Genomic DNA, 112,373 nt, shown 5'->3' with positions numbered 1-112,373 from the left:
TCCCCATGACAGGCACCTGGAACAGAATCTGTGCCAGACTGTGTCGAATCAGAGGTAGCGGAACAGTCAACCGGAGTAGGAAGAGCAAAGTGCTGGGCCTGACCAGCAGGGCTTGCTGGAATGTCCGTTGTGCAAGTCTGAGAATCAGGTGGGGCATTGTCCACATCCGCACCATCACATGAACCATGCTGACGATCCGTGGACTGTGAGGCATGCTCTCCTGCCGCGGAATCCACATCCACTCCATGGCTCAAATCCGAAAGGACCCACAAAGAAGTCCTTGCTGCGGTAGACTCTGTCCCTAGACTGCCAGGGTCCTCCAGATCCCCATCAGCACTGAGATCCCCCTCACTGGAGAAAACGTCTAAGGACTGACTTCCCAACGAATCCTGGACAGGAAGGAAACTCACGTCCAACAGAAGGTTCCTGTGTACAACCTTACTCTGGCCTGAAGAGTCACTGATCCTGTAAATGTGGGTCCTGGGGTGCCTCTCCACAACAGTGTAAACCTGAGGCTCCCACTTGTCTGCAAGTTTCTTCCTGCCCCGCTCGCCTTTATTGGCAAGCAGGACGCGATCCCCAACGTTCAGAGACACACCTTTGATTTTCTTATTGTATTGACGAGCCTGATGCTCCTGCTCATTGCTGGTGTGCTCCTGGGCGATCCTGGCAGCCTCAGACAAGTACGACAGAAGAAGCTTGGAGTAGCCGTTAAAGTCCACCACAATGGGATCATGCAAAACAGACTTGAACATAACGTCGACCGGTAGTCGTGGGACACGGCCGAACATCAAATAGAATGGGGCATATCCAGTAGTCTCGTGAACAGTTGCATTATAAGCAAAGGTCAATGTCTGAATCTGCTGCGGCCATTCCTGTTTGGCTCTGAGAGGGAGAGCTCGCAGCATGTTGCCAAGTGTGCGGTTGAACCGCTCCGTGCCCCCATTCCCCATAGGGTGATAAGCTGTAGTGTGAGACTTGGCAACGCCCGAAATCTGCAGAAGCTCAGAAAATAGTTCACTCTCAAAGCTGGGACCTTGGTCTGAGTGAATACGCTCAGGGAAACCATATACACAAAAAACACAGTCCCACAACTTTCTGGCAACCTGCTTGGCAGTCTGATTCCTGCACGGGAAAGCAAAGGCCATTTTCGTGAAGTGGTCAGTTGCCACAAGCACATCAACAGAGCGCTTCTTTTTGTCCTCTGCTGACCAAAAGTCAATGCAGATGAGCTCCATGGGAACAGAGGTCTTAATGCTCTCTAATGGGGCTCGTGCTGCAGGCTCTGGAGTCTTGGCAAGTATGCACCTTCCACAGCACCGAACATGCTCCTTCACATCCCTCTCCATATTGGGCCAGAAAAAACGTTGCCTTGCTAGGTGGAGGGTGCGAACTTGACCCTGGTGCCCTGCCAAATCATGGACACCTTTCAAGGCCTGCACCCGTAAATTCACTGGCAACACCAACTGGAGTCTCTTTGTTTTGCTCACCGGGTCTCTCGTCTCCCTGTAGAGAATGCCATCTCGAACCTTGAGCCTCTCCCAGTGCTTCAATAGGGCCAGTGCCCTGGAATCCATATCATGTCTCTCACGCCTGGAAGGGCGCCTCCTGCGGGCTACAAGCGGCAGGACAGCGGAGATGATGGGATCCTGAAGTTGGTGGTCCTCCAGCTCATATAAGGTAAGTGATGGCAGTACATCATTGCCAACTGGCTGCAACTGCTGAACAAGGTGGAGAATGGAGGCAGCTCTATTCTCCGCAGCGGTTTCCCAGTAATCATGGTGAGCCAAGGTAGCCGTGACTTCCGACGAACTGTAGAAATCTTCTGAGGCCAGAGCTGGAACAGGTTGTTGGACAACCCGAATATTTTGGACACCAAACCTGAAAGCGTCCTGCACCTCATGAGCCGCCGCACCTTCTGCATTCCGCACCAAGTGCTCGTAGGGCTCTTGAAGCAAGCGCCCACCGATAGGTTGATAGGTGAAGAGGTCACGACTAAGTGCATCTGCTACAACATTCTTTCGACCTGGGATGTACCTCAAATCAAAGTCGTAGGATGACAGCTTGGCCACCCACCTTTGTTCATAAGCGTCCAGCTTGGGTTTGGTCAATACATGAACGAGCGGGTTGTTGTCAGTCCACACTGTGAACTTGTGCCCCATCAACCAGTGGCTGAACTTTTCAGAGATGCTCCACTTTAGGGCCATGAACTCAAGGCGATGGGCTGGGTATCTCTGCTGTGACCTGCTTAGCGCCTTGCTCGCGAAAGCAATAGGGCGTGCCTTATCCCCGTCGATAGGCAATTGTGACAGAACCGCTCCCAGTCCATCCAGAGAAGCATCCACAGACAAAATGAACGGTCGTGAAAAGTCAGGATGAGCCAACACGGCACAGTTAAGGAGGTCGTCCTTCAGTTTATGAAAGGCCTTGTCACATGCAGGGCTCCAATCTGCAGCAGTCAACTTTCTGAACATGCCAGCACCCCTCCCAGCGTGACTAGTCCGTCCCTTCCTCTTCTGACCAGCCGTCAGAGCAAACAGAGGCTTGGCAATGGCTGAGCAACCAGGGATGAAGCACTGATAGAAAAAGACCATTCCTAGAAAGGACTTAATCCTCTTCACAGAAGGAGTGCAACCATCCTTCTCCATTAGAGCCTCCCTTGGCATCTTGGAAACCACTTCCACCTTAGCTGGGTCCACAGCCACTCCGGTCTGGTCGATGACATGGCCCAGAAACCTGACTGACTTCCGCAGCAGATGACACTTCTTTGGACCCAACTTGAGATTGTTGTCTCTCAACCTTTGAAAAACAGTTCGGAGCCGGCACAGGGCTTCCTCTTCAGTGGGAGCAAAGACCAGGAGGTCATCCAAGTAGCAGAGCAGACTGGTGAAGTTGAGGTCACCAAAGATGTTCAGCATCATGCGCATGAATGAAGCTGGGCTATTGCAAAGCCCTTGTGGCATCCGGTTGTATTCGTAGAGGCCAACAGGCGTCGTGAAAGCGGTGTACTTCTTATCCTCCTCACACATTGGGATGTTGTAAAACCCAGAGGTTAAGTCCATCGTGCTGAAGAAGGCATTGCCCCCAAGCGCGGCAAGGCAATCCGCTTGGTGAGGGAGTGGATGCGCATCCTTAAGAGTCCGCGCATTCAACCACCTGAAGTCCGTACAAATCCGCAATCCGCCATCCTTTTTCCAGACCATGACGAGGGGGGATGCATACTCGCTGATGGATTTGCGAATAATCCCTTTCTCCTCCATGTCAGTGAGTACCTGCCTTAGTTGTTGGTAATGAGCAGGGGGTACTCTTCTGTAAGGCATACGGAATGGGCGTTCATCAGTCAGGTGGATCCGATGTACAAAGCGTCTAGCTTCGCCACAGTCAAGCGGGTGTCTAGAGAAGATGTCCTCATACTGCTCAATTAGCTCAACGAGCTCTCTCTTTGATTGTAAGCTGGCATGGCATGAGTCAATGTCAAGATCACCCAAACCTAGGGAGCACAACCTGTCATTCAAGTCAGCCTCAGTAGCAGCTGGCCCACTGGCTGGTACCTGGGCCATACTCGCCATCTTGCAGGAGTCCTGCTGGAAATCAAGGTCCTCCACCGCAAGGCAAGATGAAACAACAGCAACCCTCGAGTTGCGTTTCAAGGTCAGTGGTTTTGAGGAGAGATTGGTCATCTTCAATGGCACCCACCGATCACCCCACATGGATGTGATCACCCGGCCAACAAGAACGTCTCTCGGCCCAGACCCAGAGGTGCACGGTTCCACGATGATCGTGCTGCCCGGAGAGACTGGCACATTGCTGGGTAGCCTGCCCCATACCAGATGTTCACACCGTGGGAGTAGTGTCACAGCACGAGGCAGTTTCACAGTGCCAATTTTGTCGGGAACCTCCTCACCCCTCCATCTGGTGGTGCACGACATCATGTCCAAGAAGTGCTCATAGTCAAGAAGCGAGTGCTTGCTTCCCACAGACACAAGCTTCCAATAGTCATCAGAATGTTTCATAACTCGCATCAGGTACTTGAGAACGTTGGAGCCAATGATGAGCTCATCACGCTGGCCCGACACTACCAAAACTGGTACAATGCATTTCACACCGTGCACAGTAAGTGTCAAGTCATAAACGCACTTTGGGTGGGTCTGCTTCCCACCACAGCCAACCAGCACAATCCGTTCGGCCGACTGCGGTCCACTCACAAGAGCCCCAGCCTCTCTAAGTGACTTCTCGGCCTCTTCACTCATAGTGCAAGCCATAGACCCGGAATCCATCATGCCCCTCAAGTTAACCTTGTCATTCACTGCAACTTGGGTGTAGAACAATTCACTAAATGTGGGCACTACTGCTGGTCCCTGAACCACGACACGGTACCCCTCTGGCATTGTTGAACAGGTGTTGACATAAAGAATTTCGAGATCCGATTCATCATGATTGAGGGTATTAGGTTCTTCCCCCACACTGCCCCTCTCCAAATGTGGGTGATTCAGTTTTCCGAAGGCCAACCCTGCCTCGCGACAGCCCCGGCCTCCCGTCCCTCACGACGACTGTGACAGTCCTTTTTCCAATGACCAGGAGCAAAACATGCAAGACAGAGATTCTCTCTCCTGCAGTGCATGTGAGTGGAATGACCAGTGTTGCCACAGACCTGACAATTCTTCTTAAGAAAGGGCCCGCGGGTAAGACGCTGCGAAGGTGTAGATGCAGGGGCTGCAGTCTGCACATTCTGACATGCAATCACGCGATCCAAGAGGCTGATCAGAGCGCGCATGCCAGTCACATCAAAAGCTTGGGTGTCAGTCGCACCAAGCTCGCAACCAACTGACTGCTGACCAGGTTGAGTGGTCACAGTGTATGTTGGTGACTGTTGGAACTGAGGAGTAGGCGTAGGCACCGGACAAGAAGACACTGATGTCCCAGAAGGATAGGTCGTCGAAACATCAGCTAGAACAGGAGTGAAGCAAGTTGCTGTGGGCGAAAGCTGACAAGCGAGGTTTGAGGCTGCTGCTGTAGGCTGAGACTGCAAGGCGACACTGGCCTGACCAGGCTGTGGCGCCATCGCTTCTTGAGGCACAACAGAGCAGTTGTGGCTAACCTCTCTCCTCTGTGAGGTGTGGGAACTGCCCTGACTGCGTGCCCTGAGTTCACGCTGGAAGCTATCAATGCGTTCTTGAACCTCAGTGGTTGTCCACTCCTCAGCTGCTTTGATGCTGAGCCTGTTCGAGAGGATGGGGTCGGGGCAATACTTGATGAACATCATCGAGACCTCACGCCCTGGGTCCTCAACATTACGCCCCTGCCTACGCAAGCACTCGTCAGCAGCGTCAATAGCATTGTTTAGCCTTATCCAATATTCCATCACTCCCTCATGTTGTAATGGTTTGGTGTTATAGAAGTCAGCCATAGGCATAGAGGAGTAAGTCAATACGCTAAAGTGCTGTTTCAGAATGTCAAATATCAATTCAGGAACCTGGACATGGTCAAGTGAGGGGTTGTGACGCAGGGTGACCCTCACTACATCCTTAGCCTTCCCCATCAACCTAGCCAATATGTCACGTGATCGCTGGTCTGTCGGTGTGTTGCGTTTTACAAAGTACATTTCCATCATCTCGACCCATTCATGAATGGAAAATTTATCACTGCCATCACCCCTGAAAACTGGTGGCTCCTTGACGTCTGATTGCAAGACCAGTTTCACCCCAGACAAATTTAGCTCAGGGGGTCCCTGCTCAGCCTTAGAGCTTTCAGTAGGCATACTGCTCCCCTTATCACCTTGCAGCTGGGCTACGATGGACTGACCAATCTGATTGGCCAAGTCTGAGATGAGTGTACTCAACTCAGCGCTGCCAGCTGTCTGCGGGGTCTGAATGTCACAGGGGGGAACCTGGAGACGAGTGGAACAAAACTTGGGAGCAAATGACACACCAACTTTAGGTGTCTGAGCCCCATCCCCAAGAAACCACCCTCGCCCCAAACCAACATTAGAGGAAACCTCCTCATCAGGAACACCGGTTGCCTCCGAACCAGATGCTGGCTCCATAATGATGAATAAAGCACAATCACAAGAAACAAAATTCCAAATAGTGCAACTGAACAAAAGCAAACACAGTATTCTTAACTAGCACTTAATGTTATTCAGGATGAGAATTGAGCAGATTAAATGTCCAAGCTCATTCAAAAAGTCCCGCACAAGTTAGGAAAAGCAACCAACTTGGAACGAGGGCAATCGCGAAGAGCTCCCCACGGTGATCGAGACGACGCCGATGCTTGATGAATCCAAAGGGTCACGGCACCAATGTAACCCGTGTATTTGTTACGCCTGCTGTTCTGCGTTGTGTTTTGGTGTTGAAGCAAGAGGCAGGAGACAGTGTCGAATCTTTGGCTCTTTACTGCACATCTGCAACACAGAGACACATGTTCGATCCGTGCATGTCACGCGACTGCCCGTAACCCTCTCCTCCGGCCATGCTGAAAGGAGCTGTGCTCTTAATGTACATTAATGTAACGAACCAAATACAACAAATTATTTCAAACCATTGACTTAAACTCTCAAAAAACAAAAAGCACAAAATAAACAATGTGTCACTAAAAAACATCAAAACAACTTATAAGAACAATAAATGAAAGACTGCATCTCCAAAACATAAAAACATCTCCATACCTGCAACACAGAGACACATGTTCGATCCGTGCGTGTCACGCGACTGCTCGTAACCCTCTCCTGACGAAGAAAGAAAAAGGTGCATGCTGTTACACAAAAGGAGAGACTGACGCGAGTAAACTCTCAAGCCGCTAGCGATACGGACTAGCTTAGCATGCTAGCATATTAGCCGAGTTCTCGGCTATAACTCATTATAATTGTGTATTAATGAACTCGTCCTCCACAAAACTTATCCCAAATGAGTCTCTTAACGATAAACAAAAACGCGGCGGTACGGTCGTATTCACACTGAAGCTTGGGATCCGAACAAACTTTGATTAACAGAGAGCAACGTGGCAGTGACTTACCTCCGGCCATGCTGAAAGGAGCTGTGACCGGAGCACACATGCACGCGCCTACGTCACCACGCAGCGCACACACGCACATGAACGCACACAGACCGAACACACAGATAGGAGAGTGAAATGCAAAAAAATGACATATTTATTCCAAAAAAGAAAGTATTTTGGGTGAAATTCACAAGTGTTTAACACATATGTTACACACAGACAGATTTACATTTACACAAGAAAGATATGTACAACTTAGTCATACACCTGCATACATATAGATACACCCATACATACATACACATACATACACATATGTATATATTAGGGGTGCAACGATATTCGTGTCGATATTGAACCGTTCGATACAGTGCTTTCGGTTCGGTACGCATATGTATCGAACAATACAACATTTGTAATTTATTTTATCAACTTTCCTTCTGACGATGCTGTCTGTGTTGAGCGCTCAGTGAATCTGCGTTCGACTACTCCGCCTAGGCTGCACTGTCGAGCGCAGATCCACTGAGCGCTCAACACAGACAGCATAGTCAGAAGGAAGAGCGCAGGGCACCTCCCCCACCCTCATTCAGATCTGGCGTTTGGAATTATTTTGGTTTTCATGCAATGCTCAATTACATGGGTGGGAACTAGTGTGTTAGCACAGTTAGCTCGTTAACGTGTTGGCCGTCTAGCCCCATGCACGGGGCGATCGGCGGTAGCTCGTTAACGGAGATTTGCCGTGTTGTGGCGTTAAGGTCATTTCAACGAGATTAACCTGAAAGCACTAGTGGGAACACAACGAATATGACTGCACATTTACGCCGACATCATCCTAGTGCAAAGACAAGTGGAAGCAGAAAAAAAACAAGCAAGCATGCTACTAACTTTAGCTGAGTCATTTAGACAGCTGTTAGCACATGATTCTCCTTATGCTGCTGAGAATATAGCCCAGAAGAAGCGGATAGTATAGCTTTTATTTTGGAAAGAGACATTTCTCTGTAATAAACTCTCTTTTCCAAAGATGAGTGATTCCTCAATCAGATACAGGGCTCGCAATATCGCTAGCCCGACGTCCTGGAGCTAGCGATTTTTTCAGTCGGGCTACCAAAATCTATCTCTGCCCTGCCTGTCGGGCTATTGTAGGAAGGAAAAATATATGTCAATGCTTTTGCATTCTTTCGGAAATGTAGCTGGGTAATTATGTCATTGGCATCGGTGAGCCACTGTCAATATGTGACATATTGAAATCGCGTTTGAATTTGCGCTTGTTTTTTTGCTTTCACTTTGCAATCATGCGAACTGTGTATAGAGAGCGACAGCACTGATCTGTGAGTGATGATAATTTGTGCACCAATTCCTCTGACATCGTCTTATTAATTGTTAGCTTACTATGCAAACATGACAAGTGAAATCTCCCGCAGCTTAAACATGTGAGAGGTTGATCGCGCAGAGAATCGCTGAGCTTATGTGAGTACGTGTGTAAAAGCAGCAGGATTTATATTTGACTACGATGACCTTCACAGACAGATATATATTTTAGTTCTGCTGAGCCAAATAAGACAGGTCAGGGTGAAGAAGTGACAGCCAAAGAAAAGCTTACCACAAAACGGAGAAGTTATGACAAATCAGACTATAAGGCAAAAAGAAAGTGCAGCTTTATGGTTTCATGGACAAAAGAATTTCTGTGGCTGCAATATGACGAGCTAAATAACCAGGGCTGCACATAAGTGGTCCGCAGGTGCGCATTCGCTGTCAAAATAAAAAACATGCACAAGGGTTAGGGTTAAATTTAAAAACTGTACTTTTGAGTTAAAATATATATTTATAATTTTAATAAATGACAAATTAAAAAGGCATGAACATTTTTTTGTATCGAAAAAATATCGAACCGAACCGTGAATTTTGTGTATCGTTGCACCCCTAGTATATATACATGCATACGCATGCGTACGTACATACACACACATATTTCCACATACACACTTACACATATTTATACAGACCCATGCATGCCATCTGAGGAGCAGGTGCATTGTGAGGTGCAGCGTGTGATCAGTGATATCCCACATTGAGTGGGGGGTGGGGGGTGCTGTTGCTACTATAATAAATATGGTTATTACAAATACAGTTTACAGAGGTAGGAAGGTTGGTTGCATTATAGTATAAATAGAGATATGATGAATAAATAAAATGTAATGTCCATGAGTACTATACGCTCGGCTTGACACAGGGCAGGAGGAAAGAAACAGACATAGGGATGAGACAGACAGAAGAGATAGAGAGGGCAAGAAGCATGATGGACTGGGGAGAATGCACATGACAGACAGCGGAGACATGGAATGAAACACAAGGAGGGGAACATGTGAACAGAAAAGGGAGACAAAACATAAGGACATGATTAGGACCTGGAGAACGAGGGAGTGAGAGACACTGAGGGGGAGAGAGCAATCATGTTCTCATGATCATCGGATCACGTTTTTTCATCACGGATCAAATCAATTTTTGGATCAGCAGAAAAAAAAAGAAGACAAAAATTTAACTTGCCATTTACTTATTTAAGTATTTTTTGCCTATTAAAATCATTCAACTCAAGACTCATTCCACGCAATTATATAAAAACAAATTAAGTAATATAGAGCAGTGCAGGGCTTTCTATCTACCACTCCGCTGTGATATAATGAGCGGTCACGGTCACGTAGCTTTCCGTTGTCCTGGAGGTCCACCCATTTGTAGTTAGGGCAACAGAAGATGCCTCAGCCATAACTTTAAACTTTTCCTGTTCATACATGCTTGGAGCAATCTTGTCACTAAGGTGGACGCGCAACGGGATGTCATAGCGTGGCTCAAGCACCTTCATCATAGTTTAAACTAGTGCTGTCAGCGTAAATCTCGTTAAAATGACGTTAATGCCATAACCAGAATCAGAATCAGAATCGTGTTTATTGGCCAAGTATATGTGCAGAGTCACATACAGGGAATTTGGTTCCGGTAGATGGTGGCTCTCAAGCACAGTAATGTAAATCACACACACACACACACACACACACACGTGTCTATATATACACATTACACATACATACACAAAGCTGTGTAAACCAACTATAAATAACGAATCTAAACTTATATACATAAAATACAGAAATGAATGAGGTGGAATGAATACTACAAAATGTACATAAGGTGCAGCTGCAGTCTGGCAGTGGGAGCAGTGTGACAGGTCAACTGTTAAGAAGGGAGATGGCGAGGGGAAAGAAACTGTTCCTGTGTCGGGTGGTCCTGGTCTGCAGGCTTCTGTACCGTCTGCCAGAGGGCAGCAGATCAAAAAGTCTGTGTCCAGGGTGTGAGGGGTCTGTGATGATTTTCCCTGCCCGTTTCCTGGTTCTTGAGAGGTACAGATCCTGGATGGAGGGCAGGGGGGCGCCGATGATCCTTTCTGCTGCCCGTACAGTCCGCTGCAGTCTGCTCCTGTCCTGTTTTGTGGCTGCTCCATACCAGACTGTGATGGAGGAGCACAGGACAGACTCAATGACCGCAGTGTAGAACTGGATCAGCAGCTCCTGTGGAAGACTGTACTTCCCCAGTTGTCTCAGGAAGTACATCCTCTGCTGGGTCTTTTTGAGGATGGAGTTGATGTTGGTCTCCCACTTCAGGTCCTGGGAGATGGTTGTACCCAGGAACTTGAAGGTCTTCACAGTTGACACAGGGCTGTCTGATATGGTGAGGGGGAGCAGAGTTGAGGGATGTCTCCTGAAGTCCACTGTCATCTCTACAGTCTTAAGAGTGTTCAGCTCCAGATTGTGCTGACTGCACCAGAGTACCAGCCGCTCAACTTCCTGCCGGTATGCAGACTCATCACCATCTTGAATGAGGCCAATGACAGTGGTGTCATCTGCAAACTTTAGGAGTTTGACAGCCGAGTTCTTGGAGGTGCAGTCGTTAGTGTAGAGGGAGAACAGTAGTGGTGAGAGGACACATCCTTGAGGGGCACCAATACTGAGGGACCGGGTTTCAGAGGTGATCTCCCCCAGCCTCACTTGTTGCTTTCTGTCTGTCAGGAAGCTGGTGATCCACTGACAGGTAGCTGGTGACACGCTGAGCTGGGAGAGTTTGGAGGAAAGAAGTTCAGGCACAATGGTGTTAAAAGCCGAACTAAAGTCCACATACAGGACCCTGGCATAAGTTCCCGGGCGGTCAAGGTGTTGCAGGATGTAATGCAGCCCCATGTTCACTGCATCATCCACCGACCTGTTTGCCCGGTAGACAAACTGCAGAGGGTCCAGCTGGTGGCCTGTAATGTCTTTCAGATGGGCTAACACCAGTCGTTCGAAGGATTTCATGACCACAGACGTCAAGGCGACAGGTCTGTAGTCATTCAGTCCTGTGATGGTGGGTTTCTTGGGAACAGGGATGATGGTGGAGCGTTTGAAGCAGGAGGGAACTTCACATCTCCAGGGATCTGTTGAAGATGCGAGTAAAGATGGGAGCCAGCTGTTCAGAACAGGTTTTGAGACGCCGTCTGGTCCGGGGGCTTTCCTGGGCTTCTGTTTCTGGAATAGTCGGCTCACATCCTGAGTGTGTATTCTGAGTTTCAGGGAGGAGGAAAGGGGGGTGAGAGGTGTGGTGGAGGTCGTTGAGTCTGGATTGGAGAGGGTGGTGGTGGTCGTTGAGTCTGGATTGGGAAGGGTGGGGGTGGTCGTTGAGTCTTGATTGGGGAGGGCGGTGGTGGTCGTTAGGTCTGGATTGGGGAGGGTGAGGGTGGTCGTTGAGGCTGGATTGGGGAGGGTGAAGGGGGGAGAGGTGGAAGGTGTGTTGGGGGTCAATGTCTGAAGCAATGTCCCTGGGGAGGGGAGGGTGGGGCGTGGGAGTCTGTCCGTCTCAAACCTGCAATAGAAAGTGTTTAACTCGTTGGCCAGGTCTTTGTTTGCTTCAATAGTGGGTGGGGGCGTCTGTAGCTGGTGATTTCCTGCAGGCCCCTCCACACTGATGCAGGATCGTTGGCTGAGAGCCGTTCTTCCAGCTTCTGGGAGTAGATCCTTTTAGCTGCTTTGATCTCCTTGGTCAGTGTGTTCCTGGCTTGCTTGTAGAGGGCCCTGTCACCACTTCTGTAGGCGTCCTCCTTGGCCTTACGAAGATGTTGGAGTTTAGGAGTGAACCATGGTTTATTGTTGTTGTATGTGCAAAAGGTCTTTGTTGGCACACACACACGTCTTCACAGAAACTGATGTATGATGTCACAGTGTCCGTGAGCTCGTCTAGGTTCTCAGATGCAGCTTCAAAAACAGTCCAATCAGTGGAGTCAAAACAGTCCTGCAGTTCCTGCTTTGCTGCGTTAGTCCACTTCTTCACAGTTTTGACTACAGGCTTGGCACGTTTGAGTTTTTGCCTATAAACTGGAATAAGATGGACCATGCAGTGATCAGAATGTCCCAAAGCTGCCCAGGGCACAGAGCGATAGGCATCTTTTAGAGTGGTGTAGCAGTGATCCAGTATGATGTTGTCCCTGGTGGGGCAGTCTATATGCTGTCTGTATTTAGGGAGTTCGTAGTTTAGGTTTGCTCTGTTAAAATCCCCAAGAATAATTGTAAAGGAATCCGGGAATTTCCTCTCCAGGGTAGTAATCTGGTCAGCCAGCTCGCACAGTGCGTTGTTCGCGTTGGCCTGTGGAGGGATGTAAACTCCGACCAGCATGAAGGAAGAAAACTCCCGCGGTGAATAAAAAGGTTTACAGTTGATGAAAAAACTTTCCAAGTGTGGGCTGCAGTGTTTCTGTAACACTGTGACATCAGTACACCAACCTTCATTAATGTAGAAGCAGACTCCACCTGCATTAACGCAGCTGCACGGCATCAATGAGTCAACTAACGCGTTGTCTAGTTTAAACCCCTTGTTTTGCACAACAGAATACGGCCTCCCGTCTGCAGCTAAACACCCCAATAGCTTTTGCAATAGCTTTAGCCCAGTCGGATAGGGCAGCAAAAGGCTGCTTAAACACCGCAAACTCCTCTGCTCCTCCAGTGCTGGCCATAACTATCGCTGGACAAACTGACCACGCGCACCATACACATACTTTTTTCTTCTTTTTCGAATCTTCGGATCACTTGCGTGCCGAACCGTGGAGTGGGATCGGTTCGGATTACGGATCCGTTGCACCACTATTGTTTGCACAGAAGTCCAATAACAAAACAGCACTCGGGTTCAGATCCGAGAGGCCGTTCCTCCCAATCTCGCCCTTCCAGGTCTCACTGTCTTTGCCCACGTGAGCATTGAAGTCTCCCAGCAGAACAACACAGTTCCCTTGGGGGAGCACCCTCCAGTGTCCTACCCAGGGACTCCAAGAAGACTGGGTACTCTGAACTGCCGCTCGGCACATAAGCACAGACGACTGTCAGGACCCATTCCCTGACCCGAAGGCGAAGGGAACCAACCCTCTCGTCCACTGGGAGAAACCCCAACATACCAGCAGCAATTTTGGCACAAAAGTGGCACACAGTGAAAGTGGTGAAAAAAGGGCGAGAGGGAAAACACTTGACCTCTGAATTAAATCAACCTAATAAACTAACGCAAGCTTCATATATGGGCTCTAAGTACCTGTAACTAAATACTCACTGAGACTGGCAAAAACTACAAGACAAAACTCCTGCGAGGGATGCTGAGAAAGTAAACAAAGCTATGAAGCACTCGACTGGGCTAGAACAATCTCCACAATAATAGTCAAGCATGAACACAAGAATCACACCGCGTGTGCGGCAGCAGAGTCCAAAGGGAAAAAGTCTCTTTAGCTGGCTGGGGAAAATAGCCTGAGCACGACACTAGGTATTGTGCGGAGCAGGCACACAAGGTAGAGGGTTACAGGGTTACACTCTCAAAGTCATTGTCTGGGTAGAAGGCGAGGCTTTGGGGAAAATAGAGGTCCGGGTGAGGCTAAACCAGTGCGCATACAGTTCGCCTCCTTGCCCACCACACTGTGAAGTGCTGGGCAGGGAGGCAGGCAGTCGAGTAGCGCTGAGTACAGAAAACAAACCAGTGACAGGAAGTAGAGTGGTTAATGACAGCGAGACTCAAAACCCGCTGAAAAGGTGGGTTAGCTGACGTTCCGGCGATGAATGTTTGAGAACGCTGATCTTAAGAGCCTGCCAGCTGATTACACACAGGTGCCACAAACGAGGGGGGTGTTGTGACTGCCCAGTGATGGATTACTAGCACACAGGAAAACCCAGCACTCACCTGGACCATGACAAGTACATAAGATATAAATAAAAGAAAAAGTAAAATAATTAATTAAATAATTTCATTACAAGCGAATACTAAGTCTCACTGAGATTAAAAGCCAAAGAATAAAAGTGGGTTTTAAAACGCAATTTGAAAGTGGACAGTGAAGGGGCCTCTCTAACGTTCAAGGGCAAATTATTCCACAATTTAGGAGCCACGATAGAGATGGCCCTGTCCCCTCTGAGCTTCCTGCTGGATCTCAGTACCTCCATAGCTTGCCCACTCCAGCTCCTATGACCAAATACAAACATTGGGGAAGAGAGTTAGCTCAACCCACCACAACTTCCAAGCTAGCAAGAATTATCTATTCATGCTAGCGTTCACGTTTCCTAGAACACATATGTGGCACACACGTACTACACATTTAAAGCATCTAACAAAAAACAGGCATAATGATGACAATAATTGAACTAAAATTGCAATCAGAAACATCAGGGTGGCTAAATATGAATTATGTGTGTTTTACAGTGTTGGAAAGAAATGACACCAACCTCTCCCACAGGGGAATTGTAGAAAAGGGGAGAGGCAAAAGGGGTACACTGTATTTATAGGGTTGCACCAACGAAGAAGAACAATGAGGAGGGGCGCTAACTGATAAGGAACATAACTACAGGTTTGGAGGTCCTAAAAGCAGGTATAAAAGGAACAGTTTGGGGGTTTAGAACACATTTTGTGTAATTATAACAAGATGTGATTTATGACCCTGTTACACTGTGAGGATTCCATCAGGGCAGATGCAGGATGGCGGACCATCTCATAGATTTTCGTACTGCCCCAGTTGAGGCACAGTTGATCGGCTGCTCCGATCACGCACTTCAGGGGGTCTATTTACAATCCCTAAATGACGTTTTGAAGATCAACTCGCTTCATGCGACAAGCCATCATCGTTTGAGGAGTTTGCCTCGCTCAAAAAACAAAAACAAAAGAAGTGATTCAGTCCCAGAGCTGATGCAGTTATCCCTGGAAGACAGAGAGCGCTTCTATTGTGGACAGCTTGAACATTTAATTTCTTCGCATCCAAAAAAACTAAAAGGATCTGCCTGCCGGCAGATTCGGGGGTACACACAGTAACCATAAACCCCATCTTCAGCTTCCGGTCTCTCAGTTGGTAGGACAAGATACCCACTCGTTCCAAGCCCTAGTCGATTCTTGGGCTGAGCAAAATCTAATAGATTCTGGCCTTGCACAACAGTTGAATCTTCCGCTATGCTAGCTCAATCCACCACCATTCCCGCCAAGGCATTAAATGATCGCATCCTTGCTCATATCACGCACCAAACTGAACCCCTCAAACTAGTTACATTGGGAAATAACAAAGAAACACTAGCGATTTTTACACACCAGTCCCCTAGTACCCGTCTCATTTTAGGATTTCTTTGGTTAAAAGTATAAAATGCCCATCTAGATTGGGCGGGGCAAAGGGTGTCGAGCTGGAGCCTTTTTTGTCATGCAAATTGCCTTGTATTGGCGTGTCCCCCAGAGTCAGTCAAATCTACTAGCACCAGTGAATCCGTCACAGATCTCTCTCTTATACGCACAGAGGTATTCATTAAAGACACCTTACCACCCCACCCCATGAACATGGCGAGCGCTTCTCAGGTCAGCCAGCTGCCAGCGCCAGTATGCTAACCAGCACCGCTCAGCCAAACCCACGTATGCTCCTGAACAAAAGGTATGGCTGGCTTCCAGGGATATTCCCATATTGCCCCGTCGCCTCAGTACATTGAGCAATTCGAGGTGGACAAAATTATCAATTGAACTTAATTGAATTCAGTTTCATTTAATTTCATTTATACAGTGCCAAATCACAACAACAGTTGCCTCAAGGCGCTTTATATTGTAAGGTAGACCCTACAGTAATACATACAGAGAAAAACTCAATCAGATGATTCCCTATGAGCAAGCAAGCAAGCATGAAGGAAAAACTCTCTTTTAACAGGAAGAAACCTCCGGCAGAACCAGGCTCAAGGAGGGGTGGGGCCATCTGCTGCGGCCGGTTGGGGTGAGAGAAGGAAGACAGGACATGCTGTGGAAGAGAGACAGAGATTAAAAGCAGGCACGATTCAATGCAGAGAGGTCTATTAACACATAGTTAGTGAGAACGGTAACTGAAAAAGAAATATTCAGTGCATCATGGGAATCCCCCAACAGCCTACATGTATTGCAGCATAACTAAGGGAGGATTCACCTAATCCAGCCCTAACTATATCCTTTAGCAAAAAGGAAAGTTTGAAGCCTAATCTTAAAAGTAGAGATAGTGTCTGTCTCCTGAATCCAAAGTGGAAGCTGGTTCCACAGAAGAGGGGCCTGAAAACTAAAGTATTCACCTGACCTTCTGCGTGTCACAGTTTAAACCGGTGATCACGAGTCCTTTGCCCTTTGTCTGTTGTCGAGTCCACAGATCATTCCCTCCAACTACCTACAGTTATTCACCATTCGATCACTGGTCTCGTCTGCTGCCTTCTCAGCCACATCTCTGGTATGGATTCTACACTCACACTCACCTACCTGCCTCCTTGCTTCACCACATTCTTTCTGGACTGGATCATTCTCATACTTGCCCAGACCTCCACGATCTTGCCTCGCCCTCTCGCATACCTCCACCTAAAATAATATAAGATAACTTTATTGTCACTGCACAGTCATACATAGTACAATAGTACAATGAAATTGGAAAACTGTCCCACGTTGGCACTACGTACAACACAACACGACAAGACACAATAACTTAACTTAAGTAATAACAAGAAGAATAAGTGTATGTTTATTGCACACTGTTATTATTAAACATTATTATCATTATTGCACCTTTTTATAAATATAAATATGATTAATGTTATTGTTGTTACCCCCCCCCCCCCCCCCCCCAAAAAAGTCACACGGTTTTTTAGGGTTTTTGCAAAGATGCATTGTGGACACACCTGATGAAAAACTGACAGGAAACCACTGTGCTAAACAAAGACACCATGAAAAGCTGATGTAACCATCACAGGTTTCAAGATTATCGCCTTCATCATCCTGGCTGCAAAAAGAACAAAAAAAAAACAGACCTGATGAGGAGATCTCGAGCTGACAGTCAAACTGTTTGCTCGATTTGTCGAGCAAGTCATTGGCCAATGAGCTTAACACTGATAATCCTCCTTTCTTACACATTGTATGACAAAGTTTTATGAAATAAACTTCATGATTTATTTAATGTGACCACAAAAATGAGCCCATATCTTTTTCTTTTTCTTTAAATTTCAAGAATAACTGTCACCATAATGATTTCTAAAAAAAAAAAAAGAAAGAAAAAAAAACCCCCAACCCATTTCTTTTGAAATTTCAGCATTATCACCGTCACCATCAAAACTGTCACCGTGGTTGCAAAAAACAAAACAAAAATAGTCGTGATCAGGAGGTTTGGGTTTGACAGGGAAACTGCTTGCTAAATTTGCCAATTACAAGTCATTAAAGATTCAAGATTCAACACATTTATTGTCATGTGTACAAAGAAAAGTCAAAGGAGCTTGCAAAGAAAAGCGTCTGGACTTCTTTAAGTTACTTGAAGACGTTTCACCTCTCATCCGAGAAGCTTCTTCAGTTCTAAGGTCAAATGGTGGAGAGTCCCAGATATAAACCTAGTGGGAGATACCCCCCACAGAGGGACAAAAGGACCCCCTGATGATCCTCTAATCGCCTGAGCCAAGGTGTGAAACTGGGTGTGGGTCCCAATCAGCCAGAGTTTCGGGTGAGTTCATTGTGAAACCTGGCCCCACCTTATCATGCGAATTCCTGAGGTCAGATGGCCCAGGATGTGAGTGGGCATTCAGGCGTCTGGGGAGGGAACTCAAAACTGGATTATAGATGGCAGAGAGTTGGTGTCGTAAACCACCGCCTCTGTTCAAAGATGGTCGCTCACAGTGGACATAGATGGCTTCTTTCACTCCTCTTTCAAACCATCTGTCCTCTCTGTCCAAAATGTGAACATTGGCATCCTCGTAAGAGTGACCTTTGACCTTAAGATGCAGATGGACTGCTGAGTCTTGTCCTGTGGAGGTGGCTCTTCTGTGTTGTGCCATGCGCTTGTGAAGTGGCTGTTTGGTCTCTCCAATGTAGAGGTCTGGGCATTCCTCGCTGCACTGTACAGCATACACCACATTGTTAAGTCTGTGTTTTGGCGTTTTGTCTTTCGGGTGAACCAGTTTTTGTCTGAGCGTGTTGCTGGGTCTGAAATGCACCGGGATGTCATGCTTGGAGACATCAGCCATAATAAAGGCTTGCTTTTCGTTTAAACTCAGTTTTGTCTCCTCCGTGTCCTCACTCACTCACTCACACACACGGTCTGCCCCAGCAAGCTGTGACAATTTCGTTTAAAAGCTATGTTTCGCTTACAGGCTGCGACAGATGTTTTTATACTCTCTGTGAGCTCAGAGGGCCAAATAAGAAATGGTTGTGAAATTAGTTATTGTTATAACCTCAGGATAAAAATACTCGGAAACTCAAGTGCCAGTTTTAGGACGTTTACTGACCACTTTTAGAAACAACCACAGCTAGTCGCATACATACAGGAAACTGTCCCACACATAACATTCCGGCAGGGAGAATCCTGAAAAACCACTGAAGGTTCCGGGGTGCAACGCCCCCAAACATACATTAACAACAACACTGTCTATAACAGTTACAGTCTGTGCATTTGCTAAAACAGAGCTCGCATTAGCAAGTAACCAAGTAACCTTAAGGAACCTCTGTAGTGTAGCTTTTTCTTACTAACCACTTTGGCTAACATGTGTGACATACGGGAGTTAGAGTGGCATATGAAAAAGAAGCTCATTTAGAGCAAGGCTTTTCATAAGAGGAAAGGGGAGACATGGAATGAAACACAAGGAGAGGAACATGGGAACAGAAAAGGGAGACAAAACAGCACCTATAGATTGAGGTAGACACTGGGGAGGGGGAGGGGGTTTCAAAGGTCTTCCTCTGTCCTTGTGAGGGGGTGGGGGATCAAACACAAACGTGACTGGGGAAATATACACGGAGGACAGCAGTAGAGCATGACATGTTGTAGGATTTAAAAAAGTATGTTTGAACAGTTTAATCTGCTTGTCTCTGGTGTTTCTACAGCACCACCTAAAGGTGGAAACCCATTACAGTTCTGCAGGTTTGTGTGTCATACCAAACAGCTTCATTTGAGCTCTGACTCATTTTATAAAAGGTTCAAAGTAGTCCTTGGAAAGGATTTTAAGATATAATCCAAAACTAATGGGGAATGGGGATCTAGGGTTCTTAAAGGGAACAGGCATCCATAACATCCACCTCTCTTCGGGTCAGTACACTCTTAACTCATGCAGGCTCGCCGCACTACAGGGAGTCTGTACACAGGGAAAAACACACAGTAAGTTTCCTCAAAGCATAAAGGCCAGCAAATGACTTCAGGTGCCAGCCACTACCTTAAGCTGATAAGATCATGTGAGACAGGTGGGTGATTTCCTCAGGTGTGTAGAGCAAAGGCCAAGACCCTGAAATAAGGCCCAACAGGGAGCACGAACAACAACAAAAATCACAGATAGAAGAGAGGAGAGACAGAAACTGAAGCAGAGAGAAAGAGACGAGACAAAACCTGAAGATGTCAGCAGGGAGAACTAAAAGACCACAATATAACATTTTGTATGAGTGCTCTATATTTTGCTTTTCCCAGAAACATGGAAGAAATCAAGTGACATGACTGACTTTGTTGTAAACACTTTGTTACCATTGTTACTAAACAGTTTCCCCTTGAAAATATGACAAGACGGAAACATCCGTTTGCTACAGCGTTTGCTAAAAAAAGGTCTTGCCCAACTAACGGTACCCCATCTTGATAACTGGCCATATATTTGTCATTTTTATCTATAACTGAAACTGCAAACACACATTTAAAGTTTACATCGTTAGAACAAATACAAAAGGTTCTGTTCCAAGGTTAATGACGTTAATGATGTCGATACGTTGAATATTAACTATCCAGTTATTTATTTCATTCAGCCAACCACTCTGATCGAGTCGCATCACTGGTGGGATGCTTTAAGTTTCCAAAGATTTATGCAGTTGACAAAAATCTGCCCTGATTCATATACAATGTTTCTCCAGATATTATCAATGAGCCAGCTTGAGGAGTACCAACGGCCACTTTACTGTTTGAAGAAAAATAAAGAAAACAAAAGTATATAAAAAAAAACAACCATAAAAAACAGTCCACTGAAAACAGCACCAATTGTTTCAGAGAACAGCTCTAAAATTCTTCATACTTTCAAACAGAAAGTTTGTGTAAATATTGTGGATATTTTGAGGTGACAGAAAGAAGCTGTTTCTAACAACTAATGAGGAACCGGCCATTTCAAGGCAATTACTTACCTGTACTGTAAAATAAAAACCCTGAAATGTTAGAGATCCTCTATGAGCAGCAGCTGGGATGGAAGAACAACAGCAAGATGTTGTGCATGTCTTGTACTACAACACACACACACACACACACACACACACACACACACACACACACACACACACACACACACACTCATACACAAATACACACACACACACACACACACTCATACACAAATACACACACACAACATTATCACTCAGCTTAACTACCTCAAACTATCAGACGCTTCCATTTCACTGACCATCAAAGGCCCTTCAGGTGTCTCAGTGAAATCCTCAGTTCATTTCATACATCCTGAACTTTTACACAAAGAGTATATTCTCTTTGGCAGATGTTGAAAGCATCAAATATTCTTAGGAAAATGTCGACTGTTGACATGAGATTTATCTCTGGTGTGTCATAAACATTCACAGAACACATTTAACATCTGATTAATAGTTCTCATTATTTTAACATGATTCAATCATTTACAGACTTTTTAAAGATACCTTTACACTTTATGTTATAATTGTTCACATAAGTACATGTATACAATTATGTAATGTACATAAAGCATACATGTATATTACATACATAAAGGGCTCCCAGGGTTATGTGTGCACTTTGCCTATGTGTATTATTCACATAAAATTACACATCCAGTCAAAGAAATGTGTAGTTCTTTGTTTCCATTTAAAGATTTTTACTTCTCTTTTAGCTCAGTTTTGGACTCCACCGCTCCAAAGGGAAATATCCAGTTTTTCAAATGCTAAATGATCCGTGCCAGCTTTTCTCTCACTGTGTCTGTGAGCCAGTTTTATTGGCTGTGTGGTTTAGCACGGCCGTTTCCTTTCCTGCTTAGACTCTCAGTCAGTCGTCCTTTCTCCACTGACAGTGAAGGACCTCTTTCAGCTCTCTCTGTCTTCAGACATTTGTGGTTATTGATCTTAACCTAATTGGTGAGTTCTTTTCTTTATTTTCTGTTTCTTTCTTTAAAAAATTGCTTCAGTATTCAAAGTGGTGATTGAGCTTCTTTTCATTTTACTGGACTTTTGATTGTGTGATGCCAGGTCAGAATTGGCGGGAAACCAGCCAGACATTTTCTCTCAGCCTCTTATATTTAGTTGTTTTCATTTTTCTTTCTTTGAATTTGAATTTTACTTTTGAAGTTTGACTTCTAGTTAACATTGTAAAATGGTTTATTTTAAGTTAAACAATTATCAATTTGGCAGCCAGGTGCCCAAACCAAACTAAAAAGTGAAAGGACAGGTCTAATACATCCACCACCATCACCTTCTTAGTAGCTTACCTGAGTAAGGGTTAAAGTCAGGGCTGAAGCCTTTCACAGGTCGCTCTGGGCAAGTGTGAGCTTAGACACAAAGCACTGTGTCTAAGTATGGTTAGCATTCTCATTGATGTTAAAGCCTCTGAAATTATGTAAATGCTGTGATATTCTCAAAAGTTTGGTTTTACAGTCAGAATGAAGATCGCAGCCTTCAATGTCAAGAATCTTGGAGGGAGAAAACTCAACAAAGATATTGTACGAAATAATCTAATCAAGGTAAGTCATGAGACATTTACAACTTAATTTGATTAAATTATGATGCTGTTTTATTGTTGAAGTGTGTTTGTGTCATCAACATATTCAAACACTTAATTATAGAATGTATTGCCACAATAAGAGTTGCTGACTTTTAAGTGTGTGACGTCAGGCCATTTTTGCAGTATACAGAGTTATTTAAGTTTGTTCACACTGGCTTGTAAAAGTTGATGTGTTGGATTCCCAGTGGTTGCTGAACTGTTGCACCAGACTTTTATTTCTTAAATGTATTTTTACTAAGTGGGTTTGTGTGTTTCTCTTAGATTGTGTCTCGGTACAGTGTGGTGGTGTTACTGGAGGTCCGGGATCCCAATGACAGGGCAATGAGCAAATTTCTCACAGAGCTCAACAGACACAGGAAAGTCATCACAAACCACATTAACAGGCATTTACACCTGCTGACCACTGGAACTAACTGACAACAACAGTATTCCTGCTGTAATGCCAAACACACAATATGTACAAAACCTCCCAAAAATAAAACTGAACTACAGTTATGTCTGTTTTTGAACAGGGGGAACAGATCTCGTCCATACAGGATGGAGATCGGTGCCCCAGTAGGACGACATTCCTACAGGGAGCAGTTTGTCTTCTTCTACAGGTACAATCATCTGACATTCATATGTTTCATAGATGTCTCACATGTCCGGAATTAAAAGCTCAAATCTGTCAAGACAGATCATTGCATTTAGGAGAAGATTTTAAGGAAAATAAAACATTTTTTTAAAAAGTTTAAGATAATCCACAGAAATGATTTCAGATATTCTTCAAACCAAAATATTAACTTTTATTCACCGTCCATTTTATTCCACTTATCCGGGTCCAGAATGCAGGAGCAACAGTCTAAGGCAGAGGTGGGCAACTGCAGGTCTCGAGGGCCGGTGTCCCTGCAGGTTTTAGATGTGTCCTTGAACCAACACAGCTGATTTAAATGGCTAAATTAGCTCCTCAACGTGTCCTGAAGTTCTCCAGAGGCCTGGTAACGAACTAATCATGTGATTCAGGTGTGTTGACCCAGCGTGAGATCTAAAACCTGCAGGACACCGGCCCTCGCGGCCTGGAATTGCCCACCTCTGGTCTAAGGGGAGACTCTTCAACATTTATTGCATTAGATATTTTTTCCTTTAAAAGAAATAAAAGCACTCTATGAATGTTTAAGAGAATAGGTGAACATGGCTTTTAGAAAAATCACCTCCTCTTCTTCACCTACTCCAGCTGTTCTGGGAGGACACGGAGGCGTTCCCCAGCCAGCAGAGAGACATGATACACCAACACCCCGACACACTAAGAGTCAAAAACCTGGAGTCGGGACTCCACCCTATTCCTGGCCTCAGACTTCCTCAGACAGCACAAGATTCACAACAATAAGCAACTTCTCACAATATAAGTCATCTCAGTTTGGGCTGAGACCTTGGCTATATGTTAGCATGAGGGAAACAGATGTGTGTGTATTTTCTGTCTCAGACAGGATGAAATGAGTGTGATTGACCGTTACCAATATGAAGAAGAAAACAAAGATGTGCTTGCCAGAGAGCCCTTTATTGTGCAGTTTCGCCGCCGTTCAGCCAGACGTATGTATGAGTGTGAGCTTTTGTCCTCTACTTCTACATTCACAGGGACCAGTTTGAAACTGGTGACGCTGCTCCTTCTTCCAGGATACAGGATAAATTGTCCATGAATGTCCATACAAGTATACAAATAAACAAGTACTACTGTGCATGTTCACCTGTAACTAACTGGTTATGTTTGTGCTTCCAGTTGTGAAGAAGCTTGTTCTGATTCCCGTCCACACCAAACCAAAGGATGCTGAACATGAGCTGCGTGCTCTTCATAATGTGGTCCAAGATGCAAGAAGGAGATGGGGCACTAATGTAGGCTGGAAATGAAAGAGTGACGAATTTACAGAATGGATTTGTTTACGATGCTAAATAACAATAATAACAATAATATGTTGATTAGAGCAGAAAAGGTCATGAAATGATTGATAGTTACAATCATTGGTCTGATTGTCATTCTAGACTTCAAGCACTTCACAACAGCAGGCTGTGGACAAATTAGTTTTATAAAAGCACAATTTTATAACAGTAAACTATTTTTATTTGTTAAGATAAAGTTATTGTTGACAAGAAGTCAAAATAATTTGCTTCTCAAGTTATTTAAATTAATTTGTTCTTTGAAAACCAAACCTGTGCCGTTATTATGTTTGACATATGAGCGTAACTAAAATGAAAAATCTGAAATGTGCTCAAACCTAAAGACTGGAGAACAAAATTATATTAAATGATATTGTTATAAAATATTTACCTTTGTATTTTCATATATATTGTCTTTCAGAGCATCATGATTTTGGGGGACTTCAATGCGGATGGACGTTACCTGTCAAGTACTAAAAGGACAAACATCAGAATGAGCTCTCGTCCCTACTTTTGGTTGATAGATGAAGACGCTGACACCACTACTAGTGACCTTAATGACCATACATATGACAGGTATCTTTTCTTTATGTTGTTGTTGTCTTGCTCAGAGTCACACGATTTTATTTTTAGCTTAGAAAATATTTGAATATCTAAATAGTTATAAATATAAATACTTTCCTATTTTAAGATTAGGAAATCCGGGTGGGCAAGATCTGTTTCTATGCTGAAAAAACAATCACCGCCCCTCCTGCCTCACAATGGTTTCACTGCCTACACCTCCCTAGTTCTGTTTCATTACAGACTTAAAACAAAGAAAGTGAAATGCTTCTTGATGGCAAATTGTCATCTGCATGTTAAACAACAGGCAAAGTCAAATGAATGCATGATTGTGACTCTATTTCCTGCCAACAGGATTGTTGTGTTTGGAAAGAGGATGAATGACGCAGTTGTTCCTGGCTCTGCAAAGCCTTTCGACTTCAAAAGAGCGTACCGCCTAAATTATGACACAGTAAGACATTTAATATTAAAAACATTTAATTCAACATGGCAATGTTTACGTGCAAACATCTCACTTCACCGCTGTTTGCCATGTTTTTCTACTTGCAGACTCGATCCGTCAGTGACCACTACCCCGTGGAGGTGGAGCTTCGGGACAATTAACGTATGAAGAATTATAGAAAAAAGCTTTATTTTTACATTGAGAACCTGCCTTGAAGTGAGATAGCAAACAAATTTCACCCCCAGTTTTAATCAGGAACCATGTATGTGTCTTATATGTGTAGTTATATAACGGTTCATGTTAAAATAGTTTTTGCTGTCTTTTTTTCATATTATGTGCAATTTTATGTCAAAGAAGAGTAAATGAGGCACTCTGCCTTTTAGTAAAATTAACAACTGTGTTTTTGGATGAACTTCATAGAAAAAAACAGGATTGAATTGATCCCCTGGGTTTCAATCAACCAACACAATGGCAAATAAACCTTTACATCCACGCACAACTTGCTTTGTTTTTCTTTCATGTTCAATTTTATGCAATGACTGGACAAGTGGAGCATGAATTGTCAGGGTTCCTGGGTCAGTAACCCAGTGTTTTCAGCTTGTTCAGGTTCAGTTTATTTTGTCACTCGTTCTCATTTTCTGTTGTTCTGTTCCTGTTACTTTTATGTGTCATTAGTTAGATTATGTTCAGCCATTCACTCACCGGTCTCTAATCACTAATCATTCAGTCTGTGTATTGAAGTCCCTCAGATTCATCGGTTCATTGTCGTGTCATTGTTGTTGATGTTAGGTTGTCACTGTATGCTTTGCTCATTCAGTCATTCAGTCCGTCCGTCCGTCTGTCCGTCCGTCAGCCATTTCCTGCTCCTGTTCTGTTCATTCACTCCATCTGCACTAAACACCAGCTTTCACCACAAGTCGTGCCTGTTTTGAGTCATCTCTTCCTCTCCTCCACACACGAAGCCCTGACATGAATGAGATGAAATATGGTTATCTAAGTGATTTTACAGGTTTTATTTAATAATATAGTTTTACATTTTAAATAATCATTTTGTTTATTTATTGTATTTTTGATTTGGATTGAATTTTGCAAATGTATCCAGTTACCTCATTAATGTTTCCACCCGGGGAGGGAGCCTGGCCCAGCTGCCACAGGGCAAGAAGCAGGTTACACCCTGGACAGGTCTCGACAGGGTGCCAGACAGTGGCAGGGCTACAAATGCAACTATAAATGTTATCTTTGAAGCAGTCCTTGCAGACAAAAGTGACACCAGACAGAAATTTAACGCCCCGGTCGCAAGTTTAACTTAACTGTATAGATGTAATATTCTTCTGTGAGAAAAGTACACCCCTCTCACGTATCCCATGGACACATTGGCTGTTTTAATTGCTGCCTTTCTGTATTGTTTTGTTTATTTGAGACAGAAGCGACAATGTCATGTAGTGTTAAGATAACAACTGCTCTACATACTCTGTAAGTAACAAACTAATAAAGTATTCTAATTTTACCAAAACTAGAAGAGAAACTTGTTGAACAGCAGTCATCCTGACTTTCTGAGGTAAAACAGTCCAAGTTGCTGAGTTGAAAAAAACAAATGTCTGTTTATATTTATACTGAAGTTGTAAATTCTCTGTATGAATTTGTACAGAAATGTCTTTAGAAGAAAGCTGTAAACATTTTGTTCTACTGTAGAACATTTTAACATCACTTTTTAATCTTTTCATTTTATTAATGATATTGATGCAAAGGAGCTGTGAGCATTATACCTTTTGTTTGGTTATATTTAGTATTTTGTCCAACAAAGAATTAAGAACCCAACTAGCATGACTCATTTGTTCTGTTAATACTTTGTTGCCATTGTTATTATGCAGTTTCAGACAGGCAACATAACAGGAAGGAAACAGCTGCTACCACAGCGTTTGTGAAACAGCCGCACCATCCAGACAAGATGTCTCAGTGGTGTGGGTGTGGAAGGACATTTTTTGTTTTTTTGCACATCAACAGGAAGCATCCTGTATTTTAAAATGACCGGGAAGCAAGAAAGAAGCGGGAATATTTGTGTGTAGGAAGAGATGAAAGGCACAGCTTGAGTCACAGTGGAGGAAAGAAGATTTTTTTATTACCAAGTGAAGCTTTATATATCTCTGAGGATAGAGGAAACTATATTATCTATTTGGTATATGACTGGATTGTCATGAACACAGCCATGGATAAAAACATGTCACACAGCCATACCTCACTGACCCTTTAGACATCTATGTGTTATCCTGAGGCCCTTTTTAACATCATTTCCACAAAAGAACGTCCTCTCGTCTTGTGCTGACAGGAGGCACCAGATAAATATAAAGTTGTGAAAATGTTGCTTGTAATCAATGATTTTATGATTTGATTACTCGCCATGTTAGCTCTGCATTTGGTCTGTGCCATCTCTCAGGGAAGTGTCTGCTGCATGTATGAGCATGCTCATACTGCGTGGGCTGTCTCTCTGCCTGCAGAAACAGTCAGTCAGTCCCATTGATAGCAAGGACAATTCAAAAGGACATCATAGCCAGATTGGTGAATTCCTGTTCTTAGTTTTCTGCATTTTCTACAGAAAAAGGTAAGTTTGAGAAATAATTGCAGGCAATTGAGCAGCTGTTTATTTGACTGGACTTGCAAAATTTGCATTGTGTAATTCAAAGTTAGAATTGGCGGGAAACCAGCTCGACTGCTGTGAAGCTGCCAAAATGATTTTCAGATTATATGCATTTTGTCAGGGGAAGTTTTTTGCAGGTGGGAGATATTTATCTGCTAAAGTCAGCCAAGCAGAAAAAGAAAGTAATAAGTAATAATAATAGTAATAATAATAATAAAAATACTATAATACTATAAAAAGTGTGTTAATAAATACATATTTCAGGAACTGTTAGAAGAACGCGACTGGTTTTGACAGTTCAGATTTGTTTCAGTTTTAAATGAAAGAGTTTCCTGTCTGAAAACCGCACAGTGTGCCAGTTTTAGTGAAGCAGAGTTATCTTCACTGCTATGATCACTTTATTATTCATCTATTGAGTGAACTGTTGAGGATCTGCACCTGCAAATTTAAATAGACTGAATGAATAATAGTTAATTTCTATTCATGAACAGTGTTTATGAATAGCATGTGCATCCTCCTGTGTCAGTATTTCTTGGTAATGTGTCAACAACACTGCTGTCTGCTTTATGTCTCTTGTGGCTATTAATGAATAAAATCACACTAAGAAAAACGCTTTGCACTTTTTTCTTCTACTGTCTTGTACTTTTTCACTCTATTTTATTTAAAGATAAGGCTAAATGATATAATCTTTCCATGCTAATAAAACACATATGATAATAAATTAAATAATCCTATTTTCTGTACACTTCTGTATGGTTGTGATCATGGTTACATGCGGTAAAGCCAAGTTGTTCTCTAGATTCACCGTCCCAAACAATAAATGTGTAAATTTAATCAAGATAGTTGCTCCTGGTTAATTTTCCAATGACTAAATTTGGCTATCCCCTGGCTCTGCACCTCCCTGCTTTGCATCTTTTTATCATCGCCTGAGTTCTTGTGCTCTGATTTAAATATGTATTTTTTTATCTTAAAATGTTTAAACTAATACTTTGGGTGTAGAACTACCAATATTTGTAATTTATTAGACAAACATGGAGAACATCAGCACACTCCATTATCCCTGAGTTGTTAATAAGTTGCTAAACGGTGTTGTTGTTGCTGAAGTCTCTGTTGTTAATTTTGTTTTTACAGTGACCATGAAGATTGCAGCGTTTAATGTGAAGAACCTCGGAATGAAAAAAGTCAATAATGACAATATACTGAAAAACCTTATCAAGGTAAATCATAGTCGTGGAGCACACTGTGACCTTTTTGACTTACTTAGAGTTTTGATTGTGTTTATTAGTTTTGTGCTATTGAATGCAACATGAGGTTAAATTTGTTTGTTTGTTTTAAACACAGTAATCCACCACTACAGTCTGTGCCCTGTTCCTTTTTTTCATATCTCACAAAAATAAGTATATTATCTAAATGCTAACAACACATAGCTGATTATAGGACCATTTATTCCTTTCATTTTCCTGATGTTGTTCACGCTGGCTCATGAAAGCTGATGCATTGTTTAAATTTGTGGTGCTTGCTAAATTGTCTTTGAAGCTTCTTCAAATTACTTCTAATATTTTCTTTTATGCTACAGTCTTTAAACGTGTTTTTTACCGTGTTCATGTGTTTCTCGTAGATTGTGTCTCGGTACAGTTTGGTGGTGATGCAGGAAGTTCAGGATCCCACTGGCAATGCGATGAAAAAGTTTCTCACGGAGCTCAATAAATATGGGTGATTTATCTCAAATTATATAACCTGTAACAATCACAGAACATCTGAGAGGTTTACGATGGAGCAACTGTGGCTTAGCGAGTTGTTGTTTTAGAACAATGTGACTACCGCTGTTAGCCAGTTATTAAACTGGGTGGGAGGAGTTTTGGTTTAAAACTGGCTGGAACCTTCATGTTTTTGCTGATTTTTTCATATACAGCATGTTTTATGTACGTTCAATATAGATTCTATGCTCAAGGAATAGGTTTGATACTTGAAAGCTGTTAAATCGTTTGTTACTGAAACCACAGAATGAAGACCAGCTGTAAAGTTTCAGCAGCTGTGCGTCACATTTTCACTGGGATTTAAATCGCTGACACGTTTAGTCACACAATAAAGAATAAAAGTTAAATCGAGCTGAGCTGTGTTTTTCAACAGAAAAAACAAATATCATCCATTTGAGATGCTGAGCAGTGACCCAATAGGACGAAACTCTCACAAGGAGCGGTTTGTCTTCTTCTACAGGTATCCATCACGAGGTTCACAGTTGTGTTTCTGTAGCACCACCTACTGATTAAAAACATTACAATTTGTTTGTGTGTGTATCACAGATAAAGGGAATAAATGTTATTTTGTACCGAAAACTATTTTTTCTTTTAACTTTTTAAAAGGTTAAACTGAAATCTTTGAACCAGTTTTTGAAAAAACTAACAAATTAACTTCAATTTTAATCTTAAAACTAAAAATAAATATGAATATGAAATAATAACACAAAAGTACAGGAATTGTTGTTCATAGCAATAAGTAAGTCCTTTTTATATTTGAGTGTTTCTGTTTAGCATCCAGGAAATTAATCATTGTCAATCTATCATCCCCAGAAAAGATTAAAATACAGCTGTTTATCTTTGTGTCTCAGACGTGATGAAATAAACGTGACAGATTACTACCAGTATGAAGAAGAAAACGAAGATGTGCTTGCCCGAGAGCCCTTCATTGTGATGTTTGAATGTCCAAATACAGGTATGTATGTGTATATGATCTTTGCTTCAGATCAGTCTGACTTGGTTCTCCCGTTTCAGGATAAACACTTAAATCCATTTACTATGATTTAAATATATTATTTATTATTGTTAAATTAATGGCACAGATATGACCAAGAACAGAAGAAGTACAACAATTTTACTATAAAAATCTACTCTAAGTGCCCAAAGTAAATAAAGTCATTATGTAGGATCATATATTAACCATCCATCCATCTTCTTAACTACTTATCTAATTTGGCGACACAGGTGTTCCGTGTGTACCATCTCATTAGCCCTTTGGCAAAAGGCATGGCACATTCAGGACAGGTCACCAGCCCACCTGAGGGCTACAGACAACCGCTGATGCTCACACTCTAAATTCACAAGTTAACATAGCATACATGTCTTTGGACTGTGTGAGGAAGCCAGCGTACATGAAGAGAGGTCATGCAGTCACAGCGAGGACACGTAAACACAGGAAACTCCCAGCCAGCCAGTAGATTCATACCAGAGATGACTGCAAAATTAGTGTGTACATTACTTTAATATTATAGCTGGGGATTTTTTGAATTTCTCAAACATATATGAATTACTCATATACTTTGTAGCTTTAACCATCATAAAGTGGCCAATAGATGCCTTGATGCTGAATCATCCAGGTAGAAAATCTCTAAAAGTTTCTGTAACGTTTTCAGTGGAAAATGCTACATCCAGGTGAACAGAATCATCTTTTTGGGCATATCTTAATATATCCTTTATTAGTAGATTTATATTTCAAAATATTAAAAGTAACAATTGTTTTGGTGTGCAGTATTTTGGAATCCAAAATAAAGAAGAAAGTAAAAAGCATAGAAATAAGGTGCAAGAATATTAAAGCTGTACTTCAGGAAAATGCTTGAATGCAACAGATTTTTCACTGTAAGACTTACAGTATTATAGACAAGGGGCACCGGGGCAAACCATATTTCAGGCTCAGTCTGTGCCACCCAATACAGTCAACTTACTAAAGTCACTGGTGCCACCTCATCAAAAGTAAATCAGTAAATCGTATGTTTATAACGTCTCTTTGTGCTTCTAGTTGTGAAGAATCTGGTTCTGATCCCAGTCCACATTGATCCAGATGATGCTGAAAATGAGCTGGAAGCTCTGGATGATGTGGTTGAAGATGCAAGGGAAACATTGGAAACTGATGTAAGCTTTAAATCAATAACATATAATCGATATGTTAAATATGGTACAAAAATAATAAATATTTTATTTGATTATCACGCAATCACATTTTATTTCATAGCACATTTCATACAAGTTAGTGCAGTTTAAAATTCTTCATTACCTCTGCTGATGTTAGACAAGCTGATAATAAGACACAGAACTGAAAAGGTGTAAGCAGGATGAAGGTACATCAAAATAAAACTAACTTAATAAAAATATCGTTAAGAAAAAACCTGAAATGCCCACACTGAAGGTTCAAACTCAAGCGCCCGAGCTATTGTCCTGAATATCATTACTTATCCTACTGATATAAACTGACCTGGTTTGTACACAGGGTTATACGGCTGATATAAGGTAGGATAGAGAAGAAATACATGTGTTCTTAATTATATAATTTATATAATTAGATATTTAATAATTATATCATTATATAATGTTTTTTAAATCCCAGTTTTTTAATGCCAATATATGTGCTCTGTGTGGCGGTCTGTTCACAACCATAGATAGGAGGCTCCCTTTGTGCAGGAGGTAAGAAATATGAGACATAAATCCTATGTAGAGCATTCGACTTACAATGTAACCAAACAGATCCATTATTAAAGTAAAAACGAATTCCTTGTATAAAGTTAAATGCAATATTATGAAACATGTTAAAGCAAAAACACCATTTCAAATAAATGCACATAGTGAAAACAGCAAATATCAGATCAGATGACATCTCAGCTTCGTGCCATTACTTAATTTACTGTTGGCTCAAAGCCAGCCTGTCTGACATTACATGTATTATGGACCATGTTTGTTTTTTTAATAATTTTGAACTGACAGTATAAAAGATACCGTTATTTCTAATAATAATAATTGATCATTATAATAGGTAAAAAAGCCCTCTGCCCTAATCCCAGTAAACACTTTCTTGATGACTTTTATCTCAGTCACTCATTTAAGTCATATTCAATAAAACGATAATTTCATTTTGTGCCTTGTAGTCATTTGAAGTGTCTGAAAAAAACAATAATCCATGATATGCTCACATGCTAACATCTTATCACATCTCAGTCATTAGGCAGGGAGAGCGCAGCTTCAAGTCTGAACCTCTCTGTCATGGCTACTGAACGGACTCACGCACAGACAGTTCTTTCAAGGAAACAAAAAGGGGATTTATTTACAATAGGGATCACCTTAGTGCAAAATATATGTACTGTGAGTTGGGAGGGGGTCCAGGGCTCCAGGGAGAGAAGGGGGGGGGGGGGGGGGGATCCACACACACGCTTCCTCTTCCACTCAGTCACCGCCACCGCTCCTCCGCACACACGCACTCCTCTTCAGCCGCACTCGCTCCAACACTCCACACACTGCCCCACTTGGACAGGTCCGATGATTCGGTCCAGAATCTACAGACAGAAGGTCAAAGGTTAGTTCCACAACAAAAAACACATGTAAGCGATTCTTCTTTGAATATGCCGCGAGCACGAACTCAGGTGGTTCAACGTTCCAGCGGTGAGCTGCTCTGTGCCACTGCCTTAAATAGCAGCTGGGGAAATCAGCCAGATCAGCCGCAGGTGGACACCATCACACGGGTGCGTGGGCCAAGAGTGAGAGCCCGTAATGAGCTCCACCCAGGCAGAGAGGAGGAGGAGAGACAAAAAACCAAAACTAACAACAACAAAACCTGTAGCCAGCGTGGGCCAACCAGAGAGACACGGGGACCGTGACACTCTCCTTCATTCATAACACCAATGGCCACATTAACTAACTACTTACATCGGCTCAAACTGTGTTTGGGCATAAAAAATGGATTAATGTGGGTATTTACAGGCTTCATAATAGGATTGTAAAAAGCCTCGGCTGGTGTTACATTGTTTATATTGTTCCAGCCATAATTTAGTGGATCTTGCAAAAGTTATTATATAATGTTAATTGACACTTTCCAAATACTAATGTGAATTTAAAAGACATTTTTAATGAAAAAAGAATAATAAAAAGCGTAAAATGAAAATCGATAATAGCACTGATGTAATCAATATGTGTTATAATTAACAATGCTAATTTTAATTTTGCTTTTTTCTGCAGAACATCATGATTTTGGGCGACTTCAATGCAGATGGACGTTACCTGAATGATGAAACTAGGGAAGCTCTAAGCATCAGTTCTGCTCCTTATTATTGGCTGATAGATGAAGATGCTGACACCACTACTGGGGCTAATGACCATACCTATGACAGGTTTATTCAGATTTGCCATGTCTAATTCTACTGTCACTGTCTGCAGGGACTCTGTATTTTTTTCACATATTCTTCATCTCTGGATATAGTGTGTGTTGTATTTTGTATATATATTTATGGTCGTTTAGCAGCAATATGGGACAGTACGCTGTACGATTGTACATAGTATGACAATAAAGAATTAAACTTAAGGTCAAGTTTATAAGATTTAATCCAAAATTTCATCTTTGTGTCATAATTCAAGTTATCAAGTGTTAAAAGTAGACAGGGGGGCAGGGCCTTCTCTACAGTGGAACCAGATCCCAGTTTGATTTGGGAGGTTGACTAAAACTTTCCTTTTGATGAAGAATAAAGTTAGGGTTGTATCAGGTGACCCTGAACCTTCCTTTGGTTATGCTGCTATGGTCTTAGAGCGCCGCGTGACTTCCTGTGACACACTGATGGACAGCATTTCTTTTCTACTAAGTCTCTCTTTACTTCTCAGGTATTTATATATCACTGCTCGCTAATTAATGTGTCTTCCACATACTGTGTGGTCCTTATGCTGCAGTATAAACCAACATGTTGTGATTTGGCACAATAAAAATGAACTTGAATATTTCAGTCTAGTTTTCTTAATCACTGAGCGTTAACGGACTCATTGCTGCCCCCAGATGTAGACGAGCAGTAAGCACCCACTGGAAGCGAGGAACAAGTGCAATCATAACCTATTTATTGACCCAGTACATTACAGAAAATTTTGGTTGAACAGTACAAAATATTTCAGCAGCCCTGCAGACCAGCTTGCTGGTTTGTAAAACACATCTGTTTAACCGCCTGCTGTTGAAGAACAGTGGACAGCTGTTGCCTTGAGCTTTAGTGTATCACTGAAAACATTTGTATAAACAGGATTCCCTGCATTGCTACTTGTCACTAGAAAAGTGTGAATGATCTGATCACATATAAATCTTTCTCAATTCAAATAAACGCACAATGGTGTCGATGAAAATGCACAGAATGGTGACTGTATTTTCTGCCAACAGGATCGTGGTGTATGGAGATGAGATGTATGATGCTGTTGTTGCTAACTCAGCGAAGCCTTTCAACTTCCAGAAAGCCTACAAATTAGGGAAGAAAATGGTAAGACTTTTCACATGGAAGTGTTCACATGCAAACACTCGTATTATAATGTTGTGCATTCTCCACCATGCTGTCTTCAAAAGGATTTCTGACTTGCTTACATTCAGGCTCAATCCATCAGTGATCACTACCCTGTGGAGGTGGAGCTTGAAGAGGATTAACATTTGAAAATGAGCTCATTGAACCTCCAGCAAGGAAGAAAGGTAATTTTTACCCTATGAGGAATATATAGGTGAATGGGTCACCTCAGAAATATTTAAACTTTACAATAGCGATAGCAATCCCCTCAGGAGACCTTTGTAGAAAACATAATAAATAAGAAAAGCCCACTCTGCTCACTGAAAAGAAAACTACAAATACACTTCCATTTATATCTAACGCAGACCCGAGCACACATGGATCACACCTGGCTAATCGATTATCCTCTTCCTGTGTGAGGTCAAGGAGAAATTAGGATCCAAAACAAAATAAGTGCATATCATGCATTTTTTTTCATGCAATTTGAATCAGATTATGAGACTAATGATGCAAATAAAAACAAGAACTCAAGTGATGCAGAGCGAGAATGGACATTAGTTAAATTAGTGGAAATTTGTTAGCAAAAACGGCAAAAGCACCAATGACTTTTTTATGGATCCAACTTTCACACAAAATCGAAAAACATGACATTCTCTGAAAAAAAAGTGTTTGGTAGATCCTGCTTTGCTAGAATGAGAGAATGTGAAAACTATAACAAGATGGATCGGGGACAGTGAAGGAAATCTGAAGCTTCAGTTTAAAAAAATGTTAAAAGTAAAAAAATTTGACTTTTTCTCCTTGGTTCTGGATGAGCGCTCTGATGTCTGACACAGTTAATCATCTGTTTATGTGGGACAACAAAAGAGTTTGACATTATGGAGGAGATGCTATCAAAGCACTCAATGAAAACTTCTGTGATCCCCAAATAGGCGTACACTGAATTCAGACAAACTGGGAGGTGATCCATCTGATGCCTGTCCAGATCTGGCACAGCAAAATGTCAGACTTTTGAAGCAGAAGATAGAGTGACTCAAATGAACTCAGACCTGAAATTAGTATTTTTCATACACAAAGGGGAGGGTATCAGTCTGTGTAAACATGAACCTTGTGTAGATGTTAACGTCATCAGGGTGAGAGCACTTCAAGTCACTATCACAGCTGGATTTTTATTCTTGCTCACGACATCAGATGTGAACAAATCATTTCATATTTTTTTAATTTCTCTTATTTTTTATTGAAATATTCTTACTTTGCTTTTAGTGTAGTTTAACGTGTGTTCTATTTGTGTGACGTTTGGGTGTTTTAATTCATTTTTTGTGGTTAATCAGTTCATATAAATTTTTTCTGTTTTATCACATTTTGTCACATCGTATTATTCGCTTTTAACTGAAGTATTTTGAACCTGCATGGAAGTTGCTGTATACATAAGCTTTCATTGATAAAACCTTTGAATGCTTATATGAGATTAATTCTATTTCTGCTTCTGTTGTTTTCATTGTACCTTTTTGTGACTCTACATCAAACAGGTTCAGAGAAGAAGGCTGCACAGAGTTTTTATTGTTTTATCTGCAATAAACTAATCTGAAAGAATGAAATCTGGTTTGAAAGATTATTAATTTTTGCATTTTGTTTTTCCACAATAAAAAAAACTCTAAAAGACATCAACGCTCAGGTATGCACCGGCTCACTCCTGGTGGCTGCTTGTCAGGGCCTGGCACCTGTGGCTCGGTCGGGCTCCTTCGGGGCTGGGGTGCCCTTGGCCTCTGGGGCTCGGTCCACTCTGGTTGCCCCTCTGTTGGTCTTCCTTGGTCTTTTGTGCTCTGAGGGTCTCTGGATGTCTGGAGCCTGGATCTCCTCCATACCTGCTTCATACCCTGGAGGACGGGGCTATGACTCCCCACACCCTCTAGCAGATCGTTACATGAAGGAACCTTTTGAATACAAGCATGAATACAAACATTACCCATAAGGGGTAGTGGGTAATGTTGGGAAGCACTAATGTGGCAAGGTGTTCTCAGGTTGCCTCTGTGGTGGCCATCTTGTTTTCCTTGTAAGGAGAAGGCCCGCCTCAGTTGCAGCTCTTTTATAGGCCAGTCTGGATTGAGAAGACGTGGTCTCTAGAGTATTCAAAGCTGGAAAGAAATGGATAGGGGGCCATTTTGAGAAGTTGCTGTCTGTATGTGCAAAAGATTGCACATACAGAAATACTTCAGTTAAGGCAGAATGATGTCTGATGTTTTCCTCACCACACCTCTCTGCGTAACATCCAGTAAATCATATTAGTGGGGGTGAGGCCAACAAACATTGACTGGCTGCAGGAGCTACTGTCAGGGTAGCTGTCAGTCAAAGCAGCCACGTGCATAACGTTAAACCTTAGTAAAATCCACTGTGGTTCTTCCCTTGTACAGCTGTTATGACGTTATGACTTGGTTAAATAGCCTTAAAGACTAAACCTTTTTGGTTTAATTCAGGATGTTTGCTTTTTTTTTTTTCTTACAGCCTGGAAAAAAAATTGTTTCTTTTAAACACTCAAGTCTGGTGTTTGACCTCCTCTTGAATCCAACTTCAAAAAGAACTACAGTTCTTGGCACTGCACAATACAAGATTCCCTTTTTCCTCCTTGGGCTGGAGGCCTGTATCTCTGATGACTACAGGGCACCCTCTATTGGTGTCTACCAGCCAGTGAACATGAAACGGGTATTTTAGGTTAACTGAAGGTAAACGTTTTCCCATGACTGCAGCAGAGTGCTGCGGGTTGATGATAAACCCCTCAGCTGTATGCAAACACAGGAAACACCGCTGCTGATAACAGACACAGATAGGCGTGGTGTGGTTTTGCATATGCTGTATATGTAGTGTGTGTGTGTGTGTGGTTGAGAACTTCCTAGTCCAGTTTGTTTCTGCAAAAGTCAGCTTCAGTCTGTTTGCTGGCAGATTAGCCGCTTCTTTCATTTTTCATTCTGCTGTTTTACCCACACTCGTGAGTATTATTTTTACATTTTTAGTTTTCTTACTTTTATAAAACTAAATGCTCATCTGCATTAGTTAGAATTCCTCACTTTAAAAAAATGAGTAAAATATGTTTTGCATTCATTATAAGGGGAGTCAAAATGAAACCCAAATACTTCTGTTTGTGCTCATTTGTAATGTTTGAAAACCTACAATGTCAGCGAATGAACAAAGAGCTGTTATATCTATAGAGTTATATCTCTACTTAGTGGCCATTCAAAGAATCCCTTATTTAAAAAGTTTTAATTCAAGTGAAATAAAACAAGGAACTAAATATAAGGGTTTTTTTTTTTACTTCCTTGTATTTCTATATTTTTAAGAAAAATATACATCAATTATTCTGCACGTATAAAAATGTTTTAAACAGCAAACATGCCATTATCTTAGTTTGGAATACTACATATAATAATATGCCTCATTACTAATAAACTATTTCTGAGCTTCAATCTATTACTTTTGCTACATTGAGCTAATTTTGCTGCTAAAACCTGCTGATGAATTAGACAGGTGGAGTTTAGTATTGGTCAAATCAAGGAAAATGGTGGTTTTTGGGGATCTTGATGCCATCTTGACACTGTCACTTGAGCTGTCTTTGTTCTCGCCATATTTGTCTAGGTTCCCATGGAGACAGGATTATTTGGGAATCTCAAAAGATTTTTATAGTAAAGTAGCATAGGAGTGGTCATATATGGCACACATCATACAGAGGTCATACCGAGGTCAGAGCGTGCCTAGAGAGAAGCTGCCATGACCCAGACACTAGAACAGGATGGTGGAGTGGTTACGATTGTCACCACACAGCAAGAGGTTTCCTGGTTCATGTCACGCTGAGCTGTGTGGCTGGTTGGACCCACGCGCAGGACTCAGAGATGGAATATTTAACTCAAGGCGGTAATATTTATTCACTGGCAGAAAACAAACTTTACATGAGCACTAAAACAAAATTCAAACTAGGAAGTATGATCTAAACTGGGAGTTCATGATTTGGCATGACATAACCTGACAAAACATGACGACTGAGGAAAACACAACTAACGCAGAGGACGCGACAACGACAGGGAAAAACACAGGGCTTAAACACATACTAGCGTAATCAGGGAATGGGAGACAGGAGGGAAATGCACTCATGACGAGACACAGGGGAGCAGAACTGAAACCATAAACATGGGACAAGGACTACCAAAGTAAAACAGGGAACAAAGACAAAGCACCAAGACACAGACTAGACACTAAGACATGGGAACATAGGAACCTGAAGCACAAAGATGATACAAAACAGAAACCGCAATCCAAGGACTAAAGATGTAACAGAAAACCATAAATCATAATAATTATATTTAGAATTATCAGTTCACCAATAAATACAAAGCACTGGGTCCGTGATCCAGTACCGTGGCAATTCAAATTCAAGCTGTGGCTTTTCTGTGTGAGGTTTGAATGTTCTCCATTCACCTGTGTGTGTGTGTGACTTGTAGTTAAAAGCACTTTGACTGATCAGTTTTATTTTTTATTCACCTTTATTCATACAGGTAGTCCCATTGAGACTCAATGTCTCATTTACAAGAGAGACCTGTTGCAGACAAACATATTAAAATTAGATTAGATTAGATGAAACTTTATTAATCCCTCGGGTGGGTTCCTCCAGGAAATTCAGTTTCCAGTAGCAAAGCACCGAAAGAAGTTGCATGTTACAGATACAGATACAGTTACAACAATAAAAAAGACATAAGTAAATAATAAAACAAACAATAAAATGGCTAAATATGTCTAAAGTACAAAACAAGAACAAGTCCCCAGAGACGATATCACCAAAACATTTGTACGTCTTTTGCAAGTCAAATCAATTGAGAGAGCTTCAAATCCTTCTGCAATGAATTCCAAGAAGTCGGGGCAGAAAAGGAGAATGCTTTCTGTAATGATGTCCTGAGACCGCAGTCTATGACTAAACCTTTTGCATAACATGTACTCTGATACCAATAAAATGATAAAATGATACTGATGAACCATCCTGCATAAGACCAATGAGGACCAGTCTACCAGACAATAAAGTACAGTGTTGCGTTAAAGGTTTACAGACAGTTGTAAAAAATAGTGACCCATGATAGACAGAATCCAACAGATGAAGAGAGTGAGCAGAGACAGTCATATAAATTATATCACTGTAATCCAGGATGGGTAAAAAAGTGGCAGCAAGCCTTTTTGTGGCTGTGAAAAAGAAACATGATCTGTTTTTGAAAACGAACCCCAACTGCAGCCTCAGTTTCTTTAAAAGATCGTCAATGTGTGGCTTAAAGGAGAGACTCAGGCACAATTCAATCAATCAATCAATCAATCAATCAATCAATCACAATACCTAGGTATTTGTATGAGGCCACAGTTTCAGTAGAAATGCCTTGAGCAGATACAAGAGAAGGAAGTACAGTGGGGCAAAAAAGTATTTAGTCAGCTACCGATTGTGCAAGTTCCCCCACCTAAAATGATGACAGAGGTCAGTAACTTGCACCAGAGGTACACTTCAACTGTGAGAGACAGAATGTGAAAAAACAATCCATGAATCCACATGGTAGGATTTGTAAAGAATTTATTCGTAAATCAGGGTGGAAAATAAGTATTTGGTCAATAACAAAAATACAACTCAATACTTTGTAACATAACCTTTGTTGGCAATAACAGAGGTCAAACGTTTGCTATCGGTCTTTACCAGGTTTGCACACACAGTAGCTGGTATTTTGGCCCATTCCTCCATGCAGATCTTCTCGAGAGCAGTGATGTTTTGGGGCTGTCGCCGAGCAACACGGACTTTCAACTCCCGCCACAGATTTTCTATGGGGTTGAGGTCTGGAGACTGGCTAGGCCACTCCAGGACTTTCAAATGCTTCTTACGGAGCCACTCCTTTGTTGCCCGGGCGGTGTGTTTTGGATCATTGTCATGTTGGAAGACCCAGCCTCGTTTCATCTTCAAAGTTCTCACTGATGGAAGGAGGTTTTGGCTCAAAATCTCACGATACGTGGCCCCATTCATTCTGTCCTTAACACGGATCAGTCGTCCTGTCCCCTTGGCAGAAAAACAGCCCCATAGCATGATGTTTCCACCCCCATGCTTCACAGTAGGTATGGTGTTCTTGGGATGCAACTCAGTATTCTTCTTCCTCCAAACACGACGAGTTGAGTTTATACCAAAAAGTTCTACTTTGGTTTCATCTGACCACATGACATTCTCCCAATCCTCTGCTGTATCATCCATGTGCTCTCTGGCAAACTTCAGACGGGCCTGGACATGCACTGGCTTCAGCAGCGGTACACGTCTGGCACTGCGGGATTTGATTCCCTGCCGTTGTAGTGTGTTACTGATGGTGACCTTTGTTACTTTGGTCCCAGCTCTCTGCAGGTCATTCACCAGGTCCCCCCGTGTGGTTCTGGGATCTTTGCTCACCGTTCTCATGATCATTTTGACCCCACGGGATGAGATCTTGCGTGGAGCCCCAGATCGAGGGAGATTATCAGTGGTCTTGTATGTCTTCCATTTTCTGATGATTGCTCCCACAGTTGATTTGTTCACACCAAGCTGCTTGCCTATTGTAGATTCACTCTTCCCTGTCTGGTGCAGGTCTACAATACTTTTCCTGGTGTCCTTCGAAAGCTCTTTGGTCTTGGCCATGGCGGAGTTTGGAGTCTGACTGTTTGAGGCTGTGGACAGGTGTCTTTTATACAGATGATGAGTTCAAACAGGTGCCATTCATACAGGTAACGAGTGGGGGACAGAGAAGCTTCTTACAGAAGACGTTACAGGTCTGTGAGAGCCAGAGATTTTCCATGTTTGAGGTGACCAAATACTTATTTTCCACCCTGATTTACAAATAAATTCTTTACAAATCCTACCATGTGAATTCATGGATTTTTTTTCACATTCTGTCTCTCACAGTTGAAGTGTACCTCTGGTGCAAATTACTGACCTCTGTCATCATTTTAAGTGGGGGAACTTGCACAATCAGTGGCTGACTAAATACTTTTTTGCCCCACTGTACTGCCGGCACCCTCTTTCTGTTTGAGAACAGCTTGACTTTTTTCCCCCTTTATTTAAAAGAGCACAACAATAAGTAATTGTATCATGTGCATAAAAATGAACAGGCATCTAGATTTTGTCTCACACTGTTTACATAGTAAATAGTAGTATTTCCTATGTAAATAATGTAGGCCCCAGGACAGAACCCTACGGGACTCCATTAGTGACATTTAAAAAAAAAAACTGGAAGAGAGACCACTGAGCTGCAACTGCTTTGTTTGAAAGTCCAATTTCCAGTTATCTCTGACGTAAAATTCTATAGTCAACTGTTTAAAAGCTTTGAATAGATCAATAAAAAGAGCTGCACAGTACTTATTTGCGTCCGAGGCTTCATGGGGGTCATTGAGAAATTTTAGGGAAGCTGTGACAGAACTGTGCAGTTTCCTAACTCTAGATTGGAAAGGAGATAAAATACTATTTTACTCCCGATAACAAAGGTTGATTATTAACCAACCTTAGCTAAGACAGAGTTTGGAAATTGGACTGTAATTATTATTAACCATTGAAGAATCACCACCTTTCAGTGGTGGGAGTACAAAGGCACACTTCCACATCTCTGGTAAAGGACAAGTGTAACATTTAAAACATAAATTATCCCTGCTCTCTGAAACCTTTATTTAGGATTAAACATACATTTAATATAAACTTATTATTGGGAATTCTTACCCAAGGTCAAAAAAACCTTTCATGTGCCAAATGTTACTGCAATGATAAACCGCATTAGAGGAACTGGACTCCCTGGAACTTCTCCATTTTCAATAAAAGCTGCAATTTCTCAGGCCTTCACCTGGGAAATTGTAGCTTTAAAGTGATCAGAGACATGTTTTAGAATATACATGTCGCAATACAACCAACCACAGTTTTTTCAGTGTTTAAGTTTTAGTTTCTCTTTCTTCCCTTTGCTTTGGTTTCTTCTTTTTTCTGCCACGCTTCTCCATTTTCTTCCTCTGTTTTGATTCAGCAGACGTTTGAACAATACGTCACACACTGTGTGTTGGTCGTCTAAAACAGAGTTGATCTCTTGCAGAATCAAGTCAGAATGAAGATAGCAGCCTTTAATGGCAAGAACCTGGGACATAAGAAAGTCCATGACAAGTCTGTCGTCAAACACCTCACCAAGGTGATAATAATTTTACCTTTACAACAGAAAGCTTTAAATCCAACATCAATGACAAAATGTGTAACACTTAAATGATGTGTTTCCTCCAGATCATATCTCGGTACAGTGTGATTGTCCTGCTGGAGGTGGTGGATAAGAGCGGCAAAGCCATGGAAACGTTACTTCAAGAACTCAACAAAACTGAGTGAGTTCCCTGCAGTGATAGTGTGTGTATTTAATTATTTTTATTTACAACATTTTTATGTAGAAAACTGCATGTTTAAGTTGCTTCTGTTTTCCTCGGCACTAACAGAAAACACCCCTACGTAAAGACTGCCAGCAAACAACTGGGACGAGACACCTACAAGGAGCAGTATGTCTGTTTCTACAGGTGTGTGAGTCTAAGTTCACTCGAATACAACATCTCAGTGGTTATTAATCAGACTTTAATTTGTGAGATTCATGGCCAGACACACTGATGTCTGACTATTTGTGTTTATCTCTCAGACCAGATGAAGTGACGCTGAAGGACTCACACCAGTATGAAGATAATCAGGCTGGAGATGAAGATGCCTTTGCCAGAGAGCCCTTCATCCTGCGGTTTGATTGTCCAACTACAGGTTTGTGCTTTTTACTGTGTTTCAGTAACGCTTTAGGTTACAAAACAAAACAAGTGGAAGTGCCAAACACTGCAGTTCTACATTTTAAAACTTTTGTTTAACCCTGCTGCTTATTTGTACTCCAGTTTTGATGACAAATCCTTTTATTTTATCAGTTTCATAATTCATACTAATCAGTGTTGAGCCTTTAAATAGAGAGTTTGTGAGGCAAGATGAAGAAGCAGCATGCTGCTCTTGTCTTCAGTCATCTGTACTGAGTTTCAGTTACAAACAGTACCACCTCATCCACATTTTCTTTGCATGAATATAGTCAGTAGCACACTAACACATATTTCACATACATTTCTACAGAAATCATATTTTAGGTAGTGCATAACATGAACTGTAAGCTGGAACATATGCATCTTTTTGATTTGAGCTGACACTTTAGCTGACTTCTCACAGTATTGAAATTATAGTTTTAGGAATTACAGAAAATCTCTCAATAACTAGCTTACATGGAAATAATGTCATAAATTAAATGAAATGTCTTTGTCAGAAAAATGAAATGCAAAACAAATCGCTGTGGAGGGTTTGTGTATCCCAGGGATCCTGAGGACTCTGTTGTTGTGGGTTTTCTATGATGGCAAATTCGTCTTGGGTGATTTAAAAGCCCCTATGAGTATAAAATATAGGAAACAGTTCATTTTGCCCAGGATAGAGTTACCGGGTCCCTCCCTGGAACCAGGCCTAAGGGTGAGCGCCTGGCTGCTGGGCCTTAGTTCATGGGGCACAGCCGGGGACAGCCCGAACAGGGGACATGAGCCCACCCTCCTGTTGGTCCACCACCAGCAGTTGTAGGGGTTGGATGCAGTGTGTGCTGTGTTGAGTCCAGGGGCACAAGCACCCTGGCAGATCAATCCCCAGCTACCGAGTGTCATGTTTCGGCTGTGTACAGGCAGGAGAAGGACCCAAACGCAAAACTCACGACAACGAAATTAAACTCAAAAAGCTGCTTTATTGCAGAATGGCATGGAAAACTAAACTGGGACATGGATAACTAACACACAGGGAAACACAGCCATGAGGGAGACTACGACACTGACAAGGAGAAACACAGGGCTCAAATACACGAGGGAACAAGACACAGAAGGAGAGCACAGCTGGGAGTAATCAGGCTGGACGAGACAAGGGAAGCAAAACTAGAAACACTGACATGAGACATGGACCTTCAAAGTAAAACAGGAAACACACTGACTGAACTCTAGACATGTAAACTTAACAGCAACTGGGGAGACAGAACATAGGGACCTGAAACATGGTACAAAAACGTCACAGTAGACACAACATGGAACACAGGGAAGCCATATTACAAAGCCAAAGAACTAAACCTATGATAACCATAACTGAGACCTAGGGAAACAAGAAACAGTACAACAAAGGACTCAAAACATAAACCATAATATAAAAACACAAGATCTCTTCAAAACAAAATAGGAAACATAATGAGACGCAGACATGACAACCAGAACTTGACAACGTAAGACACAGACATGAAACACATGAAGAGCAGGGGAGACTTAACATGGGTTGGAAACACAAGGGGGAACTAATAAGCAAATGAACATAGGAGACCTAAAGAGCTTAAACATACTATCAACATCAAAATGAACTAAAGCTCAAAACACTGGGTCATAAGACCCAGGATCGTGACACCGAGACTAACGACTGGGACATGGAATGTCGCCTCTCTGGTGGGGAAGTGCTTCTAACGTCAACTGAGGATACTGTCGGGTTGTGGCAGAAACACTCTGAGGATCTCCATATTCCCACTGACACGTCTTCTGTAACCAAGCAGAGTGTGGGGATGAGGGGGACGACTTGTCCATCACTGGGGGGTGAGGTGACTGTGGCAGTTAAACAACTCCTTGGTGGCAGGGCCCCTGGGGTAGATGAGGTTGGCCCGGAATTGCTGAAGGATGTTCGAGGGCTTGCTGCCACTTGTCCTCACCTGGGCTAAGTTGAGCCACTGAACAAGACCCCTGAACCGTGTTTATGGAAAGACTAAACTGACACTGTGAATTTGTAATATTTACTCTATTCAGGTGTACTTTGTATTGAGGCCTCTTTGCTTGTGAACTCTTTCAGTTGTACAAGATCTGGTCCTGATCCCTGTGCACACAAAGCCAGAAGACACTCTGAAGGAGCTGGACGAGCTGCACGATGTGGTTGAAGACATCAGGAAGAAATGGAAAAATGATGTAAGTTTGAGACAAGAGCACTAAGAGTTTAGTTCCTGTGTTTCTCTCCTCTCTGAGACACCTTCTTTAGATTTTGGTTGCTTCGTGGTTTGATCATAGTAATTTGTTGAGTTGTAGATGAGATTATTTTTTCCTTCAGCGGTAGCAAAATATTGAAATGCATACATTAATAAATTATTTTATTATAAAAATTGTGTGGATGTGTGTGAACACACACACTCCACATCTTCTCGAGCTCCTCTCTGAGCCCTTGGTATTTCTCCAGCTTCTCGTGTTCCTTCTTTCTGATGTTGCTGTCATTGGGAACCGCTACATCGATCACTACGGCCGTCTTCTTCTGTTTGTCTACCACCACTATGTCCGGTTGGTTAGCCACCACCATTTTGTCCGTCTGTATCTGGAAGTCCCACAGGATCTTAGCTTGGTTACATATATATATATAAAAACTTAAACTTCATGCATGCATTTACTGTATTACACTTTATAGATGTTTTGCATGTTAATTACATGTAAATTCTGTCTGGGTTTGATAAAGCATCACAGACCAAAAACCATCTTGAAGATAAGCTATGCAGGAAACATTGGAGTTTGAAAGTGAGCAAGACAAATTTTTAAAATATATCTTTTTATTATTATATTATATGTTAATATTATCTTTTTTTAATCAAAGTCAAAGTCAAAGTCAACTTTATTTGTCGATTCTTCCACATGTACAGGACATACGGAGAATAGAAATTGCGTTACTCTTCAATCCCTAGATAAATAGCAAATGAACATTTAAATATATTTAAATATAAAAGTGATTTAAAAAATGCAAGTAAAATAATTAAAAAGTAAAAATTTAAATAAATACAATTTTACATATAACAAGAAAGCTATACAATATACAATATAATGGGTAAGTGACATTGAGTGTAAACCAGGCAGAGTAGTGCAAATAGGCAAATAGTGCAAATGGAGATTTAGTAGTGTACGGTAAGAGAAAGTGTAACAACAAAGTCTTATGAGGTAATGGCAGTCCAATGCTCCACAAAGTGACTGGTAACTGGTGCAGGCCAGTGAGTGAGTCAGAGAGTGTGTGTGTTTGTGTGTGTGTGACAGAGTTCAGTGAGACCGTGGAGGAGAGAGGGGAGAGGGGGCAGAATCGGGAGGGAGTTAAGCTTCCTGACAGCCTGATGGATGAAGCTGTCCTTCAGCCTGCTGGTCCTGGCCTGGAGACTCCGCAGTCTCCTCCCCGACGGCAGCAGCTTGAAGAAGCTTTGCATTGGGTGCGTGGGATCAGCCGCTATGCAAAGGGCTTTTTTAGTGAGACGGGTGCTGTAAATGTCCTGGAGGGAGGGGAGAGAGACACCAATGATCCTCTCTGCAGCTCTCACTATGCGTTGGAGGGTTCTATGACAGGACGCATTGCAGGCTCCAAACCACACAGTGATGCAGCTCGACAGGATGCTCTCGATGGTGCCTCTGTAGAAAGTGTACATGATGGGGGCTGGTGCTCCTGCTCTTCTTAGTTTGCGGAGAAAGAAGAGACGCTGCTGTGATTTCTTGGCCAGTGCTGTGGTGTTGTACGTCCAGGAGAGATCCTCTGTGATGTGCACACCCAAGAACTTGGTGCTGCTCACTCTCTCCACAGACGCTCCGTCAATGGTCAGAGGAGCATGTTGGGTGTGCATTCTCCTGAAGTCCACAACAATCTCCTTCGTCTTCTCCACATTCAGAGAGAGATTGTTGTCAGCACACCACGTGGCCAGGCGTCTCACCTCACTTCTGTAGTCGGTCTCATCCCTGTTGCTAATGAGACCCACCACCGTTGTGTCGTCCGCAAACTTGATGAAGAGGTTGGAGCTGTATGATGGAGTGCAGTCATGGGTCAGCAGAGTGAAGAGGAGGGGGCTCAACACACATCCCTGCGGGGCCCCCGTGTTTAAAATGATGGTGCTGGATGTATTACTGCCAACCCGTACTGCTTGAGGTCTTCCGGTGAGGAAATCACATAGTGAATCAGAATCAGATTATATTTTAACTATTTGATTTTGTCTTTCATGTAAACAAACTGATAACAGCGGAGTTGAAAAAAAAACAGCTTTAAATACACAAATGCATAAAGTTCCTGATTCATCGTATCCTGTTTCTGTGCCTTTCAATTGGCCTCTTACAGTGAAGTAATTTGCAGTAAACCACAGAGAGTGGTATTCAGTTATTGTTCTGCCAGCTCCTCACAGAATTATGCAATAATAATAAATATATGACACCACATAAACCTTGGTGCTGTTATTTAATGAATCTGTCATTGTATTAAGTGAGTTCTGCTCTCTGTCGACATTTTCATTTCTTTTGTAGAACATTATGATTTTGGGGGACTTTAATGCAGACGGACGATATCTCTCCAAGAAGAAGAAGGAAAAGATCCGCATCTGCTCTCCGTCCTACGATTGGCTCATTGATGACGATGTCGACACCACAGCTAGCAACAACAATGATAACACCTACGACAGGTGACACACATGATAATGACATAGGAGGAAACTAAAGACTCATTTTTATTTGGCCAAGTTTGTGCAAACAAACAAGGAATTTGACTCCGGTTCACTTTTCTCTCTTCATGCTGTGAAAGAAATGTGTGTGTTTATATATGTACACACACAAACACACACATACATAAAAAGCAGTGGGTTATTTCAGCGTTCATCAGAGTGACAGCGTGGGGGGAAGAAACTGTCTCTGTGGTGGCAGCATGTTTAGTAAACAGCGTCTGTAACATCTGCCTGAAAGCAGCAGTTTGAACATGTGAAAGCTCAAAAAGAGGAAGATACTTCTACAAGAAATAATATTAATGAAAATTAGTGAGTATATTACTCTTCATACTATCTGCACTATCACACCACATTTCTCCATATAAGGACACAAGTCGAGGTAAAGTGGACGGAGTGACGACTTTCTTTCAAGAGAGAAATCTGCACCACTGAAGCAAAAACCAGGAGAAAGAAACAGACGAACTAATTCACATAGGAAAATATTCATGAATCACTGATTGATGTCTGTACAGTTTACTTTGTGGGGAAGCACTATTTGTGTATTTTTGTGAGCTGAGCGACAACAAAGCCTCTGCAACATGGCCGACAGGCCTTTTTTTATTTTTAAACAGAGTGCCTCTCACAGCTAACGTCTAATGTTAGGGACATTAGGGAATTTCAAACTGAGAGAAAAATAAAGGGATAATTATTGGAACTTCACACTGAAAAGTGTACAGAAAGAAGTTCTTAATTTTTTTATGTGTCTCCTCTTCCTCAAACAGAATTGTTGTGTATGGAGAGACCATGTCGAACGCCATCGTCCCCAACTCGGCCAAGTCTTTCAACTTCCAGCAAGAGTTTAAGCTGACTGATGAGGAGGTGAGACTCACTTATGTGTTTGTCTAAACCGAAAGATAGAAATGATTTGACAGTTGACATCATTTTAAAGGACAGCATCAGTGTTGTTGTTTAACTATATCTACTCTCTAAGGCACTCAGCATCAGTGACCATTACCCCGTGGAGGTGGAGCTGAAGACCAGAGCAGGAAGACAGAAAAGGATGGCTGTGCCTGACGGGACAGAGATGACATCTGGGGAAGAACAGTCTCAGAAGAAAGGTGTCTGAGATGGTTTAATAAAAATGAATTTTATAAAGGAGCAAATACCTGATGAATCTCAGGGCTGATCTCAGTTCAGTTACATTCTAATTAATTATGCAGAGTTGCTGCTTGTTTCGGAATCAAAGTGATGTGACATATCTCATTTTAACTGAAATACACTAATAGTAACAAATTTATAGCAAACATGTTCTGCAGTGTTGTATCCTGGATGCTTCTGAGAGCAGATTTTACATTTCCTTCTTCTAATATTAAACAACAGTGAAACAGACCAAACCAGCAGGGTCACCAAAGATGGCGCCCAAGCGAGCGGGAGCACCGAAGAAGAAAAAAGATGAACCAGACAGACAACAGAAGAAGAAGAATGTGAGAACAAAAAGGAAGCGAGGGCGGGCATCCAACACGCCAACCAAGAGAAGACGTCAGGATGTTCAATGTTCATGATCTTACTATTAATTTTAAAAAGTAGAGTTACTGTAGTTAGAGCAGATAGTATTAAAATGTCAAAGCTTCTGTTTGTTTGATTTATTAGACCACATCAGGTGGTTCTCTGTGATACCAAAACACCTTCTGTTAGTCTCTAGTATTTATAGTACTCGACAAATCAGGATGAATGTACTGTAGCAATGAAAAATTTGTTTACAAATATTAGTATTGCATGAATTCATTTTCCATGGCAAACTGATATCAATGTTTTATAGACATGTTTTTGAAGTCATAATAAAATATTTTTCATGCACAGAGACAATACTGTTCAAACATTTTCTTTATTCTGCATTGAGAGCAAAAGCTGACAGAGGCACAGCTTCCTGTAAACACTTACAGTGTGCTGACACAAAGCTTTTTGTAATTTTTTCCCTTGAGAATCTTCGTGATCCAGTTAAGGTATTTTGAGATGTCCGTATAGACATTGGGGACATCCGGATAGTTACAATTTCCCAGCTCGGTTCTTGGAATGCTTTTGTTGAAAGAAACAATACCGACAGCCATTCCCTTGCAGACCAGAGGGCCACCAGAATCACCCTGTGAGGAGGAAGTATTTACTTTGTTCATGTGATACTTAATGCAGAGTGCTCATATATTTCTCAACAACAGAGCAGTTAGCAATGACTTTTCAAGGAAAGGACAGAAAAGGTACCTGACAGAATCCTTTTGTTGTGTTGTATCCACCTGCACAGATAATATTGGGAGGAAGATTGTATCCAGGAACCTTTTGAGCCCAAGCATTCTGGCAGACTTGTGGGCTGATGACCGACACATTCACCACTCTCAGGTCGTCAACAACACTACCGTAAGTGTTTATCTTACCCCATCCAGCCACTTGGCACTTCTCATTTTCCTTTAATGTCATTTCATGTAAGGGAAGTCGAATGAATTGAATTCTTTTGCTTGGTCGGACAGGTCTAGACAGCTAGAGGCACAGAATTAAAGAGTAAAGATTATAAATGAGTGAAAACCATGTAACAGCAATAGAGAACATTTATCTTTTATCTTTTTTTTAAGTACTTCATACTTTAACTAGAAATGCCTTGTTTTAAATGAGCAGCTTGCAAAATAGAACACTAAAAAATTTAAAAATTCTTATGTGATTTAAGAAAATAAAAAAGACAAAAAAAGACAAAAAGCCTTACTTCTAGGAGCATGATGTCATATCCATGGCCAACTTTCTTATAATCTGGGTGTTTGCATTTCTTGGCAATCTTCATTTTCTTATCAGCCTTCTTGAGGTTGTGGTTACCGAGAACTACACGTTTAAGATCCCTGAATAAGATATAATTCTGAGATCATCAGAATTAGATTTTCTGCAGTTGCATGCACAACAAGATGAACAAAAACTAAATGATAAATTTCTTTTTTATTAAATTCAATTTTATTTATTCACTACAACAGTTACTTCAAGGTTCTTAGCACGATTGTTGCAATAATTCAGATGGTATCAGAATTATTATATTATTATGATCATTAGATACATATACTCACAAACACACACATACAGTATATATATATACATATATATATACAGACAGATAGATAGATAGATAGATAGATAGATAGATAGATAGATAGATAGATAGATAGATAGATAGATAGATAGATAGATAGATAGATAGATAGAGAAGCATAGGACATTTTAAGGCAATCATTTGTTTTCCTAATCAGGAATTTCCTCAAAGAGGTGATTACTTACAGGTCACAGTGTGCAGCAGTCATTACAAAGTCTTCAGAAACAAGAAATCCTCCACAAACATGGTTTCCTCCGTGATCCTGCACTGATGCCATATACAGCATTTCATTGTCTGGGGCTATTTTCCCATCTATAATTTTACTTCCAAGGACTAATGGAAGTAGGAGGAAAAGAATTTAATTAAAAATATTAATATTCCACATGCAGGCTGGAGAAGAGTATTCATGGTGCAACTTACCATTTTGCCCGAGGAATGTCAGCATATGAACGACCACAAATTGTTGCAGAGCAAACATCTCGGTGGTGAAAGGCTTGACCTGTCAGCTTGAGACCGAGGGGTCAGTCCTTTTGAGTCATGTGTTTATACATTTATAACACATGACTTTTAACCACTTCCTAGGGAAGTGTGGTTTTGAAACTTTCTACAGTAAGTACTTCGTTATTACTATCTGTTATATGTGCACCCCTTTCCCACTAACAGTAATGAATTTCAAACAAAAGACAGCTAAAGTCCAAAGGCATAAACCAGATTAGTGGCCTGTTAAGTCAGCGGTCCCCAACCTTTTTGCGCCACAGACCGGTTTATGCCCAACAATATTTTCACGGACCGGCCTTTAAGGTGTCGCGGATAAATACAACAAAATAAAACTAGTACCGGTACCGAAAAAAAAAAAAAGATTTATTCATAACACACGTGAAAAGACCCAGGAAAACCGAGTTAACAATAAAAATAACAAAATAACGCTAAAAACCAATAAAAACCCTGAAAACCACACATTTCACACCCGAGCCTCAACTCTCGCGGCCCGGTACCAAACGACTCACAGACTGGTACCGGTGATTAGATTAGATTTTAATTGGGGAAATTTTGCCTCAGACAGTCAGAAATATTATAATTCTGATCAGTTATCAATACTGAGACTCGTGATACTTCGTCAGCGGTGTGAGCATCACAGCAGATGCCATTTAGTCAAAGTAACTGAGGATAAAACACAGAAAAACATGAAGGAGATTTTCCTGGCCATAAACATTAAAAATATTCTGCAGTAGAACAAAAATGGAAGAAGACCATGAATCATGAATCTGATGCTGCTGAAGTGAAGTGAGGTTTTATTAGAGACACAAATATTTGCGTATTGCAATTTGGCATAATTTCAAAAGTTTCTTCTTCATTTCTTCAGTGTTGAACTGAAAAAAAACCATCATCTGACAGCACTGTACACAACGGTAGACTGTCACATAATAAGCAAGCGAATTGTCATGGTCCTGGGTCGGTGACCCAGCGTTTTTGGTTTTTGTACTTTTACTTTTGATAGTTTTATGTATTATGACTGTTGTGTTTTGGGTTCCCTGGGTTTAGTTTGTGTTCCCTCTGTTTGGTGTCATCTTTGCCTGTGTATCCCCTTTTGTGTATTAAGGTCTCTGTGTTAGCTCGCGTCTCTGAGTCTGTGTGTGTCTGATCTCAGTGTGTTCAGTTTACTTTTTCCCTGTCTCGTTATGCCTGAGTACTCCCAGCTGTGCCCTCCTTTTGTGTCTCATTCCCTTGTTATCCTTCTGTGTATTTAAACCCCGTGTTTGCATCTGTTAGTTGCTGGTTCGTCTGTGTTATCTGGGGTTTTCTTGTCAGTGAATCTCCCTCCGTCATCCTGTGAACTCTCCCTGCAAATTGCTTTCTCTCGTGTTCAGATTTGTTGTTTAGGTTTTAGTTTTCCCAGTGTAGTTTATTTCTAAGTTCTGTTTTTCGCCACACTCACCTTTTGTTTGTTATCACTCGGGTTCTGTGTCAATAAAGCCCTCTCACTTCACTGCATATCCACATCTTGGGTCCTTTGTTAAATTCATACGGCTCGCCCCGGCAACCTGTGACACGAATAATGCAGAAAACTGAAATTTGAGATGGGAAACTGTTCTTGAGAGAGACAGAGCTTTGCAGGAAGTGATTTTATTGTGGTGGAAGCAAAACAGCAACGGTAAGGGAGAATTCATGACGATGTTTAACAAATATGAAGCGTAGTTTTGATCTTCTTTTGCTCCTGGTTCAGTAAACTTCAGTTGGAGAGTGACAAAATCTGCAGCTTCAGAATCTGTGAGCTGTCGGCTTTCAGCCCTAGCGGCGTGTCCATGTTTGTGCCGTTGGGTGAGAAAGCCGACACCTCACAGATTCTGATGCATCGGGTCTGTGCTTTGTGTTTACGTCTTTGTGTGGAATTTGTCTACCTGCTCTCATTTACTGTTTTAGCTTTTTGGTGGTTGACGAAATGAAAGCTTTAACCTGAGATTCCTTCGTTTCTGGTGAAATACATTTATATTTAAAAATTGATTCAGGATTTCATGAATCGATATTGTGTTATTCAAGCTGAAATAGATTTTAATCAGAAAATGGATAATTGAAACCCACCCTAGTTATAACAGTTGCACAGCCATTAAAGATCAAAACAGGTTCTAAAAAATTTTCAGGGTTTTCTTTCCCTCTGTTTGCTTCTTACTGTCTTTGAGGCTCAGGACCAGCACTCCCCACATTACATCAAACTCTTACAAGTCTAGAAAATGAGCTGTTAGACAGAAAGACATCAACTGAGTGGTATGGATTTTTGGTTTTCCAAACTGTCTAAACTGTATATAGTGAAGTCCACAAGTTTTTGAACATTAAATTTTGATTTGTGCCCAAATTATTCAATTCAATTTTATTTATATAGCACCAAATCACAACAAAAGTCGCCTCAAGGCGCTTTATAGATACAGAGAAAAACCCACCAATCATATGACCCCCTATGAGCAAGCACTTTGGCGACAGTGGGAAGGAAAAACTCCCTTTTAACAGGAAGAAACCTCCAGCAGAACCAGGCTCAGGGAGGGGCGGGGCCATCTGCTGCGACCAGTTGGGCTGAGAGAAGGAAGACAGGATAAAGACATGCTGTGGAAGAGAGACAGAGGTTAATAACAGATATGATTCAATGCAGAGAGGTCTGTTAACACATAGTGAGTGAGAAAGGTGACTGGAGAGGAAAAACTCAATGCATCATGGGAATCCCCCGGCAGCCTACGTCTATTGCAGCATAACTAAGGGAGGATTCAGGGTCACCTGGTCCAGCCCTAACTATATGCTTTAGCAAAAAGGAAAGTTTGAAGCCTAATCTTGAAAGTAGAGATAGTGTCTGTCTCCCGAATCCAAACTGGAAGCTGGTTCCACAGAAGAGGGGCCTGAAAACTGAAGGCTCTGCCTCCCATTCTACTTTTAAATACTCTAGGAACAACAAGTAGGCCTGCAGAGCGAGAGCGAAGTGCTCTAATAGGGTGATATGGTACTACAAGGTCATTAAGATAAGATGGGGCCTGATTATTTAAGACCTTGTATGTGAGGAGCAGGATTTTGAATTCTGGATTTAACAGGAAGCCAATGATTATAGCCAAATTATTCTGCAGATCATCAGAATGAAAAGTTATTGCCCATGTTTGCATAGCCTCTTTAAAAATATGCTTTCATGACATTATTGTGTGTTGACTGGTGGTCAGGGCTATGCAGACTGACAAACGGGACATTGAATGTCAGCTCTCGGATGGGGAGGGAGCCTGAGATTGTCTGAATTGTCTTTCTGTTCTATAGCAAATGCAGACAAAATGTTTTAGACAGCAAATAAGTTAGTGCTCTAAAATATGATGGTTTGCTTAGAGGACACCAGGAAGGATGAGTCCTCTGTCACAGATGGTTGGTCAGGGAAGATGGTCACCTGCATGTTCAAGGTCATTGCATCTCCAACCCACATCCACTGCCACTGTACTTAAGGGAAATTGGGACAATGTTAAAAACTTTCTTCTGCAATTACATTTGCAATTATATCTTAAATCGGAGACTTTGTTTTGCTGTAAGATTACAACAATGATGGCAATATAATTGCTTGTTGTTCAGCAGAACGGTGTCCAGTATGTTGGCTGATATACTTTTTTGCATTTGAAAATAAAAGTTGGGCTGATTACATGAAGTTTATTTAATTGTTTTTTTTTAATTGCATACAGTGTAATATTAATATAAGTGTTGTTTTAAATGCACTTTAGAACAGCACGCAGCATGTAGCAGTTGCTGTTGTAATGCAGTGTAGCGCCGCATGGTGGCGCCTCCGGTCTCATAACTGGTGTGTCACCCCTGTTTTTGTTCTTCTTTGTATCATCTCTGTAATGGATTCTTCCGTGTGTATGCGGACTAGTGGGCTCTCAAGTAATGTGTGGTAGAGGTAGCACTCTTATTTTTGATATTCTAAATAAATGAGTACTAGTGAAAAGTTAGAAGCTGTTGCTCATTCGCTATCCACCTGCACACCTCTGCAGCTGGCTTCATCTCCACCGGATCGGGGTCTGGATGCAGGGCCTCCCTGCTGCTGCCGGACCTGGGGTAGTCTGCTTGTCTCCACCCAAGGAAAAAGGGTAACATCTCCTGGGTCTAGGCACCATCACCTCTCTGGAGGTGCGGTATAGAGCATGTTTGGGGGGCGGGGCTGTGGCTCCCCACGCCTTCTAGCAGATCGTTACATGGAGAAACCTTTTGTATGCACACAGGTGCACACATGGGTGTGCACAGACACAAACTATATCTTTCTTGGCTGCTCCCTCAAAGCCCATTGTGCGCTGTCGGTCTTACATGCTACAAAATAACATTGAATATTTAGTATTAAATGTTAGTTAGTTATCTAGGTTATTGCTGTGGTGTCGTGTTTATTGTTTCATTGTCCTGGGTTATTTAACCCAGCATTTTGTGTTTGTTATTATTATTACTATGTATTCTGGCTATGGTTTTGGGTCCTGTTCTTCCTCGGCGTAGTGTTTAGTCATCCCTGCCCGTGTGTTCGCCCTGTTCTGTCAATGTCGTGTCTCTAAGTTCTGTCTCCTCATGTAAATTCAGTTCAGCTGCGTGTCCCTCTGTGTGTATTTATAGTGTGTGTCCTCTTGTGCTCGTCACGGGTCTGTCTGTTTCCTTTGCGCTTCTTTCTGTTTTGTCCCTGCATGTCTTCCCATGAGTTTAGTTTTCAGTTTCATCCATCCATTCGCTTCCGCTTATCCTTTTCAGGGTCGCGGGGGGCGCTGGAGCCTATCCCAGCTGCCATAGGGCGAGAGGCGGGGTACACCCTGGACAGGTTGCCAGTCTGTCACAGCGCCAACACATAGAGACAGACAACCATTCGCACTCACATTCACTTGCACATTCACACCTAGTGACAATTTGGATTATCCAATTAACCTATCCCCACAAGCTGCTTGTCTTTGGACAGTGGGAGGAGTACCCAGAGGGAACCCACGCAAACACGGGGAGAACATGCAAACTCCACACAGAAAGACCCCGGCCTGATGGTGGAATTGAACTCAGGACCTTCTTGCTGTGCGGCAACAGCGCTAACCACCGTGCTGCCCACGGTTTCAGTTTCATTCGTTAGATTTTCCCAGTTTAGGTTATAGCTTGTGAGTCAGTGTCAGTCTGTATTTTCACCTCGTGTCACTCATCGCATCAAAGTCTGTGCCTGCATCTTGGGTCCTTCTTAATAACCTCACACTGCTTGCCTCACCAACCGAGACATATAGAAATCGACAGACCATGTGACTTTCGAGCATTGCATTGTAGGTACGAGTGGCAGCAAAATCAAAACACTGCATCAAGTGCTAGCATTTCCAACACTGGTAACCATTAATTCTGTGGTTTTAATCCCTACTTGCATTTTATTTGTCCCAAAAACAGTTATGTACAAAACGAAGGAGAACACGGCAGGTCCGTACAAAGACAGGCTTGATGAAAAGGAAAAAAAAAAGTGTGAGGAAAATATCAAAGGAGTGAAAGAGTTAGACCCATGCAAGCATACAGAGTGGCGTAAGGACGTTAGCGTGCTGCCCAGCTTTCATCACGCTCATTAATTATATGGGCCTAAGTTTGAGTGCATACACTCATGAAGTGTTTGGTAACTTCAGATCCCTGCAACAAGCCCAGGTCCAGTTTATTGAAGGATGGGTACAGGACCTTGAAATCTTCAGAGTAGAACATAAGACCGTCGTCTGTACAAATGTAAGTTTACCAGTCACAAAAATTGTCTTCAGAAATACCCATTAGAAAACCGTGGAATGATGTTCTGTGAGAATATGATGAAATATATCCATCATATTATAGGATATTAAAATAGGGAGAAATGGAATGAAAAGGAATGCAGGACTTTTCGTGACTGTTTGATATCGGTCTACCTCTTAACCGATCAAATCTGTGGTAGCAGTTTTAAACTCGGTATGACCCAGGTTGATAGAGGGTGCCCAGTCTGAATTGCATTCCAGCATTTTGTTGGCTAGTTTACCTACAAAACACAACCAACATTAACCCGCAAAGCCACAGTAAATAAAGCAGCATAGCGCAACAAATTAGGTTTAAATCATGCGACCGGCTATGGCAGTTAATAATACAACCGCTTCTTGCCATTCTAGCTCACCACTTGTACCTACAATCCTTTGCGGTTTTACTCTGGAAATGACGTCACATAAATAATAATAACAAAGGTCAGTCAAATGGACCAATACGGTAAGGCCATAATGATGCACTTGGTAAATTAAATCCGTTGGGCATGTTTCTTGGCCTTCACACAATAATTCTGATGGCTAAAGAACTAAACGGGACAGTAAGTAAGCTTTACTCAATTTTTTTTAGGCAACGAGTTTGTATAGTTTTTTTTTAGTTCTGGGAACTCATTAGATTTTACAGTGTAGAACAGATACCACAATAGTTCTTATATAGACAGGAATCAGAGAAACTAACAGTAAACCCCTTGCCTGCAGTTTAGACACCAACGAAAGAATCGACCCAGACAACCTTTTAGCATAAGAATGGAAAATTTACTGAACTTAAGTGCAGAATAAAAATGCACAAAAACACTTTTTTAACCCAAATGATATCACAGTTACTTCAGCAAATCTAATTTTTAAATTAAATTATAGCCTTTGAAATTATATTAAGCAACGCAATATTAAGTTATCACCCTTTAGGGGTTAACTCACTGATACCTCGTTCAAATGTACTGATTTTACGCAGTATGCTATGTAAATTGCTATGGCATGTGCCACCCTAAAATAATCTCTTGCCACCTGTAATGCCACTCGAGTTTTGCATATAAAAATGTTGTTTATCAAAATAAGCTAGCGTTTGATCCCCTTTGATCCAAGCTACAGTTAACAGAGAATATAATTTCTAAGCACAGGTTAAGCTCAGTTGGAGGAGCAGGCCGGCCTGCGCCCTTTTGATGCATGTCCCCCCCTCTCTCTCTCTCTCTCTCCCCGCTTTCCTGTCATTCTGTACTGTCCCTAACAATCACATCACCAAAACCTAAACTGGAAAACACTAGAAATGACAAGACTTGTGCAGGTGGATGAAAAAACTATGAAATACATGAATTCGCTAACTTGACTATGACCTGCATGAAATCCTGAAAAAACACTTAACCTGACCTCAGGGATGGATCACAGAAGACGTGACACTGACAAAGAGAAACACAGGGCTTAAATACATTGAGCGATAACGAGGGGAATGCTACACAGGAGGAGAGCACAGCTGGGAGTAATTTGACATGACAAGACCAAGAGGAAGCAAAACTCAATACAGTGACATAGGACACAGACTTTCAAAGTAAAACAGGAAACATAACAGACGTGGACTTGACTAGGGGAGACAGCAACCATGGAACACAGAAACCAAAAGACAAGAAAAGATAAACAATGTCAAGTTGAAGGGAAGTTATGAACTATTTCTGAGATACAAATAACACCAGGATCCTTTGTAGCTGACAGCTGGTAACTGTGCAGGGGCGGGTCTAGCAAAGTTTTGCCCGGGGGCCAGGTAGGGCATTAACAGGGAAAGGGGGGCACAAAGAAATACTTTTCTTTCTCATTTTCATTTAAAATGTCTCACTTTTAATAAATAATTACCTGAATGTTACAACCAAATTTTTTATCTGATGTAACATGTATAGAAATCATACTTAAACCAACAATACAGTGTACATCACTGTCACCACAGCATTTGTTTTCATTCAAAGGCTTTATGGCTTTTCCTATAATACCTGGTGGGCCGGTCTCTAGTCAAAATGCCCGGGCCGATTTTTGGTCCCAGTCCAGCCCTGTGCAACACATTCATATGATGCAACATGCCACTGTGAGTTTAATCTTGTTTAAACAGTTTTCTTGCTCAATAGCTATTAATTTTATGCTGAGTATTATATAAAATAAGTTACGCGTAATGTTAACTTACTGTGGTTTGAATTTCAGACTTTCACTAATTTTCAGAAGCGATGTCAGATTGTTTTCCTGTTAAATTTAGTCATCGTTCGTAGACCACAAGCAGCAACATCCGTCAGCCTTATCACCAGATCACCACATCCTAGACATGTTGATATTTGCTTGACTCTTAATCTCTTCCTGGTTTGTCTATCTTTCTGTGCTAGGGTCTGTGACCACATTCTCTTTCTTTAGTCTACATGTAGATAGTAATATCTACTTTTCTTTGCTGATAGATAATATTTAGATAAATCAAATGAATGTTAGGTGAAAGTCAAATTGGTCATAGTTACCAAATATTTTAGAAAATTGTAGGGTGCAATGCAGTAACTTTGTCTTTAACTTGTAATCTGTGATTTTTACTCATATTAGCTTCTTAACAAAGAAGAAGATGAAGATTCTCACATGCACATTTACACATACAGCCTCAAGTTGATGAGTGTTTTAAACTGATAAATCATCAGCTTTGTGATCAGCACTTTCAAGTTTGTAATAAAACTGGTCATAAAGATAACAGATACATTCGTATTACTAGTGCTTCATAAATTCTGTATAGGAGAAAATTAAAAGAAAAAAGAAAAGAAAGAAAAGAGATGGATGACTTGACTGCTGTTATCTATTGCACTGCTAATTGCTGTCTGTCTAGTAGAACTGTTAAATGTAAGCTGTTTCTTTTAAGTCGGTGTGAATAAACTTTTGCTTTAACCCCCACAACCACTGTGGATGCACTGTGGCACAGATAAATTAGAACAGACGTAGGTGATAAACTAGGTGGGTGAGACATTCAAAGTAAAATTTTTATTTAGGTCGCACCTATCAAGATAAATATCACAAATGCTTCACAACCAAAATGTTAAAACATTCAAACTAGTGCTGGCAGTGTTAATCTCGTTAAATTACGTTAACGCCATAACCACATTAACGCGGCAAATCTCCGTTAGCGAGTTACTGTGGATCGCCCGGTGCGATCAGTACTACTTAAGATGGCGGATCTGCGCCAGTCTTCGCTGGATCGTTGAGCTATCAGTCAACTTGTGCATCTGTAAACCTGAATCTTTAAAGCTTTTGTGATGATCTCACTAACCTGACCTTTTGCGTGTAGATCGTTTATGGAACCTGATTACGAGAGGAGTGGCAGAGGAGGAGGACTTGGAGCTTTTGTACAGAGAGTGTGGAGCACCTTTTCCCCTAACCCTGTTTCCCCACGGACCCTGGCGACCTGGACCCCTTTCCCCTGCACATTGTATATAGCCACTTGGTGATTGTGTTCACTGTAAATAAACGCACTGTCTTTTGCATAACAGAAAAACCTGGCCTGCGCCTGAGTCCCTTCCAAAATCCTTATCAAAATCGTTCAAACAAACAATTACTAAAAGCAAGTTTTAAAAGAGGCGTTTTTAGCTGCTTTTTGAAAGAGACCACCAATTTCACAGATCTCAGGTGCAGAGACAGAGACTTCCAGAACTGTTTATTTTCTGAACTTTTTTGGATCTCTCTCTCTGGCTATAGTTAAACCACAGGAACCACAGTTTCCAGTGTTCTCACAGTCACACTGAAACGAATGCTTTACAATTTTTTTTTTTTCATTTAAAACATTAAATGGCCAAGGATTTAACAGACATTTGTCATTTTCTGTCCACCACATATGAAAAAGAGACTTATGGTCTAACATGCCCAGTCCATCCATCCATTTTCTTTACTGTGTATGCAAGCAGGGTCTCAGCAGCCTGGAGCATTTCTCACATAATATTGTGTGAGAGGCAGGGTACACCCTCAACAGGCTGCCAGTGCATCAAAACATGGTGTAGGGTCTGTAACTTACAATATAAAGGATCTTGAGGCAACTGTTGTTGTAATTTGGTGCTGTATGAATAAAATTTAATTGAACTGAACTGAATGATGCACTGGTAACCAAAGAAAAGACTCTCACAGAGGTAAAACAGGGAGACTACAAGCCACATGAGAGTTGCCAGTTTACAGTCACAAATTACTCGATGTGCATGTCTTAAAATTAAAAGTAGGTGAAATAAAACTGAGCACAGAAAAGCCCCAGAAGATTCTCACGGTGACATGACTATGTTAACCACTGCAGCACCGGCTCACAGGAAATTTCTGTGCAAACCAAACATCAGATATGAATGTGCTACAAAAACAAGTTTGTTTGTTTTTATCGCTAAAAAACATCAGTGAAACCAAACTAACTGAAAAAATGACACATGATTTGAAAGTAGCGTCATTATTTTTTATTTCTAATTTAAGAGCAAGCAGGAATATCTTTGCAATACAGGAGAGATATCTGAAGCTATTTTACATTTATCCTGCAGTTCACATACAGTATTATAATGCCAGATATTGCAGATTGCACATTGTTACAGTGTATACTTAGCATTGCTTTTTTTTCAGAATGTTTTTGATCCAGGAAAGGTGCTTTGATATATCTGTATAGACGTTGGGCCAATTTGGGTATTCACAATTTCTGTATATGTTGAAAGACACAACACCGACCGCTGTTCCATTGCACACCAGAGGGCCACCAGAATCACCCTGTAAGGAGGAAGACACTTGTTTTATTTATCTTCTATTTAACGCTACAAGTGAAGTGATACTTTCTTTAAAAGAACAGAGGACATACCTGGCAGAATCCATTCTTTGTGTCAGATCCTCCTGCACAGATAACACCTTTTGGAAGAGTAACTTTGGCTTTCAATTTTCTCTTACAGACATTAAGGTCAATAAGAGGCACATCTACCCATCTCAGCACATCAACAGCTTTGCCATTGGTTTCTGTGAAACCCCATCCAGCCACCTGACACTTTACATTGTCTTTTGCTTTAATCTCCTTCCTTGCCAGTTGTATCGGTTTCACTTTCTTGTCCAGTTGAAGTTTCCTCGAGAGCTAGAAGAAGCAACAAAGGAAAAGAATAAAAGGACTGATAGAAACCAACTCGGTACATTTCTGATCTTATATCAAGTCTTTGGTGAAGTACCAAGTGGAGTTGTTGAAAGCAGTGATGCAGTTGACCTGTTTTTGATTGTGACTGTAATGATTCACATTCAAAGATATTTACTTACTTTGAGGAGCATGATGTCATTACCAGACTCAGCTTTGTCATATTGTGGGTGCTTGCATGTCTTTACACTGTATCTCATTTTGTTGTTATTAACCTTCTTCAGGTTGTGGGTTCCAATTACAACCTCCATAGGAGAACTGAGCGAGTGAATATTAAGTAGGTGTTAGCTGGGTTTTTTGAGAAAAACAAATAAAAGTTCACAGCTTGTTCACTTACTTTTTGTAACAATGTGCAGCCGTGAGCACAAAGTCTTCACTGACAAGAAATCCTCCACATACGTGTTTTCCATTGATCTGCACAGAAGCCATATACTGCATTGAGTTCTGTGGGACATTTTTGCCATTTATGATTTCACTTCCATGCCCTGCAAGAGTAAGAGGAAAAAAGTTAATGTAGGATTTTTTCAATAGATAAGTACTTACATTTTGCAATCTTACCATTTTGTCCAAGACATGTTAGAAGATAGAGAAACATAAGATCGTGCACAGCATGCATCATCTTTTCAGCCTTTCGTCTTTGAGGTGTTGAGTCAGACCCTGATATTCAGACTGTGGTTTTCATCTGCTTGCCCTTGACTTCTTACTTATATCGTTTCTGCATGAGTGCAACCTTTAAAAGGATCGCTATGATGAGCCTGTGCGGTCAGTCAAACTGTGAGGCATCACAGACCATACTAATGTTTCAGTAAATACAACGCCTGTGGTTGTGCTGCCTGGAAAGAGCATGTTATGAGGCGCTTGTGACATTTTTTTCCTCCTGCATCTATTGAGTGTTTTTCGTTTAAATGCCTCTCCAGGCTTTCAAAATGAAAAACTTAAACCTTTAGCCTGTTTGTGGGTTGCTATCACGGCAACGATAAACCCAATGCTAGATGAGTAGATGATGAGTAAGAAAAGCCACACATACAAGCTTTAGGTTTGACTCTTTGCTCTCTTGCAGTTTCTTACAGCTTCTGTTCTGATAAAACGCTTAAAGTCATTGAATCAGTCAACAATATAAACAAACAACAATGCTTATTTATTTCAGTAAGTAATCTGCATGTTGAAAAGGGCAATGAGGCAGTGATCTTATTGGCTGTTGGTTCGAAGACTTTCTTGTTTATGAAATGTGAAAATGAAGTCGGGTATTTGTAAATAATTTTCAGATAATAAGAACACATAAGGAAGTTGGAATACTGTGGAATAGAGTAATATATGATGCATGAAAGTAGCATTTACCAAAAGAATTGCAGTCAAACATTCTTAACCAGTCTGTTATTATTATGTACTAGTATCAATGTGAAAAATGTAGATGCTGATTTGGACATTTTTTATGTTTATAGGGATTTTTTTTAAATCAGTGTAACTATCTACATGTTCAATAAGCTCATTTGTCTTTTAAAGCAATGTAAAAAAGAAAAAATCTGCATTGTCCTTTTTGCATGCTTTTTGGACAAAACATGGGAAACAAAAGCTAAATTAATAAGGGTGTAACTGTAAACATTACAAAAGGTGAGAGCAGCATTTAAAATGAAACTCTGAGCAAACACAACCACACAGAATGACTCAGCATGATCATAATCAGATCACAATCTGATTGGTGTTTTCTGATAAGTGAGGTTGTGGAAATAAGAACTTTGTCAAAGGGGATGGGCATGTAGAGGTTTTGCTATTGACTGTTCTCTCTTGTGTTCTCTCTTCATGCATACCACCAGATATGTAGCCACATCAAATGAATTTAAGGTGACTGTGAAGGATGTTTAAAAAAAACAGAACAAAGAAATGTTCTTTGGTGCAGAGCGCCATGATGCAACACTTAAACCGAATCTAAACCACAGTTTCCAGCAGTAGCGTTAAGGGTTTTGTCGTGAGCATGCCTGTATCCTCTCAACACAGCCTGGAGCTTGTCAAACTTAGAGTCTAGCATGTTTTTTAGGGTTTTTGCACAGGTGCATTGTGGATACACCTCTGGCCTCGTGAAAAACTGTCAGGAAACCATGGTGCTAAACACAGACAGCATTAAAAGCAGATGTAACCACCACAATTTTCTGAAATCTTGATTTGACATTTCAAGATTAAAAAAAATTCGGTCTGCTCAACTTGTCAGTCACAAGTCATTAGCCAATGAGCTTAACACTGACAATCCTCCTTTCTTAAACATCGCATGATGAAATTTAGAAAATAAACTTAATGTTTTATTCAGTGTGACCACAAAGAAGTGACTGAGCCTATCAGCTAAACAGGAAAGTGTCGGGTACATCTGTGTGGCAGGCACAGGAGGACCCAAGGCATTAACTAAAGGACTGAGCTTTATGGCTGTTACTTAGAAACTCAAAAATCAATCCAAGACGCTCACCTGCAGAGGCCAACAGTGAGATCAAGTAATCCGGAAGCCAACCAGCTTGCCAGTGACTGAAATAGAGGAACTCTGGAGGCTGGCGTTGGGAGAAGAAACAGGACTCTTCTGGAGACTGGCGAAGAAGTGGGAGGAGACAATGGTTTGACAGAGGGCTGGCATCAGCAGTAACGGTGACCTTCTGGAGGCAAGGCTGGAGGTGAACAAAACAGGTGGCAGGATGTGACACCAGCCGTGGTGACAGTGACTGAATCACTCTGGACACACAAACTGACAGGGTTGGCCAGCAACTAAGCTGGAGTCCTACCTTTAGCCAGGCAGAAGGCCGGCATCGTTGGGGGTTGGGGCAACCGTCTGGAGGTCAGCAGCAACGACAAAATCGATGGGACTTTATTTTTCCAGCCTGTAAGCTGCTTAGATTATAATAACCTGTGTTTAGCTTACAGAATGTTTTATTTATTCTATCTGTGAGGCCAGAGGGCTGAACAAGATGCCACTGGTTCTGCCTCACTGCTTTGAAATCAGTTAAAATCTGTGCATTTGTGGAAACAGAGCTAGCATAAGCAAGTATCCAAGTAACCTTATGTAACTTCTGTGATCATGTTAACAAATTAGGTTTTTCTTACCAACCACTTTGGCTAAAATGTGTGACACAGAGGAGTTAGAGTGGCATATGAAAAGGTCAGCCGGTCGTCCTGTGCTTCCTTTTCTCTTCTCATCTCTCAGCTGCTCACAGCAAATGGTTGGCCCTCCCTGATCCAGGATCTGCTGCAGGTTTCTTCTTGTTAAAAGTGTTTTTCCTTCCCACTGTCACCAGGTGCTGACAGAAGATTGTTTCATTGTTTAGGTGTCTTTTCTTATAAAGGTTCAGGGCTTTTACGTTCCAATATCCTGTTTTTGTGATGTGGTACTACATAAAAGTGAATGGAAATGAATTCCAGGCTCCAACTTTTTCAGGTTAATATCTATGAGAAAACTTGGTTGACCGAACATACAAACTTTACCCAGTTTTTCTGCCAACTCGCCACATTAATTTTTCCATTGATATTTTAATTTCACTTTCAGATATTGACTACAAACGTTTTTTTTCTGTGAATTTTAGGTGTTTTCTTCATGAGATATTTCTACTTTCACAAAAGGTTCAGTTCTAAAAATATCCCTCCAGCACTCCTGTCTGTCTGCTAATAGTTTATACTTTGATGATAAGTACTGATGTAATAATGTTATAGAGGTCCTCAGCCAGGAAGCATCGCAGCAAAGTGAAGATGCCCATGCACGGTGCAGCAAGATGCATGAGGCTACCATCCTTTCTGCTTGTCTTTCTGTAAAAGTCACCACGTCTCGCTTATATTGAGCAGGTTTAGAAGACCACAGAACACAGCAATGTACTTCAGTGTTGCTCTATGTTCCAACCGATGACCTCTTTCTATGTCTGAAATGTGACTTGACAAACCACTGACACCACAGTTTCAACAGCCGAGTTAACGTTCCCACCAGTTATGAAACTAGAACAAACAGCTGTCTAAATTATTTTCAATAAATCTCATAATTGACCCAAATTATATATTTAATTTGAAGTAGTAAGTCACAGAAGAAAACTGCATTAGAGATCAACACTTTAACACGTATAACTGGCTTGCTGCATTAGCAATGTTTGGGCCACTGAAACTATGGAAACACCAACATGTTCTCAGGTCAGTTAACCTTCTCGAGGCAATAAAGTGAGAAAAAAAGTAGGAAAACTGACACAAAAACATGAAGATTGACCTTTTGTCTTCAGTGTGTCACATCAGCAAAAGGGGAAGTTCACAATTTGTCCAAAGTCTCGTCTCCTCTTTAGATTGTTAAAATGCTGTAAACTAAGAGTTTTTTGGCCTTAAATTGTAAACACTGGATATATTACACCACAGCTCTGTTGTGTCCCTGCTTCTCTCCTCCTCTTCTGGCTCCACCCTGGGGAGGTTTAAATGGTCATGAGACACCTGAGACACCTTACTGTGTTCAGACATCCTGCACTCACCTGTTTCACTTCTCTTTCTGCTTCTGTCGTCCATTTTCTGCTCAGTCCAATTCAAATTTCATCATCTCTCTCTGTCATCTCCAGCCAATCCAAACATTTATCAGCTGTTTTTCATCTAATCCTCCATCTCGCTTCATCATGAGTCTGAGTCGTACCAAGCGAATCAGCTCCAGTAACTCAGTTCGGAGCAGCAGCGGCTCCAGGAGGCTGAGTGGTTTCGGTCCAGTTCAGGGAGGTTTCAGTGGCATCTCCCTCAGCAGCAGCTCTCTGTATGCGGGCACCAATGGGCATCACCACGGCCTGGGGGCTCCGCTGGCATCCCTGTCCGTCAACAAGAGCCTGCTGGCTCCTCTTAACCTGGAGATCGATCCAAACCTGTCCATGAGCCGAGCCCACGAGAAGGAGCAGATCAAGAGCCTCAACAACCGCTTTGCAACCTTCATAGATAAGGTAAAGAGACCTCTGCTGAGGCTGGTTCAGAAATTATTACTAAGTATTTTGATAATTTATGAAGAAAATATACATTATAGTTTTCAAAGTTTTATCATTCCTCTTATCTAAACATCACACAGCTGTAAAGTATAAAAATGCATCTTTATGTTTAGATTACTTCAGAGTGGTACTACTACGAGGACTAAAAAGCTCGAGCAGCTTCAGCTGTAACTTCTTCAGTTTGAATGAAAAACTGACTCAATGTAAAAGGAAATTAAGCTACTGTTTTATTCCAATTTCAAACTAATTATCTACAGCAAGTTCAGTTTACACTTGTTTTTCATGCAGCAGAGGAACATAACACTGTCTAGCTCAAAGAACTGTTATAAAGATATAAAGTGTTCAGCCAGGTTCCGCATTAGTTGCGTATATTTTACAATTTTATATTTCATTCAAGTTTTTAAATGACATTTATTTTTCATTTTGTGTATTTGTGACTCATCCCTTTTCTCACCACCAATATTGTGCATTTATTTCCATTAATTTGTAGTATTAGAATTTTTTAAGCCTTTTCTTATTTATTGTGTTCAGTCTAAAGTTCAGATCAGTCTCTTCTTCTTGCTGTTTAGTTTTGTCCAAATTTACAGGAGAACATTTATAGGAGATGGTTAAACATTATTGGGCTGGCAGCAGTAATCACTTACACATTTTTTTTTTTAAAATACATTTGTGGAAAAGCTGTTTTAAGGTTGCATCATCGTGGCTTTTGCAGCTATTTGTAAAATTCTTGTTTATGAACAATGCAGATGAACTTTGACATGCCCAGGATATCAAGATTGTGCATTTATGAGTCTGTGGATTTATTAGACATGTTATGAAAAAGCTGCAGTCTTGTTGGCTAATTGAAAGTAGAAATAACATTATCGTGGGCAGCATATATAGGACCCTAAGTTTCTATTCTAAGTGTTATGAAAAAGCAAATAGGGGAGTAAATGTGAATGAGAAGATGCCTTGTTGAAGTTCCTGAAGGACACAGGCTGCACACATTTCCCACAGAAGGAGCAATCGGCCCTGTGATAACACTGGACATCGATACCCTACTTAGGGAACATCTCTGCTTTCTCACGGAGTAGGTAACACTTTCACAATAGAGGCTTTGTTGGCTTCTCACATCAGCGGAGATTCACTTCAGGCGTACAGAAACAGAGAGCTGAGCTGGACGGAAGCCCGTTTGTCCAAATGTGCAAAATAAACCTCCTGTTTTTTTGAGCTATGTGAATGTTGACATAGTTTCCCAAAGAGAATGTTTATCAGAAAGGTTGTTAACAATCTTTGATATTCTCTGATGTCCTGTACCTCTATTACTTTTGTGCACATTTAAAGAAATGTACAGAGAACTTTATGCCCAAAAATATGCAAATATTTTTGTGAAGATTCAATTAGTGAATAAAACATATTAATAATAAGAATTTTTATTCAGTTCAATGAAGACATCAATAACAATGACATCAATGACAAATCTAAGGTAATGATTTAATACCTCTTGAAGTAGCTAAAAGTGTGTAAATTGTAGCTAAAAAACTAAAAGATCACCAAAACATCTTCATTTTAAATGCTTTTGGAGTTTATTTGATATTTTGTGTGTGCAGTTCTGCAGAGCTGTAAAATAAAACCAGACAGTCTATCCACCGAATAAGACAAAATATTGTGAATGTTCATAGAAAACATTTGGAAACACCGTCCATTCGTCTCCGTAAATGAGATGGCTTATGTGACTTCCCCCACACAAAGAGTCTTTGTTCTTAGAGACCTTCTGTTGCAGAAGCTCACGAGAATCAACCTGGCTTTTAAAAGATGTCTAGCCCAGTTTTCCCCTCTTTGTTCATTTATCCAAGATTGGATTTCTGCTTAACCTGGGATTAAAATCTGGATGTTGTAAAATGACCCCCTTACAGATGAGGACAATTACTAAAATGCAAAGTTGAGTGAATTGATAAATAAACAGACCTTGCAGTGACAACTATAATCCAATCCTACTTAGGAGGAACTGTTTAAATTAAACATTAGTGAGCTGCTTCTCTCATGCAGAGAAGTAATTAGTGAAATGCATCAGGAAGACAACGTCTCACTTGTTGTAAGACAATGACTCCAGTTAAAGCTGCACGTCAGTGAACATCAAAGTTGGAGTTAAACATCTGAGATTAAATGGTCATTTACTGCATGAATGTATGGCACTGGGATGCTGGATATTCAAGCTATCTGTCCCATTTCCGTCCCATTGAGTTCAATTTGTAACCTGATAGATCAGACTAGACACGGTATGGTTGTGTCTCAGAGGGAGGTTATTCTGTCATGAACAGAACACGGGCTTTGTGTTGGAAGGTATAATAGGCGCTGGATGTACCTGGCTGCAGGTAAGAAACACGAGCCGGGCAAGTACAGGGCTGGAATATATTCAGGTGTTGACACTGAGCTCGAGCTGGTTATCTGCTGGAGCTATGGCATTCCTCTGTGCCTTATTCTGGAGCTGCTGCTGATGATTGCAGTCTTTATTGGTTAAACAGATGGTTATTTTCTTAATAACAATAAGCAGTTAGTTGAAAATCTAAAGAGATTCAATGTAGAAGCAGAAATTATTTAAGAAAAAAGCAAAAACTCTATTTATTAACTGAAAGCATTTTTCTGAAGATTGTGAAAAACAAGGAGAAAAACAAGAATTAATTGTCAGCAAAAACAACAGTGTCGTAATACAGCAATGAAGCAATACATTACAATCCACCTATGTGCTGTAATAGCCATTTTCCAAATGTTAAGAAACACTGGGGGTAATAGTGACTTTAAAAGAGTTTAAATTCAATGATCAGTGCAGAGTTCTGCCATCTATGAAGAAAGGTGGCTTACGTATGAACATAGAAGTTGTAGCAGTTGTAGTTTGGCCACTGCACCAAAATTAACTGGACTAAAAGTTGGATTTTGGAAGAGAAGCCACCAATGCTTTCTGGACTGTTGGCTGCTGCCATGCTGTTTTGTTTTTTGTTTATTTGTTTATTTGTTGTTGTTTTTTTTGGGGGGGGGGGGCAGAAGTGACCCAAATTGGTCGAGAGGGTGGAGTGCTACTGGTCTATTTAACCAAAAGGAATCAACGGCACAGACATATGGGTCCAGTTCAGAGACTGTAATTAGAGGATAGCTGGTGCCCGTCTTGGAGTAATGAAAGCTCCACTAATAAGATGCCCACTGGAAGACCTGACTGAATCGGCCCAAACGACATAATGACATAGCTCTAGACTTTCCAAGAGTTGTTATGTTGATAAACATCTTATAATAGAGTCACTTTTGTTTTCTAGCTGTTCCTTCAATCCTGATGATCAGAAACAAAAAGTGCATTATGACAAACCTTCACCATGTCTTTGAAAATGCTAAATGATCTGGGTCTTCTTCCCTCACCAGGTACGGTATCTGGAGCAGCAGAATAAGATGCTTGAGACAAAACTGGAGCTGCTGCAGGGTCAGGGGGTCAGCCGATCCAATGTGGAACCCCTGTTTGAGGCCTACATGGCAGGTCTGAGGCGCCAGATGGACCTGGTCAACAATGACAAAACTAAGCTGGATGGGGAGCTGAGAAACATGCAGGGTCTGGTAGAGGACTACAAGCACAAGTAAAAAATGACACTTTAGAGTTTTCAGCTCAGGTGTACGACCTGCATGGCGGAGAACCTACACAGATATACACAGGTGTATGTTTTATTGTAATAAAATACCCTGTTCTCTCCCTGTCACAGATATGAAGATGAAATTAACAAGAGAAACAACCTGGAGAACGACTTTGTTATCTTAAAAAAGGTTGGCATATAGACACATCCGTTCATGTTCATTCATACAGGTGTGGCGAGTAATACAAGCCCCTCTATTGTCCTTCCTCATTGTCCAGATTTTCTCTCCTGTATTCTCACACGCAGAATCCATAAATAATTTAGCAACTTTCCTGTGCAGCTGTGCGAGCAGCATCTTGTGTCATTTCTTAGACATTACAGTAATCTCAGCAAAGATTTCTGACTTCATACTATAAGTTTCCCAATTTTTCTGGCTCCAACTTTGGGTCTCAAATTGCTCTTTAAAAGAAGTCAAAATACATTATTTTGGTGTCTGCACACATACCTTCAAAGTTTTCTTAATCTGAATAAACAAAATCCTGCTCATTGTTCTTCCTGATGACTCAAACAGGAGTATTTCCTCCAAGTGCAGGGGATTTTTGAACACAAAAATCAGTGTCTTTTAATCAGTTGTGTGTTTCCCTGTGTGTTTTAGGATGTAGATTCAGCCTATTTGGTCAAGGCTGATCTGGAGGATAAAGTCGGAGCTTTGACTGATGAAATAAACTTCCTGCGTAACGCGTATGAGGAGGTAAACATAGGTCCTCATGCTTGGCATAATCCTGGATTTGCACACTCTTCCTTTCTGGTTTCCAGTTGTTTCTCGGATAAAGCTACAATTTCCACTTTGTTCATTGTTCTGTTTTATATCATGACTCACTGGAGAGTCAACTTCAAAACACTGTCTGCCTTTGAAATGCTTTTTATGCCAACCTGCGGAAACATTTGTTGTTGTCAACTGACTTCTCTAGAGATCTTCATAATAAATTAAATTAAATTAATAAAAATAAAACACACTAAGTCACCAGAGAGATTTTCAGACCACTGAAGTATCACTGAAACAGGCCCAGACATGCAGTGTGTTTGTGTGTTAACATTGTGATTCCATATGCTGAGCATATTAGCAACACGTAAAATATTTTTATCATCTTTTTTCCCATGGGGTGGCACAAGTGCAGGAAGATGCATGAGACAATAGTTGATCTTGCGGGTTTTTATACTGACTGCTTCTCTTTGATTTCCCTCAACTTGACCAGGAGCTGCGTGAGCTGCAGGCGAGCATTAAAGATACTTCAGTTGTGGTGCAGATGGACAACAGCCGCAGTCTGAACATGGAGCAGATCGTAGCTGAGGTCAAATCTCAGTATGAGGAGATTGCAGCCCGCAGTCGAGAGGAAGCAGAGGCCTGGTACAAGAATAAGGTAAAGGAGAGAAAACAGGATGATCCCTGGACCAAAGGAGTGACGCTAACAACACAAGCGCTTTACAGTCACTTATTTAAGCGGTTGTCAGAGTTCCCCTGCATAAACATGTGTCCTGTCACGCTCCAGTTCTAGATTTTGAACTGTACAAAAGTAGCTTTTCCAGGACTCAAAGTAACTGTTTTAGCTCTTCTCCCTTTAAGACAACTTTCTCCTGACTGGCTGCCCCACACAAAGCTTCTGTGTCTGAGATGAAAACATCAGTAGCATTAGCTCACTGACATCCTGCAGAACCGATGGTTGAAAATAGTCTGAAACCATGTATCCAATTCAAGATGGAAAGGCGGGGTACACCCAGAGAGGTCATCAGTCTATTGCGGGCTAACACAAAAAAGAGACAATTCACACCTGTGTCTTTGGACACAGTACCTGGACAGAACCCACACACGCACAGGAAAAACAGGCAAACATCACACAGAAAGGTCCCAGGCATAATCTTCAGTGCTAACACTGCACGTCCACGATTCCCTCCTTTACATGAAATAATTTTCTTTTGCGGTCCTCGTACCATTCACAGCTATTCTATTTGCAGTTTGACCAAATGTCAGTCCAGGCCAGCCAGTTTGGGGACGAGTTTCGCATCGTGAAGGGAGACATCGCCGAGATCAACCGACTGATCAGCCGCCTGCAGAGCGAGATAGAAGCGGTCAAAGCACAGGTACACATGGAAGCAACATTAAACTCAGAAAAATGCATTTCAGGTCCCTCATGGATGATCTCTTGTTCCCTTCCTCTCTTCAGCGTGCCAGTCTGGAGAACCAGCTGGCTGAGGCGGAGGAGCGTGGAGAGCTTGCTGTGAAAGAAGCCAAAGCTCGGATCAGAGACCTGGAGGAAGCTCTGCAGAGATCCAAACAGGATATGGCTCGACAGCTCCGGGAGTATCAGGTGAGTCAGGAGAAGACATGGATGGAAAATATAAACTATAAGTAGAAACAAAGGATAGACAAGAAAACATAGAACATAAGTGAAATGAAATTATGTGAAGTGAAACTGATTCTGTCTTCACCTGCAGGACCTGATGAACTTGAAACTGGCTCTGGACATTGAGATCGCCACCTACAGGAAGCTGCTGGAAGGAGAGGAGGACAGGTGGTTATGGTTATTCCATTCAGACTCTACCACTGCAGAGAGTTCACCAGAATATACATCCTTCCAATCCAATAAGAATAAATTGCAAGGGGCTTATGTACAATGTTACTTGCATAATCTTATGTTTGCTGACTCTGACTAAATGTAAACTACTTCATAAACCATTTCTTTATTTATGCATACTCATGGATGGAGTATGCATGGATGTGTGTATCCTTGAGCCTGACTTTCACCATTATGACCATCATTAGGGTAATTTTAGTTCGATGCTTGATTTACTGGAATGAGATTGGCAGCAACATACCGGCACTGAGACTAAGAGTGATTAAATTAAAAATTGATATTATGGATACAAATATTCATATGATAATTTTGTAAATTAAACAGCTTCACAAAAATGTGACGTCGCTGTAGATGAGTGAATGAAGCAGTGGAGCTAAATTCTTTTTGGATTTTTTTATATACTCTGTTTTTGTTCCTGCGCCCAAATTTCCCCTCAGAAAACCTCTGAATACAAAGAAAATGTTGCAATAAATAACATTTTTTAATTTGTCGGTGTGCCACAATAATAATAATGTAGTTTAAATCTTAAATTAATAATTAGAAACAGTGGAAACAGACAAGGATCTGATTCCAATGGAAAGTTTTTTGTATTGCTAACAACTAGTTCCTGTTTGTCTTTATTGTGTGAATGCTGTAAGGTTCAGCTCTTTCTGCTAATGCCAGATAAACCTTTGTGGTGCTCATGACTTTTATACTTTTTGCTGATAAGCCATTTTGCAGCTCTTTGTTTCCCAGATGAAGCCGGAGATTTATCATGATTTATTCATCCACCCATTTTCTTCTGCGTATCTAATTCAAGGTCAACAGGGCTATCATACCCCACAGAGAGCGATAATAGAGACATCAGTGAGAACTACACCAGGATGAAATGAAACAGAATTTAGGTTAATGTTAGGGTAGAGTGCCCTCTACGGGTGGGAATCTGACACCACATGGTTACAGCCCAGGATGGAACAGAAGAGTTAAAGAGTCCACAAAAGTAGAAATATAAATAACCTCTTTTTCTTTTCTTTGTTTCTTTTTTGCCTCTGCAGACTTGGACAACAGTCTATCCTCAACATCCAGCCCATCTCCAACTACAGTAAGTGTCACACACTAAGGCAGTTTAGTGTATGAATATGAATGTTTTTATATGACTAAGCCCTTGATGCTCTGGACTGAGAGGTTACATTAATAAAGACAGAGAATTTGTATTTTATGAAATTCTGTTTTACACATCTTCATGTGTTTTTCTTCAGGTTTCTCTTCAAGTACTAAAAGCACTAATGGCTACCAAAGTGCCTCCAGCTCTCCTGCCCCGAAGCTGCTGATAAAGACAATTGAGACCAGAGATAACAGCAGATATAGCATTCACTGAGAGCACACTCACTGGTCCGCTCTGATTTCTAAAAGCTGTCTCTAAATGTGTGAGGGGCTCCACGGGACATTTCATTACTTTACTTAGAATAATGGAAACACAAATGATGTAAATGACAAAACCGAGTGGGAGTAGTGCTGGGGTTTGTTGTTAGTTTCTAATACTGTTAAGGATTTAAATGTGTTTAGTTTAGTGTGCTGAGTAGTCTAGCTTTAATCATATGGGGTTTTGATAACCACTGTGGTAGAGCGCTGTGTTATTTACTGTCTAATATCTACTGAGATCATAAGGTCATACGACTATTGGAGTTTAGAGTTTAGGATAGCTGGTTATAAAGAGATTTTTTTTATGCTACTATAAAGAACATTAACTTTCTTTATTTACAGAAGTAGTTTAGTTTGAGGGGGCTAAGTTACTCTTTCGTTGCTTTTAAAAAATAAAGTGATCATAAACAAAAATGTTCGTGAGTTTTTATTCTTTCCTGTTTCTGAAACTTCTGTAAAAGCAAAAAAAAAAAAATTCAAAGTATAACAAACACCATGCTAATCATGCATCACATTTGATTTATTTATATTGATGTCTCTGTCGCGTTGCTACACACAGACTCAGCATTTCAGAGGACCCACAAAAATGTGCTATTTTTATACAGTCAGCCCCATCTTCCCCTTTTTCAATGTAATTAAGCATCACTGTTACAAAAGACCAAACAATATTACAGCATGAGCATGCACTAGCAGTTAAAATGAATATACCCAGAGTTAACAATATACAGTATCTGAAAATACCAGAGCCCCTGCTGAGGTTAGAGGTTTGTCCCATGGCAAAGTAAAACAAACAACTACATACCTTTCAATCCATCCATCAAGCTTCATCCAGTTTAGGGTCGCTACTTCTAGCAGTTAAAAGTTTGATTCAAAGTAATAGAAGGAAGTTCTGCCACAATACGTATTTTAAACACGCCTGTAGACGTCACTATTTTATTACTACATTCAATTTAATATAAATGTTATCCAACACATTAAAAATGCATAGTTAGAATCACAAAAAAGCCACCCATAAGTCAAAATTTCCGGTTATTACAAGGGCTACGTTTTTGACTGTTTTACAATCTTTCCAATATTTTCAGTCCTACATTAAACTTCCGGGGGCGTGGAATGGAACGCAAAAACGTTTTCTATTTTCTATTCCGTATTTAATAGCTTTGCTCGTGTTCAATTAAATACCAAAAATTAGTGATGGGTCCAGCAGCACTGACCCACCAGCGCATGTATCAAGCTCACAGAGCGAAGCCTGTATCGGTGCGTGTGTCGCTTTAAGAAAAAGTCACGTGATCGATACAGCTGCTGTATCGCTCATTGCCAACGCACTAAACTGTGTTTAAAAGGTACCACATCTGCATCTGTCAACGGAATGAGTCACCACCAAAAAACAAAACAAAATTACTCTCGCAAAGAAACAGATAATACACATCTCTCCATAAAAAATGGAGCCCAAAAGAAAAAGAAAAGTTTCTGCTGTGTGGGATCATTTCAATCTTTTAACTGCAAATAAGGTAACTGTCTGTCTTTGTTTCAGTGTAATCTATCAGAATAGGAAAAACAGCAATGTGACCTGCAGTGTAAAGTATTTATTTCATTTTATGCAGGTTAAATGTCGCATCTGTTCTGCGGAGCTTTCTTACACAAACAAAAGCACCTCCTCAATGTTTAGGCATTACAGAGCCAAACATGAAAATGAGGAGACAAACACACCGAGAATAACACAGGTAGGCCTATATAGACATTGAGCAGCATTATCATCATTTTTTTTTCATAAATATATGTTTTATTATTTTGAAATCAAGCATCTAGGAAGACTGTTTTTGACCAGGCAGTCCTGAATTTTTTTATTTATTTTTTTTATAAAAGACAATCCCTTAGTATTGTGGAGAGTGTTGGAGAGAAACATTCCAAGATCAGAGGATCCTTTAACGTACTGGGGAAATAGGAAGACATCTTATCCGAACCTTTTCCACCCGGGTTTACAGTTTTTGTGTACCCCAGCTCCATCTGAGCCCTATGAGCTGAGGAAATGGTGTCCAAAAACGCAATGGACTGAATGCAAAAACATTGGATGAACTTGTTTTTCTGAATAGAAATTTATAATAAACTCTGAGTCAAATACATTTAAATGGGTAATGTTACATTCACAATACCTTCATTTTAATTTTCACTTAATGTCATTCACAATATATTTTAAAGATGTCTACAATATTTGCAATGTAAAAAATATAAAATGATTCCATGGAAAGTACAATACCTCACAGTGTATACAAGTATGACTAGGTCATTGAATCAGTGCCTGTTGTGAGTCTCAAGTAAGTTGCCTGCAATGATACTTAAAGTCCAGCAGGTGACAGTACGGAGCAAAACAGCAACACTGTGTCGACACAGTATCGATACAGTTTGGGGAATGTGCTGAAACGCTTCACGAGGCCTCATCTACCCATCACTACCAATAATCAAAATTTAAAATAAATTAACTGAACATTAATTTGCTGAAAGCAAAGAGCCAGAGCGTCTGCTGAGCACGAGCTTTCAGCTTGTGACAGGGGGTTGGGCGAACAGCTCAGGACCGACGCTCCCCTCGCCTCTGATTGGTCCGGGTCGTGAAGTTTTCGCGCCAACGCGCTGCATTGTGGGGGACTGATAACGGAAGTTGTTGTGTCCTGAACAAGTTGGTGGGCTGTGTTGTTTGGCAGTGGGAAAGAGGGGCGCTGTGTTTTGGTTTTTAGATTTGAACTCAGGTTGAAATTATACCTGTCGCGGATGCGGGGCGAAGAGTCTTCGGATTCGGAGTCGAGCAGGATGGAGGAGAGCTCGGTGCGGAGGAGTTTGGAGACGTTGTGTCAGGAGCTGAACATGGACGAACAGACGGCCACAGAAGCTATGGACAACTTTACTGCCATATGGAATACATATACTCTGGAGGTGAATAATGTCCTCTAAATAGTCAGTAGCTGTTTATTGAGTCAGACTCCTGCTAAGCTCATTACTGTAGATTAATTTTCATGTGTAGTGAATGCTAGACCCGGACACGAATACAGCAGTTAAAGGGCTCTGTTTTTACTTTCCACGCTGGAGTCGCACCGGTTAGTCGATCGCCACTGTTTATGAACTAATTATATTGCCAGTAAAATGATCGTGCTGATTTATTCCTGTGTCAGAGTCACCCCTGGTTTCAGCCTCTGTAATGCAAAAATACTTAATGTCCAAGGGAAGCTTTAGTGCTACAGCAGGTATCAGCTGGATCAAGCTAAATTTATACAATATAATAAACTAAAAATAGATGAGACTAAAGACAGCGTATATAGATTTATTTGGCATTTATTTTGTTGAGCTGTTGTTGTCATATGTTGTTTATTGTTTGGGTTGCTGTGATGGCGTGAGTTTCTGATAAAGTAGACACTAGAGTAATCGTAATGTTTTATTTATTGAATGTAACTACTGTCCAGAACCACAGTCTTTGGTCATATCAGGGTTTGGACTGAATAACAAAAAGGGGGAAACGTATTGTTACCACTGACCTTGGTCATGAATTTTTTTTATAAACATAAAGACGCTTAACTTGTTTATGTCAAGCCTGTTCTTGTATACAGGGAGTGCAGAATTATTAGGCAAATGAGTATTTTGTCCACATCATCCTCTTCATGCATGTTGTCTTACTCCAAGCTGTATAGGCTCTAAAGCCTACTACCAATTAAGCATATTAGGTGATGTGCATCTCTGTAATGAGAAGGGGTGTGGTCTAATGACATCAACACCCTATATCAGGTGTGCATAATTATTAGGCAACTTCCTTTCCTTTGGCAAAATGGGTCAAAAGAAGGACTTGACAGGCTCAGAAAAGTCAAAAATAGTGAGATATCTTGCAGAGGGATGCAGCAGTCTCAAAATTGCAAAGCTTCTGAAGCGTGATCATCGAACAATCAAGCGTTTCATTCAAAATAGTCAACAGGGTCGCAAGAAGCGTGTGGAAAAACCAAGGCGCAAAATAACTGCCCATGAACTGAGAAAAGTCAAGCGTGCAGCTGCCAAGATGCCACTTGCCACCAGTTTGGCCATATTTCAGAGCTGCCTTGTCCTTGCAAAGAAAGGTGGCTATATTGGTCGCTGATTTGTTTTTGTTTTGTTTTTGAATGTCAGAAATGTATATTTGTGAATGTGGAGATGTTATATTGGTTTCACTGGTAAAAAATAAATAATTGAAATGGGTATATATTTGTTTTTTGTTAAGTTGCCTAATAATTATGCACAGTAATAGTCACCTGCACACACAGATATCCCCCTAAAATAGCTAAAACTAAAAACAAACTAAAAACTACTTCCAAAAACATTCAGCTTTGATATTAATGAGTTTTTTGGGTTCATTGAGAACATGGTTGTTGTTCAATAATAAAATTATTCCTCAAAAATACAACTTGCCTAATAATTCTGCACTCCCTGTACTAGTGTGGGTGGGTAAAGCTGTGCAGTAATTTAAAGAGTGCTTGTGGTATAGGGATGCACCACTGATGAAATTTTAGATTTTTTTTATTCATTTAAATGCATAAAATTCATGGCAATGTTGTTTATTGAAAATTAAAATGAAAAACAATAAATGGGAATTATTTGAAACCGTGAGTCATGCAAAGATAGCCTACTCTGTGTAACTACTCCATGCTCTTAAACTTTGTTTCATTATTGTGTTCATTTCCTGTTTTCATGCTTGTCTTATTTGTTCTGTAAAGTGTCCTTGAGTGTTTTGAAAGGTGCTTTTAAATAAAATTTATTATTATTAAAACTTAAGTAGAATCCAAAAATTTAAACATGGATAAAAGCAGGAAAGGATATTTTTAAAAAACACAGACACACTCTTATAAGTATAATGTTGATTCCTAATTCATATTTATGAAGCTGTAACAGCAAAATGTTTTCTGATCAGTTTGATGTTTCTTGACTAAAAAGATGAATATGATTGTGCATCACGCAGCTGTTTGATCACAAAGCTTTCTGTTTATGTTATGTATCAAAGACAGATGTGTAAATGTTGTGTTGCTGTTTCTCTGCAGGGAGATGTTGTACACTGGCTAGCATGTTCGCTGTATTCAGCCTGCAGGAAGGGGTCCACTCCCACAGTGGGCAAAGGGCTGATGGAGGGAAACTGTGTCTCGCTGACCAGGATTCTTCGCTCCTCGAAACTCAGGTGAATCTCTGTCAGCTCTGCGCGACCTGACTGTGCAGTTTAAGAAAAATGTAGCAACTGATAAAGCAGTGAAAACATCAGTGTGCCGAATAAATTATGAGGTGGTAACTTACCTGGTTTTAGATGACTGATGGTGAAGAAAAGACTCAGATTCAGTGTCTTCTTTACAGATAACACAGAAAGTGAAAGATTTTTCTGTATTATCTGTAGAAAAATGTGACCATAAACGATGAATGTTTACAAACTGAAATCCTTTAAAAAGTGTGTTACAACATTTCCAGTTAAGTTTTAATGGGAGCCTATCCTCCATTGTTTTGTGTTTGAACATGTACACTTCTGCTTGTTCTGTCCCTTCCTCAGTCTGATCCAGTTCTTCTCCAAGATGAGGAAGTGGGCCGACATGTCCAAGCTCTCGCAGGACTTCAGGCTCCGAATGGAGCGCCTGGAACGCAACTTTGAGGTCTCCACGGTGATTTTCCGCAAGTTTGAACCCATCTTCATGGACATGTTTCAGAATCCGCAGGGAACCGACCCGCCACGGCAACCACGCAGCAGGAAGCACAGGTAACACACACGGAGCTGCTGGTCTAACCCTTGGTTAACATTCTTGTAAAGTTCTATATCTAAAGTATTAAGATTTAAGTTTGAAGGTGTTTGCTTTAAATCCTTCTGATGCCTGACTTTGCAGTGCAAATTATATTAAAGTACATTCAGTTTTCGACACTGCTTAGCTATAAATTTGCTTACTATAGATTTAATTTTGTAGTGAATGTATTTTAGAGCTTCATGTAAAAAAAGCACCTGAGCAATAATAATGAAGGGATTCTCACTTTATTTAAATGCGTAGTTCCATGCTAAACATGGGCTGTCTTTAGCAGAAGCTTCTGTAAATTTCACAAATTCACTTTATTGGTGACTTTAAGCCCAGAGAGGACAGGACGTCCTTTTAGTCCTAAATTTCACTAATGCTGGTTAATTCATGTAGCCGTATGAACATCACAGAGGACAAATTCTCTTAAAAGCTCTCCTGTTTATCAGAGGTATGCTTTCCTCCTGTCAACAGCAGCTCATACCAGAAAGATAGAACACATTTGATTTTGGACACAGGGTCGTTTATGTTTTGTTTTTTGTGATCTTGTCTCATACCATCTTTGCCTCTGGTTAGTTACTCTGACCACACACTTAGTCACCAGCCTTCAGTCTGGAAACGCAGAGATTTTATTCTCGTTGTCACATTTAGTCAATACACACAGCATGACCGTGTCCTCTCTCTGGGTCTGCAGGCGGCTGCCCTGTCACATCAGTGATGTGTTCAAGTTCTGCTGGACTCTGTTTGTCTACACTAAAGGTACCCACAACTAAGCTTGAAAGGACACTTTACATTTTCGAATAACTGATTTCACAAATAATTATGTGCTAAATTTTTTTCTCCGTTTTAGTTTCTTTAAATACAGCTACTAAAATAATTATTATTCATTACAGCCGTGATATATGATGTAACTGTGTGTTTCTGTTTGTGAAGGGAACTTCCGTATGATTGGGGATGACCTGGTGAACTCGTACCACCTGCTTCTCTGCTGTCTGGACTTGGTGTTTGGAAATGCTCTGCTCTGTGCCAACAGGAAAGACCTCATCAACCCGACGTTCAGAGGTGGGGGACCTGTGTGGTTGTCTCAAAGCGTTTTTAGACTAATTGCAAGACCAATTTTTAAAACTTTCAGTTATGTGTTATCTTTTCCACAATGCATTCCCAGAAAGCTCTACATTGATTAACTCCTCAGGTTTTTGTTTCCTAAACAGCTGATCATTGTTTACACTTTTACAGCTGTGATCAGAAATGTTACATCAGGGCGATTAATCACAACATGACAAATTCCTTTTATATGATCAGTGTTTTACGTTTGTACAGTGAGACACTGATTTGCTTCTCGGGAAATTCAGTTTGGGGAATAAACTCTGAGCAGCTGAGGATCACAAAATCTAAAATCAGGTTTTATCAAGCAGAAAATGTAATCTTAGGATCGAGTAGCTCAGAGTTTTCACTAAACCTGCTTTTTGGAACAGGCTGTTGTTGCTCCAGTACCCTCACAGTACATTGGTTCATTTGTGTGTCTGTGTGCAGGTCTGCCTGCTGCGTACCGTGCTGATGGACATATTTCCTCTGATGAGCCTCCTCCATGTGTGTTGGAGAGATTGTGCGAGCTCCACGACGGGCTGGTGGTGGAGGCTAAAGGCATCAAGCAGCACTACTTCAAACCTTACATACAGAAGCTCTTTCAGAAACAGGTGCATTCGATTTATCCTAAACACATGCATACATGTGTTTAATCATTACAGTTCTTTTCCAGCTTTTTTCATTATTTATTTTTAATTTTTTTCAAGCAGTAATTTTGTTTCCCTCCAATCTGCTGCTACCTCACATTTCTCACCAATCAGATCCTGAAAGGTCACGATGAGCTTTTGACTGAACTCTTGGATCCTCAGAACTTCATCGATAACAAGTGAGCAACAAGAGAACAGAAAACAGCTTGTGCTCTTCCCTCTTCTTTCTGTTTTAGAAATGTAGATCCATTTATGTGTGTGTTTGCAGTAAAGCCATAAACAGGGAGTATGAGGAGTATGTGCTGACGGTGGGAGACTTCGATGAGCGAGTGTTTCTGGGAGCCGATGCCGATGAGGAGATCGGAACTCCAAGGAAGATCGTTCAGGAGCCACCTGCCAGCCAACAGCTGCAGCAACATGTGGAGAAGGTAAACACACACACACACCATTAACAACACACACTGAAGGTATAGTCACCAACAAAAGATTTGAAACACCTGCCAGAAAATACCAGGTCACCAGTAAATCAAACATAAGACTGAGAAGAAAAAGTGATTTTCGATTTAAATAATCGAGGTTTTCATAATAAAGTGCGAGGTGAATGCAAAATCCATTTGATAAAGTTTGTATTAAAGCAACAATTATTGACCAATGTTAGTAAATTACTAAGAAAATAAAAGGAATAACAGGAAAACCACTGCTTTTACTTTTAATGTAGTTTAAATAAAGAATAAATGGGCCCAGCCCAGGATGAACTATTTTGTCTTTAAGCACGGATTTAAAAGCAGCCAACAAAGGAGTAGATCTGATATGAAGCAGCAATCTAAAGCTCAACTACAAAAAGTGTGATCCTTCTTTGATTCAAACCTGGATCAGCGAACTCAATAAAAAGTCACAGAGATGGAAAAAACCATTGTGGTGTTACTTCAAGGAAATTTACTCTCTCCCTCTCTCTATGCAGTCTGCCTCTCTCGCCCCCTCCACCCCTCTGACCGGACGAGTGTACCTGAAGGAGAAGGACCTGCTCGTCACTCCCGTCTCCTCGGCGACACAGAGTGTCAGCAGGCTGCAGAGCATGGTGGCTGGTTTAAGGACGGCCCCCAGTGACCATCTGATGCAGATCTTCAAGTCAGTCTTTTTTCTTCTTTTTATTTGTCTTTGCAGAACTACAGCACCAGTGAAAGGGTGTCCAAACTTCAGACTCGTACTGTACTGTACTTATCTTCAGCATGAAAATAGTGAAAGGAATACATTTAAATTAGAGGAGAAAGACTGTATACTGTAGATTTAACAGTGTGAGTAAAGAGTAGAGGAAAAAGGAGAAAAAGTGATTCAATCATGATCATTAGTCTGTGGTTTTATGAGTAAAATTGTTTGACTCAGTCATTTTTAGTTTTTCTGTCAGGGTGTTTTGAGCAGGACTCTTTGATCCCCACCTCCTCTTGTCTGTAGAGTCTTTGAACCTTGTGGTGGGAGGGGTCAGAGCAATGTGGGGCATGTGCATGTAGTAGGAGTTTCTTAAATTGTTTATGAAATGCTACCATATGTAAGTTTCACCAGCATCCTGTTCCTACTCTACCATTTTGGACTCCAGTTGCTAGCTAATGAACTCAGTATAGCAGGAAATGAACCGGTTTGTTTTGGTGTGATTGTGCCAGGACGATTAGGATATCTGTTATCAGCTGCAGTGTAAGACACTGAAGCTGCGGTCCATTGTACTACACAATGAAAGGTGTCATTACTCAGCTGAATGATACTGTAGATAACTACAACATCACCCTGATTAGCCTGCAGGTAGGGAAATGTAAGATGAGAAAATCCTCATCTTGAAAAGCTTGAATTCTCAGACAGATTTTTAAAAAAGGCTAATATTTATTATTATTATTAGTAGTAGTAGTAGTAGTAGTAGTAGTAATATTATTAAGTATTTAATATTTAGTGGCAATTCATGTATTATTTAAGAGAAATAAAAAAACAATAAGAGTTTGAATATTAGTGAAATGGACTGTAAGCATTCAGTTACCATGGATCTATTTTCATATATTTCTGAATCATTAAAAATCCTTTGAACATTTCTTTTGAGTCACAGTTACATCCTCCAGTAGATGAAAGCACGAGACATAACCAAGAATAACACAAGAGTTTACAGAAACAAATGTTACAATAATGCGCTTTTCATAAGACGCATGATCCTGAAACCAGTATCACTCAGTCCCTTTGTGGTGTTTTCTATACTCAATAATGTAAAAACATTTGTTTTGCCTTTGTTCTTATTGAAGGTCCTGCTCCAGAGATCCCACAGAGTCCATACTGACCCGAGTGAAGACACTGGGACAAACCTTCAAAGAACATTACACCAACGACTTGGAGGACACGCCTGGCTCTCATATAGGTAGAACACAGACGGTGGTTTGAGGAGAGGTGTCTTCAGTGTTTAACAGACGAGAGGTTTTTGGTGATGACTAATGGAATCTCACTGTTGTGCACTTTTCTACTCCGATCACTGAATCATTTTTCTGCAGTATGAATTAAAATAGTATTAATTAAACTATGCTGGCTGTCAGACTCACCAAAATCCCTGTAAAGCATAAATGCATGTGTGTCTTTTGTTCCAGACTTTGCAGAGAACCGTCTAAAGCTGGCTGAGATCCTCTACTACAAGATCCTAGAGAACGTCATGGTCCAGGAGACCAGACGGCTGCCTGGCAGAGACATGAGCGTAAGCAGCAGTCAGAGCGTGTTTCATACAATAATGAGCCACTCGCACACCACAAGTCATTTTTACTATCCTACCTCAACGTAGATTGTTCTCCACACAACACTGACATCATTCCTCATCTGATGAGGCCTGTATGTATCTCTATCTCTAATTATACCTGTGGGTATAATTAAATATAAATTTATGTTGCGTAGTAGCATCAGACTCAGTGTTTCTCACTCATATGTCAGTCACAAAAACGATTATGCAGTTGTCAACTACTGGATGAGATGCACGGATCGAAGACGCAGCTAATTTATATCAAGCACCCCCAAAACCCGGGCAGCAAGCCAGACTGTAGTGAAAACACAGAAGAATGCTAACACAGATGTCTGTAGAGTCTCTGGCTCAAGTTTAAAGGTGTGTTTGTGTTGTCAGGTTTTGCTGGAGCAGGATATCTTCCACTGTTCCCTGATGGCGTGCTGTCTGGAGGTGGTGCTGTTCGCCTACAGCTCCCAGAGGACCTTTCCTTGGATCATCAGTGTCTTCAAACAGGTTCCTTTCTACTTCTTTAAGGTAATAGACGCTTAGAGCACACGCGCACACACACACACAACCTTTGCTGAATAAAGGGTTAAAAAAAAAATATCTAGACCACTAAAATCAATTTCCATCTGTGTTGCATCTGCTTAAAGTCATTAAACCAGATGCAGTACAGATGTTTAAATGAACAGCTCCTGTTTCCGGATTGATGAGTAAATAAAACCTGTCCTCTCCCCAAGCAGTTTGGGGTTTTTCACCACTCTGGATTGATTTAGTGTGTTTGTGTGCACAGGTGATCGAGGTGTTTATCCGCTCCGAGGAGGGCCTGTCCAGAGACATGGTGAAACATCTGAACTCCATCGAGGAGCAGGTTCTGGAGTGCAGGGCGTGGACCACAGACTCTGCCCTGTGGAGCGCCTTGCAGGCTGCAGGGAACAAGGTTCCCACAGTGGAGGAGGTCAGAGGAACACACATAATCCATAATAATTATAATATTGATAAAAACCTCCAAACTGTCTAGAAATACAAGCTCTCTCAATGTGCTTTGCATAATTTGTCTCTAAAGGCTCAAATAGAAATTTTAATAGACATAAAATGTCTCAAGTCTAATTTTTCATCATAAAGAGGATCAGTCCCATAAACACGATACTGGTGAAGACTATGAGGCCAAGAGGCAAGTGAAGAAAGATTTACATAGGAAATCACTGAAGTGGGAGCTATTAGACTAATTTCCAGCTTCATAATTTTATCTTTGGACTCTACTGGAGCAGCTTTGCATGAATCACATGTTGAGAACTTGGTGCAGCTCCTGAGATCATCAATTGTATGGGGGGAAAATGTTACTTTTTCTGTAACTGTCAACTTTCAAGTTGAAAAAACATTTACCATTCATATCATCCACAAATATGAATTTGTCTGAATCACAACATGAAATTTCTCTTTTTTTTTTATCTGAAAGTGTTAGATAATACAGTATTAGATAAGAGCATATCAGATTCAGGAAGTTGGGAGTGCACAGTGCAGTTGAAACGCATAACTAACAGGTGGGCGGGGCTTGTGTGTCACTCTAATTGATATGAAGAGCCAAGAGTAGGAAAGAAAAACATGTAAAACTCTGTTTAGAGAAGTCTTCAATAAACACTAAATCTCATCTCTTTCTGCAGGTGAATTTTTCCTCCAGTCTTGACACAGGTTCTGCTTCTGGATCTTGTTCTGTCAGTGGAGGGCAGTCCCACCTGCCCATGGTGGCCCTCTCACCCATCATCCATCCCCGCATCAGGGAGTTCCGGTCCGGCCTGGGCAGCGCCCGTAAAGGTGGGTCTCTAAGCCGGGCGGGTCTTCAGGTTGTTTTTGTAACTTAATGTTAAATTTTTTGTTTTCTCTTCACCTCTTCCAGATGTGCCTCCCTCTCCACTGTCCGTACATGACAGGTACAGCTCTCCTGCAGCTGGCAGCGCGAAACGGCGTCTCTTCGGTGACGACCCACCAGCTCTGTCACCAGGCCTGAACGCCGGCTTAAGCCCAATGTCCTCTCCAGCAAAGAGGCTGACCTTTGGCACAAGCAGCACCCTGAAGATCGCAGGACAGGGGACACAAACCACCGTCCTGAGTATCCCACTGCCAGGTGCTTACACCTTACACCATTCCTGTTTCACTGTTGTCATGGTTGCATCATCAGCCAAAACAGGATAAAATTACATATTTTATTTATTTCTTTTTTTAAACCTCCCTGGCACTGAATAAGCTGAACTGCCACCAAAAACAGAGACTTGGAGAACTCGCATTTGCATTTCTTTACACAGAGTATTCAGGCTCCATACAGAAGAAGGTCAAACCCTCAAACTGAGACGGTGTTAGTACCTTGCTCTGATGCTGGACATGGATTTAAGCCTCTATCCCTGACATGCTGATAGTTTTCTTTGCTAAAATAAGTCCACATAAACGTTCAGGCAGTTGGTTTTTCCTGCTAAACATCTGTTTGTGGGAATATCTGCAGGTACAAATAACACTGACCGCACCATCACGCTGATCCCGGTTCAGCCGTGTGATTCTTCTGCTCCCATCACGGCTCAGTTCCTGCTGACCGCCTCCCCGAGCCGGCCCACCGCCGTTGCCACGACCTCTGATACCCAAGCAGGAAATGGACGACCGAGACGCACAGGATCACTCGCTCTCTTCTTCAGGAAGGTACAGACTGTGAAAGGAGTGTGACATTTTACGACAGGCTGGTTTCATAAAAATCTCTAGTTATAAACCTGATCACTCTACTCTTTTTGTCTGGGAAAGAAACGCGTTAATAAATAAACCTTAAAATGTGCAGAACATAATACAGGTTCCAGTTTAGATGATAAACATCCCACTAGAGCTACAACCAACAATTCAGATTTAATGTCTTGATTTCTTTTTCCTCCTTCCCGCTCAAAAAAAAAAACAGAGCCCTTTTTTATTTGTATTTTTGTTCACATAAAATGTCTCTTTCAGATCTTTGATCAGAACTTTGTATGTCATGCATTACACTGGTGGTTAGAGTAATACAGTTTCATTCTCTCTGAATATGAAAATAAGTAAGAACTAAATACTTTTCAGTTTTAAGATGTTTACTCGAGTAACATGAGCTGCATTAGCCACTGCCCTCCATACATTTATCTTTGACATTTTATTTTTCTACTTGTACAGCAGCTGGAAATGATGAATTATGAAATTTGCAGGACATATAAATCTCGTCCCTCTGCCCTTGCAGGTGTATCACCTGGCTAGCGTACGTCTGAGGGATTTGTGTGTGAAGCTGGACATCTCGTCCGATCTGCGAGGGAAAATCTGGACTTGTTTCGAGCACTCTCTGGTCCACTGTACCGATCTGATGAAGGACCGGCACCTCGACCAGCTGCTGCTGTGCAGCATTTACATCATTTCCAAGGTGAGAACCTGGAGAAAAGCTTCACATTTAATTAAGAAGAACGTATGGCAGCTGTTTTTAAACCACCTGAGGCTGCTGCGCTGGCTTGCTGGGAAATGTCTTTCTGGCATTTTAGCACTGTTTTCTAATTTCTCAATCATGATTTTTCTCCTCGGAGGGAAATGTGTTTCTGACAGCTGCTGTGACCAGCGACCTGTGCAGGAAAGCCAGGCTGAGTCAGCCAGAGAAAAGCAGACAGTTTATTCACAACATTTTATCCTTTAGCTGTCTTAGCTGTCAGTATAGTTTCTCCGATGGAGAATACATTTAATACATGCAGGCTGTTACTAACCTTGCAAATGAAGCCCAGCTGAAAGTTTGAGCAGCATCAACTGTGTCACATCATCGCAGTAGTGTGTATGTATCCTGTTCATTTGTTCTTTTCATAATTGAGCCCAAGTTTCTTTTCCACTGCTGGAAATTCAACTACTAGAACAAAAGAAACATGTGCTTGTAGTAGAGGTAAGGATACCTGAGTTTAGAATCACCTGTGTATTAATGTGATATTTCTCCAGAACAACTTACTAGAAGGAACAGGGCGTCTAGTTTAAGAAATCAATTTTGTTTGTACATCTCTTGACTCCTTCCTTCCTTCCTTCCTTCCTTCCTTCCTTCCTTCCTTCCTTCCTTGTAGATCACCAAAGACACTCACACCTTCCAGGACATCATGAAATGTTACCGCAGCCAGCCGCAGGCCAACAGCCACGTGAGAAACCCCTTTAACACAAGCTAATTACTGATTCTCTTAATCAGTAATGTTATGTTTGTAGAGGCTCCACTCTTACACTCTGTGTTTATACATGTAGGTGTACCGCAGCGTCTTACTGCGTCGCACTCCCAGAGAGCAGGTGGCTGATGAAAACATGGAGGTGGATCCTGTTTCGGGTGGAGAATGTAAGCTCTCACAGACATATGTTTCTTAATGACTTGCTTTAATGTAGCATCAAAGCAGCAGTGTTTATTGGCAGCCGTATTTCATGAACATTTCTAATCAGTTGTTGCATTTAAAAACTGGCAGCATCTTCTGCACAGCAGTTTGATATCTGAATTTAACCTTTTAAGATGTTTGAGGTTAGTCAGGGATTCTCTATTATTTATTTATGTATTTGTACACGCTGAAAGCTTCAGGTAAACTTGTGACTTTTTACAGATGGCGCTCTGATGGCTGACACATTATCCATCTTTTTTTATGCTTTTCATCAGACATATAGTCTATAGTGTTATCTTCAGGGGAATAAAAAATATACATGTATTAGCTGAGAACATCCATCTGTGTGTATTCTACCACCTCCATCTGCCCCAGCAGCCGACACTCATGCTGTACAAACATAAAATACTTAAACTGCAGTAGATAAATCTGACTAAGACCTGGAAACGTCTCAGATTCTCAAACTGTCTCAACTGAGCTCCTCCTTCCAGACACCGTCCATAGGAAGTGCACTGGTCACTGCCCACAGCTGAAGCTCTCTGGCTTCACTCTCCCCTCACTCATGCACAACACCCAGCTAGACTTCATCTCCTCTACCTAAAGCACCTACTCCTTCCTCCCCACCTGGATCAGGCAGTTCCCCCTTTTCCAGCTGAGAACCTACAGCCTTAGATTAACTGAGAGAAATGCTAATTAGCTTTAACATTATTTCAGTTATGGTCCCATATTAGGACTCATCAGAGGGGATTTGACCAGTCTAATTCTGGGGCACGAGTGCTTTGAAAATATGCACGAAAACGTCCCAATAAAGAAAGAAATAGAGAAATGACAAAGTTGTTTTAATACATGAGGAAAAACACGACATCGAGTATGATCAGACCGAAGGAGGAGATACTAGAGCTTGTGTTATGCCACCCAAAGTAAAAAATTGATTCAACCCACTATTTAGGTATATGACAGGAAGAGGAAACAGTGGAGGGAAATTAACGATGTAGTTAGGTGATAGAAAAGCAGGACTTTAAGCAGCTGGCTGAAAAGCTGATGATATGAGGAAGGAAAAAGTGGTGCTCGATATTTGATAAATTACTCAAAACCGTTAATTTGCTTTTCTCTTCAGCTGCAGAGAAAACCAATCAGCACTCGGGAAACTTAAACTGCAGCCAATCAGGAGGGGAGGAGGAGCGTGGTGACCTCATCCAGTTTTACAACACTGTGTACGTCCTGAAGATGAAGAGCTTTGCTCTGCGATACGCCACCAGCGATAACCGGGTACGCTCCTGTCGTTACCTGTCTCCAAGGTAACGATATTATTGCGTGGGTGAATGTTTGTTCTTGTTTGACGTGGCTGTGTCGGTTCCTCCAGGCGGACGCTCCTCCTCTCTCTCCGTTTCCGTCGGTCCGGGCTCAGCCTCTGTCTCCTCGCCGGATCTCTCAGAGACACTCGCTCTACGTCTCCCCTCACAAGAACTCAGCAGGCTGTCTCACGCCGAACTCCTACACCTACAGGATAAACAGCAGCCCGTCTAAGGCAAGAACACACTGTCACTCACACACATGGCGCCAAAGAGTCTCTGTAACAGGACCGGGCTGTATCTGCGATAAAACACAATGTGCCGTTAGTTCTATAAGGTTGTAAAGGACGGCACATCCATCGAAGACTCTGAGCCAAATGGATGAAACAGTTCTGTGCTTCATAGCTGTTGTATCACTCGGCCTGATTGGGACACAGAAATGTGTTGTTTTACACTTTTCTCTGAAGTGTCTGTTGTTCAGTGTTGTTTAACTTCCCAAAACTTTTTAGTCATCTTTTTCGATTCACATTGTAGTGATGATTATATGCAGGCGCTTCTAATATTCTTGTGAATTTATAGTTGGGGGTCTCTCCCCTTTCACAATAAGTGCCCAGAAGCATTTCAAAGATGGCTGCAGAGTGGTGGGTTTTGCTTCTAAAAGACTGTTGTATTTAACCGTTTCAGCCGAGTAAGGTCCTGTAACTCCTAAACTTTCTGTTGATAATTTTAGTCTCATTTAAATCTTGGTCCTTGGTCTCATCAGTGTAATCAGTCATCATCTAGAACAAAGTGTTGATGGTCTGTAGAAACAGCCTCACAGTTTATTAAAAAAGTGTTTTAAACACTGCTCAGGATACATGAAAGGTTTTGTACTAGTTTGTTGTCGTTATCAATAGCTGTTTGTGTGTTGGGAGGGTGTTAAGAGCTCTGATGTACAGCTGGGACATAAATCCAGATTTACAAAAATCCTTCCAGGAAAATATCCTCTACAGATTAGATTTTAAAAAAAAAACATTTATCATTCATATCATCCACAAATATGAATTTGTCTGAATCACACCATGAAATTTCTTTTTTTTTTTCTTTTTTTTTTTTTATCTGAAAGTGTTAGATAATACAGTATTAGATAGTGAGAGTGCACAGTGCAGTTAAAACTCATAACTAACAATAATACACTATAAAAATAAAATGGAAGCAATGCTTCAGTGTGTCCTTTCCTCTCTGCAGGAGCTGTCAGACATCAACCGGATGATCCGGCAGGGCTGCGTGAGCAGGAAGAGAGCCTTCAACATGGAGGGGGACGTCATGATGTCGTTGGCATGCGACTCCCCGAGTAAGAGGGCGTGTCCGGAGAACGGCAGCAGCCCAGATGTGCTGCTGAAGCGCCTCCAGGATGTCGTGTCGGAGCGGCAGAGTCACTGATGGGCCGACAGAGGGACAGAAACTCAAACCTGAAACTCTGCCAGGAAAGTAATGAAGCATTAAGATTAACGGCTCCTCAGGTTCAAAAAGAAAAATCCAGCGACACACAGAGACGTGTTTGATTTCAGGAAACGTAAAGCTAAGGTGCCTGTTTTATGTCTCACATTTGATTTTAATCCAAGGGCACAAGACACCGAACGCACAGCGATATTGATGCTTTTCTTGTTTTATCCACAGCAAGTTGTAGTTCTGCTTCCTGTCTGTCGATCACATTGTTTGATCCACATCACGAAACAAAACTCACACAAGAGGCGAAACGCTCACTGAGAGTTGCGTTACGTCTTTGCACAGAGGTGCTTGTTATATTCGTGTTCAATCCTCGGTGTGACTCACGTTCAGTTCCTTTCAGTTTTAATCCCGCCCCTTTAATTTAATCAACCAATCCGCTTGAATCAGAGGTCCCGTTTTTGATCTTTGAGCTTTTAATTGTTCAGTTGCCTCCACTCAGACTTACTGCCAGTTTGTCCTAGTGGCCACCTGTAGTAATGCACCTGAAATTCCACAGGGAAAGGGTTTTTGCTTTCCCGCAAACCTCTGGAGAAAAAAAAAAAAAAAAGATGTGTAATGAGGTCGGTTTTAATTGTTCTGGTTTTAAATTTTGTTGATGGAGGGATTAATGTTTCTAAAATCGTTCCTAGCAGCTGAAAAATCTGTGTGTGCCTTAGATACATGTAGATCCCAAATCGGGGCTTACACGATGCATCCCTGCTGCCGCCGTCTTATTCAGGAGGTCTGACTGACTTTGGATCACATTATTATACTAAACAGCAAAGTTGTTTTTCAGCTCTGTGGTGTTCCAAAGAAACAGATGCTAAATCAAAGCACCAATTATATATATTTCTTTTTTTTTTCTTTTTTTCTTTTTAACAGATTTTACTGTTTGAGAAACATGTTTGATTAGATAACAATAAGTAATCCTTCCTCTAATCTGACTTTTTGTTTAAATCAATGTCCTGGCATTATAATAAGCTAATGTTGGCTTATGTCAGGAAGGATAAACACCTTTTATAATACTATTATGAAAGCTGTGCTACAAGTCTTATTATGACATATAAAGGATGTTAACTGGCTCGTCAGCTGTGGTCATCCTAAATTACCCGGTCGAGCGTTAAAAAGTTAAATATGTAGCTGGATATATAAATATGTTAACCTGCACTGCGTTGTTCACATAACTGCTGATTTGTGTGCAGATTCCTAAAAGATAAAGTCAGAAGACTATCGTGGACTCCAGCTCTTCAGACTGAATCCCTCGTCTGCAACTTTCATGTAAAGTACTTGACAGGAAGATAAACTGGATTCAATGATGGAGAAGTCCCACTTTTATATTTAACATCAAAACAGAGCTGAAAATAATCAGCTATGATTCTAAAATTTGGTAAACCTATTCAAGCGTTTGTAACTGCTTGAAAATCAGTTGAAATTTCAGCAAATTCTGATGATTTTTAATTATGCATAGGCCTCTTCCTTCACAGACGTAAAGCATTAGAAGCCCAGAGCCTCCTGAACAATATGGCGGCCTTGTTCTTGCATTGCTTCACTCAGTAACAGCGATCGGTGTAGCGTCTGTGTCAATGGACTCTGTAAGCCAAGCGGTAACTTGTCATTCTCAGGCGAGCGTGAGGCATCTCCATGGAGTCGGTCGCAGTCCCACCTAAAAACAGACAAACTGTGGACTCTGCCTGTAAACTGAGCCTGGTGGTGATCATCTCATTTATTACAGTCGCCAGCTGAGCATCACATGCAGCCAGCTTGATGACATGTCTGGGGTCAGACGTTGGTCTTTAAGCAGCTGTAGTAGCAGACTTTGTTTTTCAGTGTGGCGACAGCTGTTTGCGTGTTTGTGACTCAGCACTTTAAAACTCTCTTTCATACTGCAGGAATTACCTTTCTTTGTTTTAACAGACTCAAAGAATATTTGATATTTGGAGTATCTAATCATCCACACCTCTCATACATGATTTCCAAAACAAACAAAATATAAACACCTTCTCTTCTTTCAGAGAAATCTGATGTGAACACTTTTTGATTCAGAGAGCCTTTATACATGAGTTTTCAGGGTCAGACCTCTCAGCCTGTCTGTGTTGGTGCCTTTTTTGTACATATGCAAATAAATAACAGTATTAAGGAAAATAAGTGGAGAAAAGGAAACGCAGAAGTATCTGAAACCTTTTTCAGATGTCTGAAATAGTTGAACGTCTAAACCGTGTATCGTTTCCTTGAGATGATGTCTTTCACTACACTTCCTGCAGATGTCTCCTCTTTGTTTGGAGACTTGATTTCTGTGGAGAAAATGTCTTTTATTAGTTTTAATGTTTCTTTTTATTTTGTGGTTTGAACCATGTTGTGCTGTAATTACAGGTGTTCTGCTCGGCTGAAGCAGCATTTTTGTACGCAGGTGTGTAGTATCTACACTCGACTTTATTCTATGATGTGTTAGAAATCAGTCTCTCAGCTTCTACCTACCGTGGCTTTTTCATAATTGCTAAAAAAAAAAGTTTTGTAAAATAAACATTTAAAAGGTGTTGAGTTGTTTTATGGAAGGCCTTAAAAACACTGATCGATGGGCGTCGCCCGTCATCTTCAGTGATATTTGTATTTTCTACAAATAGTCAAGTTTTGTATAATAAAACTCTTCATTGTGAAATTTAGCTTTCATGTGTCCCCCTTATTTCATTTTTTTAATTTTCTTTGGTGAAAATATTTTTAAAAATAATTTAAAAGTGAATTCTTGACTTTTCACATCACTTGGGGGGGGGTGATCAGTACCATGAAGGTCCTGGGTGAGTGGCCACTGGGCTGCTGAGGCCTTTCTGGGTGGAGTCTCCCTGCACCGCCGTGGTTTTTCTCCGGCTTCTCCCACAGTCCAGACCTGATGTTAGGTTAACTGGCCCGAGGACAGCTGGGATAGGCTCCAGCCTTCCTGTGACCCTAAATTGAATAAGTAGAAGAAGAGTGATGGATGACTGGATAATGTAAGTTGAGGCTCCTGAAAACCACTAAATGGCCCTTGTGGTGAGGTTCCACTGGTCAGGAAGTGACCACACTTCAACTGTTATTTGGTAGATTCAGTTTTATTCTGTAACTCAAGACATCACTTGTTCACTTTTTCTGTTTTCATATATTCATTGTGATTTTCTGATGATTTGCTGAGATGCGGCATATTTTTCTTCTTTGTCCTCCGGGCTCGCATGCTGAGACAATGTCTGACATTTTGATCGGCTCTAAAGTGAACACCGCAGGCCGGGCACTTTAGGTAAAAGCCAGACTTTACAAATGCCAGTGAAAGCAGAGAAGACTGTCGTCACAGGTTAAGTGCTGGCTGCCCACTCTTTTCTGAACAGGGAAAATTTTGAGTCAACACCAAACCGCACGCTGTGCAGATTTCAGCAGAAATCGAAGAAACTACTGCAAAGAAAAGGAAAGACGGGGGAGAATGTAGTTCTTATGGAGTGAAGCTGGTGGGGGTCTTTTTTTGGGCAGAGGAGAATATAACAACGTGACTCACTTTGAGTCTCAAAGGGGGAAAAAAGTGTATATATTTCCGTGAGATGAACCAGTTCATCAAAGGATGGCTACCAAACAGAAAAGCAGCTGAAATAGCCGTTCAGGCTCTTGTTCTTGAGGTTAACAGTGCTTTGCGCCTTGTTTTTAATTCCATTTATGGTGGTTTCTCTTTGACAGACCTTGACAATCATAAATCTATCATCTCTTCAAATTCCTGACTGGGTTAAATGTTGCCAAGTTTGTTTTCGTTTGCAAATATTAAGCTAAACTCTTTGAATAAGAGATAAAAGTCTGCGCTTCAATCACATCTTAATCGTTTGATTTAAAATCCACCGTGATTGTGTACAGACGCGAAACTATAAAGACTGACTGGATCTCTTTGGCTGTGCCTTGAAATTCTGACAAAGGGCAGCTTTGTATTAAAGTTACTCTAATGGTATTCAGAGAAAACTGCAGCTTGTCTCTCAGAACTCAAACACTGTGAGGAAAAGAAGAAAATCTTAATTCTCCTCATCCTCATGAATGCAATCGTTTTTATCCTGTTAAACTGAACACAAAGACCTGATCTAAAATTAGCCCGGCTCAGTATTTAGGCCACCTCTGTGAAGCTGCCTGAGAGTCATCCTCTCTGTGGTTTGTCTGTGCAGCGTCTCTGACGGGCCACACGTCCCCCCCACCTTACGTCTCCACAAGGTGAGTGCTGATAATTTGCCCGAGGCTGCAGTGAAATGCATCCTGGTCGTCGTGACATGAGATTATTCACCGTCTCACACCCTGCCGGCTCTTTGTTCATGGATGACTTCACACCAGCAGCCAGTGTTTCTTCACTGAGACCGAGCAGGGGGCTCAGAATCTGTTAGAGGAAACCTGTGATGTTTAACATTTTACCTGCCACTGCTGTTCCTTTATGAGGTTCTTTTCACAGTCATGACGCCCTGATCTAAATCACCGCTGTAGGTTCACTTCCACTGCTGGCAGCCATTTATCTAAGATCCAAAAGTCAGGTCTACAGTATACAACGCTGTTAAACAAGGCACAGACTGTATTTATCAGATGGACACAGCTTATGGGTGTGAAAGACTCATCGTGGGAGTGCCTTAAACCTGCATTCTCTGTAATGGCCAGCAGGGGCCGACTGCTCTGACCGTATGGACTTCTATGAGAAAACAGCTCTACTGCTCCCCTGATGTCTGCCCTTTACTGATGAATTAATGGTCTCATCTGAAATTTTCAAGCCTTACTGAAAGACCCAGTGCTGATTTTAAAACTCTGAGGTCTCCATTAGTGTACAGAAGAAGGATGAAACAGGGCGTGGTGCCCTTAGTTTCTTAGGTTGAAAAAACATTCAGCTTGTGACCAAAGAACTCCCACTCTGAACTTGCAGCTTCATAAGGGGCTCTTGAGAGATTGTCTACAGTAAATAATGGTTCTATCAGCCTGCAGGCCAAAAATTACATTTTGGACAAATTTTTCTTTTGGAAATTTTGAGCATCATTTTGGTAGAAATGGATGACATAATAGACATGCTTCCCTTTTTTCTATACAATTTAATACATTTTCCTAGACAATATGTCTTTTGTGGTAAACACACGTATCCTCAGACGTACAAGGATTCAGAGAAAATGCAGAAGGAAGTCCAACATTCGTTTTGTGACTAACTGTCATATAATGTTGTCTTTTCTTCTTGTTTTCCATCAGCCTCAATAACAGAGTTTAGATGTGCTTGACTGGTAAAAATCCTCCCAAAACACAGAAATGTGTGACATCTTTTGAATGTGTAGAAGGTTGTGTGTTGCCTCTGCAGAGATAATACTAAATGAGAAAGAAAAAAAGCAATATTTGTTCAACTGATGCGAGATTTTTGTCGTTTCTTTACTTAAAAAAATAAATAAATTTCTGCCATAAAGGGATTTGGTAAAGACGTAAATTTGACACCAAAATGAAGAAACTTAAATATCCAATGTTAAAAAATTCTTTAACACTAAAATTACTCATGAACTAAGAATATTTTCTTTCAGGGTTTCTGCCAGTTTCAGGTAAAATCACTCCCTGATTTCCTGATTTTGGAGAAGAATCAGATCTGTCAGATCACAAACGCCTCAATTAACAGGCTGCAGTTTGGTTTGGGGGCGCTGTTGCCTCATTAAATTAGGGAAAATGTCGTGAAGTGATGTAGGTCAAAAGGCGCAGAGTGGAGAGGTTCCTGTGACTCCACCACCACCAGCTCAGCTCAGCAGACACCAGCAGGGAAAGCCACGAGCTGGTTTTGCGCATGGTCAGTTTCACCTCAGTCATTTTTTCGCCTCTCTCTCTCCCTCTCTCGCTCTCCGTCCTCTTCACTCATCATCATCCAGCAGCATCCATCTCTCCGGATGTCCACAGCCGTCGGATTCCTGTCTGGTCGCGCCCTGGGCACCAGGTAAGACCCCGCTGTCATCCCCATCACTGCCCGCTCTCAGTGCTCCGGTCCTCTCATCGGTGCCCCTGCAAGTGATCGAGGCTTTTTTTCCTTTCTTTTTGTTTTTTTTCTCTCGGGTTCCTGGGATGCAGCGCGGGGTGGATGCTGCCTGCCTGGATACTGACTCGTTTCCCGGTGTTTCCCTCCAGAGAAATCCGCACTTGAGTCGCTGCCTGGTTGCATAATTTACCTCTGATTGCGATCATCGCAGACTCGGACTCTCCTTCCTCGTTTGGTCCGTGTTATCTGCCGTCTGCTCGGGGTAATGAAAAGCGTGTCAGTCAGTGTGGTGCTTATCTGCCCTGGTTCATCCTGATATCATCTCCACACACACACACACACACACACACACACACACACACACACACACACACACACACACACAGGCGGAGTGCACTGGTTCAGGTTTTGGCAGCTTGGCGCATCGCAAGGTCACGGTGGTGCTGGAGCACAGCCACAGGGTGGAATAACGGGTTGCTCATGGGCACTCGGGCTCCCAGATGTGATCCATCGAGGCGGGCTCTGATGATAAACGAGAAGTGTGTCAGTGGGCTACTTTAGCCCGGAGCTCCCCGGAGATTACAGACGAGTGATGCGCTGCTTTGTGGAGCAGAAATCACAGCTTGGTGAAAAGGCTGTGCTGTGTTAGAGCAGCCCTGTCTAACATGTGGCCTGCTGTTGGGAAGTCATTCATAATGATGAATAATTGTTAATAAGTTGCTTTGCTGGTCTACAAAGAAGTAATATTTTGCTCATTCGGTTACAAAACACTCCGCGTGGAGATGTTTTCTGCCTTTAAAGAGCCGCTGTGAATATCCCTGCGCGTGTAAGAAGAACAACAGTCAGACTTCATGTTTACATTGCATTTATTTTCTTTAGAGCAGGGGCGTGCCCAGAGCAGGACAATTATACTAGAAGGAAATGGATACAAGCTGTGGTGGATTGTAACTTAGTACATTTACTCAAGTACTTTACTAAAGAATCATTTTAATGGACGTTGCTCCTTTCTACTTTTACTCCACTGTATTTTGGATGTCAATATTTTAGTGCTTTTTACTTCATACCATTTATTGTAAAGCATTAATTACGTCATATATTACATATCTAAGAATATCAATATGAATGTGTTATTCTGTGTTAGGGACTGAGTGCTGTGTAGAGGAAATTACATTATTGTGTTTGGGATGTTGAAAATGATGCCGTTGCCCATCAGATGCCTTTGCATCAGTTTTGGCAAAACCACTGGTTTTTTGCTGAGCTGCCTGGAGACACAACACTGGTCCCATTTTATGCTTGAATGATTCATGGGTCAGTGTTAAGTGGCTGAGCAAAAAAAGTTTTTTAAAGCAGCCAAGGTCTAAAGAAAAACTTTGAAAGACTTTCAGAAATTCTGGATCCTTGGAAGCAAAATCTAAAGAAATAAGGGACTAATAAGGTTTAAGACTTGCACAGTATGATTGTAACAGCTGATTATAGCTTTTACTTAAGGAGAACTTCTTTCACCACTTTGAAAAACATTATTAAACATTGCTTAACATGAAACATTGTTTTCTATGCTTGTGGGGCCATTTTTTCTGTAATGTTTTTTACGCTACACTTTATTTTTAATCAAACGCTCTGATTTCCTGTAGGGTCCCTGCCTTGTTTTGTGCCATTCAATTTTAAAAATTCATTAAAACAAAGACTTTAATAGACTATTTAATAGCTTTTATTATCCAGTCATTTTAACTCTCCTGCCCACTTGAGATCAGTTTATCAAATTGGGTTGATTTTGACTATGAACTAAAAGCGTTTTTTATACTCCCACATTGGATCTTCAGACTTGAGCTATCGAGCCTCTTTAATGTTCACACCAGCTTGTGCTTGATAAGGATCACACCCGGGGCTCTGAGGTGTTAACCAGCACAGGCAGACAGTTTCTTCTCTGTGAAACAAAAATAAATAACTCAGTGCATTTTTAACCTCCTAAGACCCGAACTCTTCCACGACATGCATTTCTAATTTCTCTTTGATATTTGGTCACATTGGGGCCCGATGAATGTAAAAACAGAGAATTACCAGATTTTTTTAACCTTATTTTTGTTTCTAAGAAAAATAAGAGCCACATATGAGGATATTCGTTTAAAGTTTTGATAGAACAGTAGCAGTATAATGTCCTCGTAAGTGGATATCAGGCGCATGTAGAGCAAAATTGAGTATTTTAGTCTAAATAACCAAAAATGTGATGTCCACATATGTGGACGGCAGGTCCTAGGAGGTTAAAGCAATTGTCTCACTTTGTTTAAATTGCTCCCTGCTGTTAACGCATCTCTGTGCACATATATCAGTTTTCACCTTGACCTGGTTTAAAGAGCTTACAATGAATTGAAATCAGCTGCAAACATCTCTCTCTCTTCCTTTACTTTAGGATTTAGCTGGTTTTAACTCTCCATCACCGGGAGAAGTGTCAGCGCGACAGTGATGACAGGGAGAAGAAATGGGAATGAATAACCATGAAGGTGAGACGTGTGTGATTAATTAAATGTGTGATGGATTCCTGTCTGCAGGTGGTGTGGAGACAGCAGGCCTGCAGGATGAATCCCCTCTCAGGTGTGACAAATAGTGCACGATTCTTCTGGTTTCACTGAGGCGGAAGAAGAAGCGAGACGTTTATTTCACTTGAGCAAATGTGAAAACAGTCGAGTAAAAATTTGCATTTGAAAGTAAAAATGTTATTTTAATGCATTTGTGAGACAGACCCATTAAAAGTAATCAAATTATCATAAATCGCTGGAATTAGTTTTGATTAATATATATATGAGTACACAGACGTGTAGTTTTCATTTTGAGCTGATTTGTACTTGTTCTCAGTCACTTCTTGTTATAAATGTCCTAAAAATATGCAAACTCATTGCCTCAGAATAAAATGAAGTAATGTCAGGGATGAGTTTTAACTAACGTGTTTATTTTGAGTCTGCAGCACAGAGCTCAGTAACACAAACTGCCTGGTCAAAAACAATGTCAGCAGTTATTATCCAGTGTTTAATTACTGCAGTTATTAATATGTTTCAGCTGCCAGCAGGTTATGCAATCCTAACTGCTTCTCATTTCTTAAACAACCGCGTAGGAAGACACAGCCCATAGTGGAAAACATGTTACTCTGTTTTATGAGGATCAAATTATTGACCTGCATCAAGCAAAGTAAACAACCAAACAGAAACACTGAAGCAACTACAGCTGGTTAAGAACTGTTCAATGTGTTATTAAAACCTGGAAAGATAGAGTTAAACCATCATCTCTGAAGACAGAAGAAATTCAGTTGAATAAAAAGCATTTCTACATGTGCAATCTGAAAAGAGCTCAACCTTAAGAAAACTACCGATCGCTGAGGTGAACCAAGAAAAAGGAGCATAAACACTGAGCGAAGGCTGAGCCATGTAGTCTGCCTTTACAAACATTTATGAAAGAATGGGTCGTTCTGAAGAGTACACTCAATTCAAGTGTGGCACTCTAACAGGATACCACTGTTGCAGAAAGTCAGTTCATGAAATTTCTTCCTTCATAGAGTTTCCATAATCAGCTGTAAGTGGTATTATTGCAAAGTGGATGCATTCAGGAACCACAGCAGGGATTGGCCAGTACGTACTGACCAAACTTCCTCTGACATCATCATCAGCACAAAATCTGCACTGCTGGGTTTCCACAACACAGCAGCTCCTGTAGGTGTGAGGTGTTGGAGGCCCAGTGCGTTTGTTCATATCGTAGAACAAAGTAGAGGATGTGTGCTTAATATTAGGGTAAACAGGAAGTCAGATTCTTCTTTGAACATTAAAAGTTTAACCAGTTCATCGATGAATTCATGTGTACGTTTATGGAAATTTTACAAAGATTCCTAAAAAATGGGATGGATCTGAAGTAACCCTTTGACAACTTGAGAACCACTTCTGACCATGACTGATAAATAAACTATAAGGCTACATGTTATTAATGTGAGCCTACGATCAATCCAGTCTTAACCAGAGACACAGAAAATGATTTTTTTTGTAGGTCAAGTCGGGCTCCGTTGGATTATATAACTCCTTTCATATGTGTCATGAATCATATAATATTTAATCTATTTATTCAGTGAGGATAAAGCCGAGTGGAGGTCCAATGAAGACATGAGCACATATCGATGGAGTCCTCTTTCAACACCGTAGAGCTCCGGGAGCTGCGAGGGAGTGGAGCCCGGCGAGGCCCGTCTCCGACACCGACTTCAGCACCCTGGACAGCAGCAACGCTGGGCTGCTCCGCCCGGGGCTTTGAGAACGCCTCCTACGAGCAGGATGAGGAGCAGGACCTCCGTCAGCAGGAGCAACAGCCGACGAGTTATCCGCCTTCCACATCAGGAAACAGTAAGGTGAGCGCGGTGGGGTTTGGTGGTTGTGGCAGACATTTGTTTTGGATGTTTTTAAAGCAGTCGCTTAAAACAGTCCTTATGTGACCTCGGCAGATTCGGGTTACAGAGCGAACCCCGTAGCCAAAAGTGATGTAACCTGCCAAAAGTGATGTAACCTTCCAAATCTAACCTGAGCCAGAAATCCAGCTTCACAGGCATCTCTTTGGAAGATGAACCCTGTGAGAAGAGACAAACACACGCTGGCGTACAGCTGCGGGCCTGGAAAAAGAACTTGTCCAGGGTTTTCTGGCATGTTTGTCTTCAGGAAACAAACAGATTTAAGCTTCCTTCTTAATTGGAAAATGGCTTTGTACTGATTGCTGTTTAGATGCCTTTGGGGTGACATCACTCTCCCGCCCGGGCTTTTATTTTGTTTGTGCTGTTTGTTAGACTGTCACGACTCCACGGAGCTCATCTGTATCTGTACAGCTTTTACTGACACACGTCGGCGACATTCATCAGTAACAGGTCGTCGCGCCGACGCATTTTCTCCTCTTTGGATGTGATCTCACTGCTTTCTGTGAACGCTGACCTCAGCGCTGTGCTCTGGCTTGTTTATCTCATCCTTCTTTCTTTCTTTCCTTGTGTTTTCTTCTTCTAATTCTTTCCTCCCTCTCCACTTCATTCCTTGCTTCTTTTCTTTCTTTCTCAAATTCTCTTTCTTGTGTCACATCTTTACTTTCTTTTATCTTCATATTCCTTCTTTTCTTTACTCTTTCCATTGTTTCCTCCTTTCCCTACTTCCTTTTTTATTTGACCCTTTTTTCTTTCATTTTTCTTTTTGTCTTCACCTGTCTGTTGTTCCTACCTTCCTTTTTTCCCTTCATTCTTTCCTCCCTCTCCCTATCTCCCTTTATTCCTTCCTTCTTTCGGTTCCTGCTCCCTTTCCCTTTCCCTCTGTTTCTTCACTTCATTCGCTCCTTCTTTCCTTGTGCTTTTATTTATGATTTTATCTGTTCTGTCTTTTCCTTAACCCCTTCATTTCCCCCTTTTTCTGTTCTTATTTCTATATTTTTCTTTCCTCTATTCTCTTCTTTCCTTGTTTCCTTCCTCCCTTTCTCACTAGCATCATCGTCAGGAGATCTCACCACAGTCGTATGATGAGGAGGAAGGCGGGGGTGGAGCAGGTGGAGGTCAGGAGGACGGTCAGGACTTCACTGAATTTCGCCCCGTTGATGACCACTCGGCAGACTATGGCTTCATCTTGGCGCTGGTGTTCCTCGTGAGTGGGATCGTCCTTGTGGTAATCGCCTACACCATCCCACGGGAGCCCAAAGTCGACCCTGACTCAGTTTCGGCTCGACAGATGGAGAAGCTGGAGATGTACTACGCCCAGCTTGGCTCCCACCTGGATAAGTGCATCATCGCGGGCCTGGGCCTGCTGACCCTGGGAGGGATGTTCCTGTCCGTGCTGCTCATGGTGTCCATCTGCCGGGGCGAGATGTACCGACGCAGGGCGGCATTCGTTCGACCCAAGAGGACTTACGGCTCCATCAACCTGAGGATGAAGCAGCTGGCGACTGGAGAGGCAAGGTTAGGTGAGGGCGGGGATGGAGGCGAGGAGGTTTTGGTGGAATGCGCAGAGACGCGGAATAACGTACAGCCAGAGCCGAGCCGGGACTCTAAATCAGTACCGGGACCAAGCAAAAACCCTCCTCCTTCTCTTCCTGCTGCTTCTTCTTCTGCTGCTGCTGCACGTGGAGTCAACTAGCTCCACCCTCTGCCTTCCTCTGCGCGATCCCCCAGGTGCATTATGGGGATGCAGGTCGCCCGTTTGTGCCGAGGGGAGAACCCCATCTTAAGCAAGAGACTTCCTGCCGGAGCTGTTACCCGGCATGTAGGGATGAACTGAGCTTAAGGGATATTTATTCTGACCAATCACAAGGGATGTATGACTTTACAACAGAGGGCTCAACTGGGTGGAAGACGAGAGGTAAGCCTGTGGCAATGTGGATAAGAGCACATGTGGACATGAACGGATGCATATCAAAGATTAAAATGAAGATTTTGAATCCTAGTATGTTAATCAGATTCATACAATATAAAGCACATTATGATATAAAGCACCGCAGAAAGTAAGATTAACATTTTATTGTGAAAATTCTTTACTGATGCTGAAAGGAAGTTCGGTAATTAAATCTAGCCATATTTTAAGCCCTAACCAGCAGGTTCACCTTAACACACTCACACTAAATACTCGGCTTGCAACGCTGCTGTGAATAGCACTATAACAGACTTCACAGTAAATTACTGTAAAAGAAAGAGCAACTCGCAGTCATACAAAAAACAGAGGCAACAGTTTTGAAAGCTTGGCGACGTTCACCTCCAGCCATTAATGCAGAAGGTTAACTGCAGAAAACCCTAAAAAAAAGCTTAAAATGTTCAGTTTAAACCTGCATTAAGCAAAATAAGTGACTGATTAAAAAGATGGAACAGAGCTCGCTTGGCTCCTTTTAGCTGCTTGTTTTGTTTTTCTGGCCGCACAGACAGATGTGGTTTAATGTTGGGAGGTGGATTCAAGCTGGAAAAGGTCTCAATTCGTTCCATCTGATATTTCTGTGACTTTTTTGTAGTAAAACTGTCTTTGCTTACTTGTAATATAAATTTATTATCATATAATTGCTGATTTTTGTGCCCACATGATTAATGGGACCTTGTTGGAGTTTGTTTTTGATCTTTTTTAGTTGCTAAAAGCTCCACTGTGTTCCCACTTCATCCCGTTTGATGTTTGCCTTTTTTTCTCTATAATGCCAGCCTGCTGGGGCTGATCAGAGTTGTAGAGTAGCATTATGATTCATTTCTGCTTGTGTTTGTGATTATTTTTTCCTCCATTATTCCCTCTCTTTATCTTAGTACCTTGTTCTTTTGCTGCTCGTCACTGCCCTGTGGTCGCCAGCTCACCTCTGGCTTTGTCTATCAGGGTTTTGACAAACACCTAAACAAGAAGAAATCTTTTACAAAGCTCAGAAAATCTAAGAGGAGCTGCAGATTTAGCTAATAATGGATCTGACGCTGCAAGCTTTCTTAAATTTTCAGTTAATTTGTTGTAAAGGTGTCGGGTGAAATGCTCATGTTCAGATGATAAAAAGAAAGTTTTTCTTAAAATCACAGATTCCTCACAGCTGTTTGTGTCTTTGTTGATATTCTGCCAGCAGATTTTTAGCAGAGGCAGGAAAAAACCTCCACGGGGAACTTTTAAGCCATCAAATATTGATTCTCTTATTGGCCTCAAACGTCCAGAATCCATCTGTCTATAACCACACAGCACATGCTGCTGCTGCTTTCTCTCACTGTAAGTACAGAAAATGGCAGCCCAGTGAGAAATACTCCTCTGTGCATGGTCTGTCTTTAACTCACCAGCTTAAAAGCTGATTATGCCCCCTTGTGGTCAGAAATTGCTTAATGCAGCTTTAACGTTTGGCTGGCTGCAGCGAGAGCTAGGAGGTAACGATGAGAGGTGTTAGCCTGGCAGGTGCAGAAGTGATACACGTTACCCAGAAAGCATTGCTCCAGGCGTCAAAGAGCATAGTTGTCTGTAATGATTTCTTTTTTTTTTTTTTTTTTTTTTATTAATATTTTTGGATGGACAGAAACATTAATAAATAAATATACAACTGCAATAATCATACTGTCAGTTCTCTGTCCATTTCTAAACAAACAAACAAACTAAGACAAGCAAACAAACAACACACTAACAAACAAAAAAAAAAAAAAAAAAAAAAAAAAAAAAAAAAAAATTACATAAATAAATAAATAAATAAAATAAATAAAACCCAGGAGAAACAAAATAATACACCGCCTCCTGGAAAACATCAGCAAAAACAAAAACGAATAAGGGTAAAACCCCCTGGTGCAAAAAAAAAAAAAAAAGACAACAACCAAAATACCAATGACACATGAAATATCCCTCTAAGAGACCATTTATCATAATGTCTAAGAGACATTGTCAATGTACCGCAAAAAGGGACCCCAGACCTGCTCAAAAATATCTTCTCTTCCCTTCATTCTATACATAACCCGTTCATATGATGCCATCCTAGACATTTGTTCGGTCCATTCCTTGAAAGAACAGGGGCTGGATGACTTCCAATGCCTAAGAATTACCCTGCAACCAGTTATAAAAGCCAGACGCATCCACAATCTCTGTTTTTTTGAGAGAATGTTATCGTCAGGTAGTAGGCCCAGGACGCATATAGCTGGAGATTTAGAAAGATTAAGTTTAAAAATATCATTCACCAAGTTGATGATCCCATCCCACAAATAATCATTTTTCCGACATGTATACAACATATGAACTAGAGTCCCGACTTCCTGCTGACATTTCCAACAAATGTCCTTATCTGCGAGCTTCAACCTGACTAATTTACTGGGTGTCCAATAGTTTCTGTGAAGCAACTTGTACTGAATAAGTTGAGACTGTGTTTCAGGTGAGCAAACATACCATGATGAGATCAGCATCTTCCAACTGTCCTCTGAGATCTGGATACCCAGATCTTTCTCCCAACACCGCCTCAGTCCCCCCAAACTGGGAGCATGTGCCTCTCTGAAGCTCCCATAAAATTTAGATGCCCTGATTCTGTTATTGTCAGGGGTTGCAAACATCTTCTGAACACTAGATGGAGGGTCTAGATTATTTTTCAAAATGGCTTTAATACAATGTCTTATTTGAAAAAACCTCCAAATTTCCCTTGGATCCAAATTGAATTCTCGTCTGATTTCTGCAAACGATTTCATGCCAGTCTGCCCAAATAGGTCCCCCATCTGATTAATACCTGTCCTAGCCCAGGCCTCCCACCAGACCGGTTTCTTCCCTATTAATACTTTCTTATTATACCAAATAGAGGCTCTAGCGGTGAGATAAGGGCTGCTGTTGGTATATTGGTGAGCTCTAAGCCAGGTCTCTTGCATGAAAGACAGTACTGGATCTTTAAACGGTACTGGCCTACCCTTCTGAGTAAGGAAGGCCTCTAAAGACGAAGGGGCCACAAGACTTTCCTCAATCCCAACCCATGATGGCTTATCAGTAGAGGAATTATGTATCTTAACTAACTGAGAGAGGGAGAAAGCGTAATGATACCAGACCATCTTAGACAATGCCAACCCACCACTCTCTTTAGCAGCATATAATTTAGACCGATTGAACAATGGCTTTTTACCTGCCCACACAAAACCCTCTACACATGTATTATAAAGCTTTAGCAAATTATGTGGGACTGCTATCGGTAACATGTGAAGAAAGTACTGAAGTTTAGGGGCAATAATCATCTTCACCAAATTAATTCTGCCCAAAAGGGACAGATTTATTTTAACCCAATTCTGCAACAGCGAACGGATGTTTTGAATCACTGGGGAAATATTTACTTTCATTATGTTGTCTAAACCAGGGGTCAATTTAATCCCCAAATAAGTCAGACCCTCGGGCTTCCACTTGAAATGCCATGAACTCCTCATAACAGGCGGACACAATTTAGAAATAGGCATAGCTTCAGACTTAGACCAATTTATAGTGTATCCAGAGATTACAGAGAAAGAATCAATAATTGAGGAAATTGCAGGAACGGCCTGTTCTGGGTTAGTTGAAATCAGTAAAATATCATCTGCATACAAAAAAGTTTTATGTTCTTCTTGACCCAAATCCACCCCTCTAATTTTCTTACATTCACGTAAAGCTATGGCTAAAGGCTCCAAAAACAGAGCAAAAATGAGAGGTGATAAGGGTGAACCTTGTCTAGTACCCCGACTTAACGAAAATGAGGGTGACATTATCCCATTGGTAATAACTGTAGCCATTGGATCTGTGTATACCACCTGAATCCACTGCCTAAAAAAGGGACCGAAACCAAATCTCTTCAAGGTATGAAACAGAAAAGGATACTCAACTTTATCAAAAGCTTTCTCTGCGTCCAAAGAGAAGGCAACGACAGGGTCTAGCTTAGTCCTGCTCTTCCAGAGTATATGCAATAACCTACGTAGATTATCCGCAGAGCTTCTATTTTTCACAAAACCGACCTGATCCCTATGCACCAAATACGGAAGAACTTTTTCAAGCCTAAAAGCTAATATCTTAGAAATAATTTTTTCATCCACATTAATTAATGAAATTGGGCGATAATTCCCACAATGCTGTGGGTCTTTCCCTTTTTTATGTAATAACGTGATCACTGCCGATCGCATACTAAACGATAGTCTCCCTCTTTGAAACGCATCTTGATATACCGACAGTAGTCTTGGAGCTAGTTCGTCCACAAACACCTTATAAAAATCTGATGGAAATCCATCATTACCTGGAGATTTACCCACTCTAAGGCTGCCGATTGCCTGCTTAACTTCAATTAATGTAATCTTACCTTCTAATATACTTCTTTGATCTTCCGACAGGCTGGGAATTTTAATAGAAGAGAAGAAATCTGACAGCCTCTGTTCCTCCACCAGTCCATTAGAAGTGTACAGCTCCTGATAATATTTAGTAAAAATATCATTTATTTCTTTTTTACTAGTAGTCAACTTATTATTATTACTAGGATCAAAAATAGATGGTATAAGGTTACTAGATTTTATCTGCTTAACCCTGTGTGCCAACATTTTACCTGTTCTCTCCCCTTGTTCAAAGTACTTCTGATTTAGACAAAACATTGCATATTCCACTTTTTTCTCCAATATGCTATTCATCTCAAATTTAAATTTAATTAATTTGTTCCATAAGTCCCTCTCTGGGAGCAACATATGTTGTTTTTCAAGCTCCTTGATATCCTGTTCCAACTTCATCAGCTTATCCCTCTCAGCTTTTTTAATCAAGGAGCAATATTGAATAAGGCGCCCCCTTAAATAGGCCTTAAAAGCATCCCAGGTCATTCCAACGTCGTCAATAGAGCCCTCATTGTACAACCAAAACTCCTTTATCATTTCCCTTATACATTCGCAATGACCCTTATTCTTCAATATTGAGTTATTCAAGCGCCACCTAGGTGACGGTTTAATATTATCAGTGTCAGTAAGAACAAGGTCAATGGGAGCATGATCCGATATAGCAATGTTACCAATAGAGGACCCAATAGTTTGACTTGCCAAAGAACGGGACACCAAAAAGTAATCTATCCTGGAGTAGGTTGAGTGAGGATGCGAAAAAAAGGTATAGTCTCTTTCTTGAGGATGAAGAAGTCTCCATATATCTACTAGACTCAGTTCCTCTGACATCACGTCCACCGCAGCATTTGTTGGGTCCTTGCTTAGTCCAGTACAAGAAGATTTATCCAATAAGACATCCCTGACCCGGTTAAAATCTCCCCCAATTACAATGTGTGTGTTACCTATAGTCCGCACCATGTTACAGACTTCATGAAAAAATTGTGGCTGAGGAGAATTAGGAGCATATATATTGACCAATGTCATTTTCCGCCCCTGTAAACATGCATCCAAAACCACCCATCTACCCTCCTGATCTGTATAATGCTTAAAGACCTGAAAATCCAAGTTTCTTCTAATCAATATGACCACCCCTCTTTTTCTAGCCGAAAATGCACTAAAATAAACTTGCGCCACCCAGTCTCTTTTAAGCTTTAATGATTCGGCCTCATCAAGATGGGTCTCCTGAATCAGGGCTATATCAGTCTTTTTCTGTTTCAGATATGTGAGGATTTTCTTCCTTTTAATAACATTATGACAACCCGCTATATTCCACGACACAATTTTACATAACTCCATCACACCATGTGAGCCGAATTATTATACAAATTTATCCAGAGGAATATCCCATTTACCCATATAACAACTCTTAGAGCCAGTAACATGAGACAACTCAATGATCCAAAAATTAGGTCTATACGGGACAGTTGGTACCATACCATCAAAACCAACAACAAAACCAAACACGAGAAAAGAAGAAAAAAAAAAAAAAAAAAAAAAAAAAAAAAAACACAAACAAAAAAACAAAAGAACATGAAAACATACAAAAAAAACGCAGGTCCGTGGCACTCAAAAAAAATTCCCAGATGGTGTCCCTCCTTACGTCTCCCCCCCCCTCAGAAGTAAACCAACCCATAGCTTATCAAATCCTCTTAATCTACATCACCCGGAATGTTAACCAAATCCAGGCCGCTTAGAAATTGCTTAGCCTCAGCTGGGTTGGAAAACTGATGATACTGGTTATCCACTGAAAAAGTCATAACAGCCGGAAAACGAAGAGAGTAGCCAATCTTGTACTGTTGCAACAAGCGGCGCACCTCATCAAACTTCCTGCGTTTTTCTTGTACCTCCTGAGCGTAATCCTGGAAAAAAAGAACTCTCATGCCTTTCCAAACGATCTGCCCTTTTTTTCTGGCAGCCGCCAGCACGGACATCTTGGCTTTATCCCGTAGGAAGCGAACAATAATGTGTCTCGGTCTGGAGTCCGCCGTGGGCTTCGGAAAAGCTGGCCCCACTCGATGGATTCTATCTATTTCGTAGTAATCTCCCATCTCAATGTCCAGAGCCTCAGACAGCAAATTCTTCACGTAATCCTCAATATTACTGCCTTCGGATCCTTCTCTAATACCCGATATTCTAATATTCTGGCGCCGTGAGGAACCCTCAAGCGCCGTTACTTTTTCCTGCAGCCGCTGGTTCTGTATCTTCAAGATCTTACATATTGAGCTGGCTTTAGCCTCTTCGTCCTCCAATCGAGAAATTCTTGTCTCTGTTTCATCCACTCTCACACCCAAACTGTTCACAGCTTCCTTGAGAGACTCGATACCACCTTTCACCGCCGTCATGTCTTGTGCTACCTGCTCAAGCAGAGATCTTATAGAAGTCAGCTCGGCCGCCACACCATCTTGGGAAGGACACCTGGCATCGAC

General features: G+C 41.3%; 8 protein-coding genes across 11 annotated transcripts; 6 read left to right on the top strand and 2 right to left on the bottom strand.

The window, feature by feature from the left end:
• The first annotated feature begins 22,127 nt into the window (after nt 1–22,127).
• LOC146632839 (deoxyribonuclease-1-like) lies at nt 22,128–25,324 on the top strand. The gene is made up of 8 exons (XM_085354739.1): nt 22,128–22,208; nt 22,511–22,609; nt 22,742–22,848; nt 23,712–23,830; nt 24,006–24,118; nt 24,582–24,736; nt 25,076–25,172; nt 25,271–25,324. Exons 1-8 carry the CDS (start codon nt 22,128–22,130, stop codon nt 25,322–25,324), a joined length of 825 nt encoding a protein of 274 aa, XP_085210865.1.
• Nucleotides 25,325–28,934: 3,610 nt separating this feature from the next.
• Nucleotides 28,935–35,226, top strand: LOC146632838 (deoxyribonuclease-1-like). Of its 2 annotated transcripts, none has more exons than XM_085354738.1 (8): nt 28,935–29,015; nt 29,417–29,511; nt 29,929–30,015; nt 30,407–30,498; nt 31,591–31,703; nt 33,795–33,946; nt 34,969–35,065; nt 35,173–35,226. In XM_085354738.1, exons 1-8 carry the CDS (start codon nt 28,935–28,937, stop codon nt 35,224–35,226), a joined length of 771 nt encoding a protein of 256 aa, XP_085210864.1. The 2 variants fall into 2 exon arrangements, with proteins under 2 accessions (XP_085210864.1, XP_085210863.1); XM_085354737.1 differs by having other exon boundaries at nt 30,407–30,510.
• Nucleotides 35,227–38,008: 2,782 nt separating this feature from the next.
• Nucleotides 38,009–50,189, top strand: LOC146632837 (deoxyribonuclease-1-like). Its single transcript, XM_085353597.1, has 10 exons — nt 38,009–38,063; nt 43,183–43,275; nt 43,365–43,459; nt 43,559–43,645; nt 43,762–43,874; nt 46,002–46,114; nt 48,455–48,609; nt 49,410–49,506; nt 49,619–49,745; nt 50,008–50,189. The coding sequence occupies exons 2-10, from the start codon at nt 43,195–43,197 to the stop codon at nt 50,187–50,189; spliced, it is 1,050 nt and encodes a 349-aa protein (XP_085209723.1). The 5' UTR covers nt 38,009–38,063; nt 43,183–43,194.
• A 375-nt stretch (nt 50,190–50,564) lies between these two features.
• Nucleotides 50,565–52,226, bottom strand: LOC146632836 (granzyme B-like). Its single transcript, XM_085354736.1, has 5 exons — nt 52,169–52,226; nt 51,934–52,081; nt 51,377–51,506; nt 50,884–51,156; nt 50,565–50,768 (listed from the first exon to the last, which is right to left on the bottom strand). Exons 1-5 carry the CDS (start codon nt 52,224–52,226, stop codon nt 50,565–50,567), a joined length of 813 nt encoding a protein of 270 aa, XP_085210862.1.
• Nucleotides 52,227–62,601: 10,375 nt separating this feature from the next.
• On the bottom strand, nt 62,602–63,788 carry LOC146632835 (mast cell protease 1A-like). Of its 2 annotated transcripts, XM_085353599.1 has the most exons (5): nt 63,728–63,788; nt 63,507–63,654; nt 63,292–63,427; nt 62,852–63,115; nt 62,602–62,763 (listed from the first exon to the last, which is right to left on the bottom strand). In XM_085353599.1, exons 1-5 carry the CDS (start codon nt 63,786–63,788, stop codon nt 62,602–62,604), a joined length of 771 nt encoding a protein of 256 aa, XP_085209725.1. The 2 variants fall into 2 exon arrangements, with proteins under 2 accessions (XP_085209725.1, XP_085209724.1); XM_085353598.1 differs by having other exon boundaries at nt 63,507–63,785.
• Nucleotides 63,789–67,782: 3,994 nt separating this feature from the next.
• Nucleotides 67,783–75,719, top strand: LOC146632834 (keratin, type II cytoskeletal 8-like). 2 transcript variants are annotated; one of them, XM_085353595.1, is made up of 10 exons: nt 67,783–68,094; nt 71,527–71,735; nt 71,859–71,919; nt 72,385–72,480; nt 72,986–73,150; nt 73,743–73,868; nt 73,952–74,095; nt 74,223–74,299; nt 75,397–75,443; nt 75,601–75,719. In XM_085353595.1, the coding sequence occupies exons 1-10, from the start codon at nt 67,783–67,785 to the stop codon at nt 75,717–75,719; spliced, it is 1,356 nt and encodes a 451-aa protein (XP_085209721.1). The 2 variants fall into 2 exon arrangements, with proteins under 2 accessions (XP_085209721.1, XP_085209722.1); XM_085353596.1 differs by having other exon boundaries at nt 75,397–75,447; nt 75,614–75,719.
• A 2,767-nt stretch (nt 75,720–78,486) lies between these two features.
• rbl1 (retinoblastoma-like 1 (p107)) lies at nt 78,487–93,660 on the top strand. The gene is made up of 22 exons (XM_085354735.1): nt 78,487–78,688; nt 80,809–80,942; nt 81,303–81,506; nt 82,226–82,290; nt 82,465–82,593; nt 83,065–83,228; nt 83,379–83,443; nt 83,533–83,692; nt 84,226–84,392; nt 85,544–85,656; nt 85,880–85,983; nt 86,401–86,538; nt 86,798–86,962; nt 87,669–87,819; nt 87,902–88,129; nt 88,502–88,692; nt 89,246–89,422; nt 90,096–90,167; nt 90,268–90,355; nt 91,507–91,658; nt 91,753–91,917; nt 92,909–93,660. The coding sequence occupies exons 1-22, from the start codon at nt 78,527–78,529 to the stop codon at nt 93,101–93,103; spliced, it is 3,189 nt and encodes a 1,062-aa protein (XP_085210861.1). The 5' UTR covers nt 78,487–78,526; the 3' UTR covers nt 93,104–93,660.
• Nucleotides 93,661–103,278: 9,618 nt separating this feature from the next.
• tmem74b (transmembrane protein 74B) lies at nt 103,279–105,253 on the top strand. The gene is made up of 2 exons (XM_085354734.1): nt 103,279–103,503; nt 104,609–105,253. Exons 1-2 carry the CDS (start codon nt 103,279–103,281, stop codon nt 105,251–105,253), a joined length of 870 nt encoding a protein of 289 aa, XP_085210860.1.
• The last annotated feature ends 7,120 nt before the right edge of the window (nt 105,254–112,373 follow it).

The sequence above is a fragment of the Diplotaxodon limnothrissa genome, linkage group LG5, assembly GCF_057381915.1.
Source record: "Diplotaxodon limnothrissa isolate DT_005_m linkage group LG5, D_limnothrissa_male_GT1.1, whole genome shotgun sequence".
NCBI classification, from domain to species: domain Eukaryota; kingdom Metazoa; phylum Chordata; class Actinopteri; order Cichliformes; family Cichlidae; genus Diplotaxodon; species Diplotaxodon limnothrissa.
Note: the sequence above shows the minus strand (reverse complement) of the source record. Positions and strands in the feature narration are given on the sequence as shown.

What these genes read in the sequence shown, in the direction of transcription:
- LOC146632839 (XM_085354739.1), top strand. Translation starts at nt 22,128, where the DNA reads ATGAAGATCGCAGCCTTCAATGTCAAGAATCTTGGAGGGAGAAAACTC. An exon ending in AGCTCAACAGACACAGGAAA is followed by an intron (nt 22,610 to 22,741) that starts GTCATCACAAAC and finishes ACTGAACTACAG; the next exon opens with TTATGTCTGTTTTTGAACAG. An exon ending in AGCCAGACGTATGTATGAGT is followed by an intron (nt 23,831 to 24,005) that starts GTGAGCTTTTGT and finishes TTGTGCTTCCAG; the next exon opens with TTGTGAAGAAGCTTGTTCTG.
- LOC146632838 (XM_085354737.1), top strand. Translation starts at nt 28,935, where the DNA reads ATGAAGATTGCAGCGTTTAATGTGAAGAACCTCGGAATGAAAAAAGTC. An exon ending in TACTGAAAAACCTTATCAAG is followed by an intron (nt 29,016 to 29,416) that starts GTAAATCATAGT and finishes TGTTTCTCGTAG; the next exon opens with ATTGTGTCTCGGTACAGTTT. An exon ending in AATGACCATACCTATGACAG is followed by an intron (nt 33,947 to 34,968) that starts GTTTATTCAGAT and finishes TTCTGCCAACAG; the next exon opens with GATCGTGGTGTATGGAGATG.
- LOC146632837 (XM_085353597.1), top strand. Translation starts at nt 43,195, where the DNA reads ATGAAGATAGCAGCCTTTAATGGCAAGAACCTGGGACATAAGAAAGTC. An exon ending in GGAAGAAATGGAAAAATGAT is followed by an intron (nt 46,115 to 48,454) that starts GTAAGTTTGAGA and finishes TTTCTTTTGTAG; the next exon opens with AACATTATGATTTTGGGGGA. An exon ending in TTAAGCTGACTGATGAGGAG is followed by an intron (nt 49,507 to 49,618) that starts GTGAGACTCACT and finishes CTACTCTCTAAG; the next exon opens with GCACTCAGCATCAGTGACCA.
- LOC146632836 (XM_085354736.1), bottom strand. Translation starts at nt 52,226, where the DNA reads ATGTTTGCTCTGCAACAATTTGTGGTCGTTCATATGCTGACATTCCTC. An exon ending in ACTGCTGCACACTGTGACCT is followed by an intron (nt 51,507 to 51,933) that starts GTAAGTAATCAC and finishes TATCTTATTCAG; the next exon opens with GGATCTTAAACGTGTAGTTC. An exon ending in ATGACATCATGCTCCTAGAA is followed by an intron (nt 51,157 to 51,376) that starts GTAAGGCTTTTT and finishes CTGTGCCTCTAG; the next exon opens with CTGTCTAGACCTGTCCGACC.
- LOC146632835 (XM_085353598.1), bottom strand. Translation starts at nt 63,730, where the DNA reads ATGGTAAGATTGCAAAATGTAAGTACTTATCTATTGAAAAAATCCTAC. An exon ending in GCTGCACATTGTTACAAAAA is followed by an intron (nt 63,428 to 63,506) that starts GTAAGTGAACAA and finishes TCACTCGCTCAG; the next exon opens with TTCTCCTATGGAGGTTGTAA. An exon ending in ATGACATCATGCTCCTCAAA is followed by an intron (nt 63,116 to 63,291) that starts GTAAGTAAATAT and finishes TGCTTCTTCTAG; the next exon opens with CTCTCGAGGAAACTTCAACT.
- LOC146632834 (XM_085353595.1), top strand. Translation starts at nt 67,783, where the DNA reads ATGAGTCTGAGTCGTACCAAGCGAATCAGCTCCAGTAACTCAGTTCGG. An exon ending in TGCGTAACGCGTATGAGGAG is followed by an intron (nt 72,481 to 72,985) that starts GTAAACATAGGT and finishes CAACTTGACCAG; the next exon opens with GAGCTGCGTGAGCTGCAGGC. An exon ending in CTGGAAGGAGAGGAGGACAG is followed by an intron (nt 74,300 to 75,396) that starts GTGGTTATGGTT and finishes TTGCCTCTGCAG; the next exon opens with ACTTGGACAACAGTCTATCC.
- rbl1 (XM_085354735.1), top strand. Translation starts at nt 78,527, where the DNA reads ATGCGGGGCGAAGAGTCTTCGGATTCGGAGTCGAGCAGGATGGAGGAG. An exon ending in GGAATACATATACTCTGGAG is followed by an intron (nt 78,689 to 80,808) that starts GTGAATAATGTC and finishes GTTTCTCTGCAG; the next exon opens with GGAGATGTTGTACACTGGCT. An exon ending in GCATTTACATCATTTCCAAG is followed by an intron (nt 89,423 to 90,095) that starts GTGAGAACCTGG and finishes CCTTCCTTGTAG; the next exon opens with ATCACCAAAGACACTCACAC.
- tmem74b (XM_085354734.1), top strand. Translation starts at nt 103,279, where the DNA reads ATGGAGTCCTCTTTCAACACCGTAGAGCTCCGGGAGCTGCGAGGGAGT. An exon ending in CCACATCAGGAAACAGTAAG is followed by an intron (nt 103,504 to 104,608) that starts GTGAGCGCGGTG and finishes CTTTCTCACTAG; the next exon opens with CATCATCGTCAGGAGATCTC.